At 53.0% G+C, this 139,294-nt stretch overlaps 2 protein-coding genes across 15 annotated transcripts; one reads left to right on the top strand and one right to left on the bottom strand.

The window, feature by feature from the left end:
- Positions 1–19,976: 19,976 nt before the first annotated feature.
- HSPG2 (heparan sulfate proteoglycan 2) lies at positions 19,977–122,905 on the top strand. 12 transcript variants are annotated; one of them, XM_053575723.1, is made up of 104 exons: positions 19,977–20,116; positions 56,838–56,973; positions 57,443–57,487; positions 59,492–59,566; positions 62,021–62,130; positions 62,230–62,288; positions 62,582–62,742; positions 64,114–64,164; positions 64,573–64,701; positions 65,025–65,279; positions 65,365–65,484; positions 68,370–68,501; positions 68,644–68,788; positions 68,876–69,027; positions 69,119–69,265; positions 72,278–72,441; positions 72,931–73,110; positions 73,207–73,403; positions 73,511–73,658; positions 74,483–74,610; positions 74,939–75,025; positions 75,113–75,171; positions 75,341–75,408; positions 76,382–76,522; positions 76,634–76,810; positions 76,987–77,166; positions 77,288–77,406; positions 78,032–78,143; positions 78,318–78,431; positions 78,514–78,641; positions 78,993–79,079; positions 79,825–79,874; positions 80,149–80,243; positions 80,435–80,575; positions 80,887–81,078; positions 82,129–82,167; positions 82,614–82,715; positions 83,204–83,401; positions 83,833–83,916; positions 86,261–86,353; positions 86,666–86,746; positions 86,953–87,183; positions 87,638–87,751; positions 89,674–89,801; positions 89,940–90,026; positions 91,049–91,107; positions 91,291–91,458; positions 91,603–91,713; positions 93,383–93,483; positions 93,575–93,755; positions 94,778–94,903; positions 95,035–95,187; positions 95,267–95,409; positions 95,670–95,805; positions 95,886–96,040; positions 96,307–96,457; positions 97,461–97,612; positions 97,695–97,830; positions 98,250–98,401; positions 98,537–98,672; positions 98,763–98,914; positions 99,900–100,035; positions 100,197–100,348; positions 100,811–100,949; positions 101,047–101,198; positions 101,757–101,892; positions 102,005–102,156; positions 102,375–102,513; positions 103,443–103,594; positions 103,977–104,124; positions 105,287–105,438; positions 105,692–105,833; positions 106,192–106,343; positions 106,683–106,824; positions 106,914–107,054; positions 107,672–107,806; positions 108,061–108,242; positions 108,612–108,807; positions 109,046–109,225; positions 109,488–109,748; positions 110,825–111,029; positions 111,659–111,756; positions 112,388–112,654; positions 113,367–113,476; positions 113,691–113,838; positions 113,926–114,042; positions 114,349–114,366; positions 114,602–114,713; positions 115,381–115,525; positions 115,611–115,710; positions 115,845–115,954; positions 116,079–116,187; positions 116,728–116,826; positions 117,350–117,571; positions 117,841–118,085; positions 118,406–118,577; positions 118,671–118,793; positions 118,882–118,938; positions 121,504–121,579; positions 121,667–121,745; positions 121,898–121,968; positions 122,078–122,161; positions 122,421–122,524; positions 122,638–122,905. In XM_053575723.1, exons 1-104 carry the CDS (start codon positions 20,054–20,056, stop codon positions 122,808–122,810), a joined length of 13,749 nt encoding a protein of 4,582 aa, XP_053431698.1. In that variant the 5' UTR covers positions 19,977–20,053; the 3' UTR covers positions 122,811–122,905. The 12 variants fall into 12 exon arrangements, with proteins under 12 accessions (XP_053431698.1, XP_053431696.1, XP_053431700.1 ...); XM_053575721.1 differs by having other exon boundaries at positions 76,361–76,522; XM_053575725.1 differs by lacking the exon at positions 59,492–59,566 and having other exon boundaries at positions 76,361–76,522.
- A 980-nt stretch (positions 122,906–123,885) lies between these two features.
- LDLRAD2 (low density lipoprotein receptor class A domain containing 2) lies at positions 123,886–133,213 on the bottom strand. 3 transcript variants are annotated; one of them, XM_053575733.1, is made up of 4 exons: positions 133,043–133,213; positions 130,536–130,985; positions 128,192–128,323; positions 123,886–124,668 (listed from the first exon to the last, which is right to left on the bottom strand). In XM_053575733.1, exons 1-4 carry the CDS (start codon positions 133,122–133,124, stop codon positions 124,268–124,270), a joined length of 1,065 nt encoding a protein of 354 aa, XP_053431708.1. In that variant the 5' UTR covers positions 133,125–133,213; the 3' UTR covers positions 123,886–124,267. The 3 variants fall into 3 exon arrangements, with proteins under 3 accessions (XP_053431708.1, XP_053431710.1, XP_053431709.1); XM_053575735.1 differs by having other exon boundaries at positions 123,886–124,581; XM_053575734.1 differs by having other exon boundaries at positions 130,536–130,958.
- Positions 133,214–139,294: the final 6,081 nt, after the last annotated feature.

Below are 139,294 nucleotides of genomic sequence, written 5' to 3'. Positions count from 1 at the left end.
GGCGATTCTCTTGTCTCAGCCTCCCAAGTAGCTGGGACTACAGGCACCCGCCACAGCACCTGGCTATTTTTTGCAGTTTGGCTGGGGCCGGATTCAAATCTGCCACCCTTGATATATGGGGCCGGCACCCTACTCACTGAGCCATAGGTGCCGCCCTTTTTTTTCCTTGACAGTATCTCACTCTGCTGCCCAGGCTAGAATGTCATTGCATCAGCCTAGCTCACAGCAACCTCAAAAGCCTGGGCTCAAGTGATTCTCCTACCTCAATCTCCCAACTAGCTAGGACTACAGGCGCCTGCTAAGAAGCCCAGTTAGTATTTCTATTTTTAGTAGAGACCAGGTCTCGCTCTTGCTCAGGCTGGTCTCCAGCTCCCGACCTCTAGCAATGCTCCTGCCTCGGCCTTCCAGAGTCCTGGGATTACAGGCATGAGCTCCTACGCCTGGCCTGGATAAAAGCTTCTTTAAAAGGAGGCAGCAAAGCCTTTTCTGATACCAACCAATACTCCAATTCTTTGACACAAGTGCATATCCAACAACTCCATTCATTTCTGACACTATCTACCTGATTTTAGCATCAAATCCCACAAGTGAAAGGGCTGGGGTTCAGTCCCACAAGACTGCCCCCACTTTAGACATCAGTCACAAGTCCTGGGGACTGGAGGTTTCCATGACTCTCTCCTCTGTTTTGATAATTTGCTAGAACGGCTCTCAGAACTTTGGAAAACGCTTGACATATGTTTACTGGTGTGTTACAAAGGATAGAAATAAGCAGCTGGTTGAAGAGGCACACAGGGCAAGGTCCTGAGGGGCCCTGAGTTTCTCAAATGCCATTTATAAGAACAAAAGGCTGGGAATAGGCTTTTGAAGACAATTTGATGCCAACTTTTCTTTTTCCAGTTGGGCAAACTGAGGCCCAACTTATTCAGCACATTTATAACAGAGCCGGGTCTAGAACCTGGTTTCCCTGCCTGTCAAATAAAGACGGTCATAGCTGGTATTTACTGACAGCCTACTGTATGTCAGGGATCAACCTTGCGGGGCAGATATTCTTTATTCACTCACATTTACGGATGAGGAATTGGAGCTTCAGAAAAGGGGCATAACTTGTCCAAGGTCCTACAGCTGGTCCAAAGCAGAACTTCAATGCTACATTCCTCTCTTGAGAAAATAACAGCCTTTACCATACCATCGAAAGAATGCGGTCACCTACAGCACGCTTACAGGAAGGAAAACATTTCAGCGGCTGCTTCCACATCTTAATGGGGGCGGCAGAAGGAAGGCTGTGCCTGTGTAAGGAAAATATCTTCACGTGGAAGATGAGCCACCCCACCTCCACCCCCAGTGAGAATATAGGGAGTTAGGAGTCACTTTGCTGGGTACAACAAAGAACTGAAAATGTGGGCTCTTCTGGTCAACAGCCAGAAGCTGGTCAACTTTTCAGCAGCCTGCGAAGGGAGGGATAAGATGGAGAAGGGTCTTTGGAGGGAGTAGTACTCACATGGAGTGAGCAAGCAACTTCGCTGAGAAAAGATGATAGTCCCAGAAGGAAAGGTGGCAGTAAGGGCTGAGAATTGGCTCAGAAGCAGGGATTTAGAGTGAGAAGTGACAAGAGGTTATAAAGGTCCCCTGGGCTTCCTCAGAAATAGAGGGAAAGGCTCTGAACTTCCCAGGGCACGTGGGATGGAGATTTGATATTTGACTATTAAGGGAAAGGGCTTTGCTTTGGGGTACACCGGTCAGATGTTGAAAATTTTAGCACAGGGCGGCGCCTGTGGCTCAGTGAGCAGGGCGCTGGCCCCATATACCGAGGGTGGCGGGTTCAAACCCGGCCCCGGCCAAACTGCAACCAAAAAATAGCCGGGCGTTGTGGTGGGCGCCTGTAGTTCCAGCTACTCAGGAGGCTGAGGCAGGAGAATCGCCTAAGCCCAGGAGTTGGAAGTTGCTGTGAGCTGTGTGACACCATAGCACTCTACCGAGGGCGATAAAGTGAAACTCTGTCTCTACAAAAAAAAAAAAAAAAGAAAAGAAAACAAAAGAAAATTTTAGCACAGTGTCTCTGCTCAGCAAATGCTTATTAAATTGCAGCTGTCATAGAGGCAATAGAGCACAATGGTTGGGGACAGTCCTGAGCCAGAGTGCTTGGGTTCATATCTTGGCCATGTTCCTTTCTCATCTGAAAAATGGAAATGCTATGAACACTATGTCATAAGGCTGTAAGGAGGAGTGAGTTAATGTACAGAAATCTAGGACTTAGAACATGACTGGGACACAGCATTCAATACATATGGGCCAGTATGATTATGGTTTTATGGATGAAGAAACAGAGGTTCAAAAAGGTTATATCTGGCCATAGTCACATAGTCACACAGCTTCGGTGATGTGCTGGTGACCAGGTCTCAAACAAAACAGAATGAAGAGTACATCAAGTCCTGATTTGTTGCCTATGCCAATTCCTGTGGTGTAAACATTCCCACTGTGGCTGATTTCAGGCTACCCATGACTTAACAACTATTTACCACATCTCAGAATATTTAGCAGTTGGTTCTTGTGAGCCAGCACCGCACAGCAGCAGCTTGTAAGTTATCGAGCATTTAGATCTGTGCATAAATGTTCTCTCCTATTGCAAGTCAGTCAAGTCAGCAGTGTTCATTGAGTGCCCTCCTTACCCCCATTTCACAGAACAGGAGACTGAGGTTTGGACAAGTTCAACTACTTACCCCAGGTCACAGCACAAGCCAGTTACTTGCTATCCTACCTCCCACAGGCACAGTCTTCTCTGAATAAGGTTGTGCATAAGCCTACATGTAAAACATCATTCCACATCTCCCTTAGAGGGAATTTCCCAGGCTCCACAAAGATGGGAGCTTTGTCCCCTCCCAGATTGGCTGCTCTATCCCCAAAGCCCTGAGGTAGGTTGGCAGGAGGGAAGCTCTTGCTGGCTGGGGCTTCTGCCAAGCCACACCTGCCCCAGTGCTCCTGAGCTCAGATCTGTCCTGGCTTGTGCCTGCCACATGTGGGCTTGGGGAAGCGCTGTTTTTGGCAGCTGGTGTGCAGAGAGGGCCCTTATCCTTGAGGGTGTTAGGGTATGAGGGTGTGTGACTCACTGAGCTCTGGTGGGTGGGAGACTGCAGCTGCGGGGGGTGGGGAGGAGCAGATCCTAACCCAGGAGAGATTTTTCAGGCCTGCAGGCATGCTGGCCCAATGCCAGGTGAAAGCTCAGGTCACACTGCCAGCAGTCTCCTGAGGCTGGCCGCAGAAGCCCTTCAGACAGGGTGGGAAAGCTCTTAGCTCTAGCCGTCCCCTGGACTGAACTGGGTGTCACACACATGTGCCACAGAGCTGGGTTTCCAAGAGCTATGTGGCTAAAGGGACACAGGGACACTTCTCCCATCTCCTCAGGCCCCAGAACAGGAGAGAAACTGCGGAGTAGCAGGTGAAGGGTTAATGGGCAGCATCTGTGTTAATAGAACAGGGTCCTGAGGTCTTTGAAGAAGGGGGCTGCTTCCCCCCTCACCACCCACTCAGGGGTAGCCCAAAGGTATGAGATGCCCTTGAACTTTTTGTACTTGGGTTGGGGAAAGGGCCACTAGTAGTCTTGGAGGGGCTGTGACCCCTGCAGGGAGGGTGATCCAGGAGAGGAAGGAGGGAGTGGGAGGGTCAAAGGATGATGGGAAGCTCATGATTGGCAGCTGATTTGGTAATGGAAGCAAGCATCCAAGGTTGGAGGTGGCCCAGGTGGGGAAAGGGGAGGCACCATGGCTGGAGACTGTCCAGTGGGATACACCAGTACCAGGACATTCTGAAACCCTGCATCATGCCTGTAGTGCTGGGGTGGGGGAGGCATCTGGGCTTGGCTCAGTGGTGAAGGGTAAGCTCCAGGGTGGGGGGTTGGGAACACAGTCACCTACCATCCTGACTCTCCAGACTGGGGTCCTCCCAATGCCACTTAGTTCACAGGGCAGCTCACTGGGGCTTTACTGAGTGGAGGGGTGGCCTACCCTCTTTCTGGCTTAGTGCATAAACCTGTAGGCGCTGGAGCTGGGAGGCCAGATTCTTATTCTGGCTTGCTGGGCAAACTTGGGCAAGTCTCCGTTGAGCCTCTCTGAGACTCAATTACCTTATCTGGAAAACAAAATTACTTACCTCTTAAGGGTGCTGTGAGGATTAAATGAGAAAGTGGCTGCCATGGGCCTGGCACCGACAATGTTAGATGCTGTGGCACAATAGCAGGGGCACCACCAATGTCAGCTTCTGGGGGATGGGCCTGGGAAAGGGGTGGGGCAGACCTCTTCCCCAGAGCTTCCTTATCACGTGTTCTGGGCTTGGTGTCAGCTGGACCCCAGCCGGTCCAGCCCAACTCCAGCCTGGGCCCTGATAGTCCTGGATCTAAGGACAAAGCAATCCTTCTCCTGGCCAGGAAAGGGGGCTTTTGGTCTCCTTCATTCTCCTCTTGACTCCAAGCCCCTTCTGGTTCTTTTTTTTTTTTTTTTTTTTGCAGAGACAGTTTTACTTAATCGCCCTCGGTAGAGTGCCGTGGCGTCACACAGCTCACAGCAACCTCCAACTCCTGGGCTTAGGCAATTCCCTTGCCTCAGCTTCCAGAGTGGCTAGCAGGGACCACAAGTGCCCGCCATAATGCCCAGCTATTTTTTTGTTTCAGTTTGACAGGAGCTGGGTTTGAATCCGCCACCCTTGGTATATGGGGCCGACGCCCTACCCACTGAGCCATAGGTGCTACCCCCCCTTCTGGTTTTGAAGGCCTCTGTGACCCCTGTGGGCCTGGAAGTCTCCTGGAGTGGGGAGGCTGAAAGGGACTGTCCTAATCTTGCAGAACACAGCATGGCTTTCTGGGAAGATGGAAGAAGAGCACATTCCTCCTGAAATAATTGTCCTAGAGCTATTTCCAGCAGCTCTTAGTGCCCAGGCCACAAATGGCTAGTGATCTCGATGCCTGGGTACCTCCAGGACAAACAGCCCATGGGCCCGGCCTTCCAACGGGCTGCCTGCCTAACCTGCCCCCAGCCCAGAGCCAAACTAAGCCTTGGCTCAGGCCCCACAAGGGCCTGGCTCATTGAGTTCCCCATGCTCCTCTTCCTCCTTCTGGGGCAGTCCCTTGGATCCCTCCTCCTGGCTCTATGTTTTGGCTCCAATACCCAACCTGGGAGTGAAAAGCCCTTCATTCTCAGTACCTGTGGATTGTGGAGGGCCGACACAAGGGTTTCTACGCTAAAGCACGTTGTATTCCTGGATCTGGTCATTAAGAAACTTTAGATTGGGGCGGCGCCTGTGGCTCAGTCGGTAGGGCGCCGGCCCCACATACCGAGGGTGGCGGGTTCAAACCCGGCCCCGGCCAAACTGCAACCAAAAAATAGCTGGGCGTTGTGGCGGGCACCTGTAGTCCCAGCTACTCGGAAGGCTGAGGCAAGAGAATCGCTTAAGCCCAGGAGTTGGAGGTTGCTGTGAGCTGTGTGAGGCCACGGCACTCTACCCGAGGGCCATAAAGTGAAACTCTGTCTCTACAAAAAAAAAAAAAAGAAACTTTAGATAGGCTCACGCCTATAATACTAGCACTCTGGGAGGTTGAGGTAGGAGGATCCCTTAACATCAGGAGTTGGACACAAGCCTGAGCAAGAGCAAGACTCTACCAGTACAAAAAATAGGAAAATTAACCAGGTTTGATGGTGGGTGCCTGCTAATTCAGGAGGCTGACATGGGAGGATCACTTGAACCCAGGAATTTGAGGTTGCTGTGAGCACTCTAGCCTGGGCAAGAGTGAGAGCCTGTCTCAAAAAAAAAAAAAAAAAAAAGGGCGGTGCTTGTGGCTCAAAGGGTATGGGTGCCTGCCCCATATGCCAGAGGTGGCGGGTTCAAACCCAGCTCTGGCCAAAAACTGCAAAAAAAAAAAAAGAAAGAAAGAAAGAGAGGCTCAGCACCTGTGGCTTAAGCGGCTAAGGTGCCCGCCACACAAACTTGAGCTGGCAGGTTTGAACCCAGCTAGGGTCTGCCAAACAACAAAGACGACTACAACCAAAAAATAGCCAGGCACTGTGGCAGGCGCCTGTAGTCTAACCTACTTGGGAGGCAGAGGCAGGAGAATCGCTTGAGTCCAGGAGCTGGAGGTTGCCATTGATGCCAAGGCACTCTACGCAGGGTGACAGCTTGAGGCTCTGTCTCAAAAAAAAAAAAAGAAAAGAAAAGGAAGGAAGGAAAATGAAAAAGAAACTTCAGATAAACCCAAATTGGACAACATTCTCCAAATGACTGGCTTGCACTCTTCAAAAAGTTCAATGTCATAAAAGACAAAGACAGGCAACTATTCCAGATTCAAGATTAAAGAGACATAAGAATCAAATGCGGGCAGTGCCTGTGGCTCAAAGGAGTAGGGTGCCGGCCCCATATGCTGGAGGTGGTGGGTTCAAAACCAACCCTAGCCAAAAACTGCAAATAAAAAAAAAAAAAAAAAAGGAAAAAAGATTAAAAAAAAAAAAAAAAAGAATCAAATGCACCAGCTTGAGCAAGAGCAAAACTAGCCTGTCTCTAAACCTAGCCTAGTGTTGTGGCAGGCACCTGTTGTAGTCCCAGCTACTCAGAAGACTGAGGCAATGGATTGTTCGAGCCCAGGAGTTGGAGGTTGCCGTGAGCTATGACAGCACAGCACTCTACCGAGGGCCACAAAATAAGACTCTGTTTTAAAAAAAAGAAGAAGAACTAAATGCAATGCCCTATCCTGAATTGGATCCTAGATTGGAAGAATATGAGGTCTGACATTTAAGTTCACTGACTAATCCTAGAAAAACATAGGAGGTGCTCAATATGGGATTGTTGACTGCATGTGAGAGAGGGAAGAAGGAAACTGTTATTATGCCCATAATGGGTCATCCAAAGTGATAGCACTTAGGAGACTTGACAAACACTTGCCCACCCGGTGAGAAAAGAGAAGAAATTATTGCTGACCACAGCAAGCAGGAGTTATATTTGAGCTAGCACAAAACTTCCTGGCCCTCAGCATAATTAAACACAAGAAAGACGGCAAGGAGCACTGGACAATAGCCATCCCAGCCTCATTTCAAAAATAGGGTCCATCTGTCCTGGCAGGCTTAAGGTGGCTTTGGCCCTGAGGCAGGGGCCTGACCAGGGTGACCCCTGGAGGCCCCTCCCAGCCCTAGGATTCCGTGATTCTATGACATGGCCAGCAGTCTGGAGTGGCAACATGAGGGTGTCCCCTGCAGAGAGCAAGAGGAGGTCTAAGTCATCTGCCTCCTAAAAGAGTGAGACGGGAGAGGGCCCAGCCAGCCAGCAGAAAGGGAAGGGCGGGGTCCTGCGGGGTCCTGCGGGGTCGGCTATCAGTCCCTTCCTATTTTTCCAGAGGAGATGGGGTGGGGTTGGACCAGGGAGAGAAGAGGCAAGGGTCTGGACATTCCACCCATTTCAGACCCAAAAGACAAGAGCAGCTGAGAGGCTATGGGCCCGAGGAGGGGCAGGCAGCTGTTTTCTGGGTGGGGTGGGCTCAAATACTCATCTGTTCCACTAGGACGATATGGAAATCCGGCATCATACTGGCAGTAGTGGGGGGAGAAGTCAAAGCCTTTTTCTGGCTGGGGGGTGGGGCAGGGTGGGTACTGAGATGCCAGAGAACTATGGGGACAACAGGATGACACTGCTGTTGGCTGGGCCCAGGCTGGCCCAGGGATTGGAGGTGGGGCTAAATGGACTGGGCATCTCTCTGGCCTGGTCAGGTCTTGGTCTCCATGAAGTGCCCACAGCTGGGGCAGAATAAGCAGGGCCTCCATAATTCCCCTTTCTCTTGTGGGTGGGAGGAAATTCCAAACTGTCAGGGAGGATAAAGTCCAAGTGACTTGAAAAGTTCTGTTCTCACGATCCAGCCCCTTTAGTAGCCTTGTCACACCACCTGCCCAGCCATCCTAATTTGGAGTTTCTAAAGTCAGGATTGACTTAGTGACAGGCTTGGCCAGTGCTGCTTCTCCCCACCACGCCCCCATCCAGGGAGGCAGGGCAGGTGTGCTGAAAATCCATCCTTAGTAGACTGTGGTGGGGGGAGCCAAAGTCACCTTGGCAACGTGGCATTGTCTGTTAGAGGTCATCAGACACACACAGGGTGCTAGCCTGGCCCCACCAATTACAAGCTGTATGATCTTAGGCAAGTCATGTCATCTCTCTGAGCTTCAGTTTCCCTTATCCATCAACTAGAAATAGAATGGTAGCTACCACCTTGATTTGTAATGGTAATTAAAGGAGTTAATCCCTGTGAGCCACACATGGATTAAGGGCCGGGCACAGAGTGCACACATGACTGCATCAATGCCAAGATACATTTTTTTTAGTGTCAGGGTGCCTTGTACGGTTGATGGTTAGCTATTTGGTATTGCCTCGAAAGAAAGTCTGTCCACTTGGAATTTCACCATTAGAGATTCAGTCCTTGGCCTTTGTGGTCTTTGGGAGTCCCTGCTTCAAAGGTAAATGGGAATTTCAGAATGCAGGCTAGAGCTAAAAGAAAAAGACACTGCCCTCCTTCTTCCGGGGGCTATCTGGTCGAAGTCCATCTGACAGTCTTGCCTTTCTCCCTATCTCTGACTCTTCTGGTGCTTTGGGAAGCAGAAAACTGTCAATTTTCCCGTTTGAGACTCCCTAGGCCTGGGAGGAGGCGGTGGAGAGGAACAGGCCTGGGAGGAGAAGGTGGAGAGCAATAAAGTGGGTGCTGAACTTCTGGGGGCAGAGTGGACACTTGTAGAGAAAGCCTGCAGGGCAGTGGTTGGGAGCCCAGGTGAGCTAACCAACTCTTTCCTCACCAGGCCCAGGTAACCAACTTCCAGACATTCTCATGTCTCAACCACGAAGCTCCGATCACCCAGCTGGGACCATGTCTGGACGCCAGGTGAGCCGTTCCAACACTCACAACCGCATGAGCCATCCCAACAATGTGTCCTTTCCGCCCCGTGCACCAGGCTGGACCCAACCTCCCAAGCTGCAGGGAGTTAACAGCCTCAAGCGCCCCCGCACTCCAAGTGGCTCTAGCTCTGAGTTCAGCAACAGCAGCAACCACTCTGAGAGGTCCCAGAACCCGGGCTCCCCCACTCTTCCACTGAGGAAAATCTGCATGGGTCGGCCCTACAATTCCAAGTGCGTAGAAACAAGTCATCTGATGACTCCCAAGGTGGCCAGAAAATCCTCTTGTCGTGGCAGCCACCACTGCATTCTCTGTGCAGACCGTCCCTCACGCCCCTCCAGCCCTACCTTCCTGGACCACCTCATCAAAGGCATTAACTATTTGGACCGATCCACGACCGCCTTCTATAGCAACTGCCCCAAAACATCACTGAGCCTGCCAAGGCTTGCAGCCAGCTACCTGGAACGAGCTGCCAACTCCCTCAATCTGGACCACCTGGACCACCCCTTAACTCGCAGTTTCTCCACCCCCTGTGCCAGCATGACCACCTCTGACAATGCCACCCCCAGCACCTGCATGGTGCCATCCCTCAGGGGTGCCAATGTTTTGCAGTGCTTGGATGACTCCACAGACACAAGTCTGCACAGACCTCACTGCCGGCACATCAATCCTGTGCTTCCACAGAGGTTGGGTACAAAGTTGCCTGAGCTCCCTTTGTTCGGTAATGGGCTGTTTTCCTTAGGTCGTCTGCCCAAAATCTGGGAAGCGATCCGCTCAGGCTGGAGCACCCCAGAGCCCATCTCCAAACCCTCAATCTGGTGGTGATATTGACAGCAACTGTGAAAAGGGGCACGTGTCCATCAGGCCGCAGTTACAGAAAATAAATTGTCTGTGGCAAAATGCTCCTTCCAAGGCTTTGTTGGGGGAGAAATGGCCATTTCCATAGGGGGTTTATAAACACAAGGCCCTCTAGGGCTAGGTAGATAAAAGTGAAATGAATGGATTGGGCTGGATGGCAGCAGGGAGAGGTGGAGACTGGCTGGAAGGAGAGGGAGGGACTAGGCCTGATCTCCACCCGGCTCTCAGATGGGCCATGGCCTTTATGACAGAAGCCAGGAATCTGATTTTTATGTTAGCAACAAATTCAAAAATGTCACGGTGCCCTGTGGGCTAAACAAAAATAGTTGCAGGCTGAATGCCAAAGCCCAAATCTGGTTCATATCTTTTTTTTTTTTAAGACAGAGTTTTACTTTGTCACTCTTGGTAGAGTGCTATGGTATCATAGTGCTATGGTATCATAGCTCACAGCAACCTCAAACTCTGGGCTCAAGCTATCCTCTTGCCTCAACCTCCCAAGTAGCGGGGACTACAGCACTTGCCACAATGCCTGCCTAGTTTTTAGAGATGGGGTCTTACTCTTGCTCAGGCTGGTCCTGAACTCAAGCAATCCACCCACATCGGCCTCCCAGAGTGCTATGATTACTGGTGTGAGCCACTCCACCAGGCCCATGACTTATCTCTCTCTCTCTCTCTTTTTTTGAGACAGAGTCTCAAGCTGTCATCCTCAGTAGAGTGCTGTGGCATCACAGCTCACAGCAACCTCAAACTGCTGGGCTTAAGCGATTCTCTTGCCTCAGCCTCCCAAGTAGCTGGGACTACAGGTGCCAGTCACAACTCCCGGTTTTTTTTTCTTGCAGTTGTCATTGTTGTTTTAGCTGGTCTGGTTGTTTTAGCCATCTTCGGTGTATCTGGCTGGTGCCCTACCCACTGAGCTATGGGCGCCACCTCTCTCTCTCTTTTTTTTTTTATTGTTTGAGATTCATTGAGGGTACAAAGAATTATGTTACACTGATTGCGTTTGTTAAGTAACATCTGTCTTATAATTGTGTCCCGCCCCTAGAGGTGAGCCATACACTTTGATACCCCATCCTCCCTCCTCTGGTTTATATGTTAAATAGATCACTGAGGAGCTTCCCAGCTTCCCTTAGCCTCAGTTTCCCTGTGTGAAGAAGAAACAGAGTGGCAGTTCATTCCCAGTCCCTATTCAACGTCCCTGTCTTTTCAGGATTGTTTTTAGGACAGTCCCATATGAGCAGAAATGTGGAAGTAATAATAATAACAACAAATACTCAAAGAACACTTATGCAGCAGGAAATGGTCTAAGTACTTTATACATCTTTATTCTTTTAAAAGTGTGATTTTAATGAGCAGGGCCTAGGGTAGATAGGGAGAAGAGCTCCCTACTTGGCTAGTGTGAGAGGCATTGGGACAGGTCACCAGAGAAGTAGCAGGCAAGGGGATGACCCTTCCTAGGAGATCAGCCCCTGTGCCCCTGAATTTCTCACTGGGTATGTCTGGGGACATGTTCCCTGAGCCATCAAGGGTTCCAAACCTTCAGAGACCCAAATGAATCTGTTGCTGTACCCTGCCACCCAACATCCTGCTGGATGAGGGACTCTAGGGACTGGGATTACAGCCTAGTTCCATGACTAGCCTTCCCTAAGATCTTGCATACATTACTTCCTCCTCCAAGCCTCTGTTTCCCCATCTGTAATATGGGTGCCCTAGCTTTGATAATCTCTAAGGGCCTGGTAGACTCTGATGTTTCTGAGTGTCTTCTTAACCCCAGGCCAGGTCAGGTCTGCAGCCTCTGAAGCTGAGGATTGAGACTGCCTCCACCCAAGAACTCAGGCCTCCTGTATCCTGAGCCATCTTCCCAGGCTGCCCAGGGGTCATTTCAGTCCCGGACTCTAATTGCTGGAGCGCTCATCTTTTTGGCAATGTGAAGGCCAATGGCAGCTCAGAGTATGGAATGGGGCTAACCTTGAGATAATCAGAACCCGGAGGCCCACAAGGTCCCATGGCATTTGGAGGGAGTGGCCTGGCGTGGCCTAGCCCTTATGGCAAGGCAGAGAAGATAACAAGCCTAAGTGTCCCTACTGTGAGATCACTATGGGGGTCCCAGGACAGGAGGAGGGAAGGGGGCACCAAACCCCTGGCCCATTTGAGTTTGTGCCCACTACATTCCAATTCTGGAGGACAAGGAAGATCCTCCCTGGGCCCAACACACAGCATGTGGCACACCCCTTTCTCTGTCTGTGGAGTCCTTTCCCTCTCCAGGGAGAAGACTAGCTTTAGTTTGATGGGTCTTCACCTCACTGGTGACTCATTCCTCAGGTAAACATCGACAGGAATACAGCTTGTTAGAATCCATTTGGGTCTGGTTCAAGAGCTAGTTCAAGGGTGTCCTGACTCCCAAAGCTTCTGTCTGGCCCCCTGAAGCTATCCCCTTCACATTCTAGGTCTTTATTTGCCTGGTTCTTTGAGGCCTAAACATGATGGAGATGACCATCTTCGAAACAGTCCAATTTCCCTAAATTAGAGTGTAAGACCCTCGCCTAGGGTACTGATCTTGAGGTGTCCAGCATCTAACCCAACTCTGACTCACAATACGAACAATTATTGTATTATTATATTAATGCTTATTACAGGGCCTTGGGCCCAACAGGTGCTCAGTAATGGTAGCTACTATTATTCTAAGGATGATTATAGTGTCTCGTGCAATGGATGTTCAATAACTAGTAATGTTAATGCTGACAGCCAACATTAAGCTCTTGACTGCATATCAGGCATTGTCTTAAGTGCTTTGTTTGCATTAACTCATTTGATCCCCATATCAACTCTTTAAGAAAGGTACTATTGTCCCTATTTTACAGATAAGAAAACTGAGGCACAGAGAGGTCAGATATATAAATGATATGATAAAGATGATTGAAGTGCATTGAACACAGCGGCTCTTCAAAAATGATTGGTATTTGGGCGGCACCTGTGGCTCAAGGGGCTCAGCCCCATATACTAGGGGTGGCGGGTTCAAACCCAGCTCCAGCCAAAATCTGCAAAAAAAAAAAAAGATTGGTATTGATGTTAGAAAGTATACACAGAGTAAGTGGCTCAGTAATATAATTGTTATGATTTGCAGTATCTTCAAGTAGTAGGTGCTCTGAAAATGCACACCGTAGGATGCTTAATGAATGGAAGATGTCAGTGTAGAGCCCAATACCTACTAGGCTCAATGAGGTTTGCCCATTAGTTGGGGGCTGGATTGTGCTGTATATGGACAAGGTCTCTGCCTTTGGCCCAAACTGCTGCTCAGGAGAGATATTCACTGCTCACAAGTTCCTTCCACAAATTACTCAACCTGAGAAAATAAGTCTGGAGTTAGAGAAGGTCTCTGCTCCGTGTGGCCATGCAGAGGCCACAGGAAGTTCCCTATGTCCACAGTTCAATCCATGCATCTGCAGCTCCACATAAACAGGAAGTAATGAGCTGGCTGCAGAACAATGCCACAGCCTGCTCTGCTGTGTATAGAAGTGGCCTAGGTGGCCCTGTGGCTGGGAGTGGCTGAGGAACATCTTTGACACCTGCAGAAGTACATCGGAGTTTATCGAGCCCTCATGCTGTGTGCCAGGCATGCTGCTGAGGCCTGACATAGAGACTGTCAAGCCTCTCCACCCTGCCAGGCTAGATTTTAATACTCCATTTTGCAGAAGGGGAAACTGAGGTCACGTCACAAAATGATTTGCCTAAGCTCATGCAGAGCTCCACCCAGGGCTCTGACCCTCAACCAATAACCTTTCCATTCACAATGCAGTTTCTTTCTTAGTGTTTATTGAATAAATTCTGAGAAAAAAGGGGTAAATCTTGGCCTCCAAAATGTGCAGTAAATTAGACAAGCAAGGATGGTGTTTAACCCCAGGGGTTTGAACTAAGATACCAGTGTTCTAAATAGGGCAGGGTAAATCTGAAATATGCTCTCTCCAGTAACTAGTAAACAAAGGGAGATGTTCCCTAAAGGTCACCTTTGGTCTTAATCGCCCAGTCCAACAGCCCCTGCATCGTTTGGTATCATTGGGTATAGCAGCATGATATGAAATGTTTGTATATTTTTTAAAAATATACAATGTAGTTGTAGTCCTTTTCAAACATAATTTGATAGCACTGTTCTATGGTTCTAGAAAATAAATGGAGCTTTCTGTATGACCAACATGGGTATGTGAGAGACACACTTCATCCCTAACTTTTCCTCTTGAACCTAAGCCTCTAAACTTCAGACCACTTCATCCCTCACCCTGGCCCTGAGCCCCACTTTTATCTCTTACTGCCTTTTCTCACTATGCACGACTGGTCCTGCCTGCTTGCTCCTCATAGGAAATATAAAACTAGGTGTGAGTGGCACCCCACCTCCACCCCCAGAACACATCCGCACAGTCCTCTTTTCCGTTGAAATCTGCAAGAGGAACAGTGCCGTGCCTAAGTTGGTACCACCATTTTTGGCAAACTCTTCTACAGCCTTCTGGGCCCCTCCCAACAGGGCAGGAATTTCTGGTGAACAATCGAACAAAGCCGGGAACTCTGGGGAAGGCACAGGACATTCCAGAAGGATTTCTCTCAAGCTCCCAAAGACAACATGCAGGAACACTGTAGAAAACCCACAGCCAAGCAAAGAAAATCATGAAAAGGTCGGAAAATCTGCCCAGTAGGAAGGACCAGGCAGGCTGGAGGAAGGAACAAAGGGCCGGGGGTCAGAAGGCCTGGGTGGGAGGCCTCTATCTGCCACTTGCATCCCTTCAGAGGCTAGTCCACTTCCCTCGCCTCGGATTTGTGTTCCTTGAAAAGTGAGGGAGTTGCAAAAGTAAACACACAGATCCACCCATAGCAGTTCACAGCCATGCTTTGTTAATAACAAAGACCTGGGAACAGCCCAAATATTCAACAACAGGATGGGGTTAATGAACTATGGTGTGTTGATGAATCACGATACCAAATAATTATTAGACATATGTGCAGTGGCAATACAGAGCTATTCCAAGTAGCTTGTCCCCATAATGTTAATAGTTACCATCTGTAATAAAGAGCTTGCATCAGGATGTAAATCTATACACTGCTTCTAATACGGGACAAGTACTGCCAGGAAAAAGTGTCAGCTGAGCTGAGCTGTCACTAAGCTGTGCTTATTGAAACAGTTGATTTACACTGTGGAACAAGCTCTTATCTTGTCTCAGACTGGTAATAAACAGTTTGGGGATTGGCACTGGGCTGCAGATGCATTTTTAAGTAGCCCTGGTCTTTACTGACACATAAAACTGTGTTTGTGAAAAAAATGTTAAGTGAGAAAAGCAAGACACAAAATCATATGTGCACACTCATGTGTATAACGAGGGAAAACACGTAATGTCTACACCGACAAAGGAAGGGAGAGGAACATTTCTGGAGCTCCAACCATGAGCCTGTAGACGTCATCTACAGCTGAAGCAGGGGTTTGTGGGCAGGAATATGGATGGCTTGGGAGGAAAGGTGGGGGTGGAGGGCTATGGGCGACAAATTCAAATTATAAAGACCATTTATGGTCAGCTCAGGAACCAGGCTCTGGGACAGCTCTTGCAAAGTGTGTTGTGAGAAGCACCAGTCCTATGAGACATTAAAAGGTTTTTCCATAAAAACAAGTAGGTTCCGTTCCCAGAGAGGTTGAGGAAGGCTGGATTAAACAGAGTTAGACATTAGAGAGCAGCTTCATTGGAGAACTGTTAGAGACTTTTCTGGGTGGGTGTCCCTCAGGATGGTCAAGGTGTGAGAAAGGGGCATCTCAGATGGCAGGTGACCCAGGAGGTGCCTGCCCTGGGCCTGGCACCCGAGGAGGAAACTCAGCAAGGAAGTGATTTATAGTGATGGGGTTGGCAGGGGGACAGTAGGAGGGCACAGATCCAAGGCCATTTGCGGAAGACTCACACCTCTGCCTGAGCTGGGAGCTGTACTTCTGCCTGGGCAGAGCTGAGAACAACCCAGGTGGAGGCAGAATGGGTGTGGTTGAGAATGTGGGTTCTAGAATCAGACATAGATGTGAATCCTGGTTCTAGCTCTTACTGATTGTGCGACCTCAACAAGCCACTTCATTCCCTGGGCCTCAGTTTCCTCATCTGAGAAAGGGAGCTAATAAAATACACGTTTGCCTATCTCTCACAACTGCAAGTGATAATCAAATGACATTCAGTGTCAATTGAACAGTAAAGAGAGTTTGTCCCAAGTACAAATCAAAAGAGGAACATTTATATCATATGCCACTTTTGAACCAACTTGCTCTTTGATTGAAGTAAAAATTATCTGAGTGCCAACTCTATGCTCTTTGCAGGGGATATAATTGGGAATAAGACAAGACCTTCATGCCCTCTGGCTTCATTATGCCTCATGATATTCAATGATCTTCCAAATTATTACAATTGTCAAAAATTCCAAATGAGGGAAGGATGGGGGTGGCAAGGAGGATGTGGGCAAGTGTAGTGGACAACCTGATCTAGCCTGGGAGGTCAAGGGAGGCTTCTATGGCGATATGATGTTTGAGCTGAATCTTAAAGGAGATTAGAGTGAAGAGGAGTGGATATTAGGTGGGAAAAGCACTCGAGAAGGAACAGCATGTGCAAAGATCATGCTGGGAAAGGGATGTGGCTGGAGAGCTTAGAATTGTATCCTTCTTCCTCTTCCCACCATCCCAGCATCTGTTTGCCTACACAAGCATGGAAACCCTTTTCTATAGTGTTTACTTTCATTATCAAATGAATGTAGGGCCACAGCTAGCCCAGACAATGCCTTCACTCACATTAGTAAAAAGTACTGGCTCTAGGTAGATGTAGCCCCACAACAGGACACATCACACCTCCTAGTCACCCACTTGGCTGCATACCCTTGTTCAGTGAACAACCTGCCCAACTGTCCACTGCAGGCTTGAATGAATGAATGAATAAAGGAATATGAGTAAAATGAATGGTAAGTTCTGAGGGAAAGAAAAGATTTGGAGTAGAAGTGAAAGCCAGGAAAAGATGAGTCCTGTTGATTTCGGAGCAGCAGATAGGTGAACCACAAACTCCTGCTGCTGGCTCCAAAACCCCCAACTCTTTTTCTCAGAAGCCATGTTGTTTGGCTGTTCCAAACTCTTGTAGTCTCTCCTTACCCAAGAACTTTGCGTGAGACTTGAATTGTTTCTCTCCCAGAGTATGACAAGCATCCTGGGTTATGGGCACATACAGTGTGACGACAGGTGCCTCAGACTCAGCAAAGCCCAGAAGACCCTGCTTCTGCCCCTCTTCTAAGCCATATGAGGAGACAGCCAGGCCCTTGATGACACAACTTGATAACATTTACTAAAGAATATCAAGGACTGCAGAGTAAAATAGACCCAGCCAAATCCCTTAGTGGGAAGGAGAGGACGCAGAATAAATAGGTGGATGACCAGTCCTCAGATGGGTGGGGTTACTCTGGAAGACTTTCTGGACAGGCCATATTTTCCTGCTCTCTGTGTCACTCAGCTCCTTCCAGGCCCCCGTCAGCTTTACTATATCTTTCCTCAACCCCTTTTAGGAGGCAAGACTTCCAGCTCTGGCTTAGTCTTGACCAAATATCTACAAAGGGTGGCTTGTTCTCCTTTTCCCTTTGCTCATGAGCAAATCATCCAAGAAGCTGAAGCTTTGGGACTTAAAGGGCCCGAGGTAGGGAACCGACACTGGGGCAGCAAATGAAATGCGATTTGTCACGGATGCTGACCCTCCACAGATGGGCAAGGCTTGGAAAAATCCTGCCACCAGGGCTGGCCACCTGCCAACTCTGAAGTCAGTAGAGTTCTGAAGCCTTCCTCATCAGACAGGGAGTGGAGTTCCCAAGTAAAAAACTTCACTCTCGGGGTGGTGCCTGTGGCTCAGTCGGTAAGGCGCCAGCCCCATATACCGAGGGTGGCGGGTTCAAACCCGGACCCGGCCAAACTGCAACCAAAAAATAGCCGGGCGTTGTGGTCCCAGCTGCTCGGGAGGCTGAGGCAAGAGAATCACTTAAGCCCAGGAGTTGGAGGCTGCTGTGAGCTGTGTGAGGCCACGGCACTCTACCGAGGGCCATAAAGTGAGACTCTGTCTCTACAAAAAAAAAAAAAAAAAAACTTCACTCTCCCATCCTACTGGAGGTCCTTGGGGTGGGGGCTGTGTCTGCCATCAGGCTGGGAGCAACACATTGGGTGTACAGGCTGCTCCTCCATCAGACTGGAGCTCCCTGAAGGCAGAGCCGTATCTGTCTCTTCATACTGGGAGGAGACATCAGAAACAGTAATAAGAAAAATGGCTACCACTTCTTTAGTGCTTACCATGTGTCTGAATGGCTCTTTTAAAAACAGATAATTCATTATAATTCTTGTAATGACACTGTTTTCATTTTCTACATGTGGGGACTGACCCATGGAGGTTGGATAATTTGCTCAAGATTGAGCAGCCAGGGAGTGGAGGCAGGGTTCTCTAACCAGAGCGAGAACAATGTGAAGGCAGAGACCAGATGTCCACCCCCTTCCCTCCATTAGGTTAGGAGTTTTTTGAGGGCCAAGATTGGGCATCCCTCCTCTGTTGACCCCTATCTCCTGTCTGAAGCAGAGCTTATTCTGTGCCATGCCGGAGTCTGAGTTGGGGCCAGGGAGTTGGATGCAGTTTCTGCTCCTTCCAGCTTTGATGTAGCCCCCAGAAATGTGCCCCTTTTGGAGATGGGGCGTGTATTTGGGGTGGGGTCAGGATGCCAGTGTTTTCTCAATCCCCCAGGTGCCTGGGGGCCTCACGGCCCCATCACAGGGAACACACCTTCCTGTGCCAGGCCTAGTGCCGCCCAGTTAGCTGGGCATTTCCTTCTGTCCACAGCTCACCTCACTCCTGGCTGCAAACCCAGCCATGAGTCTCTGGAACCTAGTAACTCTCACAGCAAACAATGGAAACTTCAGTTTTTACTCTCCTCCCTCTATCATTACTCAAAAGATTTTCCTCAAAGCCCCCTGCTCCCCCCCCCCCACCAGTGTTCTCTCCTCCTATTGACCTGGGGTGACTGGACATTTTCAGGCCAGGAGGGAGCCAAGCATAGGAATGGAGGGGCTGGGTGGCATAGTTGTGCCCACAGGGCCTGTGGGTTAGTGTCAGAGGCTGATCTTCAGCTGTTACTTAACCGCCCCAGCATCTGTGAATGGAGGCTTTGGCAGGGCCTGTCTATGTCTGGGCCCGGATGTGTGAGTTGCTGTATCTCTGGCTCCAGGGCTGTGATTTATGTGAATCAGAGTCAGTCTATAAGCGATTTAGGTAGGAAAAGACACCCAGGTGGGGGAGGGGCACCGCAGTGTAGTACTGAGTGCACACCTGGAGGCACTGGGATTAGTGTATGAGAAAATGCAAAAGTACCCAGACTGGTTTGCACCCAAGAAATGACAGGGGCTTGTGTGTGAAAAGTGAATGCCCGCCAAGAGCTAGTGTGTGAAAACGTGTCCTCAAGCTTTGCGGTTTGTTGAATGTGTGAGCCTGCGTAACGATGAGAACATGCAAGCAGCCAAGTGTGTGTGAAGGTGTCCCCTGTGTCTCCTGTTCCCTGTCACCTGTGGAGGTGACCCTTTAGAAGCAGGTGTTCAAGCGAACCCGTGAGGATTGTTAGTACAAGAGAGTTGGGTGCAGTAGTGTGAAAGTGTTCTCATGTAGCAGACAAGTGTGTTTCTGCAAGAAAGTGTAGTGTGGAAGTGTTTTTGAGAGTTCAAGTTGGTGTGACCGTGTGGAGCGGGTGTGGGAGCTGGGTGCACACGTGTGAGCATGGGCAGGAGATCCCGGGGCTCCCGAAAGCTGCGCGTGAGCAGATCGCGTTGTGCAGAGTATGCCGGCGCCGTGGGAGCAGCTTCAGTCTGCAAGTTGGCGGGACGCGCGGGGTGCGCGGGGCAGCTTGGAGTCGAGCGCGCAGAGCCTAGGAGACCCCGCACTGCCCCGCACCCCCTCCCCGGCCCCCAGCCCTTACCACACTCCAGGCCGGGTTTGGCGGGGAGCCCGGCTGGGCTACGGCCCACGCAGAGGGGGCTGGGAGCCCAGACAAAGGCCCAGTCGGCGAGGCGGCAGGCTCTGGCGAGCCTGGTCCGCGGTCCGGAGGCGGGGCGGGGGCGGGGCCAGGGCTCTGGGCGGGGCCGCCTTTGCGGGGGCGGGGCGGGAGGGGCGGGGGCGGTGGGGAGCGGGCGGCGCGGTCCCGAGGACTCCGCTGGTCAGCGATCGGGCGGCTGCGGGCGGCGCCGAGCGAGCGAGCGAGCAAGGGAGCGGCGCGGGCCGGGCCATGGGGCAGCAGGCAGCGAGCGCGCTGTTACTGGCGCTGCTGCTGCACGAGCGGCTGCTCGCGGTGAGTGTGCAGATAACAGAGGCGGGGGGCTCTCCAACCCCTCCTGCCGAGCCTGCCAACTTGGCTGGAGCACCCGAGGCTGCGCGGCCGGGGCTGGCTCAGAGCTGTGGCGCCCGCCGGGGACCCCGAACCCGCACAGGCCCACGCCACCCTGCGGCTTGGGGCTGCCCTGGAGGAGACCCAGCACGGGGCCAGGGGCGGGGCTGGCCCGCGTGGGAGCCCGTGGGTCTCTTGGCCACGTTGTCGGGTCTCGGAGTCGCGCTGGGCATGGCCCGGCCTACCATTGCTGGGGATCAGGAGGAGAAACTTTGAGCAGAGTGGGAACTTGGCAGGACGAGGTGCCCTTTTCTGCGACAATTTCAGCGGTGATGGGGACCGTAGGAGCCCTGGTTAGAACTTTACTATGCTGTCTCGCCCTTTCGGAGCTTGTACCCAGGCAGGCACAAGTAAAGAACTTTTGGGACAGAACTGAGGAAAAAAGATTTTATGAACACCCACGGACCTTGGAGTCATACAGGCCAGGAGTTGAATCAATCCCTGCCTTTACTAAGTAACTGTGACCTCAGGCAAGCTAGTTAAACTCTCTGCGGCCGCCCCACGTGTGTAAAGGGAACTCAAAATGCACGGCCTCAAAATGCATAGCCCCAGGGCGCTTGGCAGACAAGGTTGGAATGAACTGCAGAGTGCAGAGTGCCTGTTCCGCTATGGACACTCGGTGGGCACTGGGAGGATCTGAGATTCCCCAGCTTTTCTCTTCTGGGGTTTCCCAGGGGCCTGCTCCTGTAGCACAGCGCCCTACTCTGAGCTTATGTGAGACTAGGGCACAGCGGGGAGAATTCCTGGGGTCAGAACCCTGAAGTTTAGAAGGCACTTGGCCAGGAGAGGCCCTGGGGACTTCAGTGAACTTAGGAGGCCTGGGAGGGTGGGCAGGGAACTGGTGACAGATGTGGGTGGGGGCACATCTGGAGAGCTGGGCTTGTCTTGGTGAGCCACAGAGCTGCCCCCACCCTCTCTGAGGTGTTCTACACCTAGGCAGTCTCCATCCCTGCTCCTCCCTTGCCCTGCAGAGCCAGATTTTCTAATCTGGCCAGTGTTTACCCAGTGACCGACTGACTCCCTGTCCTCACCTTGCCGGCTTTCTCTCACTCTTGCCTTCCCATCACTTGTTAACCACCCCACTAAGACCTGACCCATCAAATGCTCTTGCCCCACTCACCTAGCACCTCTCCTCCCCTACACTCTGGTGGGCAGCCTCCTTCCTCCCTTGTTTCAGCCTTTCTCCCCAGCAGGGCCACCCAGTTTTGACCCCAACTTGCAGCTCCCAATGCTGACTTTACTTTTCCCAAGGCACCAACCTATTGCATGGGATGGCTTCAGCTCTCGACAGTCTTTCCTGACCTTGCCCAGCTCTGCCCCTGGCCAAGGGCTTCTCCATGCCTGGGTTGTACAATGGCAAGAGCAGTGGGTGGAGTTATTTGCTATGTGAGGGAGGAATTTCCACAGAAATTCATTCACTTGTTCATTCAACAGATCATTAGTGAGCAACATTCCATGACAGTCACTGAGAGTGCAGGAGTCCATTCATTGTGAAGGACTTTGCCAAGCACCTATTATGTTCCAGTGCACCTGGCATGGTGCTGGGGGCCAAGGTGGTTCAGGGGAGTGGGGACAGCCCTGTCTGTGCTTGCCCAGAATTCACAGCTGCTGGACCGTAATTTGGGATTATAGAGCCCCCTCAGCAACCACAGCGTGGGCTTCACTGTCCCACCCAGCCTGATGGTGGTGGGTTGGAAAGGGCTTGGGCCTTGCAGTCTTACAGGCCCAAGTTCGAGTCCCAGCCCTGCCATTTCTAGCTGTGTGATCTGGGGCAGGCTTCTCTCTCTCTGAGCCATAGTTTTCACATCTATAAAATGGGTGTGAGATGTTTGCTGTGCCTCTCAAATAGGATCAGCTCCTGCTGCGGTGCCCCAGCAAGCCTGGGGCTTCATCTCTTCTGGCCTTCAGTGGCGAGTGGAGGAGGGGAGGACACAAGCAGGGAGGGAGAGGGCTTGGGAGGGAGAGGCCTTAGGGAGACCTCACTGGGGGCAGGAGACAGGACCACAGGGAGCCTCGCTCTGTGATTAAGTGTGGGAGTAATTTCAGCTCTCAGGAGGTGGGGAGGTTGGCCAGGGTGGGGGCTGGGTCTGGGTGCCTCAGCTTTCTGACCCCTTTTCTTCCTGCTGAGGCCTTAGCCCTTCTTGTCTTGGGGCCAGCCCTGTCGGATACAGGCGTGTTGAGGGGGCCTCAGTGGTGGTGATTAAGGTGTTTTCCAGGGCTGAGGGAAGTCACTGTGATACCTGTTTCCTGCCTCAGCTGGATTTCCTCACTGGGAAGGCTGCTGGCGGGAACTGGAGCGGCCTCCCTTTCCTGGCGTTACCTCACCCTCCCCTCCATGGAGCTGGCTACTCTGCTCCCACTTTACCCCCCTCGGGGTAAGTGTGTGCGGGATTCCTGAGGGGCGGAGGAAGGGAAAGGGGCTGTGGGTCCATCTGCAGAGGGTCGAAGGCTGAAAGGGTCAGAGATGGACCCCCCCCATTCCTTAAGCCCAGGTCCCCCTGTCTAGGGAGTCATGGCTCCCTCCTGGCTTGGCCCGGGCCTGTTCTCAGGCTGAGCTCAGGCAAGTTAGGATCTGTGGGTCTGAGGCCCTGCCCCGGAGATGGTGGAAGGAAGGTGGCAGGAGGTGACTGGGTTCGGAGCCTGGAAGATGTGTGAGGAAAGTAGTGGGGAGGGAGTTTTGGGGGTACTAGGCCAGACGATGACAACATCATGTGAATGGTTCACATTTCCCAGTGCCCACTGTCTGCCAGGTGCTGCATTCCTCAATGAATCCTCTTATTAGCCTGGTTGTTGCCCTGTCCCCATGATGCTCAGAATCAGATGCCAGTCCCTGACTTAACATAATCCACTGGGCCCTACAAGATCTGGCCTCCTGCCAACCTGCCCCTCTCGAATATGCCTCCAGCTACACCAGTCTTTGTTTCTTGAACATGCCAAATACGCTCTAACTGTAGGGCCTCTGTGTCTGCTGTTCCTTCTACCTGGAATGCTTGTCCCTATACCATCCATCTGACCCTCTGCCTTCCCTCATCCAGGTCCTGACCACTCTGCACATCGTCTCTACTTCTTTGTACTGCTTTATTTTTCTTCTTGTCACCATCTGTCATGTATTTCTTTACCTCTTTATCCTCTGCCTGCTCAATTAAAGCTCCATGAGAGTAGGACCCTATCTGTTTTGTTGACTGCTTTAGCACCTGACAGGTAGTAAGTGCTAGTAAGTGTATTTGTTGAATGTTAAGCTATAGCTTGGCCGGGCATAGTGGCTCCCAGCTGCAGTCTTAGCACTTTGGGAAGCGGGAGGATCACTTGAGGCCAGGAGTTTGAGACCAGCCTGAGCAACATAGTTGAGACCCATCTCTACAAAAAAATTAAGAAATTAGGTGGGTGTGGTGGTATGCACCGGTAGTCTCAGCTACTCGGGAGGCCAAGGCAGGAGGATTGCTTGAACCCAGGAGTTTGAGGCTCCCGAACCTCGAGCTATGATGATGCTACTACACCCCAGCCTGGGCAGCAGAGACCCCATCTCAAAAATTAAAAAAGCTACAGCTACTAATGTGGCCCCCATTCTCTAAGCAGAGGAAATTGAGGCACAGACAGGTTACATAACTTGCCCCATGGCTTACATGCCCATATACTCCGTGGTTCCCCTCGAGCCAAGTTTTGAAGCCGGAGAAGGTTCTTGTAGCCACTTTACCTGCTGTCCCTCTCCTTGTAGTAGGCGTCAGTAGATACTGATGAAACTCATCACTGATGTTGGTTAGAATAAGAACTCTGGTCCCAGGCAGCACAGGGCTACCTCAGGTGAAGAATTTCAGAGTCAGAGATGCTCAGGATGGATGTGCCTCACTGTCTGTGGGGCCCCCTGGGGAGGCCTGCACTGGTGGGAGCCTAGGAACTAACTCTAAGTTCTGTAGGTTTATTAATTAATTTCCTCACCAGATATTAGTAGGTGTATTAGTTAATTAATTTCCTCATCAGATATTCTATGAGACTGTACAGAAAATTGAATTAATCCAGGGGCTATAAGGCCTGAGTGGGCCAGGCCAGGCCCTGACCTGTGGGGATGTGACGTGGCCTCTGCCCCTGCCACGATACCAGTCACCTTGTGTGGAGCCCACACTTGTTTTCTGGGCTGCTCTCTAGGGGCTCAAGGTTTGGGGGAGTCTGCAAAGGCTTTAGGGCACCTGGCCTTGGGGTGAGTACAGCAGGAAGGGGGGTAGGCCAAACAAGTCCTTTTCCAGGATGTAGAGAGATCTTGAGTAATGATTCGGAGACCACTTAGAGGGCAGATTTGTGGTTTCTGGGCCTCAGACCCCCTAGCCCTGGCCTGCTGCCTCCTCCTCAGTCCAGTCCCAGCTGTGAGGGGTCATGCTGGAGGGGTGAACATGACCTGCTTCCCAGCAGCTTCCCAAGGATCTGTTTGGCCCACCACACCCCTTCCCAGGGCCTACCCTGGCCTTCACTCTTCTCAATCCTGCTCCTGCCAGGAAGGGGGAGGCTGGATAAGGGTCTGGGCCCTGCTGGAATATTGCCTCAGCTTGGGTCTTGGCTTCTTTGGCCCTGCCACCCCCTCCTGCTCCCAGGGCCTGGCTGTGGTGAGCTGCCCCAGCGCCCAGAGCTGGCTGACTAAAACCCAGAAGTATGCGTGGAACTTGCTTCGCGGGGAGCCGCCAGCCTCACTGCCCGGCCTAGTGGCGTCGGGGCCATGTCAATAGCGGCCTTGAGAAGGGGAGTGGCTCATGGCTGCAGGGGGTGGCTGGGTCGGGGGCACTGTCATGAAAGCCTTGAGAACAAGGTGGCTCTTTGAAGCCTGGGAATGTGGGGCCTTCAAGTCTCAGCTGCCCACAGCACCACCCTGCCTTTCTTTCCACGATGCTCATCTGTACCAGGACTGTAGGGACCTCAGAGCATCTCCAGAGACATCTGCAGCATCCTGAGATATCCTTAGGACCAGCTTCTAGCTCCCTATCCTAAGATATCCTTAGGACCAGCTTCTAGTTCCCACCCCCCATGGGGGAGGGTGCCTTGTTCACAAAGGCTTCCAGTGTGTATTGAATGAATGAATGAACAAATGATGTATGCGATTAAATATTCTATAAACTAAAGTCCTCTGCAAGTATGGATGTTGGACTTAAAATTCATTTAAAAAGTACTTGTGGAGCATCTTCTATGTGTCTGACTTGGTTCTAGATATTGAGCTTACCACACTATAGCTAGTCCAGGAACGGAGAGGACAGAGAGTGACGAAGGGGGGTAGGGTGGAGTGGTCAGGAAAAGCCTCTGATAAGGTGACATTTGAACTGAAAGAGTGCAGAGGAAGCGAGGGTGTGAGGCCTGCAGAGCTCTAGGAGAAGGGCATTCCAGCAGAGGGCACGGCTAGTGCAAAGGCCTGGAGGTGGGCGTGTGCTTGGTGTGTTTGCAGAAAGGCCAAGGAGGCCATGTGGCTGGAGCAGTACCAGGAAGAGGGATGATGGCAGACACAGGTGGAAGGTTGGGGTGGGGAGATATATAGACCTTGGCTTTGCTTCTGTGTGAGATGAGAAGTCATTGAAGGGCCCTGGTGTTCAATAGGATGGCTCTGGTTGCTATGTGGAGAAGAGAATGGGGTGGGGGGCAAGGGCAATGACGAGGAAGCCATAACCCAGATCAGAGACAGTAGGAGCTTGGACCAGGGTGGTGGAGGTGGGAAATAGTTGAATCCTGAGTGTATTTATTTTGAAGGTAAACCAGCAGTCTTTGCTTTTGGATGGGGTGCGGGGTGGGACAGAAAGAGAGGAGCCCAGGATGACCCCACAGTCGTTGGCTTTAGCATCTGGGAGGAGGGAGCTGCCACTGACGGAGATGGGAAAGCTTCAGCAGGAGCAACGTTGGGGGAAGGTGATGGAGGGACAGCAGGGTGCAGCCAGTGAGTGCCCCACCCCCACCCAGTCTGGGACCTCTGCTTTGGCCCATGGGTTGGAGGTGGTCTTGCTGGTGTTGATTTGTGGAACTACAGACGTGGATCCCTCAGAATCCCACAGCCTGAGCTCATGGCTAATAGAGTTGTGTGTTTGTATGGCCTGCCATAGCACCCTGCTAGTTTTTTTATTTTTAGTAGAGACAAAGGCTCTCACTCTTACTCAGGGTGGTTTTGAACTCCTGAACTCAAGCAATCCACCTGCCTCAGCCTCCTAGAGTGCTAGGATTACAGGCATGAGCCACACTGCGTCCAGCCCTATTCACTCAAATTTTTAATTTGTTCTTCTCCTATCTGCCTAGCACCAGTCAAATGGCAATGAACAAGACCAAAGGATGAGGCGGGGACTCAGTTGAACTCAGGAGTTTGAGGTTGCTGTGAACTAGGCTGATGCCACTGCACTCTAGCTTGGGGCAACAAAGTAAGACTATCTCAAAGAGAAATTTTTTTTTTTTTTGTAGAGACAGAGTCTCATTTTATCACCCTTGGTAGAGTCCTGTGGTATCACACAGCTCACAGCAACCTCCAGTTCCTGGGCTTAGGCGATTCTCTTGCCTCAGCCTCCCAAGTAGCTGGGAATATAGGCGCCCGCCACGACACCCGGCTAGAGAAATTTTTTTTTGAGTGAATAAATCAGTAGCCTTGAGGAAGACAACAGGCCTAGAAGACACAGCCTCCCTGCTCAGGATTGGGAAGGGGCATCTTCAGCCCGTGGACTCAGGGAAGCTACCTTCCCAGCCATGCTATCCACTGATGCCCAGAAGATGCGAGACAAGCCAGTGCCCACTCTGCCATCTTTCACTTGTCATGACTCAGGGCCCTTTCCCCTGGGCACTGGGGTTGAGGAAAAGGTGTGGGCTCAAGAAGGCCTGCCTTCAAGTCTTGGCTCAGCCCTGACTGGCTGTGTGACCTTGGGCAAGTTGCTTCACCTCTCTGAACCTCAGGTTAACCATGAAATGGGCATCATGATTTGGTTACAAAGTGATCAGGTGGATGTGCCTGGCTCAAGGCTTGGAATGTGGTAAGTGTTTGACAATCAGTGATTGCCCTATTAGTCTCATTCCTTCTGGGGGAAGGTAGAGTGGTATTTGAGGCAAGGTTTAAGGGTCCAGCATAGCACACCTTCACAGTGTCCCAGGCCCTGCCCCAGGCTTGTTGAGTAAATGGCTATTTGAAGGGCTCATCCAGTTCCCTCGCCTCTCTTTTGCAGTCTCAGAGCCCCGGATATAACTGCCTCTGATCTGTCACTGCCCCTCCTTCCCCACTGAGGCCACAGCTGTAGGACAGAGTCCACCCTTCCACCCTGATTGCTCCTTCCTGGAGGGGGAAGGAGGGGAACACACCCCAGGGTGTGGCCTGGGAAAGGCTGGAGCCTCTGGATGCATTGTCCCCTTCCCAGATGTGTACAGTTGGTGGGCTCTGAGCAACAGGAGGTGTGGCCAAGTGGCTCCCATGGGTGCAGAAAGGATGTTCATGCATCTTGTGAGGGTAGTGGCAGAGGGGGCCATCCTGGGACCCCATCCCGTCCCCATCCTCTCTAGGCCCACACTGGAAGAGGCAGGACCTTGCTCAGGGAGCGCCCACAAACCTGTGGCTGGGCCTTATTTGGCAGGGTTGGTGGGGCTGTGGTGCTCTGAATCTGGCACCAGGGACTCTCAGACAACAGCAGGACAGAGGAGAAAGACAGACACACACAAGAGCCTGGCTGTCTCACCCCACCTCCACCCTACACTTTGGGCAGAGACATCCCTCCTCCCCACCAGGGCAGGTCACATCCAGGTGTTTTATTTTTTAACATTTGGCTTCTTTCCCTAGCTTCTGCAGTGCCAATTGGAGGGGAGAGGAGGCAAGGCAGCTTGGGGCTGGGCAGGGGGAGGACTTCAGAGGTGGCCTCGGGTGACCCCACAGATGTTTCTTCTCTGGTGGGGCTGGGAATTCCCAGCTGCGTCTGGCCCACTCCAGCCCACCTCCAGGTCCCTGCCTCCAGCTCTCCCCTCCCTGTCTGCCCATGGCTGTCCCCCAGGGAACCAGCTCTGGCCCCCACTCCCGGCCCTGGCCTCCTCTCCTCACCCTGGCTGACTCACTCCTCTCCTTGTTTGGCGTCTCCAGTTTTCAAATAGTTGGGAACTGGGATCATACCTCTTCTTGGATCCTATGCTGAGCTGGATGGATTGAAAATGTGGCCTCATAAATCCCAGCTCCAGTGGCCTCTGTCACTTTAACAGCTCTTCTCTCTTTACTGCCTTTTACCTTTCTGTGACCCTCCAGCCAGGGGAACAGAGAACTAGGAGTTTCCTGGGGACAGGCCAGTCTCTCCTCTGCCCTGGGACCTGCAGGGTCTCCTCCCCAGGGGTCTCAGTCACATAGGTCACCATCCAGTGCTCAGTGAGCGCTCAGACCTCCTTTGATTAAAACCACCACCCTCCCTTGACCAGGTCTCACACTGGGCTCTTTCTGGGTGTTGTTTTATAATCCCGACAAGCAGCCTTCCGAGGTTGGCATTATGATCTGTATTTTGTAGAGGGGGAAACTGAGGCACAAAGGGGGAATGCCTGGCCTGTTATCCAGTATGTGGCACAGCTGGGAGGGAAGCCCAGGTTGTCCTTTTCTCAGTGGGTCCGGCCTGTTGGATCTAGAGAGAGGACAGTCTAGAAGGGTTGACATAGTTGGGACAGGCTGTGTTTGGTGCTTGAGTCTGGGCTGGCCTTGGCACAGCGTTACGGTGAGCTGCATGTCTGCCGCATGGGCTTAGCTAGCTCCAGCTTCATAGACTTAGGTGCCTTTTGTTCCTTAATATTCCCCAGGGAGATAGATTTGGCTCCCCTGGAACCTTGATCCTTCTGTCAGGTCCTGAGCTCCCTGTGGGGCCTATAGGTTTTACTCTGTCCGGAGTTCAGTAAGTTTTTGCTGAGTACTCTGGGCTAGCCCTGGGCCCACCTCAGTACTGGGGGCTTCAGTGAAATTCAAGACACACAGAAGCAGGTGGCCCAGCTGGGAGGTATAATCTGCATCCAAGTCCCAAACTTGGAACAGCCTTGTATGGTGGATGATTCAATAATTCATCCATCTATCCATTCATTTATTTGTTCATTCACCTACTGTGGGCCAGACATTGTGCCAATTGTTTTCTTTGCATTATCGATTCTCCTGTGTAGTTGGGATTATACTTTCATTTTCCAGATGAGCAATAGCTCAGAGAACAGTAACGTGGCCAAGATTCCAAAGCCAGGTGCAGAGGAAGGTGAGAACTGAATCCAGCATTACCAGCCCTTCTGAAAGAAATTTGAGGCATGGCCCTTTCTCTCCAGAAGTTTTGGATCTTGTTGGTGAGGCGGGGCTCATAAGCCTTAAGTATCTAGCACAACTCAAAGTCAGACAACAGCAGATTGTCAGAAGGAAAAGATGTATTTGGTCTGAGTTATCTGGAAAGACTTTCTGAAGGAAGTGAGGTTTAAAGAGCAAGGACAATTTGCCTGGTGAAGGAGGAAGGCATCATGGAGAGGGTCCAGGCGTTGTCCCTGGATTTGCATTGTCTACATTGTTATTGGGTGTGCAAGAGCAGGAAGACCCTTGCCTGCTGCTAGAATCGTTAAAGCTGGGGAAAGAATGAGAGGAAGTCCCCAAGATAGCTGAGATGACATCCATCCCAACCCCCCCTTCCCTGCACCTGACCAGACTAGGAGGCAAGAGGCCAAGGCATAGGCCTCCACTAGGTCACCAGCCAACTACCAACCCTCTTCCCTGGCCTTGATTTTCCTACTCACAAAGTGGAATCCTTTCTGGCTCCTGCCAAGTCAGAGGAAAGAGACTTCCAGTTCTTAGAGAAAATCGCTAGCTTTGCCCAAGATTTTGGTGTGATACTCCATTCTCTTGGGGCCTGGGTAATTAATAGCCACTTTGAGGGGCCCACCATAGTACCAATACTACCTCTTCTTCATTGATGCCACCAGCCCCCCAAGTACCAGCTTCTGGACTAGGAAAGCAGATAAAGGAGATTGCTCCCTGCACCTTTGGACCTTGAAGCCTGTCATCTCCTGCAGTCCTGGAATCACTCCTGCCCACTCGGCTCACCTCTGTGCTCCTTGGGTACCTTCTGCCAAGTTACATCCTGGAGCGTGGTAAATGTTGTTTAACAAGTGAGCACTAGACTACGAGTCACAAGATTCCTATGCTCCATGTGTGCAGGGCAAGTCTTTGAACTTCCCGGAGCCTAATTTTCCCCCTCTGCAAAATGGGATCATTTCCTCCTTCATTCATTCAGCAAGCATTTAGGGAGTGCTAATTCTCTGTCAGGCCCTATATTGGGTCTGAACACCAGCCATGGGCTGAAGGAGCTCTCAGTCTCATAGGGAAGACAGGCTGGTGGTAGACCAGTCAATAAGGGGGTAGTGAAAAGAAACTTCATGCAAGAAAGGCCACAAAACCTCCAGGAGTTCTTTTAGGACCTGGGGATCCAGCTGTGCTGGGCTGGGACAGGGGACACCCACAAAAGTGAAGACAAGAGTCTCAGATGAGCTCATGGATACAAAAAATAGCAAGGGCTATGTATACCAAGTCTGGTTCTTTTCATTTAGGAGAAATGGAAGCTGTCCACAGAGCTCAGGTCTGGGGTTCTGCCGCGTGGGGTGAGTTCAATAAGCGGAGAAGTCCCAGAGCCCTCTCTTCCAGTCTCGCCCCTGTCCTCTCTCATCCCGGGGTCGGGGGGAAGGGGACAGGCAGAGATCAGCTCAAGCCTGGATTTGACTAGAGGAAGTGGGAGGAAGGGGTTAAGTCAGCCTCGTATCCCACCTTCCAGGTTGGGGCCAGGGAGGGGGCACAGGGATGGCTAAGGCAGGAATGTGAGATAAGATCAAAGCTCTCTGCGGCCTGGGCCTCAACCTCGGTTTCACCTGAGCAATTGAAGGGAATTCCCTAAGCCCTGGAGGACTGTGGCCTCCTAGGGAGAAGGGTTTAGGTCCCACCTTCCTCCGTTCAACATTCCAAAGAGGCCCCACCTCACTTTGGCTTCAGCTACTCCCTCTACTGCCCCCCTCAGCCTCCAAGGAGGCCCACCTCTTGCCCTGAGTGGTGCTAAAAGCCCCAGGGGCCACTTGTTTACCTCTCTCTTACCCCTTCCCCAGCCCTCTGACTGCTGGGGTTTCTGAGCACAGGACAGTTAAGGTCTCTGAAAGACCAGGCCTCTGGCTGGGGAAGAGGAAGGGCTTCAGACAGCCCAGAAAAGAGCCCAGAGGCCCCTTTACATGGCTGTTAGCCATCCTCACCCCCTCCCCCCATCAGTTAATTCTGCTCCATTTAATTCTGCAGGTTGAACTTTGGGACAGTGTCACGGACAGGAGGTACAGGCCTGAGTCCTGTCCTAGCTCCATGACTTATTCCTGTGTGACCCTGGGCTAGTACATTAACCTCTCTGAGCCTCAGGTAGAAATGGTAATATTCTGCAGGGTTTGGATGAAGATTAGAGGTTGTACAAATTGCCTAAGCCAGAATAGGCAGTTGATAAATAACAGGAACTATTGTGATTTTCTTTTTCCCCTTTCCTGGTTGCCCTGGTACCTGGTCTTAGGTACCCCGGGGGCCTCGGTTTTGTTGTGCCTTGCTCCTGTTTTGAGAAGTCCCCAGGCTCCTGGTCATCGTCCTGTCCGAGACCCTTCATGTATGGGGTCTTCATCTGCCAGCCCTAGCGGCCTAGTGATAGGTGGAGCCTTCCTGGGCAACCTGAGTCCAGGCTACCCCTCTCTACTACCACAGGCCTCACCAGCCCAGCTGGCTAGAAAAGTAGCCCAAGGATGCCCCAAGGAAGGAGGAGCTGGCCCTGGGAGTGCTGCAGCCTGAGCTCCTGCCTCACTCTCCATCCTGGTACTGCCCTGGCTAATGATTACACTGGGTAAGCAGGGAAAGGGCCCTGCCCACCCAGCCCCCTAACCACTGGTTGCACCTGAGGTTTGTCAGCAGCCTGGGAGTTTCCTTCCTAAATATGGCAGCCCTGCTCTGGAGAATATGGGATTGGGGATCGGGGGCTTGGAGTCAGATAATAACAGAGAGCTTGTGCACCTGGGTCCTGGGGACAGATTTAGGGCCACAGGGTCTAGCTGAAATGTGGACTGTGGCATAATAATAGGCCCCTGTAGTTTGGCAGCAGGAGAGCCACCCCTTCTAGCTCAAAAACCCATGCACTCCTCCTCCCCTGGGCTGAGACACTACAAAAGAGTCCCAGGTGGAAGGTAGCATGATGATTAGGGCCTTGGAGATAGCTGGGCTTAGCTTCCAACCCCAGAGCTGCTAGTTCTGCGCTGTGTGAACTTGGGCAAGTCACTTCACCCTTCTGAGCACCGGCTTCCTTATCTGAAGGAAGGGAATGTTAATCTGTACTTTGTAGGTGTCACTGAGGCAAGATGTGGGAAATATTCAGCTCATAATTAATACCTGAAGAATGATGGCAATTATTACATTACTGTTGCGATTTTTGTTATTGGGAGAAGGGGAAAATTGAATCCTGGTTTTGGGTAACCAGGGCAACAGTGACCCACAGGGATGATCTGGGGATTTTGAGGGGGGGGGCATAGGGATGTCCCAGGGACAAGGACGAAGAGAACAGGGCCTTGAGGGATCTCGGTCCCCCCAGCCTGGGTTCTCCTTGGGCTGGGTCCTGAGGCTGGTGCTGGCCAAGAGTGGGGGAGGAGAAAGAACTATTTATTTCGATAACATTAGGGCATTTTCCCCTCCTGGCAGCTGCTATTTTGAGAACCCCGGAGAGCAGGGGCTATGGTTAAATTAGGTAATGTTGCTCTAGAAGGAATGTGTGAAGCAGTCAGGCCGAGGCTGCAGTGAGAGGACAGTTGGTTCACTCCATATAAAATTAAACTGCAACTTGAAAAAGAGTAGCTTGGGTCACTTTATAAGGCGATGGAGGGGGAGGCTGCTGGAAGCTGCTGCAGGAGGAGTGGAGGTGATGGCCCAAGGCCTCTTTCTGGGGAGCCTGGGCTTGTGGCCAGAGGCCTGGCTGACCCAGCAAGGAGCCAGTGATGTGTTGGGGCTGAGGGGCAGGGCTGGTGTGTCCTCGGCTCCTGCTGCTCAAGGCGGGTGGGGCTTGGGGTGGCGTGATGCACAAGAAGGCAGACTTGGCCTTGACTCCTGCTCCTGCCTCTTTTGAGCCTTCTGTGCTTGGGCAAGCCTCTCAGGGTCACTGGACCTCAGTATCTTCAGCAGTGAAAGAACAGTTCCAACCCCTAAAGCAGTTTCTTACAGATTAAATCGCAGGAAGAGAACGTACAGCTGGCTTTCGTGGAGGGCCTACTGTGTGCAAGATGCTTTCTAACCTCTCTTAGGTCCTTGCAACTTCAAGAATAGAGGCCTGGGCCTCACCTGAGAGCTCATCAGAAATACAGAGTCTCGGGCCCCTCCCAGACTTCCTGAATTAGAATCTGCCCACTGACAGGATCCCCAGGTGATCTGTGTGCACATCAGAGTCAGAGAAGAGTTGTGTATGTAGGAATTATCGTTATCCTCATCTGACCACTGTGGAAACAGGCTCCGAGAAGTGACCAACCTGGAAACTCTGACAGTGTCCACACTCCTCCCAAATTCCTCCCCTTCCTGGGTAGGGGCTGGGGTTAGAGGAATGGGGTGTCAAAGCCCCTGGTAGCACGGGGAGAAGAGCAAGAGGAATTTTATCTGCCTTTGAGACTTAATCAGACTCATTTCTCTCCATTCACCCGTGGGCCCAGGATAGCTGGACTAAAGGTCGTCTCTCCAGGGTCATTCCATACTTCTGGGCCTTGGAAAAAGATGGAGGCCAGAAAAAGGTCCTGCTCTGAGTGGCTGTGCCCCATAGGTCACGTGGATGAGGAGCCTAGTGGGGAGTGGAGTTGAGAGGGGCTGCCCTTGGCTTAGTTAGGGTTCCCTCCTCTTCCCCTGACCCATTACTGGTATGTCTAGGACTAAGTCAATGTAACAGCAAATATTTGAGTAGCACCTGCTGTGTGCCCAGCCCTGGAGAAGTATCTCAAATCTCCCTTCATTCTGTAGACCCTTTATTATACAGGAAAAAGTCCTCAAAAAACTGCTAATACAATTTATTTAGTACTTAGCATGTGCAACAAACTATGCTAAGCTCTTGACTTGCATTATCTCTCTTATTTTTTTAATTAAAAATCCTTTTTTAAGGGCAGCGTCTGTGGCTCAAAGAGGTAGGGCGCTGGTCCCATATGCCAGAGGTGGCGGGTTCAAACCCAGCCCCGGCCAAAAATAAAAATAAAAATAAATTAAAAAAAAAAGAAGAAGAATCCAAAAATCCTTTTTTAAATATTAGAGATGAGATTTCCCTGTATCACCGTGGCTGGTCTCAAACTCTTGGCCTCAGGTGAGACAAAGTAGAGTTCCATGGTGTCACAGCTCACAGCAACCTCAAACTCTTGGGCTCAAGCGATTCTCTTATCTCAGCCTCCCAAGTAGCTGTGACTACAGGTGCCGCCTGCCACAATGCCTGGCTATTTTTTTGTTGCAGTTGTCATGGTTATTTTAGCTGGCCTGGGCCGGATTCAAACCCAACATCCTCAGTGTATGTGGCCAACGCCCTACCCACTGAGCTATGGCCGCCGCCTGCATTATCTCTTTTATCTATTTAATTTTACCATCAATTTCCTCTTCTATAAAATGGGGGTAGTAGTAATCATCAGAATAATGATATGGTGTTATAAAGATATCTTAATATTTTTCAAGTTTTCTGGCACATAGTGTGTATTACATGAATATAATAAGCACAAATAATCTCTCTGCAACGTGAGGGTACCATCATTGCCCTCATTTTTACAGATGTACAAATTGAGGTCCTGAGCAGCAAAGGGACTCCCTTACCAGGATCATGGGACATTGGGGCAGAACCATAAGAAATTGAGTCCCCAAACTTGTAAGCCAATATTATCATTCAGTTCAGTTTAGTAAATAGTGTATTTATTATTCCCTAACTGCTGGGCATTGGGAAGTATCTAAACATTTAAAAATTATACATATGTATGTATATATGATGAAAGAAACCCAACCTGGTGTCTGTCACCTAAGAGGTTTGGTTCCAACAAGAGAGTAGAAAAGTTGACTTAAGTAATTATAATTAAAACTGCATCACTGATACCCAAGAGAGAAATGAAGTCCTGTGAATGTGGGAGTGGGAAAGGGTGCTTTTGTGGGTGTCCAGGAAGACTCTGGAGGTGGTAATCAACCTGGGCCTTGAAGGTTGGATGAGTAGATTAGATCAGGAGGGTTAGGAACAACATCCTAGGAAGAGGGAACAGCATGAATGAAGGCCCAGAGGCAGGTATATGTGCCCTGTGTTCCCTGAGTGGGCAATGTCCAATTCTTAGAAGTCCAGGAGGGGTGTATGGCATCTGGGCTGATAAAGCAGGGAAGGCCAAGCCCAGCTTCCTCACCACTGAGTTCTACTGTTCTTAAAGACTTGGCTTCTCAGCCAGCTGGGATTATTCCATCGCCATTCTGTCCTTTTTCTTCCTATCAAAAAAATCAAAGACCTTTATAAATGGCCCATCCAGACTTCTGGTCAGCGTGTGATAACCAGTGTAGCTGACAAAATCCAGGCCAAAAGCAAGGAGACGTGTTGTCTTGATTAACGAGGTAGCCTTATCACCCACACAAGTACGATTTCCGTTAGTCTTTTCCAGTGCTGACCATAGCCCTGGGTGCGGAGCATAAGGAGTGGCCAGGCCTGAGGTTCTGATGTCACCTCTGCAGCTCACCAGCTGCATGGCTCCCAGCAAGCCTCAGTTTGTTCCTTTGATGGAGATAGTTTTACCTTCAGGTTTTGCCTAAGGATCTGTACTGTCCAGTGTGGTAGCCGTTAGCCACATGTCGCTATTTAAACATGACATTTAATGAATAAAATTAAATACATTTTAGAATAAAAATTCTGTGGTGGCACTAGCCATATTTCATGTGTTCAGTAGCCACATGTGGTCAGTGGTCACCTTAATTAGTGGATGGGACAGGTACAGAACATTTTCATTACAGCAGAAAGTTCTATTGGATGGTGCTGGTGTATGTAAAGTGCCATGTGTGTGCCCATAAGGAGTTGCTATTGTTATTATTACTGGTCTCTGTCCCAGTCTGTACCACCCTGGGCCACCAGATTGCCCCTGTCACTGTACTGGGATTTTCCTACTTTCTTCTCAGCAGCTAGAGACAAGTCTCCTCATTCCCTTGTGGCCTCATGCCACCTATAATGTTACAAAGTCCATGACTTGGCTCCATCCAGCTCCCCTTCGCCCCTGACTTTCCCACCTGCTCCTCTTAGCTTGTCTCTGCTTATCTTCCCATCAGCTGCTGGCATCTGTCATCTCCCTGTCCAGATTCTCATCATCCCTGTCTGAGATTCCCACTGCCCATTCCCAGTGGGGGCTGGAGGAGGAAGCCTCCCTTGGAAGTGCCTAGTGTCCAGCTCCCAGTGGAGGTACCGACTCCCTGGGCCCCTCGGCAGGGCGGAGATGATGGTTTGTTGTGACGGGGGCAGTGGGCAGCCTGCCCGCTCTAACGCGCCCGTATCTGGGCGCCAGGCATGCTGTTTGCACTTGGCCGGGCCTCAGGGTCTGGCCAGGTGCCCATGAGGGCTGGCCTTCTTTGGCACCCCTGGTAACAAAGGCTGATCGTGGGCCTCCGCCTGGTCAGGAGCACAGAGAGCCATCCCTGGGCTGGGCCCCGGGGGTGAGGGGGCATGTCTGATACCCAGAGCCAGAGTGCAGCTGGGCCCTGAGTGCTGAATGGGGATGAGGCTCAGGTAGGCATAGGTGGGATGCAAACTCTGGGGAGGCCAGGCAGAAGGCCACCCTGGGCAGTTCAGGTGGGCAGGGTCAGTACCCCGCATTCATACCTTTCCAAGGAGGAGCTTCAGGTCTCAGATGCCAAAAAGCTCAAGGTCACCTCCCAGCACCATACTCTCCCCTCCCCTTTCTTGCAGCCTCCTCCTTCATCAGCTGGGAGGGGGAGAAAACAGGCATCACTTGTCCATGAGCCACAAGGACGTCACATTGAGCCCCTCAAGGAGATGCAACTTGTCTGAGGTCACGCTGACAATCTATGGAAGAATCCTATCTCTGGGTCCAACACCTCTGTGCTTTTCTCCCATCCTGTATCTCCCCAGGACTCTAAAGAGTCTTCCCTGGACACCTGGCTGAGAAGGAGGCTCAGAAAAAAAGTCAGGGCAGTTGCGAGGGTTAGATAACTGGCCTCCTCGCTGTTTCCAGAACATTCTGAGGCTCCTCCTGCCTCCAGGACCTTTCCAGTTGCTGTTCCCCATACTGTACCAGAATGCCATTCTCTACCCCTGTTCACACCTCTGTAAGCGTCACCTTCCCTAGCCAGCCTGTGTGATGTGCAGCCTCCACCCAGCCACTCCCCACCTGCCCCCCTTTCTCTGCTGTATTTTCTTTTTAGCATTCTTACCGTTTGACATGTATATTTTGTGGTATGAATGAATGGTCCATCTGGCTCTAACTAGAACGTCAGCCCCATCAGAGCAGAGAGCACTGCACAGCTCATCGCACCTGCGCCTGTAGCAATGACCATTTTGCCTTCTCTTTCCCCGTACTTCCCAATAAGTGGTCCCTTACTACATACTAGGACCTGTGCTAATCAGCTTACAGCTCAGTGCCTTGAATTTCACGGGGTCCCCATCACCCCCATACCCGAGATGAGGGGTAGGAGGGGCTGCATGACTTACACAGAACCACCCAGCTGGCAGCGGGTAGAGGCAGCTTCCAGCTAGGTTAGTCCTACCCTCCCGTGTTGGGTTATGAAGATCAGAGCCTTCACCTAAACTGGGGTTCAGAATCCACATATGATGGGTTGAATGGGATAACTGGATAACTCTCAGTCTCTTGGGGGTCCCCCTTCCAGCCTTCTCTATCCTGGGATTGTCATTTAAGGCCATGCCCAGAATGACAGGTGCCCTCTGGGTGGGGAGACCCAGCAGCAAGCCCAAGGCCCCAAGGGTAGGGCAGGGAGCAGAGGGTGGGCCCAGGTCCCTGGCTATCACTAGGCTGTCTGGGGGCAGGTGGACAGGATGTTCCCTCAGGCAGCAGACATTCCTGGTCAGAGGTGACAGGCAGTAGGGAGATTTACCATTTCCGGTAACCCGAATCCCTGAGATGTTGAGTTCTCCCTGCCAAGGACACACACCCCTTGCTTGCCAGCCCCTCCTGCCATTTCCTTGGCTGAGCCTGTCTGTCTGGGGCTTTAGGACAGGCTGGAGGGAGTGGCTCTAGGTCTAGACTGGGAGATCAGGCCCCAACAAAGATCTAGCCCAATGCCACCCTCCTATAGTCCTCATTTGCGTGGCCCCTTGCCCTGGCCTTGGGGAATCCCCTGTCCCCAAGGAAGCAAGGAGATAACTTTGTGGACAGTAGAAGACCCTGTGTTGGGAGCCAGAACGCCATGGTCCTGGGTCTGCTTCCACCATAGAGTTGCTGGGAGGCCCTTCTTTCTCTGTTCTTAGGGCTGCCATATCCTTACCGTGTGCCCAGTGCTGTTCTAAATCCTTGAATACACAATCCAGCTTGTCCTTAAAGCAGTACTAGGGCAGGTGGTTTCTTTTTTCTTTTCTTTCTTTTGTTTTGAGACAGTCTCACTTTCTTGCCCCTGCTAGGGTGCCATGGAGTCATAGCTTTCAGCAACCTCAGACTCTTGGGTTCAAGCGATTCTCTTGCCTCAGCTTCTCGAGTAGGTGGGACTACAGGTGCCCACCACAACGCCCAGCTATTTTTTAGAGACGGGGTCTTGCTCTTGCTCAGATTGGTCTCGAACTTGTGAGCTCAAGTGATCCACCGCACCCGGCCTCAAAACAAGACTAGGGATGTGTTGGAGGCACAAAAATAAGGCCCAGGGTGGTACAGTTGCTCCAGCAACCAGCAATATCAGAGATGGGATTTGAATCCAGGTTGTCCAACTCAGGTTGGTTCTCTTGACATCCTTACTCCCTCTCCCTGGAACTTGGCTTCCTCTTCTGATAGGTGAGGCTATTGGGCTAGGTGAACCCCAAATACCCCAAGATCCAGAAATGTGTTAGAACCTTTTTGGGGCAGGTCTCTCTTGAGCCTCACCCAGCCTGGCAGAGCTAGTAATTCTCCCCAGGGATTTCTGGAGAGCTCACTGTCCTGGTTGTGCGAGCTCTCCTATGGGGGGGCTGGAAGAGGAGAAAGAAGACACACTTATCCCTAGGAAGTACAGACACTTAGGTTGTCCTGTTGAATCTTCACAGCAGCCTTGTGAGGTGGGCATTTTTATTCCCATTGTTCAGATGAGGAAACAGAGGCTCAGAGAGATCAAGTGATTTGCCTAGGGACACACAGCCAGGAAGTTGCCAGGCTAGGGTGTCCAGTCGGCCCCAAGTGATGTGGGGTGGCATGTGGCCAATACATATTACCTAGGATGGTTTTGATTTATTATTAAAATATAATAAATACAGTTGTCTTTTCCCCCAAATTATTAATGTGTCCCAGAAATTTGAATACCCTTGCATCTCAACTACATTTCCCAGGCTTCCTCTGACTCCCAGAAGTAGCCTAGAAATCCTTTGTTCAGCAGTTTCTTGATTTTTTCTTCAGAAAATATGGTCAGTCATAATTATGGGTATGTGAGAGTTCAGAGGGGAGAGAGCTGTGTGGGCTGGAGCTGCTGGAGAGGTTTGGCAGGGAGCTAGGAGCAGAGCTGAGCTGGCCAGGAGCTGCAGGGGCTGAAAAGGTCCTGGGGAAGGCCAAGTTCACAACCTTCAGGAAGTCTCCCTGCAGGGCCTGCAACTGGGCCCATGTCCTTGGACAACCACAGGCCTCTTCAGGACCCCACCCACCCAGCCCTGGCTATCCATCTCCCCATGGGGGTCCCTGGGGCAGACCAGGATTCAGCTAAGGCATGGTCAGCCTGTGGACCTTTGCTCGAGCCCCTCCACCCCCGCTCAGGCTTCCCAGGGAACCGGGTGAAGGGCTGTGAGGTGGAGCAGTGGAGCCTGGCACCCTGGAGCAGTTGGCAGGAGGGAACTGAGATGATCCCAGCCACCCTGCCCCCTCATATCCCCACACCCCTCCTGCTACAGGGCCCTTGGCCCTGAGGCCCCAGCAGCTGTTAGCAGGGAAGGGTGACAGAGGAGGACCAAAGGTGACTTTCCAGCCCACCCCTTTTCCCCCTGCTTGGGCTGGTCCCAGAACTCTTCCCCAGCTGTTGTCAGCAGCTGCTGAGCTTTGTTCCAGAGCCTGCTCTGGGTACCCTCCCCCTCCCACATCTTCCCACCATCCCTCACAGCTGCTGCCCCTGGGGAGGGGCTGGGGCTGAGGTGGGGAACATGGTCACATCCTTGGGTTCCTTTGATCCTAAATGACCTGAAAAGATAGGAATTAATTGCCCCTATTTTTTATGGAAGAGTTTCAGCGAGGCCGAGTAACGTGCTTGAAGTCACACAGCTAACTTAGCAGCTGAAGTCAAGCTTGGTATTCTCCCAACTGCCTTCTCTAGGGTGTGTCGTGCAGGGTAACAGAGGCTTCAGGGCTCCCAGGCTGGCCATTAGTAGCAGTTCTGGCACCTCAGGCAAGCTCTTTGGACTCTGGGACTGGAACTCCCATTTTCTTGCTTGTAAAATATGGTAATAATAGTACCTGTCTCTTGGGATTGTTGAGCAAATCAAATGAGATCAAGGTCAAGAAGTTAGCATAAGGCTTGACGTGTTCTCCGCGCTCAGAATGAAAGCTGGCAATATCAGCAAGGAGTGTTAGCCACCTGAGTGCCCAGACTCTGGGTGGTTCCAAGGGGGCTATAGACACATTCCACAAATATTTGTATCCATCAGTAAATATTTGTTTGGCGCCCACTATGTGCCAGGTGCTGGAAATAGAGCGGAGGTAAGACAGACACAGTTGTCTTCCCTGCTTATACTCTACCCCACAGGTGGCTGGTCCACACGACTTCATCATCACCACAGGAGCCTGTGAAGTGCTTGTACACACACTGGGATTAATACCCACATTTTGCAGATGAGAAAGCTGGGACCCAGAGAAGATGGATGGAAGAGCAGGGGCCAGGACTCAGTTTTTCTGAGGGTCTTTGGCAGTGCTGCTGAGCATGGGAGGCAGCCCTGTGGGCTTCCTGGAGGAGGAATCCCTTGTCCTGAATCTCACAGGGCCTGGGGCCTAGAAGGGTAGGTTGAGTTTGGGACGCAGCCACCACAGTCTGGGGAGCAACAATTTCAGGAAGGTCTTGTAGAGGGCAAGGCCTTTGTTCCCTAGGGAGGAGGCCCAGCCAGAGCTTTAAATACCCCATGCAGCCCAGAATAGCCCCCATTGTTTTGGTCTGCAGCTGGGGTACCCAGGGAGGAACCAGCACCGCCATGGAGGATCCTGAGGGAGGCTGATTCTGGAGGTGGGGAGCAGGGAGGAAGTCTTCAGGAATTTCCCTATATGGTACAGTGGCATTTCTGCCGCAGGCTTTTCCATTTGGCTCCTGCAGGAAGGCCCGCCTTGTGGGAAGGGTGGAGCAGCAGCCTGGGTTCTGCGTGTGCAACGTGCATGGGGCTGACTGGGAGCCTGGTGGGTGGGGGACTCTCAGGGAGGACTCGTGTGCCCCAGTGAAGGTGCCCCTTTGTGCACCAGGGCCATGTGTGCATTGTCCCACAGGGCGCCCCTGTTGACGGGCCTAGCGAGAGCCCCTTCCCAGAGCCTCCTGGCACCCTCTCCTGCTCTGGCTATTTTGGGCACTGGCTGTGCTCAGGCTTGGGGAGTGATGGGTAATCCTGCCCAGACCAAGGATGCTGAGGTGACGTTAGTGGGGGCACTCCCTGGACTGCCATTCCAGCCCCCTGGAATCTCCGCTCCTGCTTTCAGCCTCAAAGGGTCGTGGTCAGTGGACTCCGAGAGGATGCCACCCCCACTGACAAGGCAGAGAAGGGTACCAGACAAACCTTGTCCCTTGAGACATTCCCTGCTGTTAGTATCAGAAATAGTTGATACTTTGCAGAGGAGACTTCTTTTAAGCAACAGGTTTGGTTTTACTTCCTGGGACATGGCATCTAGGGGCTGGTCAGGTTTCCTTCCCATTGACCACTGGAAAGCTCAGGGGCACATGAGTTGTCCCTTTCCCACATCTCTGGGATTGACATGTGCCTTCTGTCTGCTTGCTTCACTCCAGGGTCCCTGCCTGAGTTCCTCTTAACTCCCTCTGCTGTTATGTGTGCATCCTCGTAAGCTGCCTGAAGTCTTTTTGGAACAGTCTGGGAGGGGAGGTGTAAATAAATGGATGATGATGGTAACAATAACCCTTTGCTGGGCAGTTCCCTACAGCCTGGCTCCTTTACGGCTTAGTTCAAACTTAGTAATTCCCCTCATTTAGCTCCCTTTATGGATGGGAGAACTTAAGAACACTGATGTTCCATAGTGTCTGTGTTCTGAAATGTTGAAACCACAAGCAACTTTAGGGATCATCTAAGTTGATAGCTTTGAAACTTACTAAGCAGTAAAACCCCAACCTTCTTTGCCCCCTCTGTAACAGTAATAATCACAGCAAACACTTCCAGAGCATTCACCATGCACTAGTGCTCTTGGCAGCATTTTATATTTTTATTTAATCTTTACAACAGCCCTGTGAGGTAGATACTGTTAAAATGATTATACCCATTTTACAGATGAGGAAATGGAGACACAGAGAGGTGAAATGACTTGCTCGTGGCCCCAGAACTAACCAGAGACTGAACAGAGGCATATGTGGAAGGTTAGAATATAAAATGGAAGCTCGGCACCTGTGGCTCAAGCGGCTAAGGCACCAGCCATATACACCCAGGTTCGGATCCAGCCCAGGCCTGCCAAACAACAATGATGGCTGCAACCGCTGGGCATTGTGGCGGACGCCTATAGTCCCAGCTACTTGGCAGGTGGAGGCAGGGAGACTCACTTGAGCCCAGGAGTTGGAGGTTGCTGTGAGCTGTGATGCCACAGCACTCTACCCAGGGCGACAGCTTGAGGCTCTGTCTCAAAAAAAAAAAAAAAAAAGAATATAAAATGGAAAAAGGTGTGTAGGATAAGAGAAATACACAACAAAGGTGGATTTGTTTCAATTGAAATAAGTTTTGGGGGAAGGGAGCCCAAATTCTACCTGTCCCCCTCTTCCACTGCACCCCTCTTGAGAGTGTTTCTAAGCCTCCTAGGGATAAATTGGAAACCTGTGATATAGGCCTATTTTATATATATATATATTATATATGTATTTTTGAGATAGGGTCTCACTCTGTTGCCTGGGCTAGAGTGCCATGGGGTCATCTACAACCTCAAACTCCCAGGCTTGAACAATCCTCCTGCTTCAGCCTCCCAAGCAGCTGAGATTACAGACACACTCACTACACCCAGCTTATTTTTCTATTTTTCATAGATATGGGATCTCAGTCTGGTCTTGAACTTCTGGCCTCAAGCGATCCTCCTGCCTCAGCCTCCCAAAGTCAGGTGTGAGCCACCAAGCCCAGTGTACTTCATAGGCAGAAGCAGAGTCTGAGGCCCAGTAAAGGAAGGGACTTACCCAGGACAGCAAAGCGACCCAGGAGCCCTATTCTCAGCTCTTATGGCCCCTGCTGCTGCCCGAAGTGCCTGAGGCCCACCCACCACTCCCCGCCTTCCTGGTAGTTTCTCCTTCCAGCCCTGCCGCCATGCCTGCGCTAACCCCTGTGCTGTTCTCTGCAATTGGCACTTGGACAAATCTCCCTCCCTCTCTGGGCCACAGGTACCTTCAGACCTTCTGGATGGTCCTTGGGGACCAGGAGTGACCAGGTGCTGGGTCACCTTCTTTGTCCCCTCTGGCAGGACTCATCACCTGAGAGGGCAGGCTGAGGGCCAGGGAGGGAATGGGCAGCTCACCTGCCAGCTGGCCTGCTTTCCTCCATCAGCATTTCATTCCCTGGGGCCTGTGGCTTTGCTGTGTTCAAGCACCCCCTTTTTCAAAACCCCTAGGTTGGGGGACGTCCCATCTTACATCTGAAGCCTTACTTAAGGCTAGAGGTTAGAACATGTGTTCCACGATGGTTGGAACGTGTGTTCTGTAGAACCCCTGTCCAATGTGCTTCGCATGTTCCAAGTTAAGCAAGTTTAGGAAACACTAGGTAGTTACACCTCCCCCCAATCATGTTGTTTGGGACATTTGAGACTTAGGGAACCAACTCAGTTTTGTTTAGCCAGCCTTTCCCAAACGTGTTTGTTAGTGGGACTCTACCCACTGCCTGTTCCTGTCCCAGAGTTTCTGTGCCCTGGAATGGACATTAGTCATGAAGACAGGGGACAGGGGTGCTTCTAAAGGGAGGTCCACAGGCCTATCTCAGCCATAGGCTTGGCTCAGCCTGCCCCCTCCTCCCCTTCCAGGATGCAGATGAGAAAGGCCCTGGGGAGCAGGGGGAACCAGCAGCTGCCTATTTCTTCCTGCCAGGGATGCCCACGGGAGCGAGTGCTGGTTGGAGTCACTGAGGCCTGGCCGCCTGGCTGCAATTGCGCAAAGCCTGGCCCCTCTTGCCTCTGAGGCCCCCACGTACTTCCTGGGATGCTCCCCAGTGACTTGGGGCTGCCCAACAGGAAAACCCCAGGCATCAGCAGCCAAAGAACTGGCAGCGGGAGGTTGAGGTAGCACAGAGATCCTTCCAAGTGTGGGAATTAGTGTCTCTGGTTCAAGTCCTGGTTCTTCCAGTTCTGTGACTATAGGCAAGTCAGCTCTCTGAGCTTCAGTCTTCTCATTGTAAACCTCATTTGCTAAGTAATTTAACAAATATTGTTGAATGGGGCGGCACCTGTGGCTCAGTGAGTGGGGTGCCGGCCCCATATGCCGAGGGTGGCGGGTTCAAACCCAGCCCTGGCCAAACTGCAACAACAACAACAAAAAATATTGTTGAACATCTGCTACGTGTTAAGTGCTGGGGAAATAGCAATGAGCAAAATAGACAAACCCTGGCTTCATGGAATTTACCTCCTGGTGGGGGAGGGGGCAAATGCTAAACAGATAAACATGAATATACAGTTAACTGTTAGGAGCTGAGCACCTCCCTCTGGGAGGCCAAGGCTGGTGGATTGCTCGAGCTCAGGAGTTTGAGACCAGACTGAGCAAGACTGAGATCATCTGTATTACGTCTGTGGCTCAAAGGAGTAGGGCGCCGGCCCCATATAACGGAGGTGGTGGGTTCAAACCTGGCCCCGGTCAAAAACTGCAAAAAAAAAAAAAAATAGAAAAACTGGCTCAGCAACTGTGGCTTAAGTGACTAAGGCGCCTACCACATACACCTGAGCTGGCGGGTTTGAATTCAGCCAAACAACAATGACGGCTACAACCAAAAAATAGCCGGGCATTATGGTGGGGGCCTGTAGTCCCAGCTACTTGGGAGGCTGAGATAGGAGAATTGCTTGAGCCCAGGAGTTGGAGGTTGCTGTGAGCTGTGATGACACAGCACTCTACCCAGGGCGACAGCTTGAGACTCTGTCTCAAAAATAAAAAAACTTGTGGCAGGGCATGGTGGCTCACGCCTATAATCCCAGCTCTCTGGGAGGCCGAGGTGGGTGGATTGCCTGAGCTCACGAGTTCGAGACCAGCCTGAGAAGAGCGAGACCCCGTCTTTAAAAAATAGCCAGATATTGGCTCGGCGCCTGTGTCTCAAGTTGCTAAGGTGCCAGCCACATACACCTGAGCTGGCCGGTTCGAATCCAGCCTGGGCCCGCCAAACAACAATGATGGCTGCAACCAAAAAAAAAAAAGCTAGGTATTTGTGGCAGGTGCCTGTAGTCCCAACTACTTGGGAGGCTGAGGCAGGAGACTCGCTTGAGCCCAGGAGTTGGAGGTTGCTGTGAGCTGTGGTGCCATGGCACTCTACTCAAGGCGACAGCTTGAGGCTCTGTCTCAAAAAAAAAATAGCCAGATACTGTGGTAGTCTCCTATAGTCTCAGCTACTTGGGAGGCTGAAGCAAGAGGATCACTTGAGCCCAAGAGTTTGAAGTTGCCATGAGCTATGATGATGCCACAGCACTCTAGCAAGGGTGACAGAGACTCTCTCAAAAGAAAAAAAGAATTAACCACCAGATAGCAAGATGCAGTGAAGAACAATGGGTATGTAAGCAGACACTCCGAGAGATTCTAGACTTAGGGGTTGTCAGGGTGGGTCTCTACAGAGGGGACATTTGAGCAAAAACTGGAGGAAGTGGAGTGAAAGATGGACTATCTGGGGCAACCTCATAGGCAGGGGACACAGCAAGGGCAAAGGCCCTGGGGTGACAAACCTCATAGGCAGGGGACACAGCAAGGGCAAAGGCCCTGGGGTGACAGGAATAAGTCATGTGTGAGGACTATTGAGGTGATAAATGTGGCCAGAAGGCGAGGAGTGGGGAAAGCTCAGTAGCAAAAGAGGCTGGAAAAGGGGTATGGTGTGTGTGGGGGCAGATCACAGAGAACCTGGTGATGGGGACTTCTCACCCTTTGGTGAGTCCACCCGAACAGTTGAGGCAGTAGTCCTTCTGCTGGTTGTGTCTCATTTCAACTGAACTTTGTGGAACATTTTCCCCATCCTCCCCTAGGCCTGACACTGTGTACGGGGCTTCATTTGTGAAACCTGTGTACAGTGACCCAGGAGGGTATGGGCAGGTCCAACCAGGTTGGTGTGGCCTTGAAGCCCCACAGAGGTACCAGTGCTCAACAGCAGCAAGGCCACCAGCAGCCAGAGAACCTGAGAAGCCAGCCGGGCACATGAAAGCTGCAGATGCCCTTGGCAGCAGCAGGGCTTGGCGGATAATGTTCAAACCCCAGTGACCTGCTTGCTGGGCAGCCCAGCCCGGAAGCTGCAGTTGCTTGCTTGGGCCGCACCTGGGATGCGGGTGGGGCAGGAGCATTTCCTGGTGGCTTCCTGCTTCTTCCTTGGAAGCTGGCAGGCAGCTCATTCAGCTGCCAGGGGAGCCCCATTCTTGGGGTGTCCGTGGGGACTAGAGGAGAGTGCAGGGACTCTGGGGGCACAGAGGAGACTTGGCCTCTGATTAGCACCCTATCAATAGAACAAGTGAGAGGGCAGCACTTTTAAGTAGAGAACCCATTCGAGCTGCTCCCTTTGGCCCTCTGCCACGTCACATACGTGTCCCACTGCACCAAACTTCTTCCCATCCCTCAAACGTGCCATGCACTCTCCACCTCTGGGCCTCAGCTTATGTCTTTCCTTTGGCCTGGTGCACACTCTCTCCCCCTTCCACCTTCTTGGGCAAAATCATTTTTCACGCCTAGCTGGGTTTCCTCTTGGAAACCTCCCCAGCCTCCCACCCAATCTCACTAATAAGAGTGTAAGGGGCAGGTAGAGATTCCAGACCTGGGATGTTGTCAGAGTGTGTCTCTAAAAGGGGGACGTGTGAGCAAAAACTGGAGGAAGAAGAGTTGAATAATCAACTATCTGGAGGCAATCCCTACAGGCAGGGGACTTAGCAAGTGCAAAGGCCCTGAGGTAGCAAGGGGCATGGTGTATTTGAGGACTGTTGAAGTGATAAATGTGGCCAAAAGGCAGGGAATGAGGAAAGCTCAGTAGTAAAAAAAGTTGAAAAGGGTTTATGTATGAGACAGTCTTTGCCACTCATAACTCTCACTGTGTTGTTAGCATGTGGTTCGGCAGCCTGTGTAGAACACGGAGCTCCGATTCCATCTCCTTCACCATTTTATCCCTAGGGCCTAGCGCATAGTAGGTGCTCAATCAGTAAAGGTTGAAGTGACTTGAGTTGAACCATATGGGCAGATCTGATTGACTATCATTTCTTTTTTTTTTTTTTTTGAGACAGAGCCTCAAGCTGTCGCCCTGGGTAGAGTGCCATGGCATCACAGCTCATAGCAACTTCCAACTCCTGGGCGCAAGTGATTCTCCTGCCTCCGCCTCCCAAGTAGCTGGGACTACAGGTGCCCGCCACAACGCCCGGCTATATTTTGGTTGCAGCTATCATTGTTGTTTGGTGGGCCCGGGTTGGATTCGAACCCGCCAGTTCAGGTGTATGTGGCTGGCGCCTTAGCCACTTGAGCCACAGGCGCCGAGCCTACTATCATTTCTTTATAGATGAGGAAGTTGAGGCCACGTGGTTAGAGGTGGCCTGGAGTCTGGGATATCTGACAGCACGGCTCCTGTGCCCCTCCAGTTCGTGTCTGAGACTCAGAGATCAAGTGCTCTCTGAACCTTTGCCTAGCCAGTAGCAGACAGCTTGGGTGCCCAGCCCAGCCACGTTATAGGCACCTCCAGGGCAGAGACCACATCTAGCCCTAGGGGAAGGGCTGAGCAGAGGCAGAATTTGCTGGCTATGCCTCTGTCAATACCTCTGGGAAGGAAGCAGAGTGGGGATTTTTTTGCTCCCATTTTATAGTTGAGGGAACTGAGACCTAGAGGGATCGCTATGCAAGGGCAGGGGCTATCTTAGAATGGATTTCAGGGCCCACATGGTCCAGTCCACTCTTTCTCTCAGGATGAAATGTTACAGCCTCAATTTTATTTTATTTTATTTTATTTTTTGAAACAGAGTCTCACTTTGTCACCCTTGGTAGAGTGCCATGACATCACAGCTCACAACAACCTCAAACTCTTGGGCTCAAGCTATCCTCTTACCTCAGCCTTCCAAGTAGCTTGGGACTACAGGCACCTGCCACAACACCGGACAGTTTTTTTTAGAGATGGAGTCTGGTTCTTGCTGAGGCTGGTCTGAAACTCCTGAGCTCAAGCAATCTACCCACTTTGGCCTCCCAGAATACTGGGATTACAGGCGTGAGCCACTACGCCCAGCCCCGCCCAGCCTTGATTTTATTGATGGGAACTAAGGCCTGGAGATAATTCTGACATTTTCAAGCTGTGTGGTCTTGGGCAAGTCTCCTTTTGAACTTTGCTTTCTTTTTCTCTCAGGTGGGTTAGTTTCTACCTCAGGGTTTTTGGGCATGTTCATTCATTCAGTCTGTCTGTAAGTCAGTAGCTGTTTATTAGTACCCACTGTGTTTTCTGTTCTCGAGGTGCAGCAGTGATCAAAACAGCTCAAAATCAATGCTCTCCTGCTGTGTATGTTCACATAGTTGAGATGACTAGTGTGGACACATGCACGGTGACTTGTGAAAGTTGGCTAGAGGGCATGGCAGTCAGAAGAGAGTTAGGGGCTTGTTCACATGGTGAGTTTGGGGCCAAGCTGGGACTAGAAACTCAAGACCTCAGCTACACCCGTCTCAATGCTCCCATAGGGCCCTGGCTGGAGCATGGTCTTTCCAGGTCCCAGACTTTAGTATGAATGAACTCCCAGAGGGCAAGGGTCAAATGTCAGATGCAGGGGACTGCTAGCATCTGTGCCTCTGAGCTGGCAGGATGCAGGAGCCCAGCAGATGGGGTCCTGGTTTCAAACCAATTCCCATTGCCTTTGCTGTGTGACCTGGAGCAGGTGACTTCACCTCTCTGAGCCTAGTTATCGTATCTGTAAAAATGGGGGTGCCACCACTATTTACCTCAAGGGGTAGTTGTGGATTTGAGTGACATAAGCCTTGCAAAACCTTAGCTGAGCACCTGGCCTGCAGTGGCACCTACTGGGTGCTGACTCTTCTCCTTACTTTGGATATTGCTGTTCCTCCTGGCTGACTGGCTGGCGAAGTTCCTGCTGCATCGAGGGCCCAAGTGTGAGAAGCTGGCAGGCCTCCCGAGTGGCACGGGCAGTACGGGCATGTCAGAGGAGGCTGCAGCGACCTCCTTTCCGGCCCAGCGCCCCTCTCAGACTACCAGGGGATTAAAGGCCTTTTCGCCTTTGTGTCGGGCTCACCCGCCCCTGGCAGTTTGTACAACAAAGTGCTGCCCCGACAGATTCCTTCCTCTTTGCCGTCTGTTGCCTGTGGTCAGGGCACCAGGCAGCCTGGGGGTGGGGCAGGCACCTTGACCCTGTATGGGGAACTGGATTGTAGCAGAGTAGGAGAAACACTTGTTTTGAGGTTACCTGGGAGCTCACACCATGGCAAAGTAGGAGGGGGATCTTGCCTGGGTTCATGTTCCTCACCCCTCCACCCCCTGGAGATTTGGGGCCCATGGGTCATGTTGTCTGCTGGTTTCTCCCGGGGAGGGCCCTGAGACAGTCTGTGCTAGCAGACCAAGGGAGGGATAGGGGAGGCAGGTGGGCAGGCAAGGGCTCGTTTGTCCCCCACCCCCGCACTGTCTCTGGATTTTGATGGGGTGAGCTCACTCCAGGCCCAGATGCCTGGAGCCTTGCCCTGGGCAGCTGCAGCCACCCTGGGGACTCTGTAGCATCAGACCTTCCTGCTCAGCTGTGGGGGTGGTGGGTTCTCAGCCCCAGGCCATGAGGCAGGAGGGGGTGGGCTGGATGCCCAAAGCATGTGAAGAATGTCTCTGGAGAAGCCCAAGTCCTGGGTTGGTCCCAGAGTCAGCCTCTAAACACCTTGAGTGATGGGACTGAGCTGTGTTGCCCACCCTAACCAGGACCCTGCCCACCCAGACAGTCCAGGGCCTGGGCAGCAGGGCCAGACCCCTCCCTTTATCCCAGACCTGGAGGCCACCCAGACCCGAGCCCACACCCTCACTCCCCGTGTATCTACCCGCACCCCTCACATAGCACATACTGAGCAATTACTATATACGAAGCACTACTCTGAGAGGCTTACCTGCTTGTCCCCATTTACACAGATGACCCCCTCTGAGCCTCAGTTTCTTCATCCATAAAATGGAAATAATTACAATACAAGCTCACAATCCCTTAAATGAAACTCTTGGGGTCAGGTGTTTGGAATTCAGATGTTTTCAAGTCTGAGAAGGGTGACATAGAGTATGTGCCAGCTGTGCGATATCCTCGGTGGAGTCGGGGGCCACACTTTATGGTCAAACACATGACTATTGTAGCAGTGAAACATAATGACTTTGCCCTGAGTGGAGTGAATGTGCTATCGATGGCTTTATGTCAGTTCAAGTCAGGACATGGCACCAAATCAGCTTGCTATAAACATTTTAAAAAAGAATAACACTTGGTTTTCACAGCTCTTTGGATTTCCCTGTTGCAGGTGAGGAACAGTGTCCCTGTGGCGCCAGCCCTCCCTGGGGCTGCCATGAGGATTAACTGAAATGGTCCCCATGGGATGTGGGATAGGCCTGGCAGTGGAGAAAGCCCTCAGTGGAGTTGGCCCTTACTGTCATCCCTTCACTGTTTCTGGCATTACCCTACAGCTTTGATTTCAGCAGCCCCAGAAACTCTCATTTATACACGTAACCTTTGCAAGGCCCACAGTCCTCACTTAAAAACCCCTTGGAAAGCCCCAAGTCCTGGTCTTTCTTCTGTTTCGGTACCTCCCCTGCACCCCAGCCTTCTCCACACTCTGTACCCCTCTCTCATGGCTCGACCTCTTTCCTCCACCTGAAGTCCTTTCAGAGCCAGCCTTAGCTCCCTCTGCCTCCTGGCCGGAGCCAAGAGCCTTGGGTGAGAGCTCAGCCTTCATAACTTGTCCCTAAGCACCTCTGCAGGCCTTGGACCTAGAACCACACTTGCTCCCTGGTTCTCACCAGAAGGGCCTGAACACACACCACCTCAGGCAACGGTGCCTCCCAGAAGTCAGTCTCTCTCCTGTCTGGCCCCTTGCCTGTGTTCAGGGAATGCCTGCCCACTGGGAGGCCACTGTGTTCATCCCCACTCCAACCAATTGTTCCCAGTGTTTTAGAATAGCCCTCTGGCCTTGGCCTGAATGAGTCAGCAGCCACCGTTTCCCCCACCAGGAACTGCAGGGTCTGGAAAAATCCCCTCTCTGCTTGGCTCCTTCCTTTCTGGCCAGGTCTGCCCCCTGACCTCTCCTCTCCAGCCCCGCCATCTAGCTCCAACGCCTGCCTGAAGTGCTGGTTCCTCTGGGAGGAAGCCGGGCTCCTTTACAGCCGGAGACGCACTGGAGGACAGGAAGCTTGGGTTCTATTTCTGCCTCTGACCTTGGAGCTACTAATGGCCCTCCTGGGGACCTGAGGCACACACTGCATAGGTCTGGCTGCTGCCAGTTTAGGCACCCTGTGGGGTCATCCTGGGGCCTCGTCAGGTTGGGATGGGGACTAGCCAAGCCTGGCTTCCTGGTACTGCCCTGTGCTCAGGCCTATGGCCAACCTGGGGCTGGCCCCAGCCCCTACCTCCTTTCCTGGTGAGCAGAAGGGGGTGGGTGCCAGCCCTCACCTGTGATCTGGGCACTCTCCCCAGGCTTCAGATCCCTCCTCTGTGGAAGGGGCCATGCACACCTTCTCCACCTCAGAGGGTCACTGTCAGTCACCTCAGACAGTAACAAAGTGCAGTGTGAGGCTGGGCGTGGTGGGTGGCTCACACCTGTAATCCTAGCACTCTGGGAGGCCAAGGTGGGTGGATTGCTTGAGCTCAGGAGCTCGAGGCCCCCCAAAATAGAAAAACTAGCCAGGCACCTATAGTCCCAGCTGCTTGGGAGGCTGAGGCAAGAAGATCACTTGGCCCAAGAGTTTCAGGTTGCTGTGAGCTATGATGATGCCATGGCACTCAACACCAGGGCAACAGAGTGAGAGCATGTCTCCAAAAATAATAAATAAATAAAGTGTAGTGTGGCCAAGAGGCTTTGTGAGAGTGCCTCTTAGTGCCTCAGTTCCTACTCATCCCACACCGTTGGACACAGAGGTCGGGTAGCACAATAGTCAGAGCATAGGCATTGGAGCTCAACCACCAGGGCCCACATCCCAGCTCTGCCACATGCTTGCTTCAAACAGGAAAGCTGATTCTCCACTCCATGTTTCCCTTTTTACAGTGGGGCTGTGTAACATTATAACCTGGCTTAGGAGACTGTTGCATAGTAAGTGCTCAGTAAATGTTAGCTCTTATTATTCCTCAAGAAGATCCTAGATTTTCCAGGTCTGCATCCAGGATCCCTTCTATGGTCATGTCTCAAGCTCCTTTTGGCTTTTCCCGGGAGCCTCTTTCCCATCTGGCTGCATTTCCCCTCCCATATGTGAAATACAGCTGCTAAACCTTTTGATCTTCAGCTTTTAACAAATGAAGTCTCTGCCCTTGTTGACTCAGTCCTTGCTATGGGCCCTGATCTGACCCTGCATCCTCGGACCCTGGGGTGGGGGCTGCAAGTAAGGGCAGGCTGGCATATGGAAAGGTCCATTCCCTGGGGTCCCTGTGGTGGAGGGGACGTGTGTCCAGGCCCCGATGTGTTCTGGATTCTTTCCCTTCACACTGCAGATGTGTGTTCCTGGCATTTTTTCCCATGTTGAATCTCACTTTGCTATTTCCTGTCCGGTCTCAACCACCCCTCCACCCGGCTCCTTTCTCCCTGGGAAAAGCTCTGGGCCTTGCTCATCACAAGAGATTTCCTTTCCAGACAGCAGTATCTAGGGGTTACCAGGAATCTCGGTCCACCCTGCACACCCTTCACGGCCTTGGCTACTCGTGGAGGGAGATGATGTGGTAGTGACACAGAAAACCTTCCCCAGATTGGGGACACCCAAGCCTGTCCTCCCTCTTCTGCCCAGAATCATTGCTCCTGTACCAGCCCTAGCTTCATACTCCCCTTGGGTCAGTCAGGGCCTGCTCCAGACAATGGGAACATACTCCTGCCCAGGGAAGCGGGCAGAGCCTTTGGTAGAGGACTCGTCTTGTGGTTCTTTTTTATTTTTATTTTTGAGACAGAATCTCACTCTGTTGCCCTGGAGTTGGAGTGCCGTGGCATCATGATACCTCACAGCAACCTTAAACTCTTGGGCTCAGGTCATCTTCTTGCCTCAGCTTCCTAAGTAGCTAGGACTATAGGTACCAGCCACAACACCTAGCTAATTTTCTTATTCTTACTAGAGACAGGGTCTTGTTCTTGCTCAGGCTGGTCTCAAACTCCTGAGCTCAGGTGATTCACCCACCTTGGCCTCCCAGAGGGCAAGGATTACAGGCGTGAGCCACCGCACCTGGCTGATCTTGTGGTTCTTTACCCGTGTCGGTCAGAATCTCCTGGACATGCTGGGCTAGAACCATCCTGGCTCTGGGAAGGGGCCCAGGAATCTGTATTTCTCATCTACTTTTGGAGGCTCTGAAGCATACTCCTGTGTGCAGGCTCCATGGTCCACTGGCCGGCATTCAGGGTGGGGCTGGGCGCTTGTGCAGAGGGAGAGAGTGGGGAGGGGAGTAGGAACAGGAGGTGATATTTGCCCATAGATTGTCGGGGGAAGGGGCATTAGGTCATAGCAGGGAATAAAAGGCGAGCAGTGCAGACCTTACCCAAGTCTTGGTAGCACCACAGACACTCAGATGACCAAATGGTACCCAGTCCTGCCCCCAGGGACCTTCCAGCCTGGAAAGAGAGAAGTGTACAGATTGCCTGGGGGTGGGTGGTACCACCAAAAGAAGGCATGTTCAGAAAGTGACTGGAATGAATAGTTATGACATTTTTGTCCATCCATTCATTCATTCAAGTATTTCTTGAACTCGGGCTGCCGAGAAGGTAGAGAAGAACTGATCATAGTCTCTGCCTTTGGGCGCTTCCATTGGAGATACAGATAGTACAATATGAACCCGAGAGGTCCCAGGACCCCGCCTTGGGGTTTGGGGTGACTGTTAGGGGCAAGGAGTCAAGACAAAGATTTTCTTTTTAGTCGTCCTTATGGAGGTACAAATACACCCAATAAAATGTGTGCACAGTTCAACAATGAGAGTGAGACGTATAAACCTAGGAAACTGCCAAAGTTTCCCTGTGCCGCCTTCCCGGTCACCCCCAGCCTACCTCTGGTCCCAGGCAACTACTGATCTTTCTGTCACTCTAGGTGAGAGTTTTCTCCCCAAAAGTTTCATATAGGTAGAACCCCACAGCCTCTTGTGTCTGGCTTCTTGCGGGTTGAGCCATGTTGCGACGCACACCAGCCATTTGTTGCTCTTTATTACTGCACAGAGGAGGAGATGTCTGAACTTTGAGGATGGATTGGAGTTAGCCTGATCACCAAGGGGAGGAAGGGCACTCCAGAGCAGGGCCAGCGTGGGAAAGGCCAGAGGCGAGAGGGACATGGAGCATGTGGATCTGGGGGTGGGGAAGGAAGGGGCCTGGCTTTCCGTTTTTTCCTCCTCTTTAGGCCTTACCACCTTATCTAGCTGGTGAGTTTGGTCTTCTCAGGCAAGACACTTCCTCCTGGCCGGGCGCAGTGGCTCACCCTGTAATCCTAGCACTCTGGAAGGCCGAGATGGGTGGATCTGAGCTCAGGAGTTCGTGACCAGCCTGAGCAACAGTGGGACCCCATCTCTACTAAAAGTAGAAAAACTAGCCGGGTGTTGTGGTAGGTGCCTGTAGTCCCAGCTACTTGGGGGGCTGAGGCAAGAGGATGACTTGATCCCAAGAGTTTGAAGTTGCTGTGAGCTATGATGTCACAGCATTCTACCCAGATTGACGAGTGAGATTCTATCTCAAAAAAAAAAAAAAAAAAAGACACTTCCTCCTGGCTAAGCCTAGGTCAAGGCCTGAGGCCCCCACACCAGGCCGGGTGCATATTCTGTTCATTTACACCTGTGCTTGTGGGCTCAGTTCCCTTGGGCGCTACTGGCTCTATTTATTAGCCTCTAACTTACCTGGTAAAACTCCTTCAGAAACATCTCAGTCTTGTTTAGGGGGAACGAGGCATTCACTGTCCACAGCTGCACCCGAAAAGGTGGGGGTAGGGGGCAATGGCTGCTCAAGCCTTTCTGCTCCAGCCTGTGCACGTAGGGTCCAAGGAGCTCATGTTGGGCTCAGCCTCAGCCTGAGGTCACGTGGAGTTGACACCATGCCTATCACCACTCAGCCCAGCTGCTGGCCTGTACTGCTGGCCGTGTGGCCACAAGCACCAGAGTTAATTCTCCAGCATAGCAGAGGATGTGCTCTGTGGTCTAGAGACACTGAGGCCAGACTGAAGCAGGAAGAAGGGGCCAAATGGCCTGGAAGAGCCACATGGGAGGCAGCAACTTTTGTCAACTCACCCTCGGTTTCTGAGTTCCGAACTGTGTGGATCATGGCTACCTGTGTCCCTCATCTTTTCGGCCCCAGGTCACTCCTTTACCTGCCTGTGTCCCCCAGTCCAATCACTCATGTTGTGGGTTTCCTTTGCTTTCTCCAAAGGAAGAAGAGTCATTACTTATCAAAGTAATTTTATTGCTTGCTTCATTTGACGATTCATTCAGAATCTGCAGGGTTGGGCTCCCAGGCCTATAGGGGCTAATAGGACCTGGGGAAACTGAGTTAGAAACAGTGGTTCAAGCCAGGCGTGGTGGCTCATGACTGTAATCCTAGTCCCCTGGGAGGTTGAGGCAGGAGGATTGTGGGAGGTCCAGATCAGCCTGAATAAGAGCGAGCCCCGGTCTCTACTAAAAATAGAAAAACTAGCCAGACATTGTGGTGGGCACCTATAGTCCCAGTTACTAGGAAAGCTGAGGCAAGAGGATCACTTGAGTCCAAGAGTTTGAGGTTGCTGTGAGCTATGATGCCAGGGCACTCTACCCAGGGCAACAAAGTGAGACTCTGTCTCAAAAAACAACAAACATTAACAAACCAGTGGTTCAGCCCCAGCTTGGCTCTTAGCTAAACTAAGTATAATTTAACTCAGCTTTGGGGTGGGACTCTGGGTCCCCCTGGAAAGGCCGTAAGGAGCTGGAGAGTATGACTCATTCAGCTCTGTCGTCTCTGCAGGTGACCCAAGGGCTGAGGGCATACGATGGCTTATCTCTGCCTGAGGACACAGAGCCCGTGGCAGCAGGCCGGATTGGCTGGAGCTATTCTTACCTCTCTGATGACGAAGACTTGCTGGCTGATGATGCCTCTGGAGGTGAGGTCCCCATGCTGGTAGCACAGGGGTGAGGGGTGAGATCAGGAACTGGAATTCAGAGATGGCTCTTCCCACTGGTCCCTAAAAGAGAACCCATGAAGTTCACCTGGAATGATCAGGACTGACTGGAAAGGTGGTTGGCAATGCAGTGCAGGACTGTTAGCCCCCCTCTGTCCTACCTCCTCTTTGTCCTCACCTGGAGGCCTGACCCATTCTGACCTGACCTCCCACCCCAGCCATCAGACAGATAATTGATGCCCTGAGTTTTGGGGCCTTGGTCCACACCCTCTCTGATGGAGGTTTCCAACTGACTCTCACAGGCCAACCCTCCCTAGGCATAGGGGAAGAGAGTGACTTTGTTTTCACATCCTTTCCCTGTGTGTGCCAGGGGCCCAGAACAGTGCCTGGTACCCAGTAAGTGCTCAACAAATATTTGTTGTTGCTGAATATGTCTCTTTTTTGCTTATAGATGGCCTGGGCAGCGGGGACCTGGGCAGTGGGGACTTCCAAATGGGTAAGTTTCTGAGAGCACCCATAGGTCCCCATCCTGTTCCTGAGCAGGTCTCCCAGCCACAGAGGGGAGAAGTCCCAGAGCAGGTCTCCCAGCCACAGAGGCTCTACCTCCTGGACTGAGGGTCTTGAGGGCTTCCTGGGCCTGCCCTTGGGCACATTGCAAGGAGAAGGGAGGGTGAGTGACAACCGTGTGAACTGGTTGGCAGGTCTCTGCAGGGTTGGGCGTGGCCAGTCCTGTACTTGCTGGGGACTGAGAGCCAGCCAGCTGCTCAGCTGTTGGGTGGTGCTTCCTGAGAGTCCTCCTTGGGGAAGCAGAGCTGGGGACACCAGAGCAGAACAGGGGCTCTGTGGAATAGGGCATTCAGGCAGAGTCAGAATGATCCTCACTCTGAACTTGGGAAAGGACCCTGCCTTTGAGTCACTTGCTGGGAAGCCAAGGGTTCCTGGCTTACAAGGGAAGGAGGTCTGGGCTTTGTGGAGAGAACGGAGTCAGGCCTTTATCACCCAGCTGGTACCTAGACTGGTCCAGCACTAGTACAAGGAGTTTGTCTTCCCACCCTGGGATTCTGAGAAGGATCTATGCTGTGGCAAGGCCCAGCATCTCCAAATGGTTCCCACTCACCTGGGACACTCAGGGCTGAGGATGGAACATGTACTCAGCTTAGACTGACCACCAGGCAGCCCCATGGTGTTCAGTGCTGCCCAGGCCAGCAAGCCTTGGGCAAGTCCAGTCTGAGCCTCTTTAGGAGTAGGGCCACCTCCCTTTAACTCATGTATCAGGGGCATCCAAATGTCAGAGGGTGGCATCCTAACTGAGCCATTGTGGACAGGAGGGTCCCCGGGTGACTTGGCCTTGACTATGACCTCCCAGCCCCTGGGCTTGAGCTCTGCCTGAAGCTTTTCCACATGTAGGTCTCTGCAGTGTTTCAGGATGTCTGGGAGCTGGGTGGGGACAGGTGTGGGGGTGGCAGGCAGGCCCCATGTGCATACATGCTATGTCCTGGAATAGCCCATGCTAATGGGTCCCTGGGAGCTGCATCTTGCCAAGCCAGGCCTGCTGCCGAGGTCCCAGTGTGTTCTACCCTGTCCATTCAGAAACATCTACAGCCCCTCCCGTGGGCCTGCCCACGGCAGCAGCTCTGCCCACTGCTAACCCACCTGTCCTCCCTGAGAAGCATCTGTGAGGGCAAGAGAGGCCAGAGGGGGAAAGGGATAGGGGTTCCTGAGACCAAGACTGCTGCCCTGGGAGTGGGCAGGGGTGGGGCCTAGACCCTCCATGCCCAAACCCTGGCACTGGCCTGGGTCCCTCAGGGCAGGTCTAGGCAGCTGGGCTGAATCACAGCCCAGGAGGTAGCAGTTGTGTCTCCCTGACTCTGTGTCTCCCTGACACTGGTGCCCAAGTCAGTCTTGTCCAATGGCGAGACCCTCCCTGTGCTGGCAAGCAAGGGCCATGCCCACCATGATAGGACCATGCCTGGGCCCTGCCCAACTCCAGACCCTAGATTCTAGCCCCTGAGATGCTGAGACGGCGCTTTCCCTCATGACTATGGCTCCCTGGCTCTTCCCTAGCCCTGCCTGTGTGCCGGCACCCCTCCCCGAGAGCCCTGGCTCTGCTTCCACTTCCAGGGCCCCTTCCCACCTCCCCTCTCCTGATTTCTTTCCATCTTCTAACCTCTCTTCTGTCTCCCCTGTTGCTGTCTGTCTGTCCTCCTCTGATGCCTGTCTGTATCTCCCCATCCCCGCTCCTCACTGCTTTGGGCTGTCTCTCTTCCACCCTGTCTCTCTCTGGCTCCCTCTGTCTTTCTCCCTCGGCTTTCCTTCCCTGCCTTTCCCTTCACCTTCGTCTCTACTTTTTCTCTCTTTCTCCCCCGCCGCCTCTCTGTCTTTGTCACTTTGTTCCTGTCTCCGCATCTCTCTCCCATTGTCTCTGCTCCTCTCTCTCATTCTCTCCTCTCCTTGCTGTCTCTGGCCCTCTCGCCTCTGTCTCTCTGTCTCCACTCTGCAGGCTCAGGGCCTCCCTGGGGCCACCCTGGCATGGCTGGCATGGTGGTCTTGGAGCCTGATGAAGAGTCTCCTCTCAGTAAGTGACCCAGGCCAGGCCAGGTGGGAGTACCGTTCGACATCCATTTCCCCCCAATCTTCTCTTCTGGTTCTTCCTTTTCTCTCCTTCTTCCCTGTTCTCTTCTTCCCCAACCTGCACTTAGCTGGAATCACACAGGAGGCTCAGAGGTGCAGCTCTACAGAGCTGGTGGCCAGGCCAGCGCCTGTCCATGCCAGGATACAGCCAGGCCCCATCTGGGCTCATCAATCTAAGCCCAGCAGGCTGGGACTGTGGTGTTCTTCCCTATCGGTGCTGGAGGAGCAGAGATGGGAATAGCAACCCTCAGGGAACAAGGCCCCAGGTCTGGAGGCAGCTTGTGTCCACCTTAGGACAGGCTGATCCTGGCCTATCCCCAGGGCCCTAGATGGACTCAGGGCTGGAGTTCGGGGGCCTGGGTGTGGGGTAGTTCTGTTGAGTGGGGATGGACATCTGAAGTTGGTGGGGTAGCCTGCTTCAGGGGTAGCGGTGACCAGGTGTGCGTCCATCACCCCCACCTTGGGTACAGAGCAGCTCTGTGGCCTCCCTGTCCTCCAGCCTCTGACTCTAAGTATGTTTTCCACATAAGGTCAAGAGGGAGTGGGTTGGCCAGCACAGGCCCTCAGAGGGCGCCCCCCACCCCCAGGCAGCAGTGTCACCTTCTGCCCCAACCCTCAGGCACCAGCCACACAGTAGGAGGTGGAGGGTACTTGCCCTGACCTGCCCCTGGAGGGGGAAGGGAGTGGGGTCAGGCTGGAAGGCCAGCGCCCTTCTCAGGCCCTAGGAGAAAGGGGCTTTGTGGAGCTCCAGCTCCCTCCCCCAGGAGTGGGCACATTCCTGGGCAGAGGGCCGGTCCTGGCCCGCACTGGGCCATGGGGCTGAGGCCAGGGGCCGGGGCCGGGTGTGGGGGGAGACTGTCAATGAGCCTCTGTGCCAGCTCACAAGGGGCCTCTGTGGCCAAGCTCATGGCCCCCACGCTCCAGCCCACAGGGCCCCACCCCGGTACCCAGGAGCCCGGCCCAGGCCAATCCCTCTGGTTCAGCATGGGCAGCACCAGGGCTTTCTTTGCTCTAGACACAGAGGGGCCGGTGCACCTGTGGCCTGATGGACGGAGAGCAAAGAGGAAGGAGGACAGGCCTGGTGGTCAGCACAGCCGGTGCCCCTCCCTATTTTGCCACCTGCACCCCAGTTTTCAGATTTTCTGATTAGGGATGTTCAACCTGTATGTGTGACTCATTTGCTACTCATATAAATTTGTATTTATAATATATGAACTCATGAACATTATGAAATGTAAGGGCTTGTATAAACTATGTTGTATAGAGTAGGTGCTTAAGACACGGTGGTTCCATGTATATGCTCACACCAGTCTGATGTGCGTTTATTCACCTATCACTTATGAGGCACCTACTATGTGCCAGGTACTAGGCAAGCACCCGGGATGCAGTGGGGAATGAGATCTCATTCCCCCTCATCAGGCTATAGTCCGATGCTGGAGAGAGGATGGCAACAGCTTCCAATTCCCAAAGTTGCTCTGTGCCAGGCACTGCCTCTGAGCACCTGGACCCTATAGGCAGCTTATCATGTGCCCCTTCTAGTGGGGGTAAAAGCAATTAGTATCCCCATTTTAAGGCTAGGTGCTCATGCATGTCATCCTAGCACTAGGCCAAGGTAGGTGGATTGCTTGGCTCAGGAGTTTGAGACCATCCTGAACAAGAGCAAGACCTTGTCTAAAAAAAATAGCCAGGCATTGTGCTGGGTACCTATAGTCCCAGCTACATGGGACTGAGGCAAGAGAATAACTTGATCCCAAGAGTTTGAAGTTGCTGTAAGCTATAAGGATGCCATGGCACCCTACTGAGGGTGACAAAGTGAGACTCAAAAAAAAAAAATCTTTTACAGAAGAGGAAATGGAAACTCAGAGAAGTGAGGTCAGTGCCTTGAGGCATGGCTTCAGAACTCCTGATTGTCACTGTGAGGAGTATCTGGCAGAATCAGCAATGCAGAGTGGAAGTTGCTCTGCAGGGGGTCAGGGACAGAGGTGTGGGCACCCATCAGAGCTGTCTCTAGCCCAGCCAGGGCAGTCCAGGAAGTCTTCAAGGAGGTATTGATTAGGAACCGGCCAGGGAAGGCTGGTGTAGCCTGTTCCTGTCACATGTAGGTAATCTCTGCAGGGCCAGCCTCCTCTGAGCTCCTGGGAGTCACACCTCTTCAGCATCATCACTTGGTTTCTGGATCAGACCATTTTCCCTGTTAGGTGAAGCTCTTTAGTCATGTTGGGCCTTGGCTTCATCATTGCGGCATGTGCTCCCTCAGGCAGTGCAGCATAGCTGTGGACAAGCAGGTGTCTGCCTGTGCTGGGACCATTCCCCCATTTCCACCCATTGGTCCAGCTGCCAGAGGCCACTGTGCACCAGGCTAAGCCCCTCACAATGCCACCTCCTCCCTTTTCTACAGTCTACTTCCGTGCCCTGGTAAATTTCACACGCTCCATTGAGTACAGCCCTCGGCTGGAGGACGCAGGATCCAGGGAGTTCCGAGAGGTGTCCGAGGCTGTGGTAGACACGGTGAGGTGAAAGGGGTTCAGGAAGCTCTCTGATGTGCCAGGGCGGACTGGGCATGGGGGGAAGACATCTGGGGGCTGATGGTGTGCTGTTCCTCCACAGCTGGAGTCGGAGTACTTGAAAATTCCCGGGGACCAGGTTGTCAGTGTGGTGTTCATCAAGTGAGAAGGGTCCCCCTGGGGCTGGTGAGGGACTAGGGGTGACCCCGAGGGGTCTGACAAGGATGGGAAAGGTGCCTGGCACCAAGAGGGGAGAGAGGAAAGGCCTGATAGGATGAGTCGCTATTGGTGGGAATTCAGGAATGCCTAGCAGGGGGGACTATGTGGGCCTTAATTTACCCTGCTCTGGGGACAAGTTGTCCAGGAACAGGGCCTGAGTATCAGGACAGGGGCCTAAGAGGAGCTGACAGCACAGGCATCTTTCCTACCCACTTCCCTGCCCACCCCATCCCTAGGGAGCTGGACGGCTGGGTCTTCGTGGAGCTGGATGTGGGCTCGGAAGGGAATGCAGATGGGGCTCAGATCCAAGGTGTGCTGCACAAGGTCATCTCCAGCGGCTCCATTGCCTCCTATGTCACCTCTCCTCAGGGATTCCAGTTTCGACGCCTGGGCACAGGTGAGCCTAAGGCCTGGGGTCACCTCCAGTTTCTCAGATTCACATGGGTCTCCTGTCAGTGTCTCTGCCATGGGTGAGCTCTTCTAGCCTGGGCTTGTCTATCTTTATAAGATCTAGGCTGGGGTAGAGCACAAACTGTTTTCCTCTAACCCAGGCCCATTAGGCCCATTTTCTGCTCTTTTTCTATAGACCTCAATACATTGACAATAGGTAATAATCCTTTCCTTCTATAGCACTTTCAAATTCAAAACAATTTCATGGCTGAGTGTTTACTTAGCATTAACTATGTGCTAGGTACTCTGCTGAAGCCCTTATATCCAGCCTCCTGTGCACACAATTCCTATGAAGTAGATTTTATTCCCCCTATTATTTTATTTTATTTTTTGGAGACAGAGTCTTACTCTGTTGCCCTGGGTAAAGTGCTGTGGTATCATAGCTTACAGCAATTTCAAACTCTTGGGCTCAAGTGATCCTCTTCCCTCTGCTTCCTGAGTAGCTGGGACTACAGGTGCCTGCCACAATGCCCAGCTAGTTTTTCTATATATATTTTTTAGTAGAGATGGGGATCTTGCTCTTGCACAGGCAGGTCTTGAACTCCTGAGCCCAAGCAATTCACCCACCTTGGCCTCCCAGAGTGCTAGGATTACAGGTGTGAGCCTCTGCACCCAGTCTTATTCCTCCTATTTAAAAAATCAGAGAACTGAGCCCAGACAAGAAAATCTGGATTTTTTCAAATTCAGACAGGCAGATAAAGGAAATCCACAATTTTAAACCAAATCCCATGTCTTTGCAAGTCTTATAAAACCTGGGATGAGATGAGAAAAGATTGAGAAACTGAGGCTCAGAGAGACAAGAAAACTCACCCAAAGTCACAAAGCTGTCAGGGGCAAAAGCCTGCCATTTGTGCCCTGTGGTGGTGGTGGGGGCCCAGGTTTCCTTTCACTGCACCCTGTCTCCTGTTTTGACCCCCTGAGTCTTTTTTTTCCCTCTAGGCCTAGCTCCTTCCTCACAGGCTGTGGTTCAGCCCTGACTTTATCTCAGCCCCCTCTCTCTGGGAAGACCCTGACTCACTGGGACTGAGAATGGAACAAAGTCCATCCCTCCCATGGCGTAGCCCGGTCAGGAAAAAATAGTGAAACATCCCCTCCTTTGCTCTGCACATAAAACCTCAGTTAATGCAGCCAAAGATCAAGCTTGCTCTTTTGGTGTCCCCAGGCCCAGATCTAAAGACTGCTAGGGGTCCAGCCCTCTTCTCCCACTTTTCAATGAGTCCTCCTCCCTAGGGGTGCTGTCATGGGCCTCGCTCAGCCCCACAGCCCTCAGCTCCCAGCTCCTGGGTGGGACAGCTGCTGATCACACCTTCCTTTCCAGCACAGACCCCCCCACCCCCCATGGCCGCTGTGGCGGTTGCGTTGACACCAGGTGAGCGTGTAAGCCAGGCCCAGACCCAGCTGGGTTCCTAGCAAAGTTACTGGGTGGAGGAAAAAGAAGAGTCAGCACAAGTGGCTGGGCACAGCCCACAGGCCACCCTTCTCTCCTCCACCATCCCCGCTGGGCCAGACTGTGGCCTGCATGTGTGTGCTGTGGTGGTTGCATGCGTGTGGCACGTCAGCTGTGATGGGGGCCATTGCCACATGTCCTGTGTCCCACGTGTGCAGTGGTTGTGTGCTCACCACGTGCTTCTTGCCCTCGCTGTGTCTGCCAAAAGCCAAGTGGTCTGACACGGGGCACCAAACCCACACCAGCCTTGTGGTGCCTGTGGTGTCCATCATGGCTTCCAGCACTTCACCCCTGCTACCCCTGACTCCCTCTAATCCCCCCTCAACACAGTGGCCCAGGTCCCAAGGGTCTGCACGGAGGATGAGTTTGCCTGCCATAGCTACAACGAGTGTATAGCCCTGGAGTATCGCTGTGACCGGCGCCCTGACTGCAGGGACATGTCTGATGAGCTCAACTGTGGTGAGGGGCTGTCCTGGGGCACAAGTGGTCTGTGGGTGCTAGGAGAGGGCCTGGATCCTGTGCCTGAGTCTCGGAGTCCATCTGGGACTCTGAGAGTTTGGTGCAGACAGACGGCAGGGACGCAGGAAAGGTAATGACAGAGAGTGGTCTGAAAAATACAGACATTCTTGAGTTCAAGACATGATAGTTCAAGTTCAAGTTCGTGATAGTTCAAGTTCATGACAGATAGTGACCTTGAGGAATAGAGGGAGGGCCTAGGGAGTGTGGGTGAGGGGTGAGGAGGCACCCCTTCCTGCCAAACATCAGGTGGGCTCTGTCCACAGAAGAGCCAGTCCCAGAGTACAGACCCACACCACCTGTCCTCCTGGAGACACCACCTTTACCACCTTGGACAGAAGTGACCACCACACAACGGCCACCAGACTCCCCCTCTCCCCAGCCTCTGCGCCCTGATCTAGGCAGCCCCCTGCCCTGTGGGCCTCAGGAGGCGGCCTGCCACAGCGGGCACTGCATCCCCAAAGACTACCTCTGTGACGGGCAGGAGGACTGTAAGGATGGCAGTGATGAGCTGGACTGTGGTGCGCACCGGTGGGGTGCAGGTGGGTGCAGGGATGGGGGAGCTGGTGCGGGAGGGCACTGCTGACCCTTGCACGGTCTACCCAGGCCCCACCCCACCCTGTGAGCCCAACGAGTTCCCCTGTGGAAACGGGCACTGTGCCCTCAAGCTGTGGCGCTGTGATGGAGACTTTGACTGTGAGGACCGCACCGATGAGGCTGACTGCCGTGAGTGTCCAGGAGTCCGTCTAGTGTACCTGCCCTCCCCTGCCCCCTACCTGCCCTTGCTCCACCCTGCCTCTCCTTCCTCCGCCCCTCCACCCCTGCCCCCTCCGCCCTTGCCTCTCCAGCAGGTCAGTTTACTGTTCTTGGCTGAGGGGGGAAGAGTTGGGAGACACTTCAAGGCTTATCTCTCTCTGGCCAGAGCAGTGAGGACTCTCAGCTCCGAGCTGGCCTTTGGAGCAAGCAGCCTGGCGATCTAGCCTGTGGCCATCTCTCTTTCTTTCTTTTCTTTTGTTACCATGAAGCTTTTCTTTGTTATTTGTATTGTACGTGGCCCAGATGAATGGCTAAGAGGACTCAATATGCCAGAGTCCCTTGATGATGGAGTCCTTGATGTATGAGTGAATCAGAAACTTACCTGTGTGAGCCTAGAGCAGCGATTTTCGAAGCGTGTGCCACGGCACACTGGTGTGCCTTGAGTGGATGTTAGGGGTAGTGGGAAAATGTTTAAAGATCAAAAAATGATTTTGTAAGAAGTTCAAAGGACAGTAAATACATTCTTTTTTTTACTCTTTTTGTTTTGATCAACATAATTTAAGTGTGCTACGGAAGTTTGACTATAGTTTCAAGTATGCCGTGAGATAAAAAAGGTTGGAAAACACAGGCCTGGAGGCTTTTCTTCTAAAGTTGGTCTGAGTTTTTTGTTCTTCCATCCGCCTAGCTCTTTATCCATCTGTCAGTCCGTTCAATCATTCATTCAACCATTTATCCATCTGTCCGCCCACCCGGTCACCCAACCATCCATCTACTTGTCCATTCAACCATCTATCCATCCATCTCCCCACCCATCCATCCACTGCCCATCCCTCTGTCCTCCCACCCCTCCATCCAACTGTCCATCCATTGTCTTCTCAGCTTTTCATCTGTCTATCCATCCACATGTCCAGCACTCTTCTTCCTGTCCAGCTCTCCACCCATTCCACCATCCCTCCATCTGTCCATCGTCTGTCTTTCCAGCTGTCCACTTATCCATTCATTCATCCCTTTTGTCACCCACCCATCTCTCCACTGCCCACCCACCTCTATCATATCCATCTGCCCAGTCAATGTTATATACATCGTGGACACTGTGGCAGTGAACTAGGTGGGGAGGCTGGAGAGTCAGAGACCACATCAGGTCACATCCTGTGTGTCCTGTCCTGAGGCTTGTTAGTCTGAGATTGAGGATAATCTTCAAACTCTTTCCCTGGGATCCTGGCTTGTGAGCGCATCTCGACATTCCTGGTGTGGGCTATCCGCTTTCCCCTCTTTGCCTTCTTCCTCTCCCCTGTTCCACAGCAAGACTGGAGAGAGGGGTGGCGCCCGTAGCTCAGTGAATAGGGTGCCAGCCACATACACACAGGCTGGCAGGTTCAAATCCGGCCCGGGCTAGCTAAACAACAATGACAACTACAACAAAAAAATAGCCGGGCATTGTGGCGGGCACCTGTAGTCCCGGCTACTCAGGAGGCTGAGGCAAGAGAATCGCGTAAGCCCAAGAGTTTGAGGTTGCTGTGAGCTGTGATGCCATGGCACTCTACCAAGGGTGATATAGTGAGACTCTGTCTCAAAATAAATGAGTAAGTAAATAAAAATTAAAAAATAAAATAATAAAAAAAAAAGACTGATGAGAGGTGCCACCGTGCCACAGGCTGGTGGAGTTTGATGACACCTTTCTGTGGTTCTGAACTTGCCTGACAAAACCAACCCCGTGGGAGAGAGAAAGTAATTGAGGCCTTTAGTTGGAAAGCCCTTTTCAGAAGCCTTTGCTGTGGAAGGGTCAAAGGATTGCGAGTCCTTAATGGAGCACAGAACCAAGAGAACGTGAAAGCTGAATGGCTGAGGGGGCTTTTGCAAGTGCTGGGAACAAGACCCTGAGCTATGTTAGTAGCTAGCTGCCTCCTGGCCACCTCTCGGCTCCTGCTCTGTGGATGTGTGGCTTCCACTCCTAACTGCTGTGCCTTCTCTGTCCCTGTCTGTATGTGTCTGAATAAGAACTTTGGTCATGGCTGGGTGCCCGTAGTACAGTGGTTATGGCGCCAGCCACATACACTGAGGCTGGCAGGTTTGAACCTGGCCTGGGCCAACTAAACAACAATGACAGTTACAACAAAAAATAGCCGGTGTTATGCCAGGTGCCTCTAATCCCAGCTACTCAGGAGGCTGAGGCAAGAGAATCACTTAAGCCCAAGAGTTTGAGTTTGCTGTGAGCTATGACGCCATGGCACTCTACCAAGGGTGACATAGTGAGACACCGACTCAAAAACAAAAAAGAGAACTTTGGTGTTGATTTCTAGCAGGGGCCCATCGCTGGTGCCAGGCCAACTCCAGACCTCTGGCCAAGCCGTAGGTGGCTGCCCCAGGTCAGGCACAGCCCTCGTCAGTGGGAATTCAGAGAGTGAGTCTCGCAGGGGACGGGGCTGTGGCTAGTCCCTTATAGGGCCTTTCTGATAGGGAGAACTGCCATGGTGTCACCAGTATGCCTTTGACGGGGATCTTGTCTATGGGTAGGGGATGGCACTTTAACTCAGAGGGTGGCTGGATGCCACTGTGGTTGTGACAGTGATGTGCCAAGCATAATTTTGTTTAGGGGAACTACAGGTGGAGTGAGGGGTGGGGCAGTGTGAAGTGATGTGCTATTTGTCAGAGACTGGTGACTGTCATGCTGGATATCGTGTTGTGGACAATACCGTGTAGCAGTGGCAGCTGTGGGTTATGTGGATGAGATGAGAGTGGCCCTGGGGACACCGGGGAAGCTGGACAGGGTGGTCTGTTGGGGATAGGTAGAGAATGGGGTGGTCCTCTCTGGGGGCAGTGCGCTGGTGCCCACACTGCCTGACTCTGTCCCCCAGCTGCCAAGCGCCCTCAGGAAGTGTGCGGGCCCACACAGTTCCGATGTGTCTCCACAAACACGTGCATCCCGGCCAGCTTCCACTGTGACCAGGAGAGCGACTGTCCCGACCGCAGTGATGAGTTCGGCTGCAGTGAGCAGGGAACTGAGGGTGGATGGGGTCCTGGCCCTGGACTGGGTTCCAGGAGCTTCTGTCTCTCTACTAATTCCTCTGAGCCCTCCCCCACTCCTCCTCCCGTGTCCCAGACCCCTCACTCCTTCCCTGGTCTCTCCAGTGCCCCCTCAGGTGGTGACACCTCCCCAGGAGTTGATCCAAGCTTCCCGGGGCCAGACAGTGAACTTCACCTGTGTGGCCATTGGTGTCCCTACCCCCATCATCACCTGGAGGCTCAACTGGGGCCACATCCTCTCCCATCCAAGGTGGGAACTCGGGTGCTGGGTGGGAGCATGGGGAAGGCCAGTCCAGTGACCCAGGCCAGACCTCACCACTGTCTTGGGGCCCACCAGAGTGACAGTGACCAGTGAGGGTGGCCGTGGCACACTGACCATCCATGATGTGAAAGAGTCGGACCAAGGTGCCTACACCTGTGAGGCCATGAATGCCCGAGGCATGGTGTTCGGCATTCCTGATGGTGTCCTGGAGCTTATCCCACAGCGAGGTACGGGCTGGAAGGGAGGCGGGTACCGGTGTGGGGTAGACAGGGCTGCTAGCTGGTGGCCACCATCAGCCCGTCCCCTTCTGCCCAGCAGGTCCCTGCCCTGATGGACACTTCTACTTGGAGCACAGTGCCTCCTGCCTGCCTTGCTTCTGCTTTGGTGTCACCAACGTGTGCCAGAGCAGCCACCGCTTCTGGGACCAGATCCATTTGCGTTTTGACCGGCCAGATGACTTCAAGGGTGCGTTGGCGGTTGCAGGCGTGGTGGGAGGTGGGAGTTGTGCACCAGGCTCTGGCAGGCAGAGAAGGCAGCTGCAGACAGAGGGGACCAGGTTGCAGGGAGGAACATGGGGTCACTGAAGAAACACTGAGCCTTGTAAGAAAAACATTTCAGAGGAAAACCAATACTTTTAGGAAAAGCTAATCTTTGCTTGATATCTTCATGCTTCTGATAATGAAGAGGATGGACCTGATTCAAGTCCTGACCCTGACACTCACTATCTGTGTGCCCTTGGTCAAGTTACTTACTGTCTTGTGGCTGTCTCTGTTTTCTTATCTGTCAAATGGGGAGAGATACCTCCCAAGGTTTTTGTAAGGACTTAATAAGGGACTGACATATATAAGGCACTCACAAGAGTGCCTGGTCCATCGTCAGCGCCCAGTATTTGTTAATGTCATTGTCTTCTTCACCCTCCTTGTGAGACAGAGGTGTCACTGTCCCCACAATATAGGATCCCAAGCTTTGGTGCCTTCTCAGACGGGGGCTGACCTCTGGCTGCACCATTTACTGTCTGTGTGACTTTGAGAAATTCTCTTGGTATCTCTGAGCTTGTTCTCCCCAACATAAAGGCAGGTGGTTGAATCCATTCTCTCTGGCTCTGAGAGACAGAATTGCTAGGACCTGGGTCCCAGTCCTAGCTCTGATGTCAGGTGGCTCTTTTCCTGCTCTTTCATTACAGAGGGTCACGCACATGTAGAGGTGTGAGCTCCTACAGCAAGCACATGACAGGTGGACAGGTATTAACTCTTACACCCCTTCATTGTCTGAGGAATCTCAGAGTGACTTGTGTAAAACTTCGTTACCTCTCAAAGTTGTCCCCCAGGGTATTTAGAATATTGAGGGCCCTGGCCACCATTTACGGAGCATGCCGTTGGCACTTAGGCTTGACATGGCAATCTTTGAATGGCTGATAATCCTTGCAAACTAGATACTGTTTTTATAATTTCAAGATGAGATCCCTGAGGCTCTGAGAGACTGTGGGGCTTTCCTGGAGTAACCCAGCTGTTCCGAGGTAGAGCTGGTGACCGGGGCCATCTGCTTGGAATCTGGATAAGTCAGCGAGCGTGGGGATTCCAGGGCAAGCCAGTGGCCTATGTGTGGATGATCAGCAGCAGGGAGGAGGCCTGAGAACAGCCCCAGAAGGAAGGGAGGAAAAAGGGTGATGGAGCCTAAACTCAGGACTATGCATGGATATTCTGCAGATGCAGGGCTGGACTCTATGGTTGCAGGGTTACTGAATGCTGAGTTACATTCAGTCTCAAGCGGAGTAGCTATTGGCAGACAGGCATGAACTCAGCCTTGATAAGAGTTGAACTGTCCAGAGCTGGGAGGGTCTGCCTTTGGAGGTAGTGAGTTCCCCACCTGCTAGAGCTGTACCATCCAAGGTGGCTGTCACTAGCTATGTGTGGCTCCTTAAAGTAATTCATTCCTTGGCCACACTGTCCACATTTCCAGAGCTCTTTGCTGCATGTAGCTAGTAGCTGCCATGTTGGAGAATACAGGACAGTCCCATCATCACAGAAAGTTCTCTTGGATGGTTCTGGGTTCTGCCCTAGAGATCTAGGAAGATGCTATCGAGGGAATTCTGTGTGAGTGTGAATGTAGAAGAGGGTTGGACAAAATGACCTGTCAGCAACAAGAAGTTAACCATTTCCTATCAGTTTGTTCATTTCATCTTGTAATATACATATAATCTATAATCCCTTTTTGTTTGACATGGAGTCTTACTCTGTCACCCTGGGTAGAGTGCCTTGACATCATCACAGCTCATAGCAACCTCAAACTCTTGGCCTCTTTTCTCAGCCTCCCAAGTAGCTGGGACTACAAGTGCCTGCCCCCACACCTGGCTAATTTTTCTATTTTTAGTGGAGGTGGGGTCTCACTCTTGTTCAGGCTAGTCTGGAACTCCTGAGCTCAAGTAATCCACCTGCCCTGGCCTCCCAGAGTGTTAGGATTACAGGTGTGATCCACTGTGTCTGGCCTACATTTTTTTTTTTTTTTTGAGTCAGAGATTTATGCTGTTACCTAGGCTAGAGTGCAATGGAGTCATCATAGCTCACAGCAACTTCGAACTCCTGGGTTCAAGCAAATCTTCTTGCCTCAGCCTCCCAAGTAGTTGGGACTACAGACGCCTGCCACCATACCCAGCTAATATTTCTATTATTTTATTTATTTATTTTTTTGTGACAGAGTCTGACTATATCGCCCTCGGTAGAGTGCTATGGCGTCACAGCTCACAGCAACCTCAAACTCTTGGGCTTAAGCAATTCTCTTGCCTCAGCCTCCCAAGTAGCTGGGACTACAGGCGCCCGCCACAACACCTGGCTATTTTTTGTTGCAGTTGTCATCGTTGTTTAGCTGGCCTGGGCCGGGTTTGAACTGGACAGCCTGGGTGTATGTGGCTGGTGCCCTACCCAATGGGCTACGGGCGCCACCCTAATATTTCTATTCTTAGTAGAGACGGAGTCTCACTTTTGCTCAGGCTGGTCTTGAACTCCTGAGCTTAAGTGATCCTCCCACCTGGGCTTTCCACAGTGCTATGGTTTTTGCCTGGGACCTACACATCTGGAGATCACGGAGCCAGGAGTGGGCTCCTGTCCTCTAGCCCTGCATGGCTCTCTGCTGCCCCCTGTAGGTCTGTTCCATCCCTGCCCATCTGTGGTCTCTTAGCAAGGGAGAGGCTCTAAGAAATCTGCTGCAAGAATTCCCTTCTCTGACCCTGTGCTTCTCAGTAGTTCCCAGCCATTCTTCCGCAGCATTGACCTTCCCCAGAGCATGCTTTGGGAAGTGCTGCTCCAAAAATTCTCCAAAAAAAAACCTTGGGTAGGAGAAAAAACTTCGCTTTTTCTTAACTGTGGGAGAAAGACTGAAGTGTTCTCTAACTAAAAGTTCCCCCCAGAACTTTCCTGTCTTCCTGGATTGCCACCCCTTAAGGTGGACTTTCAGGCAGGCATGTGCTATTGCCGCCCACAGGTGTGAATGTGACGATGCCTGCGCAGCCTGGCATGCCACCCCTGTCCTCCACCCAGCTGCAGATCGACTCTACGCTACAGGAGTTCCAGCTGGTCGACCTGTCCCGCCGCTTCCTTGTCCATGACTCTTTCTGGGCTCTGCCTGAGCAGTTCCTAGGCAATAAGGTGAGGAACCCAGCTCATTCCCTGGGTGGACAATGGGCACAGCTCCTCCTTCCATGCCCAGGGCCCAAGTGGGTTTTGCTACCATCTGAAGCTGTTGGGCTCCTGACCTCTCTCTGGGAGAGCCTCTAGCTGACAGTAGCTCATTCATTCAGGACAGGACCTCTTCCTGCCTCTCTTGGCTTGGGAAAAAGAGCTGGCATCTCCTCTTCCCAGGAGCTCCCCTGACCACTGTGCCTACGCTGGCCTCCCTGGGCACCTTTTGCACAACATTATCACATTCCCCTGCCATGTGCTGAGAACCCCAGAAGTGGGGCCTAGTTCTCAGCCATCTTGGCTTCCCTGGGTCCAGCTCAAGGACAGGCACAAAGGGAGCATCAGGTCAGCAGAATGAGGGAGCAGCTAAGGACTGGACACAGCTGCTCGCGTTGGCTTCAGCAGGCATCAAGTGTGCCCATGGCTGCCTGCCCTGATCCACCCTGTCTTGGCCAGGTGGACTCCTATGGCGGCTTCCTGCGCTACAAGGTACGCTATGAGCTCGCACGTGGAATGCTGGAGCCAGTACAGAGGGCGGACGTGGTCCTCGTTGGTGCTAGATATCGCCTACACTCCCGAGGCCACGTGCCCACCCAGCCCGGCACTCTGAACCAGCGCCAAGTCCAGTTCTCTGAGGTGGGTGGCACCTAAGCTATTAGGGATGGGGGGTAAGGGGAAAGTGGTCTGGGCAGGCGCTGACCCGTGACCCTCCTCACCTTTGCCCCTACCCAGGAGCACTGGGTCCATGAGTCTGGCCGGCCGGTACAGCGAGCAGAGCTGCTGCAGGTGCTGCAGAGCCTGGAGGCCGTGCTCATCCAGACCGTATACAACACCAAGATGGCCAGTGTAGGGCTGAGCGATATCACCATGGATACCACCGTCACCCACGCAACCAGCCGCGGCCGTGCCCACAGCGTGGAAGAGTGCAGGTGCCTGCCCCAGCAGGGCTGGGGACCACAGAGGTCCTGGCAAGGATAGAGGAGAAACAGCAGGGCTCATGGTTCCTGTAGCCACTCTCTTGGTCCTGTCCCCACAGATGCCCCATTGGTTATTCTGGCTTGTCTTGCGAGAGCTGTGATGCCCACTTCACCCGGGTGCCTGGTGGGCCTTACCTAGGCACCTGCTCTGGCTGCAATTGCAATGGCCACGCCAGCTCCTGTGACCCTGTGTATGGCCACTGTCTGGTGAGTTGCTTGGATACTACCTGGGACTAGGGACAGACTCCTTTGTACCCATAAGCTTAGTACAAGCATCCAGAATGACCTCCAGCAAGCTGTCATGACTTCTGGATGCATTAACAGAGTTATAGTGTCCAGACCAGGGAAGTAATGATCTTAATCTCTTTCACCTTCATCAGACTAATCTTGGAGAGTGCCATGCAAAGAAATGTGAATGGTAGCCAGAAAGAGCAGGAGCCTGGGTGTCACACCTTGTTTCTTTCTTTTCTTTTCTTTTTTTCTTTTATTTTTTTTCGAGACAGAGTCTTATTTTGTCACCCTCAGTAGAATGGCATGGCATCACAGCTCACAGCAACCTCAAACTCTTGGGCTTAAGTGATTCTTTTGCCTCAGCCTCCCAAGTAGCTGGGACTACAGGTGCCAGCCACAATGCCGGGCTATTTTTAGAAACAGAGTCTTGCTCTGGCTCAGGCTGGTCTCCAGCCAGACATTATGGCGGGTGACTATAGTACCAGCTACTTGGGAGGCAAGAGGATTGCTTGAGCCTAAGTTTGAGGTTGCTGTGAGCTACGATGCCATGGCACTCTACCGAGGGTGACGACGTGAGATTCTATCTCAAAAATAAATAAATAAATAAATGTAGGCATTTGGAACCATTTCTGGGACAGGCTGCCATGTCAGTTGATGAGCTCCCTGTCATCCGTAAGGTGGGTGTAGCTGATCTGCAAAGCTGTGGACTAATTCCAGTATTCTCAGCATTCCCACCCCAGAGCTTGTCCAGCCCAGTTCTGCTCAGTAGAACCTGAGACACTCCTTCCTCATTCTCCTAGAATTGCCAGCACAACACAGAAGGACCACAGTGCAACAAGTGCAAGGCCGGCTTCTTTGGGGATGCCACAAAGGCCACAGCCACTGCCTGCCGGCCCTGCCCTTGCCCATACATTGATGCCTCCCGAAGGTCAGACCCAGCCCAGGGTGGGACAGATTTGGTGGGAGCTGTGAGCATTGCCACAGGCTGGGGGAATATTCTATCTGGGCAGAAAAGCAGGAGCCCTGGATTCATATTCCAACCTCGTCACTGAGTGTTCTCATGCTCCTTGACCTCAGCTTCCTTCTCTGTGTAATGGGCACACCTGCCTTCCTGCAGCTGCTATGAGCCTGCAGATTAAGGACAAGTGGGCTGAGAGGTGGCATCCTGCCTCCTGGCATACTGCGTCTGTCATTGCCTGGGGTGAGACTATAGGTCCTGACCCCAGCTCTGCCCCACACCCTGTTGATACCCACAGATTTTCGAACACTTGCTTCCTGGACACAGATGGCCAAGCTACATGTGATGCATGTGACCCAGGCTACACAGGTCGCCGCTGTGAGAGGTGAGGGAGAACCTCAGGGCCTGCGGGAAGTGGGTTGTAGCAGGTGGGGACATGTGAGTGCTGCTCACAGCCCCATCTCTGTCCTAGCTGTGCCACCGGATATGAGGGCAACCCGATCCAGCCGGGCGGGAAGTGCAGGCCCACCAGTGAGTACTGCAGCTGCCCTCCTCTGACACCTCCCTGGGCTGCCCACTAGGTCCCCGCCCTCCCTGCCCCAGCCAGTGATCCTGGGGGAGCCATCCCACTCTGTCCCTCTGCCCAGACTCCGTCTGTCCCATCCCCGCCTGCCCTGCCAACACCCACTTTGTGCCACAGACCAGGAGATTGTGCGCTGTGACGAGCGAGGCAGCGTGGGGACCTCTGGGGAGGCGTGTCGCTGCAAGGTATGCATGGCATCCCCACCTGCCCCGGGTGCTTTGGCCCAGGCACCACAGCAGGGAGAGGGAGAAAGGAGGCCCCATATTCTTGCCACAACTCCTTGGCCAATAGCTGCTCGTCCTACCCAGAGGTTGGTGGTTCTGGCTGACTATTCTTCCACATCGTGAAAGGTGGCCTGGCATTGGGAAGGAGCATTAGTTAGGGAGTCAGGTGACCCAAGTTTCAGTCCCAGCCACTTTTACTGTACTACGTCAGTTCTCACATGGACACAAGGATGTTAAGTATTGGCATCCCCAGTTCGTGGATGAGGAAATGAAGGCTCAGAGAAGGGAAATCATTTGCATTAAGAATGAGAGAGTCGGGGCGGTGCCTGTAGCTTAAGGAGTAGGGTGCTGGCCCCATATGCTGGGGTGACAGGTTCAAACCCAGCCCTGGCCAAACCAAAAAAAAAAAAAAATAGAATGGGAGAGTCAAGTGTCCGTGCAAAAAACAATAAGACAAATTTTGGAGTTAGACACTCCTGATCGTAAATCCCAGGGTGGATGAACAACTTGAGTGATCTTGTGCAATTCATTTCACATCCTTGAGCCTCAGTTTCCTCATGTGAGGGGTGGAGATATCATCTACCTCTGAAGGTACTTAGGGGAGTTAAATGAGGGGATGGTTGAAGACAACTAGCACAGTGCATAAAACATTCCATAATTAGTAGCAGTAATTGTTTTCATCAAGTTGCTATATTTCAAATCGAAACTTATTTGTGAGCCCCCGGCACCCAAAGAGAGAAAGGAAAAATGGTTGCATAAGCCCCCATTGACTGAGAATTATTGTTCCCAGATGGTAGTGATGCCTCATACATACGCTTTTTCAGTGGCTCCCTTGGGCCTTGGGTCCCCACCTAATCTGTGGGCAGATTCAGCCGGAAGCTCCAGGCAGCCCCTCCTGTGGGCTATCCTGCAGCTCCCAGCTCTGTGCCTGCAGAACAACGTGGTGGGGCGCTTGTGCAATGAATGTGCTGATGGCTCTTTCCACCTGAGTAACCGAAACCCCGACGGCTGCCTCAAGTGCTTCTGCATGGGTGTCAGTCGCCAGTGTACCAGTTCCTCGTGGAGCCGTGCCCAGGTACCTAGGCAAGGCGAGCAGGCAGGTGGGCAGATTGCCGAGCCCAGGGATAGGTGCACCTTGTACCAGCCCCAGGCTGCGGTCCCATCCAGCCCTTTCTCCTCCTCCCAGGTGCTCGGGGCCTCTGAAGAGCCTGCTCACTTCAGCCTGACCAATGCTGCAGGCACCCACACCACCACTGAGGGCATCTCCTCCCCTGCATCTGGGGAATTGGTTTTCTCCTCCTTCCACCGCCTCCTACCTGGACCCTACTTCTGGAGCCTTCCTCCACGCTTCCAGGGGGACAAGGTGGGTAGGGGGTGGGAAGAGACAGGGAGCTCCAGGCAGCCTGGGCAAAAGCTTAGAAGCAGGAGTGTCATGGTACCTGGGAGAATAATGAGATACTCTGCAAGGAGAAGGTGGCCGGAGCAGTCATGGGACCCAACTGTGGGCCTCTGCTGAGCACTTGTCCACACTGGGTCCAGGTCACCTCCTATGGAGGGGAGCTTCGCTTCACAGTGACCCAGCGGCCACAGCCTGGCTCCACACCCCTGCACGGGCAGCCGCTGGTGGTGCTGCAGGGCAACGGCATTGTCTTAGAGCATCACACCTCCCAGGAGCCCATCCCCGGCCATCCCAGCACCTTCACCGTGCCCTTCTGGGAGGTGAGCCACACTGCCCCAGGAGCCTATCATGGGGTAGGGCTGGGGGCAGGCCCTTCCTCCCCTTAACTCAGAGGTGTTGACACCCCAGGATATTTAAGCATATGTGTCCTTTCCTTGGCAGAGAGCATGGCAGCGTCCTGACGGGCAGCCAGCCACGCGGGAGCACCTGCTGATGGCACTAGCAGACATCAACACCCTCCTGATCCAAGCATCCTACACCCAGCGCCCAGCTGAGAGCAGGTGTCAGGGCTGGGACAGCACGGGGCTGTGGGCTTGGTGAGGGGCTCTAGTCTAATGCGGTGCAGCCAGACGGCCTGCTCTGCCACTTACACACTGTGTGGCCTTTTTGTGCCTCATGCTCCCCTTCTGTCAAATAGCCGTTGTAACACCTCCCTCACAGGGCTTATCTTAGGTTGCCTAGAAGTGAAGCCTGAGATGGAGCACACGTGATTCCTGGGAGGATCTATAACGGAGGGAGGGACGCAGGCAGGGCAAGGGACCAAGCAAGGATGTGGACTCGGGTCAAGTCCAGCCTCAGCCTCAACCCACAGTGACCTCTGGAGAGTAAATGACCCAGCAGAGTCATCTTACTTGGAGAAGAATGGGCTTTAGTACCCTGTATTAGCCAGCCACCAGGCACCCTGGGAGTGGGCTAGGATAACCTCCCTGGGTGATGAAGACTAATCCTTTGTGGAAAATGAAAGGTTTAAGCCATTCACCATGCCCCTTACAGTGAGGGTGGGGGATCTGGACAGAGCCCCAGCAGCATCACGGCAGGGCAGTCAGGAGCACTGAGATCCCTCAGTCTCCAGGCCTGCCTGGCACAGAGTAAGTACTCATTTGTAGTGGATCTTGTCACACCCAGGGTCTCTGGCATCAGCATGGATGTAGCTGTGCCTGAGGACACCGGCCAGGATCCTGCACTGGAAGTGGAGCAATGTACCTGTCCTCCTGGGTACCGTGGCCCATCCTGCCAGGTGAGTCCTGAGCCCCACCCCCTGTATTGCCACCTGCCTCCAAGGCGCTCCCAGCCGCTCCTCCATTAGCTCTCCCCACTTCCCCAGGCCTACCTCAGACCAGATACACGGTGCTCCTACCCAGACTGGGCCCTGTCCAGGAAGCCCCTCTCATTGCCATCTTCCTGCCCCTAGGACTGTGACACAGGCTACACACGCATGCCCAGTGGCCTCTACCTGGGCACCTGTGAACGCTGCAGCTGCCATGGCCACTCGGAGGTGTGCGAACCTGAGACAGGTGTCTGCCAGGTGAGTCCTGCCCTCCTTCCTCCCAACCCAGGGATCTGTGGCCTCCAAGGGCTCAGTCTCAACCCACGCTCGCCCCTCCCAGGGCTGCCAGCACCACACTGAGGGCCCTCGGTGTGAGCAGTGCCAGCCAGGATACTACGGGGATGCCCAGCGGGGGACGCCACAGGACTGCCAGCCGTGCCCGTGCTATGGAGCCCCCGCGTCTGGCCAGTGCGTCCCTCCCTGCCTGTACCTGCCTTTCCCTGAAATTTCTACCACCCTCTCCCACACTCCCTTCCTCCTGGGCCCTTCGGTGGTTAAATCCTGGCCTTACCCTGCCTCAGTGTGTCACTTTTAGGGCCTGACCTTCCTCAGTCCACCCCCCTTAGCCCCTAGGGTGAGAAGTGCAAGAGGTGACGCTGTTAGAGCCCTTAGTTCAGTGCCTGGCACACAGCTGGCACTCAGGACCTATTAGTTCATGTGCCTGTCTTCCTCTCCCTTCTCCCCCGGACCTGCAGGAGGGTCAGGGGAGAAGAAAGAGCCGCTGCTTTTCTGATGGGAAATTTGCCCCCACACTCTCAGGGCTGCCCACACCTGCTTTCTGGACACAGACAGCCACCCCACCTGTGACGCATGCTCCCCAGGCCACAGCGGGCGTCACTGTGAGAGGTGAGGTGGGTGGTGGGAGTGTGGGGATATGTGGAGAGGCTGCCCCTGGAGTCCTTAGGCTGGTTCCAGCCCTCCTAATCCAGAGGTGCCAGGGACCCCTTCCACTACTACCCAGAGCCTCAACCTCTAGCCTGGCATTCGAGACCCTTAGACATCCTGGCCCGTGGTTCCCCTTCAGCCCCCAGCACCCCCTTACCCTAGCCAGGCCAGAGTCTTCCCACAAAACCCCATTCTTGCTAAAGGTCCTGGCTCAAGGCCCAATCTCACTAATCTCACTGGTTGTGGGGTCCAGGGCATGTCCCTGCTCTTTCCTCATCTGTAACTCGGTTGAATTGGGTTGCTACTTTCCTCCAGTGCCTGAGGCCCTTGGTCCAGTATAGCGTCCCAGCCTAGTCCTGAGATTCTGCTTTCCTTCATCAAAGGAGACTGGGTGCAATGGCTCACGCCTGTAATCCTAGCACTCTGGGAGACCGAAGCGAGAGAATTGCTTGAGCTCAGAAGTTCGAGACCAGCCTAAGCAAGAGTGAGACCCCATCACTATGAAAAAAACAAACAGAAAACTATCCCCTCATGGTGGCATATACCTATAGTCCCAGCTACTTGGGAGACTGAGGCAAGAGAATTGCTCAAGCCCAAGAGTTTGAGGTTGATGTGAGCTATGACACTGTGGCACTCTACCGAGGGTGACAGAGTGAGATTCTGTCTCCAAAAAAAGAAATTCATCAGAGGCTTTCTTTCTCTACAGGTGTGCCCCAGGTTACTATGGCAATCCCAGCCAGGGCCAGCCATGCCGAAGTGAGTAGTGTTGGGGAGATGGTTGGGATTGAGCTACCCAGCCTCCCCAGCCATGGTTTTCGTTTGGCTTTACCTTTCTAAGCCTCAGTCTCCATCTGTAAAATGGGGATAGGAATAGCCCCTAGCAGCTCCGAGGGCTGCTATGAGAGGGTAGAGCATCCACATTGGAAATAAATGTTCCCCCTCAGTGCTGAGCTGGGTGTTCAGAGTTCTGGGAAATGGAGCGCTTGGTGGTAAATTTGGGGGCTCCAGCCGTGGCTTCCCTCTACCACAGGAGATGGACAGATGCCAGAGCCCATAGGCTGTGGCTGTGACCCCGAGGGCAGCGTCAGCACCCAGTGTGATGCTGCTGGTCAGTGCCACTGCAAGGTCAGTCCAAACCCCTGCCCTCTGAGAGGCCCACTCCGCTGTTGTCTGGGGCCTGGAGGGGCCTAGGCGTGGGAGTGAGGGGCAGGGGTTGTCCAGAACTGCCACAAGTGGCTGGAAAGGCTGGCTTTGGGCTGCTGGGGGTGCAGGACACCCACTCAAGTTACCTTTGTCTTTCCATCCATCCACCCCAGGCCCAAGTGGAAGGTCTCACCTGCAACCACTGCCGGCCCCACCACTTCCACCTGAGCGCCAGCAACCCTGATGGCTGCCTGCCTTGCTTCTGCATGGGCATCACCCAGCAGTGCGCCAGCTCCTCCTACACCCGCCACCTGGTGAGAGCCTATGTTGCCCCAGCACTGGGGTTGGTGGGCCTGGCACTCCCTAGCTCCTCATGGGGCAAGTCAGGAGCCTGTCCCCAGTGGCGTCCTCCCTGCCCCCATCATTGCCCATCTCATCAAGGTAAAGGTTGAGCCCAGCAACCTTCACCTTGCCCTAATGCCCTCCTCATATCCCCTTTAGTTTTTCCCCAGCACAGATCTCAGCAAGCCCCCATTACCTGGCCTAGCGCCCTCCTGTTCCCTGTCCCCCACCGAGGCACCTGCCCCAGCGCCCAGACTGACATCTTTCCTCCTTCTACTGTCAGATCTCCACCCACTTTGCCCCTGGAGACTTCCAAGGCTTTGCCCTGGTGAACCCGCAGCGGAATAGCCGCCTGACAGGAGGCTTCACCATGGAACCCATGCCTGAGGGTGCCCAGCTGTCTTTTGGCAACTTCGCCAACCTTGGCCACGAGTCCTTCTACTGGCAGCTGCCCGAGACATACCAGGGAGACAAGGTGTGATTTGCAGCAGGTGCTGCAAACCCTCCCCGAGTGCCAGTGCTGAGCCAGACCCCTGCTGTGCACCAGGGTCAGTGGCTTCTGTGTAGTTTCGGCCAGCAGGCAGGCATCTGCCATGTTGCTGCCAAACCGTGGGTAAGCATGTGGCCTTGGGGCCCAATGGATGTCAGTCTTGATCCCAGCTCTGCTGCTTGCCAGGTGGATACCTTATGATAAAGCTCAACTCTAGGGCAGCTGGGAGAACTGGAGATTGTGCCTGGCGCATAAGTGCTCATTGGTTAATGATTATTTGCTTTTGTGCAGTTAATTCAACAAGCGGTCCTGAGCAAGGCCCTCGAAACATAAGGACAAGCGAAGCACAGTTTCAGTGTTATTCATTTGCTCAGAAATCCCTCATGTATATTGCGGGCTCTGTGCTTGGTACTGGGCATGACAATCCTACAGGCCATATTTACTGTGTGCTAGGCATTGCTCCAAGCACTTCTTCATGTCCTGAATCAAAACTGTATGAGCCAGGTACATACTACTGCCCTATTCCATAAGTGAGGAAACTGAGGCAAGAGAGGATAGGTAACTTTAAGTCCCACAGCTACTAGGTGGCCCTGTTGGGACTCAAGTGTGCTAGCCAGAAGTGGGCGTGTCTTTGCTACTCCAGACATGTTCTGGGGAGAAGGTGATGGTGATGGTGTTAGGTCACAGGGACAGACTCCAGGGCACTCTGCCCAAGTATGTTCCTTGAGCAGGCACGGCCACCTGGTGGTAACCAGGGAGAGTCCCCTGCTGGGGACTTCCCTGCTGACTAAGGCCAGCATTCAAGCAGATTTGTCCTGAGAGCCAGGGGCTAGGGAGACCAGGGACACCTAGGAAGGGGAGTTCTGAGGCTGCCCCACCCCCGTTCCATGGACAGAGCCAGGTACCCTGGGGCCCTTTCAGGGTCAGTCCGTTCTTCCTTCTTGGGTTCCTCCTCTCCTGGCCTCCTTGTTCCTCTGTCCTATCATTCTCTGACCTTTCTCTGTCTCCTCTCCCGGCATTCCCCACACCCCACAGAGGGAGGCATACTTTGCACGGCTGCGCTGGGCTCACCAGGTAGGCCCAGGATGGAGGTGGTGTGGAGTTGTGTGTTGCCACATGGTGTGTTCTCAGCTGCCCTGGGTGGCACTGGGAACTGTGTGAACCCAGGCATGCAGTGTGGACCCCTGTGCCTAAGCCCTCAACCTCACCTGCTATGTGGTCTGGTGCTAGTGCCAACCATTTGAGGTCAGAATGGTGACCAAGGTAGTAGGGAAACTAACTCAGTGCTAATCCACACTACTGTATCTGCCCCCCAGGTTCCCCTAACGCTGCCTTCCGAGCAGCCACCACTAATCCCTGTGTGCATGTGCCCCCCAGGGTCTGCAGGGCGCCCCTGAGTGCCAGGCTGGAGAGGGGAGCATGCATCTTTCCTCCCAATCAGTGTGGGCTTTTCTAACCACCACATCCATGGGTAGAGACCTTGGGAGGTCTGAGCTGGCCTGTGCCCTTCATCCCATCAGAACCGCACATCCCTCTCAGAGGAGCAGTTGCGGGCAGCTGTGACAGCTGGGAGGATCCTGGGATCCCCAGAGGGCAAGGGCCAGGCACAGCGGGTATCACAGGTAATAGGGACTGGCTGGGTCTGGGGCCCCAAGGTGGAGACCAGAGAACTTTAGACCAGGCCCAAAGCAGCCAGCCCAGGCCCTTGGGAAATATTTCAGAGCTGGGAACGGCTTGGGTTAGTGCCAGGGAGTCAGGCCAGGGGGCAGCAGCCTGCCCACCACAGATGCTACGGGGGCTGCTTCAGCATTCTGGCCTTGGCAGGACAGGGCTGTCTGCCTACCTCTTGCTGGGCACCCTCCGTAGGGCTGCCCATCAGCGGTCACAGCCCGTGGGCAGCCAAGCCCATCCCAGGATACCCACCCTGGCTCAGGAGGAGCAAGAGGGCAGTGGTACAAAGGCAGAGAGTCAGGCACCAGCACTTGGGAATAGATGGTGCAAAGTGGTAGCTGGCTGGGCTGAGGCGCGGCTCGGGGCAGGGAAGCCTCATGAGCATCCATTCTGTCCCTCTCTGCTCCCCTCCACTGTCCTCCCTCTCCCGGTCCCCCAGGTGGACGAGGCCCAGAGGCGGATTGATGCTGAGATCTGGCAGCTCCTTTCCAGCTTTGCTGCCCAACCACAGCCCCCTCCTCGGGGACTCTCCCCCTATCCTCAGCCTGCAGCTGCTCTGCGAGCAGCTCCCTCCTCCTCCCACTTCTCCTCCTCCTCTTCCTCCTCTTCCTCCTTGTCTTTCCCAGCAGGCTCTCAGGTATGTGCCAAGGCACTCACCAAAGGACCCCCTACCCACCATGCTTTCTGGATGCCAGTAATTTTTTACATTACCTAGACTATTACTCCCTTCAGATTTTCCTTGAAATCGATGCTATGCATGTTAAAAGAGCTGCTCGATTTTAAAATGTTGACCCATGTACTGGGGTCCACAAGAGAGACACACAAGACATGAGAAGATGTGGGTCCAGGCCACGCCCAGAGAGAGCAGCAGGTTTCCAGGTCCACACAGGGGAAGGAGGTCGCCCAAAGAGCAGGACTGGGACCTGCGCTGTGGGTGGGGGGCTCTGGCCCTCTGTCCTGCTGCCGAGCCTTCTCGGGTGTCTGTTCACCCCTGTGGGAACCATCTCTGCCCTGGTGTCCCCCACTGCGCACTCCTCTCAACTCTCACCACCTGTCCTTCTGTCCTAGTTCTCTCTCTCCTACGAAGGCTTCTCTCTGCTTCCTGGAAGCCTCTATTATTGGCAGCTGCCCCAGACCTTCCTGGGGGACAAGGTAACGAGGAGCTGGGGGTGCCTTAGAATCCTAAAATACTAGCCTTTTGTCAAAGGCCTTTATGACCTAACTGGATAGACCGAGGCCCATGGGCTGGGGAAGAGGACTTGCCCGGGACCCCTTGTTCAGGTCAACACAGCTGAGACTGAACTCAGCTCTGCTCTTGCCCTTCAGCTGGCCTGTGGCCCCAGCCAAGGGGGTGTCTCGCCTGGGAGGGTTTCTTCTGCCCTCTTCTCTGGGCTCTCTATGTCCAGGCTGCTGGCCTAGTTCTTGGTCCTACACTTGTTCCTTCAACAGGCCTCCCCTAAGGCTCCCTGTGTGTTGTGTCCCATGCAGGCAGAAGAGGCCCTGGCCTCCCCAGCTCCCCAGATATCTGACTGTCACTCCTGTCACATCAGCATCATTGTTACTGTCAGCAGCTGCAGCATTGGCATTAGTATAAGTATTAATCTGCCTCCATCTTGCTCCCAAAACAATTGCAAGTGCCTGTTAAGAATACCCACGAAGGTCAGGCATGGTGGCTCACGCCTGTAATCCCAGCCCAAAGACCGAGGCAGGTAGATTGCTTGAGCTCAGGAGTTCAAGATCAGCCTGAGCCACAGCGAGACCCCGTCTCTTAAAAAATAGCCGGGTGTCGTGGCAGGTGCTTGTATTTGGGAGGCTGAGGCAAGAGGATTGCTTGAGCCCAAAAGTTTCAGGTTGCTGTGAGCTATGCACCGTAGCACCCTACCCAGGGTGACAGCATGAGACTCTGTCTCAACAACAAAAAAACACACATGATGTGTGATAAAATAACATGCAGAGATGCAGGCAGGGCAGTCAGGGCACAGGGATGAGGGAAGGGTAGAGCTGCTGAAGCTGAGGGCAGAGTGGAAGCAACGCAGTCAGTGGGCATCAGCATGTACTTGGCACGGTACTGGACTGTCATTTTACGTGTCCTGTGTTACTCAACCTTCCCCATACCCTTCACAGTGCCTATGATTTTTACTTCCATTTCCACATGAGGAAAGTAGCACTCAGAGAGATGAAGTGCCTTGTCCAAGGTCATGAAGCTGGAATTTGAACCTGGGTCGTTCAGACTATGGCATCCGCCCCCTTCATCACTGTACTGTGCCTGCCTACAGCTTGCTAGAAAGTTGGTCCCAAACATGGCTATGAACTTGTTGGCATCCAAAGCAAACAGGAAACCAGTTGTTTCATGGTTATTTGGTTATGGCCTGAATTCCTTACCACACCCTGAGCTTGTGGAAAACATCCCCTGGGCCCACGTAGCCCGAGCCTGGCATGTAGTCATTGAGTGTTTGGGTAAATACCAACAGAGCGAACGCACAAGTGGACAAATGGGGGAGGCCCGGCGCAGTGTGGTATTGAGCTGGACATCTGCCCTAGTGACAGAGGAAGGAAAAATCCCGTGGGGCAGAGCTGGGGCTCCAGCTGCCTGGGTGAAAGCCCCCATGACAAGTGTGAGGACTCCTCAGTCGTGAGCAACAGAAAACCAAAGTCCAGCTGGCTTGTCTGCAACAAAGAACCTATTGGCTCATGTAGTAGCAGAGTCCGAGGATGTGTGGCGTCAGACATGGGGGGACCCAAGGCTCATTAGGCTTTATCTCCAGCTTCTCGTCTGACTAGAGAAGGGAGTTTCCTTGTCCCAGTAGAAAGAGCAGAAGTGCCCGGGTCACTTGTCCATTCCTGAGGGGGCAGTGGTGGGATACTTGGATTGGCCACGCCTGGTTCACATCTCCACTGTAGGGGCCCCCTAAGCCACATGGCTTGCATGTGGGGAGAAGAGTTTTTTGTTTTGTTTTTTTATCGTTTGGAATTCATTGAGGGTACAAAAGAATTAGGTTACACTGATTGTGGTTGTTAGGGGAAGAGTTATTCATTAAAGAAAATCAGGCTGTGCTTTGCAGAAAGGAGGAATTGGATTCTGGGCAAACAAAACCACCTGCCTAGGAGGCAAGGTGTCCAGAGCTCACCCTCCGCCCAAGAACTTTTGAACTTTCTGCAACCTTCTCGTGGCAGCACTGTCATTACCTTTATAGGGAAATTCCTATAAATGAAAAGGACTTAGAGCTTGTGTACTGGGACTGTCCGGCAATGGGGAAAACCAGGACAGAGGCTGCTCAGGGTCATCATCGCATGGCCGAGGCTACCAAAGAACTGAGAGATGTCCTGTTTCCTAGGCAATAACAGTCTGGCCTCTTGGTTGGGATAGGGGGGAGTGCAGCACAGGTGCATGATGGTCTTGAGAGGCTCTGCCTGAACCCTTATGGTCAAGCACTCACAGCCCAGGGGAGCCCCACGTCAGCGTGGTCTTGACTGGTCTGGTCTTGACTCTTTGCAGGTGGCAGCCTATGGCGGGAAGCTGCGATACACTCTTTCCTACAGGGCAGGGCCTCAGGGCAGCCCACTCTCTGACCCCGACGTCCAGATCACAGTGAGCATTCAGACTCTGTGCTGGGGGGGGGGCACAGAAGGGGAAGACGGAAACTAGGGGCACCCTCAGCATTTGCTTTTCAGCCCAGCACTCGGCTGGCCCAGCACCGGTGCTGGAGTGTTAGGCACCCACTCCCATCTCACGGCCTGGGTGTGCACTTCCCAAGCAGAGGTCCAGCTGCTGGGAGGAGCACCCGACTCCCTGTGGGCACGTGAGTTTGCTTGAGCAGGGAGAAGCTGGGACAGGCAGGGAACCCCCTGCCATCCCTAGAGCCCCTCAGTTCCCCTCCCAATCCCTCTGATGCCTCCCCAGGGCAACAACATCATGTTGGTGGCTTCTCAGCCAGCAGTGCAGGGTCCCCAGAGGAAGAGCTACGAGATCATCTTCCGAGAGGTGAGGGGCACTTGGCCACATCATGTCTGATGCTACCTAGCCCTCCATCCTGATTTGGAGCCTGCCCTTGAGCCCACCACTCCTGCCTCTCACTCCCCACCCTCACCTCACCACCTTCAGTCAGCACCTGGAGGGCAGGGGGCGCTGCAGGAGCAGCACAGAAGACCCAATGCCCCCCACCCCATATTTGCTTTCCCCTTCCCCAGGAATTCTGGCGCCGGCCTGACGGGCAGCCAGCCACACGTGAGCACCTTCTGATGGCACTGGCTGACCTGGATGAGCTCCTGATACGGGCCACGTTCTCTTCCATGCCGCTCGCGGCCAGCATCAGTGCCGTCAGCCTAGAGGTTGCCCAGCCTGGACCCTCAGACGGACCCCGGGCCCTTGAGGTGGAGGAATGCCGCTGCCCACCGGGCTATGCTGGCTTGTCCTGCCAGGTGAGCACGTGGCCAGCTGAGCCACCTTTGCACAGGCACAGCAGTGTCAGCAAGCTGGCCTGTGATTACTGTCTAACTGTAGTGACCCCCAGCACCTGTATCATCCCGAGTGTTCCTCCCAGCAGCCCTGAGATATGTATAAGTATCCTACTTAACAGATTTTAAAAAAATAGAGGCACTGAGGCATGATGACATGCCCAAGGTACTCATGTGGCCGAAACTAATCTGAAGCCAGGTCTGATTGACTGCAAAGCCTAGCGTGTCCTAACCACTGCATGGTACTCCCTCAAACGTGGGCTATACTCCCCAGAGGTTGAGACCCAGCTTGTGTCCTCGGGGTGCCCACCAGAGACAGGGAGACCACCCAGAAACACTGGAGGGGAAGGGTGCTGGGTCTGCTGACTGTGGATGGGACCTGTTGGGATTGAAGTTCAACCTTCCTCTCTGCCCTCAGGACTGTGCCCCTGGCTACACGCGCACTGGGAGTGGGCTCTACCTTGGCCACTGTGAGCTGTGCGAATGCAATGGCCACTCAGACCTGTGCCATGCAGAGACTGGTGCCTGCTCGGTGAGCTGCAAGCAAGGCCGGGGCAGCGGGTCATCTTGGCTGGGGCTGGCTGGGGAAACAGAGCCATGCAAAATAGTTTTAGATCTAGGGGCAAGGGCATGGGGCCTGGCCTGTGAGTTGAAGCATCCTGGTCAGCAGAGCAGATCACCATACCGGGTCACCAGGCATGGTGGAGTGTCCAGAGCTATGGAGTTACAGCCTTCTTTGTAAAGAAAATGTTGAGGCTGGATGTGGTGGCTCATGCCTATAATCCTAGCACTTTGGGAGGTGGAGGTGGGTAGATTGCTTGAGTTCAGGAGTTTAAGATCAGCCTGAGCAAGAGCGAGACCCTATCTCTACTAAAAATAGAAAATAACTAGTTGGGCCTGGTAGTGTACACCTGTAGTCCTACTTGGGAGGCTGAGGTAATTTGAGTCTAAGAGTTTGAGGTTGCTGTGAGCTATGACACCATAGCACTCTACCCTAGGTGACAGAGTAAGACTCTGTCTCTAAGAAAACTTTGGTTTTGCTTTTTTTTTTTAATTAATTAATTTTTTCGAGACAGTCTGACTGTGTCACCCTTGGTAGAGTGCTGTGGTATCACAGCTCACACCAACGTCAAACTCTTGGGCTTAAGTGATTCTCTTGCCTCAGTCTCCCAAGTAGCTGGAACTACAGGCACCTGCCACAATGCCCAGCTATTTTTTGGTTGTAGTTGTCACTGTTGTTTAGCTGGCCTGGGCCAGGTTCGAACCTGCCAGCCTGGGTGTATGTAGCCAGCGCCCTACCCACTGAGCTACGGGGGCCGCCTGGTTTTGCTTATTTTTTTAATCACCAAAGCGACACATAGTCTCTGTAGAGACAAAAGACTGCATAGAGAAATCAAAAGGAAAGGAAAATTCCCTGTAATCCTAAAACTTGGAGGAATCACTGTCAATTTTAGAGTGAGCTCTCTTGCTACTTTTCTGGGCAAATACATATATATATTAATAATATACTCCTCATTTTCCAAATTAACATAGGCTCATTATGCTTGGGATAATCAGCTTTTTTCCTATACTAGTTCTTGAACATCTTTCTGTATCTTAGTATATTTTTTTAATGCCTGGACCTGTCAGAGTATCGTATGTGTAGCCTTCCAGGGTACACGATCTGGGGCAGCTTGTTGACAGGGTCATAGACTAAACACAGAGCAGAGACACACTCTGTTGATATAACAAACAAGGGTTTCTTTGGAGGAGAATATATAACCCACACGTGTTTTTCTGGTGAAGCTTCCCCCTCCAAATATCCAGGTATACGCCTTTCCTTTCCTTTGATATTATAGGTATTTAGGTAGAAAAATATAAGAAATATAATCAACATCATCCTTTCCTTTATTTTTTAATTTTAGATTAATACGAGGGTCCATACGATTAGGTTTGCATTTGTAAGGTAAAGTCCCAGTAGAGTCCTTCACCCCAGAAGTATGCCATATACCCCTACGTTGGTGTGTTAGGTGGGACCTTACCAAACCCCCCCTACCCCCTTCTTGAATTTAATCATGTTTTTTTCTTGTGTGGGCCTGTAGTTGTTGATCTACTAGTTTCAGCATAGTACTGAGTACATGGGATGATTGCTTTTCCATTCTTGAGATACTTAGGAAAATATTCTCCAAATCCATCCAGATAAATACAAAAGATGCCAAAGTCTCTGTCTTTTTCAGCCTCATTTTTTTTGATAGCTATTTGGCTGCATGTACTTTTCACTTACCCAATTCCCTGTTCATGGATGTTTAGGTTTGTTTCTAGCATTTTACTTTAATAAACATCCCGGAGATGAATGTCTATATAAAGAAATCTTTGTGCCCTTCCATGATGAGTACTTTGAGATAAGTTTACAAACTTGAAATTTCTGGTGAATTTTGACACGTGACTGGTGTCTGATATCCTTGTGTCTCACAGCAATGCCAGCACAACGCTTCTGGGGAGTTCTGCGAGCTGTGTGCTCCTGGCTACTATGGAGATGCTACAGCTGGGACACCTGAGGACTGCCAGCCCTGTGCCTGCCCACTGACCAACCCAGAAAACATGTGGGTGCCCTTGTTCAAGGGCCCAGGACAAAATCCCACAGGGGGATGGAGGGCACTGCACTGGCTATCAGGGCAGACATGGAAGGAACAACATGGGGAGTTGGTTTTCTATGACTTGACCTTTGCTGCCCCTGATAGGTTCTCCCGCACCTGTGAGAGCCTGGGAGCTGGTGGGTACCGCTGCACAGCCTGTGAACCCGGCTACACTGGCCAGTACTGTGAGCAGTAAGTTTGCAAACAGGAGGAGGGAAGAGAGGGTGACAAATGGTAGACTCCTAGGTGAGAACTCTAAATGGTGTTGCCCAGAAAAGTCTCTACTAGGATTATGTTCTTTCCCTACCCAGAACCTTGCAAAGACTCTGCATTGCTCTCAGGACAAGCACAAGCTCCTTAGCCATCTTTACTGTGCCCTGTTCTCATCCCACTTCTGACACCCAACTTTGTACTCTAGCTGGTTTTTTTAAATTCTTGATGTTCAGATCCTGCATGCGCTATCTCTTCTGCCTGGAACATTCTTCACACCCAAACCTTCCCTTCCTGGCTAACTGCTACTCAGCCTTCCAGACTCCACTCACTAATTCAGCAAAATTTGTATCCAGCATCTACTGTGGTGTTGGAGGTAAAGTGGTGAACGAAGCACATTCTTTCCCAGCCCTTATGGCACCTGCCACCCCTGATAGGGGGCAAGCGGGAAAACAGTAATCATGCAAACATACATTGACAAACCAAGACGAATTCTCTGAAAAAAAAGAGTACAGCCTGCTCCAAAGTAATATAGCAGCTCAGAAGTCCCATCCCCTGCAAACCCTCCTGATTCTTAGTGCCGAATCAGTGCCCCACTTCCAGCTCTCGCAGCCATGATAATGCTTCCCTCCCTCTCATTGTACATAGTTTCCACATTGAGTTCCCAACTAGTAAGTTCCATAAGATCAGAGACTTTATCACGTTCGATGCTATATTTCCAATACTTAGTGTGTCACATTATAGTTGTTTAATAATAGTTGCTAATGAATGTTTCCCTGGAGAATAAAGGGCCTACTCCCACATTAGCCAACCACTCCCTTACATTCTTTCTCTGCTCCCCAGTGCTCTGTGTTAGGGCCTCTTTAGTCCCCAAAATGCTTCCAGAGCTCTGAGCCTCCTCACCCCACACAGGACAGCCAGCCAAGCTTCTGGTTCCCTAAGTCCACCATGAAGCATTGGAACCCTTGGGACCTGACAGAGCTGGTCTTTGTTCCCCCTTGCAGGTGTGCCCCAGGTTACGTGGGTAATCCCAATGTGCAAGGGGGCCGGTGCGTGCCACAGAGTAAGTGGGACCATGGCCCAGGGTCAGGGTGATGGGTAAGGCAGGGGGCCTGGGAGATTGGGGGATATTACGTCTGAGGACAGGGCCGATGATGGGACATCCCAGTCTCTGGGAAAGCAGAGATGTCTAAGACCAAGCTGTATGCTGGGGACCTCTTGCCCAACTGACCTCTCCTGTTCCCAGCAAACCAGGCCCCACTGGTGGTCCAGGTCCATCCTGCCCGGACCATAGTGCCCCAAGGTGGCCCCCACTCCCTGCGGTGCCAGGTCAGCGGGAGCCCACCCCACTACTTCTACTGGTCTCGTGAAGATGGGCGGCCCTTGCCCAGCAGCACCCAGCAGCGACATCAAGGTACCCATGGCCCCAGGCTCCTCAGCCCCTTGAGCCATGGCAGTGGGAGGGGAGGCAGGGGCCTGTCTCAGCCCCTTGCATATGGGACTGAATCGGAGACGGGATATATCTGCACCTACAAGCTCCCACCCCCTTCTCCACCAGGCTCTGAGCTCCACTTCCCCAGTGTCCAGCCCTCAGATGCAGGGGTCTACATCTGCACCTGTCGCAACCTCCACCACGTCAATACCAGCCGGGCAGAGCTGCTGGTCACTGGTGAGTCCCTGCTTCCCCTGTCCCCGGCCTGTCTGTCCTGGGCTGACTGCTGCAGCCACAGGCAGACGGGGCCTTCACCTGCTGGGAGGGGATAGTGATTGTGTGGACAAGTGCAGTGGCCATGGAGATGGGGAGAGGTGATGGATTCAAGGTCTGTTTTAGAGGCAGAATCGGCAGGACTTGATTGTGGTCAGGGAGGAGGAAAAGGATGGTGCCCAGGGAACTGTGTTCTGGCAACTGGGTAAATGGGCTGCTGTTGACAGAGATGGAGGAGGCGCCAGTGGGAGGGTGTCTGCATTTAGGCTTCCTCTAAACTCTGAAACAAGGATCTGTGTGCAAGTAGCTGAGGGAGGTGAAGTAAGACTGGAAGGGAAGGCAGCCAATAAGGGTATGTTATCAAGCAAATTTCCACCACAATGCAGCAAGAAAACTCTGAGGGCCAGTGTAAGACATGCGTGCTGGAGTTCTCCTGCCCTGGAGTCCAGGGGCTGGCTGGGGGTGTGTGTACCACTGCACATGCTGCAGACAGGTCAGAGAGCATCAAAAGTTTGCCTTGGACTAGTTGAAGTCTGAGGTGTTTGGAAAGATATCTAATTGGGTCCAGTAGGCAGGGAATTGAATATGTGAGTCTGAACTCGGGAAAGAGGCCTCAGCCAGAGAAATGAATTTGGAAGCTGTTGGCACAGGAATGGTGTTTAAAGCTTTGCGGCAGGATGAAGTCACCCAGGCAGTATATGGCTAGAGGTCAGGGCTCAGCACAGATCCCCAGGGAGCTCCAGCGTGACCATGTCAAGTTGGAGAGAAAAAACAGCCAGCAAGTGGGAGGTGTAGCTGGGGAGGAGAGCAGCATCGAGGGAGTTAGGAGGGAAAGGGCTTCCAGGAGAACATGGCCAGCCTCGCCGCCAGGCAGTCAGAGGAGGGCAGCGAATTCACCCTCAGAGGTCATGCCTTGACGTGAGTGTTTTTCATGGGAGAGAAGGGATAGAAACCAGATTGGAGTGAAGCAGGGAACAGAATAGAAGGCAGCTGGTATAGACTCCTGCAAGAGTCTTGGCTCTCAGGGGAAGCCAAGAAATGGGGCAGTGGCTGGGAGAGCAGGAGGGCCCAGGGGGAATTTCAGAAATGGGACCTTTTGTCTGTGGAGCGAAATGAGCCCAGGAGAAGGAAAAGGAAGAAGTCCTCGGGAGGGGTCCCACATTCAGAAGGTGCAGAGGTGGGATAGAGGGAGGTGGGAAGACGGGAAAACTCCAGCTTTCTCACCAAGTGTGAGTTGAAGCCATTAGCTCTGAAAGTGTCTGGGGAGGTAGGAGGAGGTGTGAAATAGTTATTTAGGAGGATAGAAACTCAAACCAGACGGAGAAACCCAGTTGGAGCTAAGTGTAAAGTGTTAGGAGCTCGTTTGTGGTCTGTGATTGTGAACTGGAGCCAAGTGGATGTGTAGTGCGATGTTTCCCAACCACATCCCGCGGGCTGCGTGTGCCAGCAGAGAGAACGGGGATGGGTGGGTCCAACCAGCATGAGGGAGGGAGGTGCCAGCAACGGATGGGCAGCAAAGCTGGACCAGGCAGGAAGCAATACCCAGAAGGGGGGATTGGGAAAGAGAATGTGATCACAGGACAGGGCTCCAGCTGGTGCCAGCTCACTATGGTGGGGGCTTTCCCACACACAGAGGCTCCAAGCAAGCCCATCACAGTGACTGTGGAGGAGCAGCGAAGCCAGAGCGTGCGTCCTGGGGCCGACGTCACCTTCATCTGCACAGCCAAGAGCAAGGTTTGCAGGGCAGAAAATAGGGGTGGGTGTGGGGCTGTCTCCTGGGATCTGAGTCCACCCCTGACCCCTACCGCTCTCCTTTGCCCTGCAGTCTCCAGCCTATACCCTGGTGTGGACCCGCCTACACAATGGGAAACTGCCAGCCCGAGCCATGGATTTCAACGGCATCCTGACCATCCGCAACGTGCAGCCCAGTGACGCCGGCACCTATGTGTGCACCGGCTCCAACATGTTTGCCATGGACCAGGGCACGGCCACGCTGCACGTGCAGGGTACACCTCCTGACTATGCCTGACCCTCCCACCCTCAGCTTTCTCCTGTGCCCACCAGGACTGGCATACCATTTCTTCGTGCAGCTGGTCATTTCTGAGCACCTGGGGTGTACCTGGGCCTGGTCAGGCTCTGAAGAGGCAGGTGGTAGATGGACACAAAGGATCTTGGCCCTCCTCAAGTATATGTTCTGATTGGGGAGGCCATAACCATGGAACAAATGAACCAACAAGATAACTGCACGTGGTGATGAGTGCCAGGCTTGGGAGAAACAAAGGGAGGAGAAAGCAAGAAACCAGGTGGGAGGAGGGGGCTGCTCTAGATGGGTGATCAGGGAAGGCCTCCCTAAGGAGATGACACTAAGCCAGGACTTGAAGGAAAGGTAGGTGTGGTACCCATTATCCAGCTGGCAGGGAAGTTTGCAGGCAGCAGGAGTAGCACGTGCAAAGGCCCTGAGGCAGGAACGTGTTGCTGTGTTTGAGGCTGCAGCTGCAGAAGGAAGGCTGGTGAGGAACCTGGAGATGCAGGCAGACCTGAGAGAGTGCCGTCTGCAGTGGATCAGAATAGGAAGCTTGGGTTTTATACTAAAAGCAGCAGGAAGCCATGGACAGGTCATAAGTGGCAAAGTAACAAGACCCCATCAATGTTTGTTTGTTTGAGACCGAGTCTCATTATGTCACCCTCGGTAGAGTGCCGTGATGTCACAGTTCACAGCAACCTCAAACTCTTGGGCTTAAGTGATTCTCTTGCCTCAGCCTCCCAAGTAGCTGGAACTATAGGCACCTGCCACAGCGCCTGGCTATTTATTGTTGTTGTTGTTTAGCAGGCCAGGGCCAGGTTCGCACCCACCAGCCCCAGTGCATGGGGCTGGCACCTAGTCCCCATCAGTGTTTTTGAAGCTCCCTCTGGCTACCATGTGCACAGACAGCCACAAGGGGCTAGCCTGGAAGCAGAGAGGAGACTGTTGCCATGGGTCAGATGACACCCCCCACCCTCACGCATGTTCTTTCTCCTCCCACATCAGCCTCGGTCACCTCCTCTGCCCCCATGGTCTCCATCCACCCGCCACAGCTCACAGTGCAGCCCGGGCAGCTGGCCGAGTTCCGCTGCAGTGCCACAGGGAACCCCATGCCTACTCTCGAGTGGACAGGTGAGGCTGTGGCGGTAGTGACCTTCTGGGCCTGGCTCTCCGGGTATGGGAAGGCAGGGGTAGGACTCTAGGCTGTGGAGTTACAGGGCAGCTCCCGTGTCGGTGGGTACTAACTCATGTCTCCTTGTCAGGCGGGCCTGGTGGCCAGCTCCCTCAGAAGGCACAAATCCACGGTGGCATCTTGCGCCTGCCGGCCGCTGAGCCCTCAGATCAGGCCCAGTACCTGTGCCGGGCCCATAGCAGCGCTGGGCAGCACGTGGCCAGAGCTGTGCTCCATGTGCATGGTGAGAGGGCCAGGCTGAGGGTGGGGGCTGGGAGCCTGGAGGCGGCCCAGAAGACTGTTCTCACAGGGCTCTGTCACAGGAGGCAGCGGGCCCAGGGTCCAGGTGAGCCCAGAGAAGACCGAGGTGCAGGAAGGCAGCACCGTGAAGCTGTACTGCAGGGCTGCAGGTGTGCCGAGTGCCACCATCACCTGGAGGAAGGAAGGCGGCAGCCTTCCCCCGCAAGTAAGCAGAACCAGCCCACCCAGGCGCACAGGCTCCCTGGACAGTCTCAGCGCTGGCCACCCACCACCTCCCAACTCCTCTCTGTTCCCTTCACTCCCTGCAGGCATCCTCTTTGAACCTGGTTTTGTCCTCCCAGGTGCCCCCCGGGGTGCTAACACTGGCTCTGTGCCTGCCTCTACCTCTTATGCCCTGTCTGCCCCCTCGCTGGTGGCCCTACCAGGCTGCCTCTTGAGTGGCTGACCCTTCTCGCCACACGGCAGGCCCGGTCTGAGCACACGAACATCCCCACGCTGCTCATCCCAGCCATCACAACCGCTGATGCCGGCTTCTACCTCTGTGTGGCCACCAGTCCCGCAGGCACTGCCCAGGCCCGAATTCAAGTGGTTGTCCACTCAGGTGCGGGACCTCTGGGCACTGTGGGAGTGGGGGGCCAGCCAGGGCTCCCCTGAGATGTGCTCACGATCCCTCTTCTCCAGCCTCGGGTGCCAGCTCACCACCAGTCAGGATTGAGTCCTCATCGCCTTCTGTGATGGAAGGGCAGACACTCGACCTCAACTGTGTGGTGGCAGGGTCAGCCCACGCCCAGGTCACATGGTATAGGCGAGGAGGCAGACTGCCTCCCCATGCCCAGGTAGGAGGGTCCTGAGCCTGTGACAGAGGTCTTGGGGAGCAGGGCCACTAGCTGGGTGGTGGGACCCTGCCCTGGTGGAGGTTGCATCCTGCCCCACACCCCCTCCAGCGGGACCCAGGCCTTCTCTCCCTCCCTCCTCAGCTCCCAGCATAGGATGGCTCCTGACAAAAGCCCTGAGATTTGGTGAATGAGTCACTAAGGCTCAGAGGGAGTGGTGACTATGGACCCCATCCCTGTCCTCACATATCTCTGGCCCCCTGGTCCAGGTCCATGGCTCCCGGCTGCGGCTCTCCCAGGTTTCACCAGCTGATTCTGGAGAATATGTGTGCCGGGTGGAGAATGGATCAGGACACAAGGAGACTTCCATCACTGTTTCTGTCCTCCATGGCACCCATTTGGGCCCCACCCAAACTCCAGGTGAGGAGCCCAGTAGGTCTGAGCAGGGGTTACATCCCACTCCTCCCAGAGAAGGTGCCTGTGGCCCCTTCAGTGGCGTCAGAACAGTGGGAACATTCTAGGCAGGCTTTGACCCTTCACCACCTGCTCAGGGAGATAAAAGGACTGAAGGTGAGGACAGATTAGTGGAGCTTACCTGGGGCCCCACATGAGGGTAACGTTTCAGATTTATCAGGAAGCAGCAGAGTCCAGACTGAACCCTGGCTGGTAATCAGGCTGACCTAGGTTCAAATCCTGCTCTGCCCTTTATGAGCCTTGAACCAGTTTTTACCTATTGGGGCCTCACATTCCTCATCTGTGACATGGGACAGTACTATTCACCTGCTTGGTCATGGTGTGGTTTAAATGAGATGGCTCACTACTTGTGAGCCCAGTAACTCTGCAGAAGGGAGTTGTATCATTGTATCATTGTACATGTTGTTGTCTGGGTGGTGAAGGCTATGCGTTCCCTGCAGGCCAGAGCAGTTCATCATCAAGAAGTCGTGGGTGGAGGCCAAGCACAGTGACTCATGCCTGTAATCCAAGCGTTTTGGAAGCCTGAGGCAGGCTGATCCCTTGAATTCAAGAGTTCAAGACCAGCCTAAGCAAGAGCAAGACCCTGTTTTTTACTAAAAATAGAAAAATGAGCTAGGCCTGTAGTCTTAGCTACTCAGGAGGCTGATACAGGAGGATCACTGAGCCCAGGAGTTTGAGGTTGCTGTGAGCTGGGATGATGCCATGGCGCTCTAGTCTGGGCAATAGTGTGAGACTCGGTCTCAAAACAAAGAAAGAAGTCATAACTGAGCAAATGGGCCTCCAGCTCCCAGTGAGAGGTGGAGGAGGGAAGGAGGCTCACTCCACTAGCCATCCTGAGCAAAAGAGTATGATCCCAGACCCAGAAAGGCCACCTGTTAGCCCTCCCAAGCTAGAGCCTGGTCAGATCTCAAGAACCCAGACCTCTGAGCAATCCCTCTGTGCCCCCCAGCCTCTGGCAGCACCCAGCCCATCCGCATCGAGTCCTCCTCCTCACATGTGGCTGAAGGGCAGACCCTGGATCTGAACTGTGTGGTGCCTGGGCAGGCCCATGCCCAGGTTACGTGGCACAGGCGTGGGGGCAGCCTCCCCGCCCAGCACCAGGTATGGCAGCCCCAGGACCGGCATGCTGGAAGGGTTGGATGGAGCTCTCCAAGCCCCTCCTAACCCATCTGTCTGCCTACAGACCCATGGCTCGCTGCTGAGGCTGTACCAGGTGTCCCCTGCTGACTCAGGCGAGTACGTGTGCCGAGTGGTGGGCAGTTCTGTGCCCCAGGAGTCCTCTGTCCTCGTCACCATTGAGCCCTCTGGCTCCATCCCTGGTGAGTGACTCCCAGTGACTTGGTAAGCTGAGGGTGCAGTGAGCCCTCCAGTGAGGTCCAAATGACTCCTGTTGCTGACACCGGGCAGGAGGCCCAGGTGGGAGTTGGCCACAGGGCCCCACCCAGGCAGATGCCACTTCTCTGAGTCAATGCTGTCTTCCCCCATCACTTTGGCCTTGGTGTCTATTCCTGCCTCATCTTCCTCTCTCCCAGCCCCATTGCCCTCACCACTCTCACTTCCTTACTTCCCTCTGCAAGGCTCAGCCCATTGCTGAGCTAAGACCATCAAGCCTCAGGCCGCCAGGCCCTAAGAACATGGGCCTGGCCTCGGATGCTGAGGCTCAGCGGGCTCCAGGGTGAGGGCTCCTGCCCTCTCTTCTGAGGGCACATACATGTACTACTCTCACTCCTGTCCTCAGCCCCAGGACCCGTCCCACCTGTCAGGATCGAGTCTACATCCTCCACAGTGGCCGAGGGGCAGACCCTGGATCTGAGCTGTGTGGTGGCCGGGCAGGCCCATGCCCAGGTCACATGGTACAAGCGCGGGGGCAGCCTCCCCACACGACACCAGGTACATGGGCAGCGGCCATGGATGGGAGTTGTGGAGTCTGGGGGGCTGGTCGTTCTCTGTCCAGGGAGGCAGCAGTGGGGGCATCTACTGGGCTCTGGAAAGCCCCTCTCTCACGCCCCTGCCCGTGCTGCCCAGGTGCGTGGCTCCCGCCTGTACATCTTCCAGGCCTCACCCGCCGATGCGGGCGAGTACATTTGCCGGGCCAGCAATGGTGTGGAGGCCTCCATCATGGTCACAGTAACCAGGACTCAGGGAGCCAACTTTGCCTATCGTGAGTGGGGACACCAGGTGGGCAGGGATGCAGAAAGAGGACAGGCTGGGCTATCTCAGAGGAGTGACCAGTGACTGTCCTATCCCCTAGCCCCTGGCAGCACCCAGGCCATCCGCATTGAGTCCTCCTCCTCACAAGTGGCTGAAGGCCAGACCCTGGATCTAAACTGCCTGGTACCTGGGCAGCCTGATGCCCAGGTCACATGGCACAAGCGTGGAGGCAGCCTCCCTGCTCAGCACCAGGTATGGAACTGGAAGACAGGCCATGAAGAGGAAGGGTCTCCTGGGTGGTGGCAGCTCCTCTGAGACAGGGGAAGCCCAAGATCCCAACATACAGGTGTATAGTGCACTGGTTAGAACCCGGGATATAGGACCCGCCAGCCTAGCCATGAAACTTGGTTCCAGCATTTACTAACTTGTGACTTTGGGCAAGTTACTGAACTTCTCTGCACTATGGTTTCAGCGACTATAAAATGGTAACAGTAGTACCTACTTTACAGGATTGTCTTCAAGATTAAAGTTAGTATACATGCGAAGCAGAGCTTAGGCTCATAGAAAGTGCTCTAAGCTCTATGGGAGGCCAAGGTGGGAGGATTGCTTAAGCTCAGGAGTTCAAGATCAGCCTGAGCAAGAGTGAGACCCCATCTGTACTAAAAATAGAAAAATAAGTTGAGCACTATGGTGAGTGCCTGAAGTCCCAACTACTCAAGAGGCTGAGACAAGAGGATTGCTTGAACCCAGGAGTTTGAGGTTGCTGTGAGCTATGATGCCATGACACTCTAGCCAGGGTGACAGAGTGAGACTGTCTAAAAAAAAAGAAGTGCTTTACACTGTTGATATTACCATAATACCATTGTTATTACTGTATTTTGTAGTATTTTGTAGAATTTAGGATACCACTGGTTCCAAGATGCACTATTATTTTATGTACCTCTGAGGGGAAAAAAAAGTTTCTATTTAAAATTGCAAGATTATTTATCCTAGATGCTTCTTGGTTTCAGAGGCATTGAGATATGTGTCTGGAATTGATGGAGTGTGGAATGAGTGTGTGCCTGGCTCACCAGGGCCCCTCTGGCTCACTACCCCATTCCTGGGACCATAATCCACCAAGCAGGGCAGGGAAGCTGAGCCGGAGCCCGTGGCCAGGCCTCGGGGTCAGAGGGAAGCAGGGCTACAGGTTAGGGGTCCACAAGGGCTCCCTCTGACTCACTCCCCAACTCCCGGACAGACCCACGGCTCCCTGCTGAGACTAAACCAGGTGTCTCCTGCCGACTCTGGCCAGTATGTGTGCCGAGTGGTGGGTGGCTCTGTGCCCTTGGAGGCCTCTGTCCTGGTCACCATTGAGCCTGCAGGCTCTGTGCCTGGTGAGTAGCTCTGGGGGACGGGGAGGCTCAGGGGCCAGCCTGGGGGGTATCTCCCCACTGCAGCCAAGGCAGGGTGGGGGGCCATGCACCTGCCGTGAGACCAATAGCCTGTTTCTTCCCACCTTATGGCCAAGGACTGACCCTCTGCCCTTTGTCCCCAGCACTTGGGGTTACCCCCCCAGTCCGGATCGAGTCATCTTCCTCACACGTGGCTGAAGGGCAAACCCTGGATCTGAACTGCCTCGTTGCTGGGCAGCCCCATGCCCAGATCACATGGCACAAGCGTGGGGGCAGCCTGCCTACCCGGCACCAGGTAGGAGATGGGAGCTCAAGGAAGGCCCAGGAGACCTTGTGACCCTGGGATAAAGAACAGAGGCTTTGGATTCAGACATATTTCAGTTCAGACTCTGCTCTGTCACTTGCCTATGGAGAGGCCTGAGGCCAGTCACTTGATTCCCTGACCCTCAGTGTCTTCATTTATCAAATGGGCACACACTGCCTACCTCACCCACCCCATACCATGTCAACAAATTCTGGTGCCCAACTTTTCCCTGGTGCAGGGTCTTAGCAGTCCTTGGCATGAGGACTGCTAAGGGTGAGGTGGCAGCTAGACCCAGTCCTGACACTGGGGCAGGAGAAATGAAGAGAGAAGTTGGTTCTTCCTGGAAGATCTTTGTCACGCTCAAGCTGACTGGGCCAGAAGGGGGACCAGGGAAGGAATAGGAGCCCTAGAACCTGGCCCTGATCCCTGCCTCCTCCCACCTGCCCCTCCCAGATCCATGGCTCAAGGCTGCGGCTGCTCCAGGTGACCCCAGCCGATTCTGGGGAGTATGTGTGCCGTGTGGTCAGCAGCTCGGGCACCCAGGAAGCCTCCGTCCTTGTCACCATCCAGAAGCACGTTGGCACCTCCCACCGTGAGTGTCACAGGGATCCTGCAATGATGGAGGGCTGCCAGGAGCTAACTCTGTCCTCAGCAGCTCCCATGCCCTACCTTCTGTCTCACCCTCCCAGCCCAGAGTGTGGTGTACCCCGTCCGTATCGAGTCCTCCTCAGCTGTCCTGGCCAATGGACATACCTTGGACCTCAACTGCCTAGTTGCTAGCCAGGCCCCCCACACCATCACCTGGTATAAGCGTGGAGGCAGCTTACCCAGCCGACACCAGGTGCACAGCTGTGGGCAAGGATGGCAAAGGCAGGGTGCACTGGCCCTGACAAGAAGTGGGGTTGGTTCTTAGAGCCTTGCCTTGTGCTTATTCAGTCATTCAACAAACACTGGGTGTCCTTGCTTAGGGGGGCCCTGTACTGGTGCTGAGGATGCAGAGCTTAGTCTTACTAATCTCAGGTGGACCCACTGACACACTGAATTTCCCTGAGAAACTGCTCTAGGCCAAGTCCTGTGCCTGAGTCCACAGATCCCAGCTGGAATCAGACAGTTGTCTGTTTGGGCAGCTTGTGGGCTGCAGGAGCCCCAGCAGGGTGCTATGTCTACACTGGGGAGGGTCTTGGCAGGCTTTCTGGAGAGATGACAAAAGACCAGAGGCACCATCCACCCCAGCCCAGGCACAGGCCACACACCTTGCCAGGGACAGCAGGAAAGCCACTGGGTAGGCTGGGGGCCCAGCACCAGTCAAAGCAGGAGGGCTCCCAGAGTCCAGGGGTGGCAGCAGCAGTGCCGAGATGTGGTGGGGTCACCCCCACCCACTGACACCTGCTTCCTTCAGATCGTGGGCTCCCGGCTACGGATCCCTCAAGTGACTCCCGCAGACTCAGGAGAGTACGTGTGTCACGTCAGTAATGGTGCCGGTTCCCAGGAGACCTCTCTTGTTGTCACCATCCAGGGCAGTGGCTCCTCCCATGGTGAGAGCACAGAGGGCAGGGGTCCAGGCAAAGCAGGTGCGGAGGAAGCAGGGTAGTCCGTAGTGCCATACTGTTGCCTGACTGGCTGCATGGGCTGTCCCCCCTTCCCCAGGGCCCAGCATCTTCCGCCCGATCAGGATCGAGTCCTCGTCCCCCACAGTGGTGGAAGGACAGACCTTGGATCTGAACTGTGTGGTGCCCAGACAGCCCCAGGCTGTCATCACGTGGTACAAGCGTGGGGGCAGTCTTCCCCCCCAACATCAGGTATAGAGTGGAGCCACAGCTATAGGGGTTGGGACCCTGATCTGCTTGGATGGGCAGTGCAGGGACAGTCCCATGGGCTCTTCTCATACCCTGGAGGCCCCCACATGCTGATCCTGGGGAGACAGAAGGCAGCCTTGGCAGGCCTGACAGGGGAGGCCTGAGCCAGCTGGTGACCCTGGGGCCCTCCCTCTCCTGTCCATCCCCACCCACCCACCCAGGTCCATGGTTCCCACTTGCGGTTACATCAGATGTCTGTAGCTGACTCGGGCGAGTACGTGTGCCGGGCCAACAACAACATCGATGCCCTGGAGACCTCCATCGTGGTCTCCGTGTCCCCCAGCACGAGCACCCCCTCCGGTGAGTCCGCCGAAGGAAACACAGTGACAGTGCTTCTTGGGGAGAAGGAACTTTGGAGTCAGAGTCCTCAGACCCAGTGGAGGCCAGGGTCAGAGCTATGCACAAAGATGCCTGGGTTCAAATCCCGCCTGCACCACTAAGGACCTTAAAGTTACTTTCCCTTCCCAGCCTCAGTTTCTTCACAGTGAAATAGTGATCTCAATCCTTCTGCCCCCACAGAGCTACACTCCCAATGCAGTGGCCATGAGGCATTTGTGGCAATGAAAATTAAATAAATTTTAAAATTCTATTTCTAACATTTCAAGTGCTCATTATCCACACGTGTCTAGTGGCCACTTCTTAGCCAATGCAGATAAAAGAACATTTCTATCATCAAAGGAAGTTTATGAATTTTGTGAGGATTGAGTTAGTATGTATAAAGTGCTTAGAATAATACCCAGCAGGCCGGGCGTGGTGGCTCCTGCCTGTAATCCTAGCACTCTGGGAGGCTGAGGCAGGCAGATTGCTTGAGCTCAGGAGTTCGAGACCAGCCTGAGCAAAAGCGAGACCCCTGTCTCTACTAAAATAGAAAAACTGAGGCAAGAAGATCACTTGAGCCTAGGAGTTGGAGGTTGCTGTGAGCTATGACGCCATGGCACTCTACCCAGGGCAACAGCTTGAGACTCTGTCTCAAAAAAAAAAAAAAAAAAGGAAGAAGAAAAATGCCCAGCACACTATAAGAGTTTAATATGTGTTAACTCTTGTTACCCTAGGGCAGCGGTTCTCAACCTGTGGGTTACAACCCACAGGAACTGTATTAAAGGGTCACAGCATTAGGAAGGTTGAGAACCACTGCCCTAGGGGATAGGTTTCCGTGGCTGAATGTCCCCCCAACCCAGTCCCCAAATATGACAATGGCTGAGCCCTGACTTGCTGCTTCTGTGCCCCAGTCTCTGGCAGTACCATGCCCATCAGAATTGAGTCATCGTCATCACAGGTGGCTGAAGGGCAGACCCTGGATCTGAACTGTGTGGTGCCCGGGCAGGCCCATGCCCAGGTCACGTGGCACAAGCGTGGGGGTAGCCTCCCCAGTCACCATCAGGTATGTGGCTGCTGGAAATGGTGGGAGGGTCTCTGGATGTGGGGACCCTGCCTAGCTTGTGAGCCCTCGTGAGATAAGGGGCCTGCCCGGGTCAAAGATTACCAGGGGTCCTCAAACTACAGTCCACGGGCCACATGCGGCGGTGTGATTATATTTGTTCCAGTTTTGTTTTTTTACTTCAAAATAAGATATGTGCAGTGTGCATAGGAATTTGTTCATACTTTTTTTTTTAAACTATAGTCCGGCCCTCCAATAGTCTGAGGGACAGTGAACTGGCCCCCTGTTTAAAAAGTTTGAGGACCCTGGATTAGACACTGGCCCCGGGTCTTCAAAGATTCCAGATTGGCACCTTACTCTGTTCCTCTGCCCTGTCCCTGTCCAGGCCCATGGGTCACGGCTACGGCTGTACCAGGTGTCCCCGGCCGACTCGGGCGAGTATGTATGCCATGTAGTGGGCAGCTCTGGCCCCCTAGAGGCCTCGGTCCTGGTCACCATTCAGGCCTCTGGCTCAAGCTCTGTCCACGTGCCTGGTAAGGGTCCTTGCAGTGGGTCTGGGAGGCCAGAGGAGGATGGACCAGAGGCAGAGCTGGGGGAAGGAAATACTTTTTGGCCCTTGGAGACAACTGCTTTTCTAACCCCAGGTTTCACCCTCTGCCACCCCCATGGTCCCTGGACCAAAATGCCAAGTCACTTGGGGTGGTTCCTGCCCCTCTGGGAGCACAGGCTTTGGAGTCTGGCATCTGCAGCTTGAGTCCCAGCTCTTCTGTCCATGCTCAGAGATGTTTCACAGGCCTTCACCTCTTTGTGTGTCACTGTCCCCATTGTGAAGTGGGTAGTAGAGACCTTGTCCTCTGCTATCTCGTTACAGAAACCATTCAGTGAGTTCCCTGAAGCCCGGAGCTGCACCTCTGGGGGTATTGGATGGTGATTTTACATTGTGCTCCTCAATAAACATCTTCACTAGTAGTAGCGGTATATTGGGGGGAAAACACAACACATCAGACCTGTCCTTATTTCATGGAAATCATTGCCTATAATGGGACTAAATACCTAAGGGTTTTTAAAGTGAATCAATTGAAAGGAAAACATGCTATGGTCAGTAGCACAGGAGGCCGCACACTGCAGCAGAAATCACGCTAGCACACGATTGCTGAGTCATCTGGCAATCCTGGGGGCTGGGCTATGTTAAGTTCATTCATGAAATGAATGTATCAATTCATTTCATCTTCCCAGCTGCCCTTGAAGGTAGGTATAATTGTTCTCTCCATTTTACAAATGGGGAAACTGAGACACAGAAAGGTGAAGTAACTTCCTAAAGGTCACACAACTAAGAAGTGACAGAGCTAGGATTTGAACCCAGGCCACCTAGTCCGAGTTTGGGTTTTTAGCCACACACTATTGAGTTTGGCAAACATCACTGACCTGGGTGGAGGTGTCTGTCACCAAGCCCTGCCCCCAGTAGTGCTGGGACAGGGGAAGAGAAAGAGATGGTGGGTCCACTGCCTCAGAATGGGGCCAGGGCAGTGAAGCACCTCCTTTACCCTTGGTGAGCCCGGCCGCTCTGAGCCTCTAGAATGGGAAAGGAAAAAAGCCACTCCCAGGTGGCCTCTGGTCTGAACATCTGGATACCCACAGAGGGGCTGAGGGCACCACAGTAGGAGTCTCAGTTCACTTTCCTCTCCCTGTGCCCAGTCCCTGGTGGAGCCACACCCATCCGCATCGAGACCTCCTCCTCTCGAGTGGCCGAAGGGCAGACCCTGGATCTGAACTGCATTGTGCCTGGGCAGCCCCATGCCCAGGTCATGTGGCACAGGCGCGGGGGCAGCCTCCCCACCCGGCACCAGGTAAGAGGGTTGGAGGAAGCAGGATGCACCCTCCACATCTCCACAGCACCTCGGTGCAAAACAGAAAAGGACACCTCTTACTCAGGACACTTGACTTCCTCCTACCAGAGAAAATACCATAATAAATATGTACTCCACACTAATGTTAGAGGAGGTTGCCTTTGCAGATGACAGTCCTGAGGTACCAGAGGCTTTGTACATCTGAAGGCCTTGACCAGCTTATTCTCCCCACTGTCGCCCCCATCCTGGTCAGGTCCACGGCACCCTGCTGAGGCTGAACCAAGTGTCCCCGGCTGACTCTGGCGAGTACTCATGCCAGGTGACTGGAAGCTCAGGCACTCAGGAGGCATCTGTCCTAGTCACAATTGAAGCCTCCAGCCCAGGCCCCGTTCCTGGTGAGTAACAAGGAGCAGCAGGTGATGCCAGTGTTCTTGTCCTGGGGATGGGGTTTTCTACAGCTGAGGATCAAGCCAACCTAGGTGTTCCCAAATCTGGCTATGGCCAACACCTAACTAGCTATTTCTGTGTTTCTAGTCCCTGGTAGCTCTTGGGTCCCTCCCTTCAACCAGACCTGGGTCTCATGACGACACCTTAGTCCCCAGGGAAAGGAGACCCCCCTTAGGTGAATGCAGCACAGCCTGCTGTCAAACTGGTGTGCCTCCAGGAGGACCAATGGGCCTCAGTGTCACACCTTCAGTCCCTGCCTTCATCCCCAGGAGCCTGGCCTCTCTCACCCACCCCCTCTGCCCACAGCCCCAGGACTGGCCCAGCCTGTCCGCATCGAGGCCACCTCCTCACATGTGGCTGAAGGGCAGACCCTGGATCTGAACTGCGTGGTGCCCGGGCAGGCCCACGTCCAGGTCACGTGGTACAAGCGTGGAGGCAGCCTGCCGGCTCAGCACCAGGTAAGTGGCCAGGATGGGGAGGACTCCAGGACGGGCAAGGATTCAACCTGCCACCTGCACCCAAATCTTCAACCAACTCCAGCTACTTGGGGACCACAGGGGATAAAATACTTTGGGGGGAATAGGTCACCAGCCTGGGAGTTGAAAGACTGGGTTTCTCTCCTGGCTCTGCTGCTGAGCCATTTCTGGAGGCTCAGTTTCCCTACTATAAAGTGAGTGGGTTGGACTTCTACCCAGGCCCAAGCTGGAGCCCTGAGTGCCCCAGTCCCAGGGGAGAACTTGGGGACTGCCCTTGTCCTGGGGCTTTGGCCTGACAGCTGCCCCTCCTCACTTCGACAGACCCATGGCTCCCAGCTGCGGCTCCACCATGTCTCCCCGGCTGACTCGGGAGAGTACGTGTGCCGTGTGGCCGGTGGCTCAGGCCCTCAGCAGGAGGCCTCCTTCATAGTCACCGTTATACCCAGTGAAGGGTCCTCCTACCGTGAGTGTGGCAGATGTCACGGCAAGGGAGGAGGGATGACAGCTAAGCAGGCCCTCTGCTGAGCCCAGCTCCCTTCCCTGTCACCCTAGGCCTCAGGAGCCCTGTCATCTCCATCGACCCGCCCAGCAGCATCGTGCGGCAGGGCCAGGACGCCAGCTTCAAGTGCCTCATTCATGAGGGGGCAGCCCCCATCACCCTCGAGTGGAAGACCCGGAACCAGGAGCTGGAGGGTGAGCCAGGCAGACTAGAGGAAGGGTGATGGCCACGGTGTGCACGGGTGGGGCAGAAGGCCAGGGACACACTGCATCCACTGTATGACCCTGGGGAAGGCCCTTCCCTTTGGGGCCCTCAGTGTCTACATCCATATGGTGAGGGACCTTGACCCAGGAGTCTCCAGGGACTTTGTTTTTTTCGAGACAGAGTCTCACTTTGATGTCCTTGGTAGGGTGCTGTGGCATCATAGCTCACAGCAACCTCAAACTCCTAGGCTCAAGAAATCCTCTTGCCTCAGCCTCCCAAGTAACTGGGACTATAGGCACTCACCATGACAAGCAGCTAATTTTTCTATTTTTAGTAGAGATGGGGTCTCACTCTTGCTCTGGCTGGTCTTGAACGCCTATGCTCAAGGGATTCTCCTGCCTTGACCTCCCAGAGTATTAGGATTACAGGTGGGACCCACCATGCCCAGCCTTCAAGGACTTTTTTATCTTCTGCCATCTGTGACTCCGTGAGCTAGACGCACCTAGGCTGGAGGGGTCAGTGGGGCATCAGCTGGCAGCACCAAGACAAGAGAAGGACCAGGTCACTCTCCCTCACCCCGCCTTCTCTCCCTGATCCAACCCCACAGACAATGTCCACATCAGCCCCAACGGCTCCATCATCACCATTGTGGGCACCCGGCCCAGCAACCATGGCACCTACCGCTGCGTGGCCTCCAATGCCTACGGTGTAGCCCAGAGTGTCGTGAACCTCAGTGTGCATGGTGAGTGGTGGTGGGGGGGGAACATCCACCCCAGGGGGTCTGCTGCCCTCCTGATTCTCAGCTCAGATCCTCAAGGATGAAATCCTGCCTCCACCACTGACTTCCTTTTGGACATTTTCCCTCTCTGAGCCTCAGTTTCCATCTCAGAGCAGGGGGGGCCACTGGTGCCCACCCCGCAGTTAGTGAGCTGGAGTCATGGTGGTACACCGGGCCAGCCCTACACATGTGTTAACGCTTATCATTCCTCCGGATAGGACCCCCTACTGTGTCCGTGCTCCCGGAGGGCCCCGTGCGGGTGAAGGTGGGAAAGGCCGTCACCCTGGAGTGTGTTAGTGCTGGTGAGCCCCGCTCCTCTGCCCGTTGGACCCGCATTGGCACTCCTGTCAAGCTGGAGCAGCGGATGTACGGGCATGTGGACAGCCGCACAGTGCTACAGGTGAGGCCGGGGCTGTTTGGCCTCTGGGTCTGAGGCCCAGTCCAGAGCCCAGCCTTGAGCAGGTGCGTGGTGGAAGGGCAGCTGAGTGATGGAGAGAGGAAAGGAGAGATGGGGTGGGTGTAAGATGGGTGTAGATGGGAAGGTGAGAGGGAAGAACGGAAAAAGAATGGGTGGAGGGATAGATGGGGTGATGGTCATGTGGATGAATGGACTCGGGGTGTCATGAGGTGAGAGCCCTCAAGCAGCCAGATGGGAGAGCTGAAAATCAAGGAAGGGGTACAGAAAAGAGAGAAAACCAAGCCACAGCCAGGGCCAATGTCAGCATTCCCACTTGGTAAACACATGACCACCTCCCTTGCTTTCTCCCAGATTTCATCAGCTGAGCCATCAGATGCAGGCACCTACGTGTGCCTTGCTCAGAATGCACTGGGCACAGCGCAGAAGCGGGTGGAAGTGATCGTGGACACAGGCACTGCGGCCCCAGGGGCTCCCCAGGCCCAGGTGGAAGAAACCGAGCTGACTGTCGAGGCTGGGCACACGGCCACCCTGCGCTGCTCAGCCACAGGTGTGCCCCGGGGCCTGATTTATAGACGTGTGAGACTTGGAGATGATGTCATGCCCAAGGATACGGAGCAGGGGTGGGCTTTACTGACAGCATCTCCCAGTGATAACCGAGGTGTCCCTTTAGTGGCCCCCATGGAGGGGCAGAATCACCCAGATCCCTTCCCCACCAATGAATACCACCCTCAGCTATCCCCTGGGGCAGCCCAGCGACTTCTATCATCTTCCACTCTCTTCCGCAGGCAGCCCCATGCCCACCATCCACTGGTCCAAGCTGCGCTCTCCACTGCCCTGGCAGCACAAGCTGGAAGGCGACACACTGATCATCCCGAGGGTAGCCCAGCAGGACTCGGGCCAGTACATCTGCAATGCCACCAGCCCTGCTGGGCACTCTGAGGCCACTGTCGTCCTGCATGTGGAGAGTAAGATACTCACTTCCTCTTTTGGGGCCTCCCACTGTGCACCGTGTAGAGGCCTGAGCCACCCCACCAGGTTCCACTATGGACAGAAACCCATCCAGAGGCCCGTATATATCTCAGGGACCCTTGCCTGATAACCAGTATCCAACCCTTCCTGGCACCTTCTCTCTCTTCACCCCCATCATCTGGGCTCACCATCTGGCTTCCTTGGTCCTTTATCCAACTGCCTGCTGCCATGCTTGACTTCTGTGTCCCTCCTGCCCAGGCCCACCGTACGCCACCACAGTTCCAGAGCATGCGTCAGTGCAGGCAGGGGAGACAGTGCAGCTCCAATGCCTGGCTCACGGGACACCCCCGCTCACCTTCCAGTGGAGCCGTGTGGGTGGCAGCCTTCCTGGGAGGGCGACCGCCAGGAACGAGCTGCTGCGTTTTGCGTCTGTGGCCCCTGAGGACTCAGGCCGCTACCGCTGCCAAGTCACCAACAAGGTGGGCTTGGCAGAGGCCTTTGCCCAGCTGCTGGTCCAAGGTAAGCTCAGGGTGGGTGGAAGGGGGTCAGTTTTCCTCCAGGCCCTTCAATGACCTAGCCACGGGTATCTGAGACCCACACATGGGGTACGAAGTCCTTCCTCCCTCGCCCCACCTGGAGGACCCTCCTCCCTCATGTTCTCCAAGGCCAGGAAGACCCTCGATTGCTGAGTTCTCAGCTCTTCTGGCTCTCATGGCTGCTTCCCTCCTTTCACTGCCAGAAGAAGTGATTATGTTTACATTAACAGCAGCCTACATCACCTGCCAGACAATGAGGACACACAGGATAGGGCCTGGGCCTGCAACAGGCTGGGTAAAGCTTGACAGGGACAAAAATGAATAAACAAATGACAGGCAGTGCCCACCCCAACATGCCCAGGCCTTCAGTGGGACCCCAGAACATCCAACATCTCCATGGTCTCCTACGTCAATGATAAAAGCCAGATGAGCCACAAAACTCATAGCCCACTGGTCAAGAGCCTGGACTCTGGAGTCAGACCTGAGTTCAAAGCCCAGCTTGGTCACTTGCTAGCCTTGCAACCTTGGCCAAGTCATTTAACCTTTTTGAGCCTCAGTTTCTTCACCTATAAATGGTGGGAATGATACTGACCACATAGGCTGTGTTAGAAAGGTACATGTGTCAATCCTGGGGCTCGTAATGGGCATTTAGCAAATAGGAATGACATGTGTCCAGGCCCACCCCCACCCTCCCCTGCACGTGTAGGTGTCTTCCCCATGGCCAGGTTCCTGGATTCCTTATTTTAGACTACAGCTGTCCTTCCTTAAAATGTCTGAGCACCTCTGTTCTCATTATGGACTTCCCTCTGCACCCAAAAGCCAGAAGCTCTGGAACCTAGGCCGGCCCTACACAGGCCTTCCACCGTGTTGGCTGAGTGACTGCGCGAGTGAGCAGATAAATGAATCTGCCACTGAAAGGTCTTTTTTCCCTGGCTAGAGAGGTGACCAGGAGAAGAAAGTCACTTGAATGTTGAGATGGGGGTTTCCTGGGTCTCCAGGGATGGCATGAGGGACATCCCATACACACATACCTGCAGAACCTTCTATATGTCCCTGCAGGCCCCTCCGGCTCTCTCCCTGCCACCCCCATCCCAGCAGGATCCACGCCTACCGTGCAGGTCACACCTCAGCTGGAGACCAAGAGCATTGGGGCCAGTGTTGAGTTCCACTGTGCTGTGCCCAGTGACCCGGGCACCCAGCTCCGTTGGTTCAAGGAAGGGGGTCAGCTGCCTCTTGGCCACAGTGTGCAGGATGGGGTGCTCCGGTGAGTAGAGCAGGGGCAGGACTGGACTTGGGTAGCACAGCCTGAGGCTCACATTGAGGCTGAGTTAAAATACCTGCTCTACGGGCTCAACATGAAGCAGTGTCCTTGGGCAAGTCACTTTACCTGTCTGAGCCTCAGTTTTCTCACCTGTATGATGGGTTACATAAGGGTAAATGAGATCTGAAGCACTTGCACAGTGCTTGGTGCTCCCAGCCCTGCCCTCGGTGCTCATCAACATCCGGACCTCTGTGCAGACTGTGGTGGTTGGCCACGCTGTGGAGTTCGAGTGCCTGGCACTGGGTGACCCCAAGCCCTTAGTAAACAGCAGCCCACATTTATATTATTATTGGAAGGAAAAGAGAACAGGCTCTGGGGTCAGATATACACAAATGACCCTGGATCTCAGCTCTGCTACTTATGACAGTGCAATCTTGAGCTCACTCTAGACCATAAGGTCTTTGTAGGTGTGGTGCCCCCCACCATCCCCCAGACTACCTGCCTTGTGTGGTTTTTGGAAGACTAGAAGTTGACATTGTGTGCCGATCTATGTCAGCTTTTAAATACCACACGATAGCAAAGCATTCTCTCAATTGTTTTCACTCTCCGATGTCTTATTTTTTTCATTATAGAATCCAGAACTTAGACCAGAGCTGCCAAGGGACATATGTTTGCCAGGCCCATGGACCCTGGGGACAGGCTCAGGCCAGAGCCCAGCTGGTTGTCCAAGGTAGGAGGTGGCTTCGGTCCTATCCTGAGAGCAGGGGACAAGATGAAAAGGGAGAGGAATGCTGGACTCAGACCATGTTCCCCAGGAAGTCCCCCAGATGTGTAAGAATAAAGGGAATTATTCCATTTTACTTTGTGTGTATCTAGCATAGAGTAAGAAGGCTTGTAGAATATCATTAGGGAGGGAAGGAGATGGGTGGAATGAGTAAATGCTCATTCCACAAACCAATGAAGAATAAATCAGTGTGAGCCGAGCACTGTGGCAAACACCTGTGGTCCCAGCTACTTGGGAGGCCAAGGCAGGAGGATCGCCTGAGCCCAGGAGCTTGAGGTCACAGTGTGCTATGATCACACCTGTGACTAGCCACTGTATTCTAGCCTGGGCAACATAGGAAGACCCTGTCTCTCAAAAAAAAAAAAAAAATGAATAAGTGGACCCATGGGTGAGTAAATTGTATAGGCAAAACAGTACACGAGCAAGTGTGTTCGTGTGTGATGGATGAAAAGTGAATGATGAAATGGATCAATGCTTAGGGCACCAGAACTCACCTTTTCCTAGGCAGCCTGTAGCCTCCCTTGGGCCAGGCCTGCAATGGCTGATCTCACTAGCCCTCTACCTCCCTCCTTCCCAGCCCTGCCCTCGGTGCTCATCAACATCCGGACCTCTGTGCAGACTGTGGTGGTTGGCCACGCTGTGGAGTTCGAGTGCCTGGCACTGGGTGACCCCAAGCCTCAGGTGACATGGAGCAAAGTTGGAGGGCACCTGCGGCCCGGCATTGTGCAGAGTGGAGGCATCGTCAGAATCGCCCACGTGGAGCTGGCTGACGCAGGACAGTACCGCTGCACAGCCACCAATGCTGCCGGCACTACCCAGTCCCACGTGCTGCTGCTCGTTCAAGGTGAAGGCCAGCAGGGACCTTGGCTGGGGGGCTGCAGATGGAGGCAGGGGCTTCTCCCACCTGCCTGCTTTCTTTTTCCTTTCCACTCTCTTGGGGGATTTTCTAGTGTATGTATTTAATGGGCAAGTTTCATTACAAGTGGTGGTACCACCAGGAGATAAAAAATGAGTGTGCCCCAGGGCAGGCTAGAACTTACAGGGAAGGAGCTATTCCATGGGACATCAAGAGGGAACAAGAAACATAGTCCTCCCCTACAGAGTGCCTGCACTGATGGGGGAGACCTGCAGCCCAGTCTGATACACACAAAGCAGACGTAATAGAGTAACTGAAGGACAGTAGACGCAGGGCAGGCACAAATACTGTGTTTGCTTTAAGGCAATTTCTTTTTACCCCAAGCCTATGACTTGCCCCCAAACCTACTCACCCATACTGCCCTAGTACCTCCTTCTCAGTCCCCAAAGGGTGTGCCGAAGAGGTCTTAGGGCTGCAGAGTCAAATAGACCTGTCCCTAAACCCTGCCTCCGCCATCTGTGCCACCAGGAGTGAGCAGCCTCTTCTCCCCTCTAAGCTACAATTTCTCCATCTGTAAAACAGGATGTAGTATCTCCCTTCAAAAGGTAGTATGAGGATTAAATGAGTCAGGGCACAGGCTGGGCACAAAGATGGCAGCTGTCATCATGTTGGTGGCCTGTGTCTCTTCCCCACCTCTCAGCCTTGCCCCAGATCTCCATGCCCCCAGAGGTCCGTGTGCCAGCTGGTTCTGCAGCTGTCTTTCCCTGCATGGCCTCGGGCTACCCTACTCCTGACATCACATGGAGCAAGGTAAATGCTGGGCAGAGGACCAACTGCCTAGGGGGCCAGGACTAGGATCAAGCCATGTCAGCATCCCCAGGACCTGGCACAGGCTTGGCAAAGAGCAAATGTGCTCAGTGTTTGAAGGGTGGGGGCCTGAGGCAGAAGTGGGGGTAAGGCCCCATGGAGGTGTGGGTCAAGAGTCAGGGGCTACCACGAGTCATCAGTGCTGGTGTGTTTGCAGCTGGAAGGCGACCTGCCACCTGACAGCCGCCTGGAGAACAACATGCTGATGCTGCCCTCGGTCCGTCCCCAGGACGCAGGCACCTATGTCTGCACCGCCACTAACCGCCAGGGCAAGGTCAAAGCCTTTGCCCATCTACACGTGCCAGGTGAGACAACCTCCCACACCCCGAGAACTGGAGTTCTCTGCCCCATCCCTGGCAGGCGTCATCTCCAGCTGTGCTCTCTGCTGGCAGAGCGGGTGGTGCCCTACTTCACCCAGACACCCCACTCCTTCCTGCCGCTACCCACCATCAAGGACGCCTACAGGAAGTTTGAGATTAAGATTACCTTCCGGCCCGACTCAGCTGATGGTGAGCAGGAGAGTTGGATTGGGGGCGCCTGCCGGGGTGGGGGATCTCGTGGAGTAACTGACATTCTGGCATGAACCCTGGCCACACGCCAGCCCTGCCCACTCACTTGGCCTTCTCTGTCCAGAAGCCCCCAGGCCCTTTCTTATGCTTCTGCTCCTCCATCCCCGCCTCTGTGATGTCTCCGTCTCCCCTCCCACCTTCCTCACTCATCTCTGCTCCTTCTTCTTCCCTCCTTTTCCTCCCGCATCTCACCACTTCCTCCTCTTTCTCTCTCATCTCTTCGGGTCTCTGACTCTCACTGTCCAGGCCTCCTCCTCTACTCAGGTGAGTCTCTGCCTGCCCCCCCTTGAGGGAGGAGGCCCCCCATGCATGTGAAGCCCATTCACAGCCAGGCCCTTCTGTTCAGGCCCCGGCTGAGGCAGTGAGAGGCCCAGCTGTGTGAGGTGCGGCAGCGGGAGGGACAGCTGCTGAGCCTGGACAGGCTGAAGAGTGTGGCTCGCTCCTAGGGTGGGGGTGGGAGCCCAGGGCCGGACAGCCCCTCACACAGCTGTACCCCCAGGGATGCTACTGTACAACGGGCAGAAGCGGATCCCCGGGACCCCTGCCAACCTGGCCAACAGGCAGCCTGACTTCATCTCCTTCGGCCTCGTGGGTGGGAGGCCCGAGTTCCGGTGAGACCCTCAGCCTCCCCCTGTAAAGGCACAGGCCATACTGCCTGGGCAGCGTTATACAGAGGAGACCCTGGAGGGAGGAGGAGCTGTGGTCGTCTCCCTTGGTGACCACCTGATCTGCTAGAGGAGGGACAATGTGTGCCAGTCAGGGCACAGGGAGCAGCCTCAGACTTCCTCCCTCCCTCTGAATGCTGCAGGCCAGATTACTTCATTCCTTCCTTCCTTCAATAGTTATTAGCTGAACACTTACTCTGTGCCAGGTACTGATACAGGCATAAACAAAACAGATCAAATTCTAGCCCTTGTTGGAAAAATAAGCCAACAAGAAAGAATTAAGGTGATCTCAGATGAAGAGTACTCAGGAACCTGAGGCCAGGTGCTAGGTCACAGGGCCCTGGAGCCCGGGGTCAGTGGAAGCCCCATGGGTACTCTGAAAAAGTTCCCAGGGAAAGGATGTGGGGAGAGAAGACCCAGCCATGGACAGAACCAAGTGCAGAGGGAGGTCGTGGGGGGAAGGTAAGGCAGGGACAGGAATTGGGGCATCCCTGCGCCATCACTCAGGAGGTGATGACATCCCTCCTCTGGTGCTCCTCTGCCCAGCTGGCCCCAGTCCTCCTTACAAACCCCATATTGGCTCTCTCCTGTCTGGGCCCACCCCATGGAGCAGGTTCGACGCAGGCTCTGGCATGGCCACTATCCGTCACCCCACACCGCTGGCCCTGGGCCAGTTCCACACTGTGACCCTCCTGCGCAGCCTCACCCAGGGCTCCCTGATTGTGGGCTCCCTGGCCCCAGTCAACGGGACCTCCCAGGTGAGACCCGACCTGTCTACCATCCCCCGCCCCATCCCACCCCTGCCTAGCCTCTGTCACCATTCCTGATTTCCCCGCTCCCCAGGGCAAGTTCCAGGGCCTGGACCTGAATGAGGAGCTCTACCTGGGTGGCTACCCTGACTACAGTGCCATCCCCAAGGCGGGGCTGAGCAGCGGCTTCATAGGTGTGCCCCACCCCAGACTTCCAGCCAGGACACGCCTCACCTTGTTGGCGGGCAAAGCTCTCAGGAGCCTGGGAAGGCACTGCAGGGTTGGGCCTAGCACCCTGCCCCTCACTCACCCCACCTGCCCACCCTAGGCTGTGTCCGCGAGCTGCGCATCCAGGGCGAGGAGATCGTCTTCCACGACCTCAACCTCACGGCACATGGAATCTCTCACTGCCCCACATGTCGGGACCGGCCCTGCCAGGTGACTCCCACACACGCACACACCACCCAGCTGCCCCGGACCACTGCCCCAGGTCCGGCTGGGCCCCGGAGAAACAGGGAGGCCTGAGTGTTCTCGGCCTCACTTCTGGGGGGCTGCTTTGCAGAATGGGGGCCGATGCCATGACTCGGAGAGCAGCAGCTACGTGTGCGTCTGCCCGGCCGGCTTCACGGGAAGCCGCTGTGAGCACTCACAGGCGCTGCACTGCCATCCAGGTATGTCCCCCATCACTGTCACCCCTGGTGCTGGCCTCTGGCTTTTGCTGCTCCTTCGTGTCCACCCACACCTCAACTCCTGGGGTGCTGGGGTACATTACAGACCGCTCCTCCAACCCACATCCCTCCCAGTCCTCCCAGACACTAATCACCCCATCTGCTGGCTTCCCTCCTCCAATACTGGGAGCCAAGTATTTGCTACATGCCGCAGTCCCTGCACCACCATCCACCCCCCTCCCTCCCTCCCCTGCTGTGGCCTGCCACCTGGGTCCTCCTCACCCCCCACTGTCCTCCAGACACAGCATTTCAAGAACACTACAGACACACATTGTCATTCATTCACACACCCCCCCTCCACTGTCTCCTTTCTGGCCTCTGAGGCTCTACCTGGGCCCTGACCTATGCCCTCCTCTCAGCCCTGCCCCAAGATGTCCCTTCTAGCCAAGGCCTCTAGTGAACAATGGGCAAGGTCTTGGCATCAGCACCCCACCCCTCCTGAGCCATCTCAGTGTCCTCCTCACTGGCTTCTGTGCCCCACAGAGGCCTGTGGGCCCGACGCCACCTGTGTGAACCGGCCAGATGGTCGAGGCTACACCTGCCGCTGCCACCTGGGCCGCTCGGGGATAAAATGTGAGGAAGGTGAGTGCAGCCAGGCCTGACACCCCAGGGTTCCCGTGAGGGCTGGGGAAACTGGGAAGGGCACTCTGAGGCCATGATGGGGCTAACAGATTTAAGATTATTTTGGAACAGATCTCAAAGTCACCCAGCCACACCTCTGCCCAACCTGAATCCCTTACACAAGGGGCCCCACAGAGGATCCCTGTCTTACAGGAGCTCCTCCCAGGTGGGTCTGCCAGGACAGGGGCCCAAGTGTGGCCACAGCTAATGCCCAGCTGACCCTGAGCCTCTGGGCCTAGAGAGTGAGGTGGGCAAGAGGCACCACAGAAGGCCAAGTAGCTGGATCTCATCAGGGACTCTGCCTGCACTAGCCTGGAGCCCTGGGCTGAGATACTTCACCTCTGCACCTCAGTTTCCTCCCTTGTAAAATAGGGATGATAACACCCCCTAGGAAGGGTTGGCGGCATGGATGGATGCTCCTGGCACACAGTAGGCACTCCACCTGCCCCTCTGCCTCCCATTACCCCGGCTGTGGCTGCTGTAGGTGTGACAGTGACCACTCCCTCCCTGTCGGGCTCTGGCTCCTACCTGGCGCTGCCCCCTCTCACCAACACACACCACGAGCTACGACTGGATGTGGAGTTCAAGCCACTGGCGCCTGATGGAGTCCTGCTGTTCAGTGGGGGACGGAGTGGTCCCGTGGAGGACTTCGTGTCCCTGGCAATGGCTGGTGGCCACCTGGAGTTCCGCTATGAGTTGGGGTCAGGTAAGCACTGAGTACCAAGTGCAGCTGGGTGCCTAGATGCCAAGCTCTGTGCCCTCCTTGGCCCTCCTTGGTCCTCCATGTCCCGAGAAATAAATTCAGGAGACAGATCCTTCCTGCACATTTCTTCCATATGTGACTGGGCAAGTCCTTAGACCTCCCTTGGCTGTGGACTTCTCATCTGGTGAACCAGAGGACCACGGGAGTTCCCCCTCTGTATGTGGTGGGGCAGGGACCCCCACGTTCCAAGCCCTGCCTGGCATCTTCCCCAGGGCTGGCCGTTCTGCGGAGCACTGAGCCGCTGGCCCTGGGCCGCTGGCACCGCGTGTCTGCAGAGCGCCTCAACAAGGACGGCAGCCTGCGGGTGAACGGTGGCCGCCCCGTGCTTCGCTCCTCACCTGGCAAGAGTCAGGGCCTCAACCTGCACACCCTTCTCTACCTGGGTGGTGTGGAGCCCTCTGTGCAACTGTCCCCAGCCACCAACGTGAGCTCTCACTTCCGTGGTTGCGTGAGCGAGGTGAGGAGCAGCCTTCAGAGAACAAGTGGATGGGAGGAGGGCAAATAGTGTCCTCTGCCTGCAACTAGCCTGGAGCGCTGGGCTCAGATACTTCACCTCTGAGCCTCAGCTTCCTCCCTTATAAAATGGGGATAACACCCCCTAGGAAGGGTTGGCGGCATGGATGGATGCTCCTGGTACACAGTAGGCACTCAGTTCCCATACCTCTCTCCCCGCCTTATGGTCTCCCAGTTTCCTCTGCCATAGTCTTCTCTCTGCTGGGACACCTGGGCCTCTGCCTCCCATACCCGCTTCGTCCCTCAGTGTCCCTATGCCTACAGGTATCAGTGAATGGCAAGCGATTAGACCTCACCTACAGCTTCCTGGGCAGCCGGGGCGTCGGGCAGTGCTATGACAGCTCCCCCTGTGAGCGCCAGCCTTGCCAGCACGGCGCCACGTGCCTGCCTGCCGGCGAGTATGAGTTCCAGTGCCTGTGTCAGGATGGCTTCAAAGGTGGGAAAGCCTGCCTGGGACACCGGCAGGGAGGGGCACAGGTGGTCGGCAGTGCATGCCCACCCATCCCCTCGCCCTCACCTCCGCCCGCAGGAGACCTGTGTGAGCATGAGGAGAACCCCTGCCAGCTTCGTGAGCCCTGTCTGCATGGGGGCACCTGCCAGGGCACCCGCTGCCTCTGCCTCCCCGGTTTCTCTGGGCCACGATGTCAACAAGGTACTCACTTTCCTCATGGTCCCCTGGGGCTGGACACAGTAGCCATGGGTGTCTGTGCCCACCAACTGGACATCCCCCTTCCCCATAGGTTCTGGACATGGCACAGCGGAGTCCGACTGGCATCTGGAAGGCAGCGGGGGCAATGGTGAGTACTTGTGGCCAGAAAAGCCTTCTCCCTGGTTTCCATCTCTGAGGCTCCCTTTCAGTTCCATATCACCCTCAATTCTGGCCTTGAAGCAAAATATTGGAAGGGCTTGATAGGCACAGAGACCAGAATAAAGAAGAGTTCAGCCACACTGCACAACCTGTACCCACCCAGTATGGGGTTCTGCCCCGTACTTCCTGTCTAGGTGACATTGGCCAGGGCTTACAGTCACTCTGACCTCAGTTTCCTTCTCTGTATTCATGCATTCAGACATCTAGTGTGTGCCCATCCCTGCCCTGGGAACAGTAAAAACAAAACAATTAAGGCAGGACCCTCATTCTCAAGGATTCCACTGTCTCTTTAAAAGCAAAGATAGGCTGGGCGTGGTAGCTCACACCTGTATTCCCAACACTTTGGAAGGCAGAAGCAGGAAGACTGCTTGAGCCCAGGGATGTAGACCAACCTGGGCAACATAGCAAGACCTCATCTGTACAAAAATTAAAATTAAAACATTAGCCAGGCCTGGTGGCACATACCTGTAGTCCCAGCTACTTGGGAGACTGAAATAGGAGGATCCCTTGAGCCCAGGCATTCAAGGTTGCAGTGAGCTATGACTGGGACACTGTACTACAGCCTAGGTGACAGAGTGAGACACTATCTCTAAAATAAATAAAAATAGGCCAGGCACAGTGGCTCATATCTATAATCCCAGCACTTTGGGAGGCTGAGGTGGGTGGATCACTTGAGCTCATGAGTTTGAGACTAGCCTGAGCTACAACAAGACCTGTCTCTAAAAATAGCTGGGCATTTATGGCAGGTGCCTGTAGTCCCAGCTACCTGGGGACTGAGGCAAGAGAATCACTTGAGCCCCAGAGTTAGAGGTTGCTGTGAGCTATGATGCCAGGGCACTCTACTAAGGATGACAAAGCGAGACTCTGTCTCAAAAATAAATAAATAAATAAAAATAAAAGCAAAGATCATAGTAAAGACTTAATATTGACTAAACATTTACAGGCAGTATGCTAACTCCTTCACAGACACATTTTCTTATTATTATTAAAATATCAGGAGATGCAGTGGTATACAGGTTAAAAGTGTGGACTCTTGAGCCAGCCATGGGTTCAGATCTTAGTCCAGCCCACTCAGTAACTGTGTGACTTTGTATGAGTAGCTTAACTTTTTTTGCTTTAGTTTTCTCACACATAACACGGAGATGAATAATCTCTTTCCACAGGGCTTTGGATAACATTTTGTATAAGAGTAAAATTGTTTACTGTCGTCCCAGGCAGAGTGCAGTGGTGTTGTCATAACTCATGGCAACCTCAAACTCCTGGGCTCAAGCAATCCTCCTGCTTCAGACTCCCAAGTAGCTGGGACTACAGGTGCCCACCACCACACCTGGCTCATTTTTCTATTTTTAGTAGAGGCAGAGTCTTGCTTTTGTTCAGTCTGGTCTCCAACTCCTGAGCTTAAGCAATCCTCCTACTTTGGCCTCCCAGAGTGCTGGGATTTGAGACGTGAGCCACTGGGCCTAGCCTGTTTAGTGTATTTTAATTGCCTAGAACAATGTCTGATACAAAGTGGATACAGAATGGTAGCCACATATTGATATCATATTATCATATTAATCCATAGGGTTGTTATAAGGATTCAGTTAAAGAAAATGTTAGTAACTAGAGGTGAAGCTTCCCGCATAGGCACATCGTAGGTGCCTGATAAATGTTAGCTGTTATCCTCATCGTTTAATGGTGGCAGAGCCTGCCCTGGTAGCTGCCAGGCCTACTCTGGCCAGTGCTGGCCTGGGGGATGGGTTTTGAAGAGATAGGCAGGGGATAGTGGAGCCACACACAAGGCAGACATTGGCGTTGAAAGGCCTACGCTGCAGTCCAGGCTGCCCACATCTGGAGCTGTCACTTGCCTGAGCTATAAGCTGGAGAAAACACATAGGCCCTGAACCAACCATTGATTGCCACAGATCAAGGTGACCAACTGTCCTTGTTTTCTCTGGACTGAAGGATTTCTTGAGAAGTGGGATTTTCAGAGCTAAAGCCAGGCAGAACTTGGCAAGCAAGATGATTGGTCACCAGATGTGGATCCTATTGACTACATAAAATACATAGATTTCAAAGGATACCAGTGATACATTTCTGATTTAGAATGTATGTACTATTTATTAAAACATGAAATGACAAGATCTAGTGGTGGTCTTCACAGCTACCCCAATTTCAAAACAGTAACAGGTGCAGATGTTATTTTGAAATCTTTGCAACTACTGTAATGTGATAAATAAATATTTGTGACAAAGTCACATGTCCTGGTACTGCTACTTTGGTTTGTTGCCTACATCTATAATTAAAGGAACTGCTACATTTCTGTGAGAAGTGAGTGGAAATAGAGTTATGTTTCCCATGCAAGTTCACAGGGCCTCTGAATTCTGTCGACAGCCCCTTTAGGTATCCAGGGACAGCAGGGAGTAGAGTGGAGGTTGGGGTCAGGGGTCAGGGAACCTGTGCAGGACTGACACCTGGTGCAGGTGAGCAGGTGTCCCCACCCATTCTCCTGCAGATGCCCCTGGACAGTATGGAGCCTATTTCTATGACAATGGCTTTCTGGCCCTCCCTGGCCGCATCTTCTCCAGGAGGTAAGACTGGTATTGGGAGAGCCTGTGGGCCCACTGGGGAGGACAGGAATCTGTGACTTCTGTTCCTCACCCACCCCTGCCCCACAGCCTGCCCGAGGTGCCCGAGACCATTGAGATGGAGGTTCGGACCAGCACAGCCAGTGGCCTCCTGCTCTGGCAGGGTGTGGTGAGTGTGGGCATCCCACTCAGGGCTCCCCGGCCAGGAAGCTGATCTCTTGGTGGCCAGGGTGGTGGAGAGAGAGAGGCAGAGGTTACAGGTCTTAGGGCGCCTCAGCTGTTCAGGCTTGGTCCCCCAGAAACCTCGTGCTTCCATGGCAGGAAGTGGGAGAGCCTGGCCGAGGCAAAGACTTCATCAGCCTTGGGCTTAAGGATGGACACCTTGTCTTCAGGTAGGTCCTGACCCCCTTCCCTCCCTTCCCTCCCTTCCCTGGCTCCCAGCACTCCACCCCTCTCCAGGCCTGCCCCAGCTCACACCCTCTTGGGCCTCTGTGACTGCAGCTACGAGCTGGGTAGTGGGGAGGCCCACCTTGTCTCTGAGGACCCCGTAAATGATGGCGAGTGGCACCGGGTGACAGCACTGCGGTAAGGGAGCCGGCGGGCCCAGGGTTCAGGAGCGGGGCAGGACACCCTCCCCCAAATGGACAAGGAGGCAGGCATGGAGCTCTAGGAAGAAGCTGGGGGAGGGGGCGACCCCACTAGCCAGAGCTTTTATACCGTGGGGGAAAGAAAGAGTTCATGGAACAGGAGGCAGAAATCCAGTGCCAAAAGGAGGGGACTCTCTTGTGGGGCCAGGGAGGCTGGGGGAATTCGTGGTAAAGGGCCTGACTCAGTTCCACCGCAGAGAGGGCCAGAGAGGCTCCATCCAGGTCGACGGTGAGGAGCTGGTCAGCGGCCAATCCCCAGGCCCCAATGTGGCCGTCAATGCCAAGGGCAGCATCTACATTGGTAAGTCCTGGGCATGGGACTCAGTGCAGGCCTGGAGCCCCGCCTCCTGCAAGGCCTTCCTCATTTCCTGGGCTTCTGGAGTCCATACCCCTCCTCTTCTCCCCTCCCTGCAGGCGGAGCCCCCGATGTGGCCACGCTGACTGGGGGCAGGTTCTCCTCTGGTGTCACAGGCTGTGTCAAGAATCTGGTGCTGCACTCGGCTGGGCCCAACGCCCCTCCTCCACAGCCCCTGGACCTGCAGCACCGCGCCCAGGCCGGGGCCAACACACGCTCCTGCCCTTCATAGGCACCCACCTGCCCTACACGGACTCCTGGGCAGCACCCCAGCCCAACAATGCCGAGTATATTATTATTAATATTATTATGAATTTTTTGTAAGAACTGAGGCAATGCCACGCTTTGCTGCTACTGCCCTGGGCTGGACTGGAGGTGGGCACGCCATCCCCACACATACAGCTGGGCAAAGCCACAAGGCTGATGGGCACGGCAGGTTGGATGAGAGTAGGTGCCTTAGAAGGCCACCAGGTAGGGCCAGCCATTCATTGCTGCAGCCCTGGGGCAGCCCTCATTCCTGTGAGAGCCAACCTTGGCCTACAACCTTGTGCCTCACCAGCTACCCGAGATGGGGGGCGTCGCAGGAGCCTTTGCCACGCCCTCCAGGTTGGGAAATCTCTTTAGTACCAGCTGTGGAGCAAAAGGCAGCTCACCCTGGGCAAGCAGCCCTCTCCCCCTCCCAGCCCATGTCCCAGCTCCCCACCTCGCCAGCCAGCTGGACCACCTGCCCCTGGCAGCCTCCCCACTCCTGCCATGCCCTCCTGGCCTGCATTCTGACCCCCTGCCAACAATAGCCCAGGGCCCCTCCCCCAGGGGCTGCAAGGGAGACCCCACCCCAACTCTACAGGAGCTGCTAAAGGCAGGACCCGGCACTGAGAGGGTCTCCCCACCATACCACATCCCCCACTCATCTGGAAGTGAAGGCCCAGGGGACTCGTGGGGGAGCTGTTGGTAGCTGGAAGAGTTAGTGCCTTGGGTGGGGGGAGCTGCGACTCAGACCAAGGGGATGAAGGGGAGTTATGACAGCCTTGCCCCATCTGTGGGAGCCGGAGGACCCAGCTAGGGGGTAAGCACCCTCCTACCAGGGCCCCCAGACTGTGGGGTCGGAACACCTGGCCTCCATGTCCTAGAAGGGACCCTCCTGTGGTCTTTGTCTTGATTTTCCTTAATAAACGGTGCTATCCCCGCCAGGGTTCTCCTGTGTCTTTGACTAGGGCTTGACTCTTTGGAACCTTTGGGTAGGTCAGAGTGGGGCAAAGGAGGGCAAGTGAGGTCTGGGAATGAAGCAAGGCAGCCTTGGGGAGTGAGGCCCCCACTTCCCGCTCTGGGCATGGAGGTCCTGCCATTCCCTGGCCCAGCACAATGCCAGCCACCACCTGACCTGCAGGGTTTGCTGTGACAAGTTACCTCCCATGTCCCTTAGTGGCCCTGTGAGGCAGCAATTGTCCTCAGTCTGCAACTGAGTCTCAGAGGGTTAGGTGACCTATCCAAGGTCAGACAGCCAACTGGGGATTAGGACCCAGGGTCTGTCTTACCCCATAGCCTCCTTCCTCTGATGCACACAGTTCTTTCTAGGGGTGGCCTCCCTGATCCTGGAAGGCTGGTCCACTCAGCTGCAGCCCCCCAGGGGCGACCTGGCCAGGATACATGTAGCAGGTGGTGCAGGCTGCGCCACAGCTGAGGCAGAGGTCATAGGGACCCGGCTGCCGTTGCCAATCCAACCAGCCGGGGCGACAGCAGCACCAGAGGAAACACACAAGGAGGCCAGTGGAGGCCAGGAGCAGCGAGGAAGCCAGGGCCACCCCCCAGAGATGGGGGCCTGCAGGAAGAGAGGGTCCGCTCAGGCCTCAGCCTGGGCCTGCTGTTCCCATTCCCATCACCTGGTGAGGGACATGTGTAGGAGGGGGTTATAACCAAAAGCCACCTGCCTTCTGAAGTTACATTCTGTTGTACTGGGTCCCTGCCTGCTGGGGGGCTCCTCTTAGTTGCAATCCAGAGGGGGCCTGCAGACCCAAAAGGCGGGGAGAGAGTCAGGGCCTTGGAGGTGTCGGCATCCGTACTTGCAGTCTGGCTGGCCACCAGAGAGGGACCTGCAGTGGAAAACAACAGCACACGCACAGAGAACCACCCTTTCTGGGGCATCTCTGTGTTTCATTTAACCCTCATAAGACTTCTCTGAGTTTGTCACTATTAGTATTTCCATTTTACAGAGAGGTTAAGTCATGCTAGGTGCTGGGCCCTGCAGTATTTCTTTCTTTTTTTTTCCCCCTGAGACAGAGATTCCCTGAGTAAAGCACTAGTGTCACAGCTCACAGCAACCTCAAACTCCTGGGTTCAAGAGATTCGCTTGCCTCAGCCTCCCCAGTAGCTGGGACTGTAGGGGCCCGCCACAATGCCCAGTTAATTTTTCTATTTTGAGTAGAGATGGACTCTCACTTGCTTTTGGTCAGGGTGGTCTCAAACTCCTAAGCTCAACCAACCCAACCACCTCAGCCTCCCATAGTGCTAGGATAAGCGTGAGCCACCATGACCAGCCTACCTGCACTATTTCACTTACAGTTTATAACAACTCTGACAGGTTAGGTTTATCCTCCCTATTTCACAGATCAGGAAACTGAGGCATAGACAAGTTCACTCTTCCACTCATCTGACCAGTATTTCTTGAGCATTGCCTCTCTACCTCAGACATTGCTCTAGTGATTAGGGAGACAACTAAGCAAAAATAAGCAACTAACAAGCAAAAAAGTCTTCATAAAACTAGCAGTTTAGTGCAGAAGACACAAAACACATTAATATAGCATATGTCAAGTAGGACACGGTGACTCATGCCTGTAATCCTAGCTCTCTGGGAGGCTAAGGCAGGTGGATCTCTTGAGCTTAGGAGTCCGAGACCAGCCTGAGCAAGATCCTATCTCTAAAAATAACAAGGTGTTGTAGCAGGCACCTGTAGTCCCAGTTACTCAGGAGGCTGAGGCAAGAGGATTGCTTGAGCCCAAGAATTTGAGGTTGCTGTGAGCTATGATGCCATGGCACTCTACCTAGGGCAACAAAGTGAGACTCTGTCTCAAAAAAAAAAAAAAAAAGCATATGTCAAAGGCAGACAGGTGCTATAGAAAGAAAGTAAGCAGAGAAGGGAGACATGTTGGCTGGGGCAGGCTTGCTATCTTTTTGATTGTGGTAAAATGCATACAGCAATTACCATTTTAAACATGTTTAAGCAGACAGTTCAGTGGCCCTAAGTACATTCACACTGTTGTGCAACCATCACCACCATCCATCTCCAGAACTTTATCTTCCCAAACTAAAACTCCATATCCATTAAACAAAACTCTCCAGCCCCTGGTGACCAGAGTTCTACCTTTGGCTACGCTAGGTACCTCATATAAATGGAATCATACAGTATTTGTCCTTTGGTAACTGGCTTATTTTCATTTAGCATGTCCTCAAGGTTCATCTATATGGTCACTTGGGTGAGAATTTCCTTCCTTTTCAAAGCTCCATTGTATGGAGAGACCACATTTTGTTTAGCCATTCATCTGTAAGTAGACACGGTTACCGTGTGGGCTTACTTTTTAAATTGCACATGAACTTTATGGACACCCTCTCTATATAAAGCAGTTGGGAAAGAACTTACGGTGATAGTTAAGCAGAGATCTGCCAGGAGGCAAAGGCATGAGCATGCATATCTCTAAAGGAAAGCCTTCCTGGTGGAGGAAATGGCTAGTGCAAAGCTCAGAAGGCAGGACAAGGCTGGAGTGTGGAAGGTCCCGCGAGGGGGCCAGTGCAGAGGTGCTGAGGCAGTGGGAGAAGGCGGGGCTTGGGGCGGGGCTGGTGAAAGGAGGCAGGGCCCTAAGGGGCGGGGCCCACTCTTGCACGACTTGGGGCCCCTGGGAGGCTTCCCTTTCTCTGAGATGAGAAGTTAGTGGAGGGTTTGAGCACAGGAGTGATGATCTGACTTAATCTTTTAAAAGGCTCCTTTGGTAGGAAATCATAACTCATAACTTCCTACCCAAGTGTGGGCTGAACATAGTGACTTCCAAAGAGTATGGTATGGATACAGGAGGCAGAAAGTAACAGTGGAGAAACCTGACAAACAGGGCCTTAGCCAGGTGACTAAGATCAACATCAATAGATGTAAGCCAAGTTGTATGCATGTTGGATATGATGTGATAAAAGTGGTACTTCACCTCTGTGGTTTTCCAATAACCTGTAACTACAGCCTCATCATGAGAAAAGTATCAGGCCAATTCCAATAGTGGGGAAGCCTACAAAATACCTGAGCAGTACTCCTCAAAACTGTCAAAATATGGTGGCGCTGGGGCCTCCGGCCCCATAGCTGGAGGTGGCAGGTTCAAACCCAGCCACGGCCAAAAAGTGCAAAAAAAAAAAAAAAAAAAAACTGTCAAGGTATCAGGCGGTGCCTGTAGCTCAGTGAGTAGGGTGCCGGCCCCCTATACCGAGGGTGGAGAGTTCGAACCCGGCCCGGCCAAACTACAACAACAACAACAACAAAAATAGCTGTGTGTGTGGCAGGAACCTGTAGTCCCAGCTACTCGGGAGGCTGAGGCAAGAGAATGACCTAAGCCCAAGAGCTGGAGGTAAGCTGTGACGCCACGGCACTCTACTGAAGGTGACAAAGTGAGTGAGACTATGTCTTTAAAAAAAAAAAACTGTCAAGGTATCAAAAACAAGGAAATCCTGAGAAACTGGCACAGCTGAGTGGAGCCGAAAGAGACACAAAAACTAAATCCTGGATCCGGACTGGGCACAGTGGTTCATGCCTGTAATCCCAGCACTTTGGGAGGCCAAGACAGGAGGATCGCTTGAGGCCAGGAGTTTGCAACCAGCCTGGGCAACGTGGTGAGTTTCAGGACAGTCAGATGCTTTTGTGCAACGAACAACCTGTTCAACTGCACGTGGTAGCCCTGCCTCTGTCCCACTTCTGTGGGGACAGGGAGCTCATTCTGTTGTCCAGGTTGGTCTTGAACTCCTGACTTTTTTTTTTTTTTGGTCTTTTGCAGGTTTTGGCCAGGGCTGGGTTTGAACCTGCCACCTCCAGCATATGGGGCCAGTGCTCTACTCCTCTGAGCCACAGGCACTGCCCCTCTGTCCCACTTCTAATTGGGGAAGAGTCGGTGGGTAGAACAGCTCTAGACCCCCAGGAATAGATTATTCCTAGGTGATTTCTACTGCTCCCCCACCATTTCCTCTCTCTGGACTTTAGTTTCCCCATTTGTAAAATGCAGAAGTCAGACTGGATTAAAGTACATTTTGAGGGTGATATTTAGAGCCCCCAAAGAGGCATCAGTCAGCCAAGGCCCGAGTCCCCCCATGTCCAGTTTAGCAGAAGATCTCCCCTTTTGATATCTTGGACTTCTGCCAGGCCCCTTTTAGGAAGTTTCCACTACTAAACCATCATTTGCAAACAGCTGGATCAGATGATCTCCAGCATCCTTCTGGCTCTAACTGGTTTGACCCTTAGGCCACCTTCCTCCCTCCTGCTGTGCCTCTGCCTCCCACCTCTCCTGTAAGGCGGCGCTGCAGGGAAAGGGTACTGGGGCCAGGCTTCCCTCCTGGCTGTTCAGCAGGACCCAGGCTTCATCCGTCACTGACCTCCACAGTCAGCTGGTGGCCAAGAGCTCTGGTCACTGCCATCGCCACAGTTGTCCATGCCCCAGTGATCACACACCAGGCTCGGAGGGATGCATCTGCCATTCCCACAGCGGAAGTAGGCACCACAAGATCCTGAGGTGGAAGAGGGAATCCTGAGATGAGGATTGTGGATCAAGGCATGTGTCCCTATAGTGAGGATGTGGAAGGTGTGGGTGGAGAGAGCTGTTATCACGGACAAAAATGTGGATGAGTGTCTCCTGGGAGGAAGGGTCCTATCATAAGGAGGATCACTTGAGCCCTGGAGTTTGAAGTTGCAGTGAGCTATGATCACTCTACTGCACTCCAGCCTGGGCAACAGAGTGAGACCCTATCAAATAGGCTGGGTGTGGTGGCTCACACCTGTAATTCTAGCACTCTGGGAGGCCAAGACGGTGGATTGCTTGATGTTCAAGACCTGCCTGAGCAAGATCAAGATAGCTTGAGCAAGAGTGAGACCCTGTCTCTACTAAAAACAGAAAAGCTGAGGCAAGAGGATCACTTGAGCCAAAGAGTTTGAAGTTGCTGTGAGCTATGATGACACCATGGCACTCTAGCCACGGTGACAGCTTGAGACTCTGTCTTAAATAAATAAATAAATAAAGGCATGTAGGTGTAAAAGTGAGTGTCTATGAGAGAAAAAACACAGACATTCACATGGTAACATACAGGGAGTCCTAAGTGCATGCATAAGACAGGCAGGGTATGCCTGTAGATGTGACTGACAGACTGCATATGGCCTGAGGATGTGTAGTGAACCTTCCCTCATTGAAAGGATTCAAGGAAGCCAGAGTTACAAGAGGGCTTCATCACTGCCACTTTCCTTTTGGAGGGCCATCCCGCTAAACACAGAGAAGCTGCAACACTCTTGGCCTCCCGGGCTGACAACTGCACCTCACCGGAGCCCAAAGCCACGTAGAGAAAGAGGAAGAAAGGACAGGAGGAAAGTTGGCAGTGATTTCTAATCAGGTAGTGAAAATGTTTGGAAAGCAATATGATAGAAATCTTGGCATGCTATAGCCTACAGCACCCAGAGAAGGGGACCCCAGGCACCATCAGTTATGGCCCAATGGTTTTGGGTACAAATTTCCTATAGTTTATTTCAGAGCCACAGACTCTAATAGGGGAAAGAAAGAGAATCTAAAATCCAAACTTCAGACCATGCACTATTCCAGGGTAGAAGGGTGAAACTTGACTAAAGAGACAAAGTCGTTGGAATGGAAGCTCTCCAGCCAGCTCAGTGCTAAAGGCCTGTCCAAGGCCTAGTGCTCCAAGGTCTAGTTCTTGGTGAACCTATGTTGGCTCTCAGAGACCCCCATGTTATTGCCTTAAATAGCTCACAACCTCATGTATAAATCTCCATTCTGAATATTCTGCCAGGGATCACGATAAGACTTCTCCATTGTTTTGGAATCTTCTGGGCTTTGGAAGTTCATCTATTTGCCATCACTGGAGACAGCCTCTTCTGTGACACCACCAAGTGGCTCCAGTTCTAGGGGAACTCCCTGGAGCTAAAGCCTTGAACTCAATTCAGCCGCAGGACACACTAGCATTAAAGTCCAGCCACTATGCTTACCAGCTGAGAGGCCTTGGGCCCTTAACCTCTGGGAGCTTGTTTCCCCAATGTGAACATAGTATGAATGCTGACCTAGTAGAACTGCTGAGAGGCACAGATGAGATGTTGTGTGCAAAGGACCAAAAGGCCATGCTTAATAAGCAAGTAGGATTCATTTCAGTTCCCAAGGTTCCCTCTCCTTGCTAAGGGGGCTGCTGTTACCTACAGTCGTGAGTGTCCTAACCATGCCCTTCTGCAAACACCTGAAGGACTGACCTGGGACTGAGGAGCCCTTATGAACTTGATAGTGTGTTGTGTGTAGGTGTGCAAGGTGGTACTGTGTGTACATGAGCTGTATGTGATGTGAATTGTGTGTGAGTGTGCAGCGTGTGAGAGCATGTGAGGGGTGTGTGTGTGTGTGTACAAGGTTGTGGGTTATGTGGACGTGTGTGTGAGTGTGTGGATGTCAGAGTGAGGTGTGTACATGTGTGAATGTGTGTGTGTGTGTGTGTGTGTGTGTGAACACCAGGGCATCCTGGCCTGCATATCCATGGTAGCCAGATTTATGGGGGTGGCTCTTTGGGCTTGGAACACCTGTCCCTTACTGGGTCCCTCCAGCAGTCATCATCCCTCCACTCTGAGGCCCCAGCCTCTCCCCCACTTCCCAGCTCCCTGTGCCCCCCATTCCTCGACTACCAGCCCCTGTGCCGCACCCCCACTGTGGCCTTGTCCTGACCCTCAGCTTCAACTCACCTAACCGGAAAGAGGTGACTTCGCCCACGAAGTCCACGCGAGGCTGGCGACCTCTAGTGACCAGGCGCAGTCCTAGGAAAGGTCCAGAGGACGCCACGGGGACGGGGATGGTCAGGCCACAAACAGGGGCCCCCAGGACCCGGGGCGCCCCCGGCGGGCCCTCGTAGAACTGCAGGAAGGAGCCGGGGGCGCAGGGGTCGGCCGAAGGGCTGGGTGCCGGGGGCGGCGGGGACGCTGGGGTCAGGCTGTAGACCAGGAAGAAGCGGAACTGGAAGCGGATCCTGTCGCCAGGGGCCGCCGCCTCTAGCCAGAGCCCGCAGTCGGTGTCGGGAACCACGAAGTAGAATCTGCGGGACGCAGAATGCGAGCGCAGCAGCAGCCCGTCCCCCTGCCACGTCTGCCCGCACAGGGCCACCAGGTCGGCTGCAGAGAAAACCACGGACCCTGGAGCTACACAGCGAGATCCCAAACCTGTCTCTGCCCCCTGTGTGATCCCCAAGCAAGTCTCTCTCCCTCTCTGAGCCTCTGTTTCCTCATGGATCAACAGAGATGTCAAGCAATCTCAGAATTTTTATGACAATTAAATGAGTTTCATTTTATTCAAATCCACAATCCTATTCAAAAGACCTAAGATGTGTTTCAGAATTTTCCGATTTTAGAAAGAGGATATGTACATATTATATATACACACACACAGCATATTGTATTGCAGCCCCAAAGAGAGTCCACAGAGACTCTCCAAGATGAAACACATTGTCTAGACATCGATTGTCTGCACACTTATCCTTGGGGAGGTAAATAAAGACGATAATCTCCTCTCAGTTCAGGTCAAGTGTTACCAATAAATTAGTCAAGAACAAATTTTGGTTTTCGGAGCTCTTTGTATTTTAGAATTGCAAATAAAGTATTGTAGACAGATAGGTGTACAGGCCTTAGTACAGTGCCTGGCATTTAATCAGTGTTACAGAAGTGTTGGCTACTACTTCAGTAATAGCCCCCGTTTGTGTGAGTTGTACCTAAGTTGGATGTTTGTAACTTGAGGACTGCCTGTTCTCTCTTATTCAAGGATGGAGTAGACACATTTGGGTTCTTGCCCACCCAAGAGCCATTCCTTGTTTCTTCTTGCTAAAAGAAGCCTTGTAATCCTAATTTATCTGTCAGGTTTAGGGATTGATGTGTGACCCAGTGGTTCAGGCTGATGAGATTTAACAAGAGGTCTGCTGGGAGTTCCTAGCTAAGTATTCCTCCCAGACCAAAAAAAAGAGGGGGAAGGGGGCTGAAGGGAGCTGGCAGTGGCACACACCTGTAAATCCTAGGACTCTGGAAGTTTGAGCCAAGAGGATCCCTTGAGCTCAGGACTTTGAGACCAGCCTGAGCAAGAGCAAAACCCCATCTCTACTAAAAATAGAAAAACCTGCTAGGCACTATGGCAGGCGCCTGTAGTCCTAGCTACTAGGGAGGCTGAGGCAGAAGGATCATTTGGACCCAGGAGTTTGAGGTTGCTGTGAGCTAGGCTTATGCTATGGCACTCTAGCCTGAGAAACAGAGGGTGAGAATCTGTCAAAAAATAAAATAAAATAAAAGGAAGTGTGTGTGGAGAGCTGTCTGCTGATGAGCCTGCTTTTGAAAGCTGTGACCGAGGATGAGATATCCAGTGCTGCAGCAGCCATCTCCAGAGGGTGAGGTCGTGAGCATTACAGAGAAACAGAAATGATGTAGCTGAGCTGCTGAATTAACGTTCTCTGGAATCACCTATGGCCGTGCTTCTTAGGTGAAATAATAAATGCCGTAGGGATTAAGGTCCATTTAGTTTGGTATTTGTTACTTATAGCCCAAAATATCCTTAGTACTACAAGGTGGTTGTGAGGATTAAATAAGAGAAAGTGTAAGTGCTCAAAGTAGCTTTGATGGTTTTAAGGACAGAGAAGAGGAGGTAAGTTTTCTGGGCAAGGTAGGGGTACTATTGGGTACTCAGGATCATCCAGAATGTGGGTCTGTGGAGAACTCCATCACAGCTCAAGATGTGAGAATATTTTCCCGTATTTGTGCAGACCTATTAAAGCCAGAGCCCACCGTGGAGACATATGGGGTAACAGAGGGGTTTACAGAGTGAGTCAAGTGAGCACTAAGCGTCTTGCCTGGTCTATTTCATCTTATATGTACACTAATAATCATCCCTTACAGGGCAAGGGGCTATTATTACTCTCATTTTACTGCTGAAGAAACTAATAATTGAACTAATAAACTCAAGGGTACAAATGTAGGAAGTGGCAGAGTGTGTGAAGGCAGGGCTGTGTGACTCCAAAGCCCACAGTATTTTCCATTGTTAAGACCTGAGGGCTGTCCTGACCATCCCTAGACCCCTAGCCTTCCAGAGGGTTTTCCAGCCTCCTCTACCTCAAATGTCCTGGCCTATCAGAGTAACTTCTGATTAGACAAATACAGTCTGTCAGGGTGGTGGGGGCCCGAGCCTCCTGGGTGCCCCAGCCAAGCCCCCTCATACTCACCTGTCTCCAAAGCAGACACAGTCAGGGCAGCTGCCCCCAGCAGGAGCAGCCTTTGGGGCAGCTGCCAAAGATGAGCCTCCATCCAGGCTCTGCTATGCCCACCAATGGTGCAGACCCACGGAATCTTCAATTTGGGGTCTCTGGGGAGATACAAGGAGCTGGAGAGGCAAGTCTGCCAGCTCCTATGGTCTCTTCACTATGGTCTTTGCGCTTTCTGTTCCAGATCTTCCTCCTTTGGATCAGAATTGTGTCTAGGGGTTGCTATGGAGATTTGGGGCCAGGGCTAGAGCCTAGAGACAGAAGGCAGGGAGGATGTCTGCTTATACCCTGCCAGACAGGAACCAGGCAACTCAGATCCGGGTTAGCCACAGGGCTCTGGGCAAGCCACAGCCTGAGAGAGCTGCTCCCTTTCTAAATATGTTGGCACCTTAGGGACTGAGCTTGAGGTTGGTCCAAGACACCAAGGAGCCTCTCTCCCAGGGAGGGCCTACAGAGGCAGCAAGTGGACCAAGAGTCTGCTCGAGGCCTTTGCACTCACAGTGCCCTTTGCCTGGAGTGCTCTTCTCTCATAGTGGTCCATGGCTGGCTTCTTTAGGTCCTCAGGCTGTGGCTCACATGTTACCTCCACACACCAGGCTTCTCTGACCATCTTTCGATCTAAATTAGCCCTCTCCCTCCTTGTCATTCAATTACATCTCCCTCAATTTACCATCTCAGCACTCTGGAATTATTGCCCATATTGATTTCTTGTTGTATATACCTCCAATGGCTCCCACTAAGATTATGTTCCATCCATGCATGGTGGCTCATGCCTATAGTCCCAGCTATTCAGGCGGCTGAGGGAGGAGGATACCTGAGCCCAGGAGTTCGAGGCTACAGTGAGTTGTGATTGAGTCACTACACTTCAGCCTGAGTGACAGAATAAAATAATGTTCCATGAGTATCTTGCTGACCTCTGAACCCTTAGGCTATAGCACTGTGCCTGGCACATAGCAGGAATCCAGAATAAAGAAGAATAAATGTATGTCATTGAGCAAATGAGCTCCATTTTTGTGGGTCTTACTTCTCCATACGTAAAATAAAGAGCTTGGACTAATTCAGGCTTTTTCAAAACACATTATTAGTAGAACAATTTTTTTTCGGTTATCTTACATGGAACCTTAATACATATATAAACCAGAAGCTTTTCAAGCCTCAGTATCTTCCTCTGTAAAATGGAATAATGATAGTTCCAACTACACAGTTACACTGTAAGGATTAAGTAACTCAATACAGGGCAGCGCCTGTGGCTCAGTCGGTAAGGCGCCGGCCCCATATACCGAGGGTGGAGGGTTCAAACCCGGCCCCGGCCAAACTGCAACAAAAAAAAAAAAGCCGGGCGTTGTGGCGGGCACCTGTAGTCCCAGCTACTTGGGAGGCTGAGGCAAGAGAATCACTTAAGCCCAGGAGTTGGAGGTTGCTGTGAGCTGTGTGAGGCCACGGCACTCTACCGAGGGCCATAAAGTGAGACTCTGTCTCTACGAAAAAAAAAAAAAAAGTAACTCAATACAAGGAGGTACTTATAGAATGGTGTCTATCACATAGTGGAGTGCCTAATACATGTCAATTTGATGACTATTAATTTCATTACTATTATTATTTAAACAAAGGTCCTCCATTGTTTCAAGTGGAGCAGGGGAAGAGCTACAGCAGCCCCCAATAGAAGCCCCTGAAACACCTCCTCAAAAATCCCAGGACTCCATGAGAAGGTTAAGACTTCTGGATCATATACTCTCTAATGCTTCTCCCCTCTGGAGCTGACATTTGATGCAACCTTGATTTCTTACTGTGTACAATGTCCAAGGCTAGGTCCTGGGGAACTTTGAGAAGATTCTAATCTGCCCTCAGCAGGACAGTATTTATCATGAAGCTCATGAAGTTTAAGACTTAGGACCCATCCCTTGCATGGTTTACATGTTTTTATAAAATCTGCAAAAGAATGGGTACAGACTTTGTTTTGCAAGATGAAAAATTCTAGAGATCTGTTGCACAATAATGTGAATATATTTAACACTACTAAACTGCATGCTTGAAATAGCTAAGATGGTAAATTCTATGTGTTTCTTACAATCTTTAAAAATTTTGCTAACAGCCGTGCACAGCAGCTCATGCCTGTAATCCTAATACTCTGAGAAGCTAAGGCAAGTGGACTGCTTGACTTCAGGAGTTCAAGTCCCGCCTAAGCAATAGTGAGACTCTGTTTTTACTAAAAATAGAAAAATTAGCCAGGTGTCGTGGGACATACCTGTAATCCCAGTTACTTGGGAGGCTGAAGCAGGAAGATCACTTAAGCCTAGGAGTTCAAAGTTATAGTGAGCTACGATCATGCCACTGCACTCCAGCCTGGGTGGTAAGAGTGATCCCCTATCTCCAAAAAAAAAAAAAAAAAGAAAGAAAAAGAAAAATATTCTAACCATAGTCAGTTTATTTTTTTATTTAAAATTTTTTTGAAACAGAGTCTCACTTTGCTACCCTTATAAATAGAGTGCTGTGGTCACAGGGGTCCTCAAACTGTGGCCTGCAGGCCACATGAGGCGGTGTGATTGTATTTGCTCCCATTTTGTTTTTTTACTTCAAAATAAGATATGTGCAGAATTTGTTCATAGTTTTTTTTTTAAACTATAGTCCAGCCCTCCAATGGTCTAAGGGACAGTGAATTGGCCCCGTTTAAAAAGTTTGAGGACCCCTGAAGCAACCTCAAATTCTTGGGGTCAAGTGATCCTCTTGCCTCAGCCTCCCAAATAGCAGGGACTACAGGCACCCACCACAAAGCCTGGCTATTTTTAGAGACTGGGGTCTTGCTCTTGCTCAGTGTGGTCTGGAACTCCTGAGCTCAAGCATACACCTGCCTTGGCCTCCCAGAGCACTGGGATTATAGGCATGAGCCACTGCTCACGGTCTTTTGTTAGTTTTTTAAACTTCAGAATGTTTTGCTTTTTTTGTCATTCTAAATAAACATCACTTTCAAACTTGGTTTTGTGTTCATAATTTCATATTTTTAAATAAAGTCTCCATATTGTTTATGCATCAGGACCCACAAAACCTGTCCCTCAGGGAGCTCACAGTGGCCTGGTAGGGGCTTCAGATTAAACAAACAACAACAAAACCCCTAGTTGTTAAATAAATTGCAACCTCAATCATAGGTACAGGAACATGAAGTACCTGGGGGAAATCGGGAAAGGCTTCCCAAAGGAGAATATTTTTGAGTTGGGCCCTGAAGGATGCATAGGAGTTTCCATGCAGAAATTGTACTTAAATGTGTTCTAAGTGGAGGACCCAGCATATGTCAAAGCTGCAGAGGAGTTTATTCTGGGAACAGGTTGGTGTGGTTAAATCATGCTCCATAGAGAGTGAACGGGAATGACAATGATATTAACAATAATAGTAACTTCCTGGCCTCTTGACCAGGCTATGTGCCTGAAATGTTCCTACCTTTCATGACTAGGGATGAACGCCTTGTACATCCTTTCACATTTAACTACTTTTAAGCAATTACAATGAGCTTACAGGCACTAGCTATAAGCTTGTCACATGCTTTGTCACACATAATCATAACAATGGCTCTGCAAGAGAGCACTCTTTTTTTTTTTTTTTTTTTGTAGAGACAGAGTCTCACTTTATGGCCCTCGGTAGAGTGCCGTGGCCTCACACAGCTCACAGCAACTTCCAACTCCTGGGGCTTAAGCGATTCTCTTGCCTCAGCCTCCCAAGTAGCTGGGACTACAGGCGCCCGCCACAACGCCCAGCTATTTTTTGGTTACATTTTGGCTGGGGCCGGGCTTGAACCCGCCACCCTTGGTATATGGGGCCGGCGCCTTACCCCTTACCGACTGAGCCACAGGCGCCGCCCCAAGAGAGCACTCTTATGAGCTCCATTTAAATGATGAGAAATCTGAGTGCAGATAATGGTAATTTATAAGGTTGGTAAGGTAAGGGAGGTAGAGTGTTCCCTTGAGCCACACTTCTTAGCTGTATGTCCCTTGGGCAGGTGACTGTCTCTCTGGGCCTCAGTCTTCTCATCTACAGACTGGGAACAATACTGAAGTATCTTATTGGGAAGATTAAATTAGAAAAAGACATGTAAATTCATTCTTCACATATCACTAACCTCTAATTTTAGGCATTGAAGAAACGTCAGGGAAGAAACTAAACAAAATCTCTAACCTTGTGGAACTTATGCTGCAGTGGAAGGTAATGTGTAAAATGTATGATACATTGAACAGTGATAAATACTAATAAGAAAAACGTAACACAAGTTTGGCAGACAGGACATGTCAGAGGAGTGTTGAAACTTTGATAAGATAGCCAGGGAAGGCCTTACTTCTTTTAAGTAAAGACCTGATAGAAATGAGAGAGCCAGCCATGTAGCATTCTACAGAAAGCAAGAATAGTCTAGGCAGAGGAAATAGCAAATGCAAAGGCCCTGAGGCAGGAGTGTGCCTGGCACAAACAAAAGTAGCTTGGAGTGAGTGACTACAGTGATGGGGCGAGTGATAAGAGTCACATCATATAGAGCCCTACAGGGCCTTATAAGGACTTGGGCTTTTTCTCCAACTAAGATAAGAACCACTGGGTTAGGCCAGATGCTGCATGACCAGAGGCTATTTGAGTAATTAATCTAGAAATGATGGTGGTCTGGACCAGGGTAACAAGAAGTAATCAGATTCTAGACATATTTTGAAGGCATGGCCAAGAGGATTTGCTGATGAGTTGGACTTGGGGTGTGAAGGAAAGGGAGGACTCATGTGAGGTTTCAATCTAGGCATCAGGGGAAGGCTGGAGTTGCATAACTGGGATGGGGAAGACTGGGGATGTGTGGGTGTGGGGGAGAATGAGGAGCTCAGTTTTGGACACATTCAGACTGAGATGCCTATTAGACAACTCAGTCGAGAGAGGAAGAGTGGAAGCTGAATCTTCTAGTCAAGAGTTCAGAGGTGTAGTGTGGACTTGGGGAGTAGTGTGTACAAAGATGGTATGCAAAGCTATGAAATGGGCTGAGATTGCTATGGGAGTGAGGGCAAGAGAGAAGGAAGGGGCTCAGTCCAGTGCCCCTTGGTTCTGTAGGAAAATTCTCCCTAGGGGGCAGTGTAAGCCAATACAACAATGATGCTGTTTCCGCGCATCCCAGAAACAGCCACTGGGAGGCTGCAGGACGCCTTCCGGTTTAGAGGCTCAGGATGGTGGTAGCTCCATCAAAAAGCCAAGCTATCTGCATCTTGGGCCTGAGGTCTCAATCTCTTCCCTCTGTGTTTGTTCACTGATGAGAGGGGCAACTGCCCTGCCCACTGACGTCCCTTTATTAGCCTCTAAAATAGGATAGCAAGATGGGTCTATCTCTCTCTCTTTTTTTTTTTGCAGTTTTTTGGCTGGGGCTGGGTTTGAACCCGCCACCCCTAGTATATGGGGCACCCCACTCCTTTGAACCACAGGTGCTGCCCCAAGATGGGTTTATCTCTTAAGGGCTCTTGGATATGGCTGATCCTTCTGCATAAAGAATGTCACATCTCATCTGTCACATTCTTGTATGTAATACACACTTGATACTAATAAATAATTATTCATCAACACCAATTCCAAGCCTGGTGCTTTGAATACTCTCACTCCAGAAAATCCACGAGGCAAGTATAATCATCACTTCTTAGATATACCTGAAGACACCTAAGTCCAGAGAAGTTAGGCACTTGTCCCATAGAGCTCAGAAAGTGGAAGGCAGAGCTAGGACTGCCCATTTCTGTGTAGCAGCAGATTCCGTTTCCTTTCTATTATGTCATCCCACTTTGACCTTGAGTCCTAAAATACCTGGCCCTGTCCTAGGAGCTGGGGTACAATAATAAAGGATAAACCTCTGTCTTTAGGCAGGTCAGAGCCTAGCAGACAGGCAAAGCAAAATTACAATTCAGCATTTTAAGAGTCAGGCTAAGGGAAGAGAGAGAGAGGAACCCAGGTGCTCTGGACAGAAAATAATAAAAAGAAGGCAGAAAATAATAAAATGACTAAGTCTTTGTAAAATTAACAAGTAATATTAATATTAATAAAAACATTATCAATGATAAATTAGTCCTAATTATTGAGTGCTTTACTACTCAAACTAGGAAGTGGGGAAGCAGGAGGAATTGTCTAAGCTGAAATCTGAAGTCTGAATAGAAGCTAGCAAGGAAGGAGAAGGCCAACAGCATTCCAGGCAGAAGCAGCAGCACACAGAAGCCTAGAAGG

The sequence above is a fragment of the Nycticebus coucang genome, chromosome 22, assembly GCF_027406575.1.
Source record: "Nycticebus coucang isolate mNycCou1 chromosome 22, mNycCou1.pri, whole genome shotgun sequence".
Classification (NCBI taxonomy): Eukaryota; Metazoa; Chordata; class Mammalia; order Primates; family Lorisidae; genus Nycticebus; species Nycticebus coucang.
The sequence above is the reverse complement of the archived record's forward strand: the minus strand, read 5'-3'. Positions and strand labels throughout refer to the sequence as shown.

What these genes read in the sequence shown, in the direction of transcription:
- HSPG2 (XM_053575721.1), top strand. Translation starts at nt 20,054, where the DNA reads ATGGGGCAGCAGGCAGCGAGCGCGCTGTTACTGGCGCTGCTGCTGCAC. An exon ending in GCTTACCCAGCCGACACCAG is followed by an intron (nt 101,199 to 101,756) that starts GTGCACAGCTGT and finishes TGCTTCCTTCAG; the next exon opens with ATCGTGGGCTCCCGGCTACG. An exon ending in TGGGCCACGATGTCAACAAG is followed by an intron (nt 118,794 to 118,881) that starts GTACTCACTTTC and finishes CCTTCCCCATAG; the next exon opens with GTTCTGGACATGGCACAGCG.
- LDLRAD2 (XM_053575733.1), bottom strand. Translation starts at nt 133,124, where the DNA reads ATGGAGGCTCATCTTTGGCAGCTGCCCCAAAGGCTGCTCCTGCTGGGG. An exon ending in TGTGTCTGCTTTGGAGACAG is followed by an intron (nt 130,986 to 133,042) that starts GTGAGTATGAGG and finishes CTCGCTGTGTAG; the next exon opens with CTCCAGGGTCCGTGGTTTTC. An exon ending in AGTCACCTCTTTCCGGTTAG is followed by an intron (nt 128,324 to 130,535) that starts GTGAGTTGAAGC and finishes CTTCCACCTCAG; the next exon opens with GATCTTGTGGTGCCTACTTC.